We start from the raw sequence: 117,003 nt of genomic DNA, 5'->3' as shown, positions 1-117,003 counted from the left end.
TGATCTGGCTGAAGAAGGGGCGACTGGAGGCTCAAAATTCTGCAGCACAGAATCCTACCATATATGGAGTAAGAAATTCCAGAAGTGCAATCTGGAGTCAGTAAATGAAGAGACACTGGGGATCACATTGTAAACATATGATGGGTAATGGAATGATCCAGAGAATTCCAAAAGAAAGACTACATTTACATTTTTGGGTAAGGTGATTGAGAGGGCCATTGCCAACCAACTCCAGGTAGTCTTGGATGACACCGATTATCTTGATCCATTTCAAATCGGTTTCAGATCAGGATATGGAGTGGAGACTGCCATGGTCTCCTTGGTCGATGATCTCCGTCTATGCATCAACAGGGGAAGTGTGGCCTTGTTGGTGCTCTTGGACCTCTCAGCAGCCTTCAATACCATCAACCATGTGGTCCTATCTCTCAGGCAGATTCCAGATGGTGTCACTTGGCGACAGTTATTCAGCCAAGAGGGAGCTCACATCGGGCGTCCATCAGGGTGCAATACTGTCGTCAATGCTTTTCAACATTTACATGAAGCCACTGGGTGAGATCATCCAGCAACATGGGGCGCAGTGTTATCAGTATGCTGATGACACCCAAATCTGCTTCTCTATGTCTTGGACTGCTTCAGTGACCAAGGATGGCATCTCCCCTCTGAATGACTGTCTGAGGTCGGTAATGGATTGGATGAGGGAAAATAGACTTAAATTGAATCCAAATAAAACGGAGGTACTCCCTATAGGTAATCCTAATCCAGGTATGGTGATTTGTTCTCCAGTTCTGGATGGGATCACACTTCCTCTAAAGGACTGTGTTCGTAGCTTGGGGGTAATCCTGGATTCACTGCTTCAGCTGTCATCTCAGGTGGATGCGGCAGCCAGGAATGCCTGTTATCAGCTTTGGCTGATTTGCCAGCTGCGACCCTTCCTGGAACGGGAAACCTAGAAACAGTTGTACACTCACTGGTAACCTCTCGTCTTGATTTCTGCAATGCACTTTACTTGTGGCAACCCTCATGCCATGCTCGGAAGCTGCAGTTGGTACAAAATATGGCAGCCAGATTGGTAACCGGGAGTTCAAAATTTGAATCCATTACACCTATTTTAAAATCCCTACACTGGCTCCCCATTTGCTTCTGGGCACAGTATAAGGTGTTGGTTATTACCTATAAAGCCCTAAATGGCTTGAGTCCCACATACCTGAGGGAACACCTCCTCCCATATAATCCTTTCTGCACTCTCACGTCCTCTGGGATGAATCTATTGCAGTCAGAGAAAACTAGACAATTAACTCCTTCCCAGAGGACATTTTCCGTTGCCACTCCAAAACTCTGGAATGATTTACCGGAGGAGATCCGCCAGATAACATCTTTAGGTCCCTTGAAGAAGGCAATAAAAACGAATCTTTTCTGGCGAGCCTTCCTGAATTGACTTCCAATTTTTCCACTTACCTAATTGTTCCCATTGGACTGAATGATCTTGATTCATTTATTGGCCATCCGTTGGGAATTATTTTATAGGGTGGGAGGGAGTTTGGGAACTTGAAATGTAATATGTCTTTTAACTATTGTTTCTGTGTTGTTGTTGTTTTGTTTTATTTTACTTGATTTTGTTGTCTTTAATATCTTGTTACCCACCTCGATCCAATACAGGGAGAGGCGGGATATAAATAATAATAATAAATAATAAAAATTTTATTTATATACCGCCCTTCCAACAGATCAGGGCGGTTTACAGCAGGTTAAAAACAGTACAATAATCAATAAATAATCAATAAATAAATTATTATTATTATTATTATTACTACTACATGTGTTTTATTGACTACAGCAAAATCAATAGACTTTGACTGCATAGATCATGAAAAGCTATGGAATGCTCTCACAGAAATGGGAATGCCACTACATTTGATTGCCCTGATGTACACAGGACAAGGGGTTGCCAGAAGAACTTAATATGGAGAAACAGAATGGTTTCCAATTAGCAAAGGGGTCAGACAAGGCTGCATTCTATCACCCTGTTCATTCAACCTGTATATATAAAATATCATACACACAGCAGGTTAGACTCAGAGGCAGGAGGAGTGATGATTGGAGGAATGAACATTAACAGCCTATGATACAAAATGACACAGTAGTATAGTAGAAACCATCAAAGACCTGAAGCAATGACTGAAGAAGGTCAAGGAGGAAAGTGCCAAGAAAGGCTTAATGTTGAACATCAAGAAAATGAAAATAATGACCACAGAAGATCTACAAGAATTCATCCCAGATAATGAGAAAATTAAAATAGTCATAGAGGTCCCATACTTGGGATCAAATACTGATAGGAACAGTGATTGCAGTCAAGAAATTAGAATAAGACTCGTTACATGCCCATAGGTTTTACCCTTGACATATTCATAAATCAAATCAAAATCCATAATTTTGGCCCCCAAACCTGCCCTTAATTTATACATGAGGTCAACTAATACCAGAGTATATATGGTATATAAAATCTAGTAGGCACATGGATGGTTCTCTTCCAGAGGAAACAGCTTTGAACAAAACATGATATAGAAACTTGGTTGATACTACTTTAGGATTAAACATGAACATTCATTTCAGTCAACAAATCTCTAGAGTACCTACAAAGAACCTGACGTCATTAATGTTGATCTATTTGTTTTTTATGACCGACTGGAGTGTAATTAGTTTGTTGAGCTACTAAGTCACTGAGTAACCAAAACTGATCTTTGTCTTTATGATTCAACCAATGAAACAGCTTCTTTCATGTTGTGTGACCACCTCGATGGCCAGTTACATCACACTGCAAAAAAGGTAAATGTTGAATAAGGGAGTGAGGGAATAAGAAATGCTAAACTAAGTAAGTTTACAGCAAAGTGAACAATATCAAGGAAACTTCTGGTTCTTCTGCAGATTTCTAAAAGCCAAATGAAATTTGGGAAACATGACTGTTTTCTGAGTGCCAAACTGGATTAATAAAATCACAGAATAAGGACATCTAATCCAGCTCCCTGCCATGAAGGAATACACAGCTAAAACACTTCTGAAAGAAGGCCAGTCACTTTTTAGAGGTTTAAAGATCTTCGAAGATGGAAAGTCCACCACTGTCCAAGGCAATCTATTCAACTATTGAAGTACAGTACAGTAAAGAAGTTCTTCCTAATGTTTAGGTAGAATTTCATTTTTTGCAATTTGAATCCATCGCTTCATGCTCTAGCAACAGAAAATAAACTGGTTCCATCTTCTACATGACATCCCTTCTGATATTTAAAGATAGCTATCATGTCACTTCCCAGCCCTTATTTTTCCAAGATAAACCTAGCCAGCTCTTTAAATTGTTCCTCATGATTTCCAGAACTTTAATAATCTTGGTCTCTTTCTCTGGACATGTTCCAGTTTGCCAATATCCTTCCTGTGTTGTGGTGCCCAGGACTGAACACGGTATTCCAGGTGAGACCTGACTGAAGCAGAATAGAATGGCAGTAATATTTCTCTCAATCAGTACACTATATTCCTGTCAATGTAGTCCAGAATTCCATTAGTTTTTTTGGCTACCACATTACACTGTAGTGTAGACTAAGACCCTACATCCTTTTCACATGTACTGCTTTCAAGCCAGATGTTTACCAGCCTATATTTGTGTATATCATTTTTCCTGCCTCAATGTTGTTTTTGTTGTGTGCCTTTAAGTCATTTCCAACTTGTGGCAACCCTATCATAGGGGTTTCTTGCCAAGATTCATTGAGGAGGTTTGCTATTGCCTTCACCCTGAGGCTGAGAGCATATGATTTGCCCAAGGTCATCCAGTGGGTTTAATGGCCAGGCAGGGAATCAAACAGTGGTCTCCAGAATTGTAGTCCAGCACTCAAACCACTGTGCCACACTGGCTCTTCCTAGGTTGATCCCTATTGAAATTCATTTTGTTAGATTTGGTCCAGCTATCCATCTGTCAAGGTCATTTTGAATTCTGTTCCTGTCCTCTGGGGTCTTAGCTACTCTTAATTTGCTGTCATTTGCCAATTTGATAAGCTTGCCATCTATTTCATAATCTAAGACATTTATAAAGATGTAAAACAACATTGGGCCCAGGACTGAGTCCTAATGCACTCCACTAGTCACTTCTCTTCAGGATGAAGAGCAACCATTGGTGAGTACCCTCTGAATTCAATCTGTCAACCAATTACAAATCCACCTAATTGTAATACTGTCTAGTTCACAGTTCACCAGCTTGCCTACAAGAATGTCATGGTCAACCTTGTCAAATAGTTGACTGAAATCAAGACATACTACATCCACAGCACTCCTCTTGTTTACCAAACTTGTAACTCAATATTTAAGAGAGAGAGAGAGAGAGGAGAGAGAGAGAGATTAGTTTTGCATAATTTGTTTTTGAGAAGCCCATATTGACCCTTTGTAATCAGAGCATTCTTTTCTAAGTGTACACAGACTGATTATTTAATTGTCTGTTCTAGAACCTTTCCTGATGTCAAGCTGGCTGGTTGGCCGTTGCTTGGGTCTTCTCTCCCCCCCCCCCCATTTTCGAAGATGGGGACAACATTTGCCCTCCTCCGTTCTACTAAGACATATCCTCTCCACCAAGAATTTTCAAAGATTATTGACAGTGGCTCTGAGAGTACATCTGCAAATTCCTTTAGTATTCTTAGATGCAACTCACCTAGCCTTGGAGACCTGAATTCATTTCACAGAATCATAGAATCATAGAATCAGAGAGTTGGAAGAGACCACAAGGGCCATCCAGTCCAACCCCCTGCCATGCAGGAAATCCAAATTAAAGCATCCCCAGCAGATGGCCATCTAGCCTCTGCTTAAAGACCTCCAAGGAAGGAGACGCCACTACACTCCGAGGGAGTGTGTTCCACTGTCGAACAGCCCTTACTGTCAGGAAGTTCTTCCTAATGTTGAGGTGGAATCTTTTTTCCTGGAGCTTGCATCCATTGTTGCGGGTCCCGTTCTCTGGAGCAGCAGAAAACAAGCTTGCTCCCTCCTCAATATGACATCCTTTCAAATATTTAAACAGGGCTATCATATCACCTCTTAACCTTCTCTTCTCCAGGCTAAACATCCCCAGCTCCCTGAGTCGTTTCTCATAGGGCAAAGTTTCCAGACCTTTCACCATTTTAGTCACCCTCCTCTGGACACGCTCCATTTAGAGTAACTATGTTTTCCTTTACTATCTTTCTACCTATTCTGGGCTCCCACTGCCCTTCCCCTTACTGCATGATTTATTTTGTTTGTAGCAGTTACAGCACTGTTTTGCTTTTGGTAGAAGACTGTGGCAAAAAATAAACAGCTCAGCCTTTTCTCCACTTTTAGCCCACTGTTAGCATCTTCTCTATGCAATCATCCTTTTATTTCCTTGTTTCCTTTTTATTATTTTTAACCTCTCTAGTGAGCCTGAGTGCATTCTGAATTTTAGCTTTCTTGACTTTCCCTTTACAGGTATTGACTATTCATTTGCTAGTTTCTCCCTTCTTCAATATCACATACAAGTCTCTTTTAAATATCAGCTCATCTAGAAGTTCTTTGTATATCATCCTGGGGTTTTAGGCACTTTCCATTTATCTTCCTCCTTGGAACTATTTGCAACTGTGCATTCACTATCTCATCTTAACTATCTCCCAGACATCATGAACCCCCTCACTTATGAACATGTCTGACCCTGGGATCATACCCTGTATTTTGCTAAACTTGCTAAAATAACCTTTCTTTTTAAAATTTGTTTGCAAAATTTGTTTGTATGAGATTTGTTCTTACATACAGAACAAATCTCATACAAACATGAAACATACAAATAAAAATGAATGCTATTGTTGGAGGAAACAATGTAGAGCAGTCAATGACATCAGTCAATGATTATTTTTATGCAGATTCCCAAATGCATCTGAGGAAGTAGACCTAAGTCTATAGAAAGCTCATGCTGCCAACTTCTTTCTTTCAGTTAGTCTCAAAGGTTCTACAAAATCTCTCTACATACTCATTTTTATATTGTTGTTCTTGGTGGTGGTGGTGTATGCCTTCATGTTGTTTTCAAGGAAGAGACCGTAAGCTGAACCTAGCATGGGGTTTTCTGGGCTGAGAGTGTATGACTCACCCAAAGTCACCCAGTGGGTTTCCATGGCCAAATGGGTAACTGACGCCTGATCTCCAGAGTCATAGTCCAACACTGAATCCTCTACACCATGCTGGCTAGCCAAAGTATTATCCCAAATTTCTCCAGAATAACTGGAGCATGTTTGCTAGGATCATCATCTTTATTCATATGACAAATCATAATAAAATTCTATAAAATTATCCATGTCTGTTTCATCAAAACAGAGTTATTGAAGTCCAGAGTGAGTGTGCCTGACCACATCTGGCTCCCCCTTTCCTCTGTACAACAAATCCCAAGAGGACTTGGCCACTGCCGTACAACTGTGTAGAAATAAGTGGGCAAAACAACAAGGTACAGAAAATCTAGCACCCCCTGAAAGTGCCTGGCCCCCACATTTATGTGACACCCCCATAGAAAGGTGGCTTTGCTCAAACCCCACATCGCTCCCCGCTTTCCTGCCTAGAGCAGATGGAAGCAGCGCCAACCCCTGTTTATCTTGCCACTGGTTGCCTGGTGCAGTGTTTGCTCCAAGGACCGTTTCCTGCTGCAGGCACAGACACAGCTGGGTTTATTTGCCAGGCCTGGTTGATTAGATCGGGAATGGCTCCCCTTGCCTCCCACATCTCACTCTTTCCTTCTTTTCTTCTCTCTCTCTTTCTCTCTCATCCCACTTCTCTCCCCCCCACAACTAACACTCTCTCTTCCCAATCTCATTTCACTAACAAATCATCCTGCACCCCTAAGAAGGTAAGTAAATAAAACAAGGGAGCATGTTATTTCCCTCTCCATGCCAGTGTCAGGAAATATGTTAGTGCCAGGGCAATAGGGAGAGGCAGTTCTTCCAGCAAGAGCTAGAAGACAACCCAGCTAGAGAAGCTTAGCTTGACCCATTTTGAAGGCAAAGAACACTCTTCTGTGTGTCACTGTGTGTCACTGGTCTCTTGGGAAAACCAGACCCAGGCCATGTCATTTCCAACTTCAAGAGCTGCACAGAAAGAAAGAAAGAAAGAAAGAAAGAAAGAAAGAAAGAAATCATCCAGTCAGCTATTAAAAGTACATAAAGCTTGGCATTAAAATAGGGAGGGGGAAGGTGTGGTCCTCCAGATGTGGTTGGACAACAGCTCTCATCATTCTTCTCCACTGGCTATGCTGCTAGGGGTAAGAGCTATAGTTCAGGAATTTATGGGGGGCACACCTTTATTACTGCATTACATGAATCTGCATCACATGACTTGCCTTGGATTTGATTCCCCGATTCAGAAAGGCAATGGAAGGGCAACCAGGTATGATAAAACATTCATGTTATGAGGTGAATTCACATAGCTGAACCAGGAGTCACCCCGGATCTGAGCTGCAAAAAGCCCTGTGTGATAAACCTCTGTCAATCCTTGCTAGAAACATCTTTAATGTAAATGCCTTACAGTGCAAAGAAAAACAAGTAGTACTTGTATAGTGCTTTTCTAAAAAGCACAAACCTTTGCAGCAGTACCAAGAATCCTTAAAAATACCTGGAGTGGTTTATTGTTGTTGCTTACCTCTAAGTCATATCTGACTTATGGTAACCCTAAGGTGGACCTATCACAGGATTTTCTTACCAGGTTTCTTCAGAGAGGGTTTACCATTATCATCCTCTGAGGTTAAGAGTTTGTGACTTCCCCCAAGGTCACCAAGTGGGTTTTTATGCTCCAGTGGGGAATCAAACGTTGATCCCCAGAGTCTAATCCAACACTCAGAAATTATTATTATATTATTATTATTATTATTTAGCACTGTAGATTTGCACAGCGCTGTAAATAAAACAATAAATATATAAGAGTAAGCCTGTCTATGGCGTACAATCTAAGAAATAATAGGACAATACATATAAAATACATAGCAATACAGGAAATGGTTCAATAAAACAGGCAACAAAAAGAACATCAAATAGCAAATGACAATCATGCAATGCCTGGGAACACTTCTCTGAACAGGATGGTCTTCAACTCAGTTTTGAAGCTGATTAAAGAAGTGATGGCCCTTGCTCGCGGGGGAAGAAGGTTCCAGGAGTGAGGGGCAGCAAGTGAAAAGGGGTGAATCCGAGATGGGGCAGAGAAAATCCTGGGCTGAGACAGCCGACCTTGACTACCAGAACGGAGGGCCCGAGTGGGAAGGTGAGGAGAAAGAAGGTTTGATAAATAAGGAGGGGCCAGCCCTTGGAGGGCTTTAAATGTCGACAGCAGAAGCTTATACTGAATATGGAAATCATAGAGTTGGGAGAGACTACAAGGTCCATCCAGTCCAACCCTCTGTCATGCAGGAATTCACAATCAAAGCACCCCTGACAGATGGTCATCCAGCCTCTGTTTAAAAACTTCCAAAGAATAAGACTCCACCACACTCTGAGGGTGTGTGTTCCACTGTGGAACAGCTCTTACTGTTAGGAAGTTCCTCCCAATGTTTAGGTGGAATCTCTTTTCCTGGAGCTTGCACCCATTGTTCTGGGTCCTAGTCTCTGGAGCAGCAGAAAACAACTTGTCCCATCCTCAGTATGACAGCCCTTCAAATACAGCGTGCCTGTATTATACACTGGAAGCCACACTAGAAAAACTCCTCTTGCACCCCAGAAAAAGCAATGGGGCGCACACCCATGGGGTGCACTCTGCGGCACTCTGCAGGCACAAGCCCCATTACTTTTAATGGGGTTCAAGCATATGCATTTTATCTCTTACGTGGGGGGGGGAGGGGGTCCAGAATGGATCCCTACATAAGGGAAGGGTGCGCTGTACATAAACAGGGCTATCATATTACCTCTTAACCATCTCTTCTCCAGACTAAACATACCCAGCTCCCTCAAACCACTAAATCATGTTGGTTTTCCCTTTTGTGAGGTAGGCCAATATTATTGTTCACCTATTGCTGATCAAGGAGGAAACTGACATAACAGTTCACCTTAGGGCACTACCTGGTGACTTCATGACTGAAATGACGTTTGCCCTGAGGCACTGCCAAGTAACAGCTCATGTTCTTCCTGTCCCTGCTGTTTTTAGGATAAGGAATTCCTAGAAACAATGTTCTTTGGAGAGAAGGAAGTGTAACAGGATGAGTGTTACTGTACTGATGCTTTTCTGTATTTGGATGCAGGAGATATACACCTTTTGTCTCAGATCTGTCAAAGAAAATAGGGCTGCAGCTATCCTGAGCATAGCATCTCCCTCCCCCACTCTGAACATCAGGTTACCTGTCTGGCCTCTCCAATTGCTATGGGGACTAATCCACCTGGAAGGCCACAAAGGACTAGCCAGCTGTTCCCACACAGATGATGATGCCTCATTGCCTGGCTACTGGGACTGAAACAAGGGGCTCTGATGCCACTTCACAGCAGCAGCATCAGACCTCCATGCAAATGCATATTACAGACCATAAACCACAAGTTGTTAGACTGCTCAAGCTATGAATGTTGTGGATTTTAATCTTTCTGTCTGTCTGTCTAAATCTTTAAAATGTGTGCACCATCTCTCTTGGAAGTGATATGGTTAAGGAATAGAGGATTGTCGTTGTTTTTTAATTCATAGAATCATAGAATCATAGAATCGTAGAGTTGGAAGAGACCACAAGGGCCATCCAGTCCAACCCCCTGCCATGCAGGAAATCACAATCAAAGCATCCCCGACAGATGGCCATCCAGCCTCTGTTTGAAGACCTCTAAGGAAGGAGACTCCACTACACTTCGAGGGAGTGTGTTCCACTGTCGAACAGCCCTTACTGTCAGGAAGTTCCTCCTAATGTTGAGGTGGAATCCCTTTTCCTGCAGCTTGCATCCATTGCTCCGGGTCCTAGTCTCTGGAGCAGCAGAAAACAAGCTTGCTCCCTCCTCAATATGACATCCCTTCAAATATTTAAACAGGGCTATCATATCACCTCTTAGCCTTCTCTTCTCCAGGCTAAACATCTCAGCTCCCTAAGTCATTCCTCATAGGGCATGGTTTCCAGACCTTTCACCATTTTAGTCGCTCTCCTTTGGACATGCTCCAGTTTCTCAATGTCCTTTTTTAATTGTGGTGCCCAGAACTGGACACAGTATTCAAGGTGGGGCCTGACCAAAGCAGAATAGAGTGGCACTATTACTTCCCTGGATCTAGACACTATACTTCTATTGATGCAGCCTAAAATCGTATTGGCCTTGTTAGCTGCCACATCACAGTGTTGACTCATGTTCAACTTCTGGTCTACTTGGACTCCTAGATCCCTTTCACACGTAGTTTCATTCAGCCAGTTGTTCCCTGTCCTACATCTGTGCTTTTCATTTTTCTGCCCTAAGTGCAGTACCTTACATTTCTCCGTGTTGAATTTCATTTTGTTAGCTTTGGCCCAGTTTTCTAGTCTGTTCAGGTCATTTTGAATCTTGATCCTGTCCTCTGGAGTATTAGCTACTACTCCTATTTTGGTGTCATCTGCAAATTTGATAAGTATTCCCCCAATTTTGTCTCCAAGTCATTGATAAAGGTGTTGAATAGAACTGGCCCAAGGACAGAGCCTTGTGGGACCCCACTGGTCACTTCTCTCCAGGATGAAAAGGAGCCATTGTTGAACACCCTTTGGCTTTGGCCAGTCAACCAATTACAAATCCGTGTAACAGTTGCCTTGTCTAGCCCACATTTTACAAGCTTGTTTGCAAGAATATTGTGGGGAACTTTGTCAAAGACCTTACTGAAATCAAGATATACTATATCCACAGCATTCCCTTCATCTAACAAGCTGGTAATTTTATCAAAGAAAGAGATAAGGTTTGTCTGGCATGACTTCTTTCTTCTTCTATTCACTTAAATGAATGTTAGATTTGGGACCTTCTGTGTCAAGGAAGTCTCTCCTTTTGCCCACTTTTTTCCTTTACTCATTATGATATGGTGACAGTTTGCTATTTTGTTTGTCACTGTTGTAATTTATTCACAGGATTAAACAAAAGAAGAGCATGTTACTCCAAGACCTGCAGCATTCTCTTTCTCAGACACCAGAACCCCAAGGAAGGAGGAGAAATACTGTTGTATTTTAAAAAGCAATTTTAAACTGCTATTGATTGGTTGATTGCGTTTTTAAATCATCTACTGTTTAATCTTCTTTCAGTAGTGTACAGTCTATTAATAAATGGTGGTAAAATGGTGGCTATTAGTAAACACAATAAACCATTGTTAAAACCAAACACACGCACACGGTTATGTTTGTAATAACAGACCCAGAGCCAGGCAGGTTGGAATTTGCATGGCATTTGGATGTGGAAGTGACACTTGCTGAAGGAGCTGCTGGATATATGTGTACAGTATCTCCTATTCAGAAAGAGGAATATATCTTTTAAATGCACATGGAGAAAGTTTTACTTAGAATTCAGCTGAAATATTGTGGCAATTTCTGGGCAATTTGGCCAGGAAGGGAAAAATCACAGTAATGACAGCTTGGATATTTCTTGTGCCACCACTAATATATTCAGATGTATGAATCAACAGGTGAAACTTTTCACAGCATAGAGATAACTGAGACGATCTGCAACTCACACTGCTGATAAAGACATTTGGCAATCTTGGCAGGAATGAATTTGCCACCTTTTAAAATATTGTTTGTGTTATTATCATCATCTACCATCATAGGATTTGTGTTTTTTAATAAGTGTATGAAATTAACAGTTAAAACAGTGGGAAATGTTTAGCACTGTAATTTCTGCCCATCCCTTAAAGCAGTAAAAGTGAGCAAAATAGATGTGACTTAGGGGTTGAACTGAAAGAAAAACCATCTTTGATATCATCAGCAATAACATCTGTCTGTGATATTTAATGAGTGAAACCCTGCCGGGTAGATCTGTCCTTCCCTTACATTGAGACACAAAGTGAGCATTGTGGTTGTAGCACAGTGAGAACAGAACATCCTTCTGCCTGAGGGCCCTCAGCTTGACAGCTGAACTGGAAACAACAACCATGACACAGCCACTTATTCTGCTGCCTTCCTCTAGCCATCTTGTGAGTTCATGGCTGAGAAGTACAGTTTGAGCTAGTCTTACATCCTTAGTTCTCATACTACATACTGCTGTGAAAGAGTATATCCTGGGAGGGCTAGTTTGACTCAGGAGGAATGAAAAGTCTCAGGGGAGCTCCAGACCTTGGGGAATATATCTGGAGCTCTCTCAGGTGCATCAATAGACTGCTTGCCTGTCTTGCTGCCTGTGGGGTTCCACTAATGGCCAGAACATGGTAAAGGTGGTCAGAAGTTGGAATCATGTGTCCAGCAGATGTGGTTGGGCTGCAACTCCCAGCAGTCCTAAACAGCATTGGCAGTGGGGGCTTATGCTGTGAACTGCAGTCCCACAATTTCTAGAAGGCCATATGATTCCCATCTTTATTATAGGCCATATACTCCAGCTTCCTGTTCAAGGCAGGAATTGCAGAATGAGAGAATCCCTATCAGATGTTCTTCAAGCATCTAAGGTAAAGGTAAAAGTTTCACCTTGACATGAATGTCTAGTTGTAACTGACTGTAGGGGCTGTGCTCATCTCCGTAACTAAGCCGAACAGACAGCGTTATCCAAAATGACTCTGTGGCCATGTGGCCAGCATGACTGAACAGAACATTGTTACCTTCCTACCAAAGTGGTACCCATTTATCTACTTGCACTTTTACATGTTTTCAAACTGCTAGGTTGGCAGAAGCTGGGACTAGTGATGGGAGCTCACCCCATCATGTGGCACTTGAGACTTGAACTGCCAACCTTCTGACCTTACGATGTCAGAATTGGCATCTTAACCACTAAGCCACCACATCCTATACTTCAAGCCTCTGCTAAGTGACAAATCACCTGAAGGAGTGTACAGGGTTTCTTTCTTTAGCAGTCTTCAAGCAGAGTATACTTGAAGACCATTTAGGTGATATAAGGAAGCAATTACATTAGAATTTGCAAACATCAGATAAAATGTTATTTTACTTAGGAATGTTCAAAGTTATGCAATATCCAAGTAAGAAAGTATTGGGAAGAAAATGACAACCAACTTGAACATTTAATTTAATTTATATAATGTCTATGGGACATGACTTTTGGCACACCTTGTATAACAACCTTTCCCTATAGGAATTTCCTCTGGCCATTTTTTTTGCCCTCTTCCAAACCTTCTCCAGTCAGTCTGTATCTGGGGCCAGAATCATGCTGCCCTCTAAATGCTGCTGAACTACAACTCCTAGCACTCCTCACCATTGACTTTGCTGGTCAGGGTGCTGGGACTTTCAGTCCAACAACATTTGGAGGGCTGCATGAATCAATTAGTGCTTTATATACTCCTTAAAATGAGGTGGCCAGAAATTGACACAATACTTCAGTTAAGATTTAAATAAATGGTTTAGAAGAAAAGGAAACCAACACACATATATGGTATGTTTTTTGCAAAATGAATTTCAAAAATGTATTTAGTAATATACTAAAAGTGATGAAGTGATGAAATTACTAAGAGTGATTTCTATTTTTCGAAACAGGTTTTTCCCTAACAAGGTAAACAGCTGCTTCAGGATCACTGCAGCCCCAATCCAAATCTGCCCAATCTTCCTTGGCTTCTATAGAAAAAAGTGAGACAGAATTGATAACAGATCACTAACATCATCATGATATCTAGTTTGGCCTTGAATTTTCCGGTTTCCAATATCTTTTGGGGAGGGAGATATAACTGAGAATTTTATTTTATGAACTAGAATGGTTAGTCCTACTTAGTGTTCCATAAGGTTGGCCCAGTCCTCTGTCTCCTGGTGTGGTCTTTCCACTAAGCATTTGAAAAAGACTCTGGTAGGGTCAGAATGGGGGGATTTCTGAATTTCATGCTGACTGGAGTATGGGAATAGTTTCTTTTGAACTTTATAACTCTTGCACAGGAGAGCTGCCTGGGGAAAAGTGTAGCAAAAACCAACATGACACTAAGCACCATGGACATGGCATTTAATTTGGTTGCTTAATGTACAATACACATTTGTATTTTCCTGTGACATGTATTGGTATTTATCCAACTTCCCAATAGATCAGGGCTTCCAAGATAAAAACTTTCTCACTCCAAGCCACTCTAAGAGCACTTCTAAAGAGCAGGGTATAAATACAATAAATAAATGAAATAAATAAGGGAAGTCAAAGGGATTATGATTATGACTACCAGAGATTATGGTAGGGTGTTAGCACAGGGAGAATGTCACTGTAACCACCCTCCATGGCAAATTGTATTTGTCACATGTCTCTTCTTCCATTAAGAAGACCTCTTAAAGACAGAGGAGCCTCATTTTAATTTGTATCTGGCAACCTAGTCAAACATTAATTTAGGCTATATTTCTGTCCCTGTTTTCTATTTGCTCAGGTAATAGATGCCAAACAGACTAGGAATAATTCTGGAGTTACTACATCCTGGTGCCCTACCCTGCCAACCAGGAATTTATCACTATTCTCCCCTTTCCCTGGATGCACATGCTTTTACTTTGTCCCAAGATGCTATGTCAAAAGTTGAAGAACTCAGGACAATTCTGGAAATAGAATTGAAAAGTTTAAGCCAGTGATGTTTAACTTGAGACATTCTGGATATTGTTGGACTGCAGTGCTATTTCTCACTAGCTAGTGCAGCCAATCTTGAGACATGCTAAGATAGTGGTTCTCCCTCATGACTCTCTTTACATCTACATGCAGATGTCACGCCCCTTCTGCTTAACATAGTATAGGGTTTTTAAAAATTGTTTAATACGATTTTTTTCACACATTCATGTATATTTATATTTTAACATTTTATAAGGAAATAGCTCTCTTCCTCCTCCTTCTCAACCTCGCTCAGACAGAGGTTCCAAGCACCCTCCTTGCCTTTCCCTTCCTCAGCAGGATAGAAAGGGTTTGGGAAGTGGAGAGGGGGAGATCAGGACCTCCAAGTCTTGTGCACCTCTTACCTCTAGAGCAGCTCTCAGACCCCCTCCAGGGGCCCTGCCCCACAGTTCAAGAACCACTAGGCCAACGATATCTGGAAGAACATATCCCCCCCGCCCCCGGTTACAGATGCAAAAAAGGCTATGAGAATTAGGCTTTTATTAACTATTTGCATCCCCTTGTTATTTGAAAGAGCGTGTTGAGTTCTGAAGTTTGGTCTCCAATCCTATGTACATTTTCTTAAAATCAAGCCAATAATCTAAAATTAGTCTCTTATGTTTATAATAATAATCTGTTGTGGGTTCTGAGGTAACTTCCAGTATATATATTTTGCAAGCTGCAAAGATGTTTACTCTTCCTTATGTTTTGGACTTCAGTTCCCCACTTCTGTTACTATTGGCCTTGCTAGCTGGCGCTACTGGGTAGCTGAAGTCCAAAATGCCTGAAGACCTAATGTTGAGAGCAATTGAACTGGATTCAACTATGTTTGCATTTTCCTTCCATGCTGTTCTTCAAAGGAATAGGAGTCTTCTCAAAATCTGAAGTGACTGAGAACACTGAGAAATACAGTGCCTTCAGTAAGTCACCCACACTTTTAATAATATGAAAAAGGAGCTTTCGTAATAAAGGGCATCTGCCAGCTTTACCAAAGGTCAGCTCCATATTTATGAAGTTCTTTGGCAAAGGTGCTATTGTCAAACTCATACAGGGTTCATCTACAGTGTAGAAATAATGTCGTTTGACACCATTTTAATTGCCATGGCACCAGCCAACATAACCCTGCGAGTTATAGTTTTGTGAGGCACCAGCACTCTTTGGCAGAGAAGGCTAAAGATCTTATAAAAATAAAAATCCTATGATTCTGTAGAAGGAGCTAAACTGGTGTCAAACTGTATTATTTCTATTGTGTAAATGCATCCATAGTCTTCTGCCTCAAGCAGAGCTCAAAAGATTTCCATCAGTTCCAGCCTGAAACCAGGGCCTTTAAAATAGTGGTACTGAAAATGTTGGTCTGATCCTGGACTTTCCAGAAAAGAAACAATTAGTTGCAGTCCCTGGCACACTGGAAGAGCTGGGGCGGGGGGGGGGGGGGGGATCTGCCACTTTCCCCTATTAGATAGCTAAAGAAGCACTGCTTTAGGATAATTAAAAACACAATTCAAAAATTAATTCCTACCCTCATCGACCCTGCCCTCCCCAGTGCCATGTGAAGCAGGTTGCTTACGCTTGCTTTATTGCAGACATGTACTTACAAATATCCTTGGATATGCGCATACACAAACACCCTTCCCTGATGGGCAACAGAGGGTGCTTTACAGATAGCATTGGGCAGCTAGGTCTACATGCCCTTTAAAAAAAAAAGGAAAGATTTATTTACATTCAAAAACAATCTCAGTTATATACAATAATGTTCCAGTACAACAAAAGCAGGAAACTAAAAACACAAAAAGAGTGAAAATAGCCACAATAGTCATAAGTTTCCTTAAAAGCTGACCAAATGTCCAAATAAAAAGCCATTTGTAAGCTTTGTCTACAATCATTCTTGCAAGATGCCATTTGAATTTTCCACAATGTTCCAAATCAACCATATGTTGCGGTCATTGTAAGATATTTATATGGTGACTTGGGTGTTTATCACACAGAGATTTTTGGAGCTTTTTGCAGCTCAGTTCCAACGTGACTGCAGGTCCAACGATGCGAATTCACGTGTTAACGTGATGTATTATCACATGTGATTCATTTCTATGGGAGCTCCTTGCGTGGTGCTTCCGCAGTGAATCCAAAGTGACTGCTCATTTTGGTGAATTCGGTAAAAAGTGAATTCACAGAATTCACATTCAAGCTCACTTCAGTTTCATTTTGAATTGGTCTGGTATGGAAGATCATTCCGATGTCGCCCCCCTTGGCCCCCTGAGTCCTGCTCCTTCATCCCCCTCCTCCTTTTTCACTCCATCTTGTCCTCTCTGCCACCCTGCCACCCATCCCATCATCCCCTGACTGTTCCTTCATTCCAATCCCGGCCCCAGTGACCCCCTGCGACCTATCCCACCATCACCTGACTGCTCCTGTATCCTGATCCTGGCCCCAGTGACTCCCTGCTGCCTATCGCATCATCCCCTGACTGCTCCTTCAGCCCGATGAAGGATGACAGCTAAGGAGGGGGCAGGGGACAGCGTCCAGAGCCCCACTGAGCATGTGCAAAGGTGACGATTCGAATCATTGAACCCTCAAAGTATGTTCTGGTGTGGTAATACAATGTGCACTCACTACGCTTTGCTTGAATCCGCATCACATGACTTGTCTGGAATTGAACAGACTCCGCTTCTCCCTCGATTTAGAAGGGCAACAGAAAGGCAACCAGGTGTGATAAAACATCACGTTTTAACGTGAATTTGCATTTCTAGACAGGAGTGACTCCAGATCTGGTGTGAAAAAACATCACGTTTTGCATTGCTAAAACAGGAGTGGCTGCGGATCTGAGCAGCAAACCCCCCACGTGTGATAAGGCCCTAACTCTAGCTCCCCAATGCTACTTAAAGTGTCAGATAGGATGTTTTTCTCAAGAGAGGAGAGAAGTCAAAACAAGCATCAGTGGAGGGCCTTGTGGGGCACTACAATCTCAGCAGCTGCCTTTTTCCACTTCTGTGACTGACTGATCAAAAATCACAGAAACAAGGAGGTGTTTAGTTATGCCAAATTAACCGAATAAAATAATTCTTCCCTCGCATAAAAAACATTCCAAAACAAAAATGCCTCTCTTTGGGACTGAAACAGTATTTTGGTAGCCCTGTCTACTATTATTGATGTTACACATGACTTAATATACTTTGATGTATATCACACTATACTCTTACAGTGCTACTATTCCACTTTGACTGCTCTAGCTGCCTCCTGTTGCATTCTGGGATTTGCAGTTTTAAGGAGGGGTATTTAGAATTCTTCTCTGCCTGAGAATTCTAAATACCCCTCCTTAAAACTGCAAATCCCAGAATGCAACAGGAGGCAGCTAGAGGAGTCAAAGTGGAATAGTAGCACTTTAAGAGTATAGTGTGATAAACATCTTTGACTGAGGCCTTGGTTTCATCTCAGTTACAGTTTACTCCATTTCAAGTCTTTTCACTCCTGCTTTTATGGAAAAAAGAAGAAAGCAAGAAGAAAGATAGTCATATCAAAACATCTAAAAAGTTAGAGACATATCAAATTTGGAATTCTTGTCGATGAAACATAATGTAGTTGTTAACCTATCATGGAGTTTTCTGGGGCTGAGAGTATAACTTATAAATCAGATGAAGAAATCACATGGCCTGTGGACTGCATGTACCCAGGATCATTTTTACTCCCTCCCCCACTGAAAACAGGGGGTACAAAATAAGTGCTTCATCCTTGTGACTGAGGAGATTATAAGACAGGGAAAAGGACATCCTTTTCCTGTCCTTTTCCCATCCTTATGACGCGATTGCAAAAAAGATTTTCATACAACATTGTGCTTATTCTGTCAGTGTCCCATCAGTTAACTGCAATTGACCGTGATCGTGTGAAATACTTTCAAATGATGTCACACTTATCTTGTCACTGTCCCATCATTGAAGTGGAATTGTCCTATCATTTTGTATTCACAGGAGTTTGTGTTAATACAAAATGACAGGACAATTCCACTTCAATGACAGGATAATGACAGGATAAATGTGACGTGTATGAAATGCATTCACTTGATGGCAATAAGAACGGGATATGGATGGGAGAGCGATCCACTTCGCTCTCGTCTCCATCCCATTACTGTTTGATAATCCCCAGAGTCTATGGACTAAATGTAATTGCTAGGCTCAGTTTAAATAGACTTATTTAATCAGTGAGATTTATATAATTGATTTATCATTCAGCAGTGATTTAACAGATCTACTACATTATTTATCAGATTTAGGCCTTTGCCTTTAACTGCTGCCTAAGAGGAAAAACACAAGGGCAGCTTTTACCACCATTTCATTTCCTTGCTCAGAAAGACAATGAAAATGTCCACTGGCTGCATTTCCACTGGATAAACAGCAATTAATTACTATCTCTTTCTGTCAAAATCCCATTTGTGAACAGGATATTGATTGTTTTGTTTTTTGCTTTATTTGCAGTAGTTAAGCCCAAAAGAGAATGAGAACATATACCACTATGATCCTATTCATGTCTACTGCTCAGAAGCAAATAATACTGAATTCAATGGGGCTTGCTCCCAGCTCAGTGTGTATAGGAGGACTTCAGGTTGGCTTGTTCCCTCTTTTTTAACCCATTTCTCAAATGACAGCCCCACACAGTAACTGATGGCAATCATCACAATCAAAGAAAAAATAAACATTGAATCCAAGGTCACACTACAATAATTTATAAATATACAGTAGTTACAATAAGGCTGTTCTAGCCTAGTAGCCTCAGAAGCTTTGTAGAAAGATTGGTTGTTCTTGCTTTCCTTTAGGCAAAACAGTGCTCTACAACCTTCATAAGGAACATTCTAAAAAGAAGTATAACCACTGAGAAGACCTTCCTCCTACTGACAGATGTCAAAAGTGCAAGAGCCTTATCACATTAATAACAAACCTGGCAGGCAAACAGAGAGAAGCAGGTTTAACTTGCCTTAAAGCTAAGGTCTTTTCTCTTTTAATAATTTAGATAGATTTTTTTGCAACAAACATTATAATATATACCCAACTCACTTGGCTCCACCTCCTCCTATTTCTGCCAAGTCTCTTATTGTTCCCTCCCTACTACTGTTGTTGTAGGGAGTCAACATGGCACAGTGGTTTGAGAGTTGGATTGCAACTCTGGAGACCAGGGTTTGATCCCAACTCATATTTGAAACTGACTGGGTGACCTTGACCAAGTCACATGCTCAGAGCCGCAGGGGAAGGCAATGGCAAACTCCTCTGAATGAATCTTGCCAAGAAAACCCCATAATATTTTTGCCTTAGGTCAGAAACAACTTGAAGGCGCACAACAACAACAACAACAACAACAATTGTTGCTGTAGTTTGCAGCTAGGGTTGCCACATCTCAGGGCTTAGCCCTGAATCTCCAGTTTTTATGGTCATATCCATTTTGCTACAGTTTGCAACAGCTTACCTGACTTTTTTGTTGTTACAAAAACCAGTAAAAACAAGGTGGAATTAGCCAAAATGCAAGAGTCCCAAGAGGGAACCCACACTTAATATTCAAATGGGGAATTTTATTTGATCAAATGACAACAACTGAGAGAGTCTGGGCAACTAAAGTGGGGATCGAGCTTATCTACAATGGTTCTGAGAAACTGGAATCCAGAGTGCAGATTCAATATAATTTTATCTATAATTAAAGGAAATCACCATTCACATGAGACACCCACTCATGCATACGTTCAGGACCTAATGAAATAAAGGTAGCAGATACTGACTTAAAGGGGTATTTGCAGAGGACAATTCTATGCTGATTCCAGATGCGTAGCTCCAATCAATGGGACATTGGAAGATGGAAAATAGCTCAGCAGGTGCCTTAGATTATGGCATAGTCAGTTTATGCTGAGGAGTGAGATGAAATATGAATAGTGTGTCTGTCTGATCTCAAATGAGACCGAATTGGGGTACCTGGGCAGGCATATTTATAGAGTAAAACATATCTTGGGACAGGTTTCAGGATATGAATGGATTTCCAGTGTGGAAGAATGAGCAAGGAAGTTGGGAATGGCTGTACTATCAGTGCAAATATCCTTGGACAAAAGAGTGATAGCTCCTGGAGGGGAGTGAACTTGCATTTCTATTCACATGTAAACTCCAATTCTATCACTCACCATCACTCCTATCAGTTCAGGGATTATACAGATCCTGATCCTGATTGATCTATCCTTTTGAGTTCCTCCATGCTAAGGTTACCAAATTTTCATATATGGCAAGGCAATATCTGACACTGGGGCACCCTCATGCTATGTGCTTTAAATAAGATATGGATATCAATTTGATATTGACACAGAGGAGGTGTGGAGAGGGCTAGTCCTTGGGGGCAACAGCGGGGTTCTATGTATTTACTTACTTAATTTCCTCCTTTCCTCCCATTTGTTGTGGAGCCAGGGCTCACTCTCGACTTGTTTCTGCCTTCACCTTCAGGCTAGAAACAAGTAGGCTAGATAAAATTGTGTAAGAAGATGAGAAGGGAAAAATCTAATTTTACATTGATCTGGGAACAACCCATTCAGCTAAGTTTTCTTTCTTAATTTTCAAACAGGAAAATATGTTTGATGTGTATGTGTTTGTGTTTGAATGACAAACTGTGAGCAACTCTTGTTGGTACTCTATGCAGCACACTTAATGGCATTATCAGGAGCCATTCCTTTGTTTTGTTCTGGAAAGCTCAGGGCCTGGGATGATCCTAAACTGGCGACAATAGATGAATTGTAAGTAACTTATTATCTGGCACAGAAAGTCCCCAACTTGAAGATTTTCCTGTCTAGGAAGGGTCATGGTGAAGAAGACACTCCTTGAAGTAAATTCATACCACATAACATGCAGAAGAATGGAGTGAGGTGGAAAGTTCAATAATTGTTTCCTGTTTGTGCCTATATGTAGCATCTGTACTCCTTTCATCTTCACTACACAGAGGTTTCTTTGAATCCTGTCCTGGGAGAAAGGCAGGATATAAATAAATACAGGTTGTGTCTCCCTTACCTGAAATACTTGGGATCAGAAGCTTTTCCCATTTTGGAATATTTGCATAACATAATGAGATAGCTTGGAGATAGGACCCAAACCTAAAGATGGGGTGGTTCATTTATGTTTACAAACATAGCTGGAAGGTAATTTCATTTGTAATATTTTAATAATTTCGGGCATGAAAGAAAATGGGTGTAGATTGAACTATTAGAAAGCAAAGGTGTCACTATCTCAGCCACTCATGTGGACAATTTTGGATTTTGAGAATTCCAGAGAAGGAACCCTCAACTTGTACTATATCTCCTTCAATAGTTTTTCCTTCCTATCTTTCAGAAGCACCAGCCCATCTCAGTTAGGGTTGCCATCCCTGAGGACCTCCAAACCGGGGAAAATGTAGGACAAGGTTTAAAAATGTAGGACCTTTTTTTTTTTTTTTTTTTTTAAATTTCCTGGCCAGGAAATTTAAAAAAAGGTCCTACATTTTTAAACCTTGTCCAAGGCCTGGCTGGGGCCTGGGAGACAGCGTCTCCCAAGCCCCAGCCAGGCCTGGGAGGACTCCGCGATCGTGGAGCCGCTTCCAGGGCCTGGCTGGGGGGGGGAATCCCAGGGGCGACGCCAAACCAGGGTGGGACCGTGCGGACCCGCCCCAAACTGGGAAAGTCCCGCCCCCAGGCAGGATATGGCAAACCTAATCTCAGTCCCTCTCCATCAGCCTCTTGCTCCTCCCATGCTTAAGGCTGCCATTTTATACAAGGCTCCAGGATCCAGACAGCATGCAGTGTATTAGGTGAGGCCCTGTTGTGTTCTGGAAAAAATGTGGTGCTTTATTTCTTGTTTAAATGTTCTCATTTCTTGTTTAAATGTTCTCATATATGTGGCTCCCACCTGCATTTTTTATGTAGATTTCAGAGCTATGTTAAAATGACTATACTTGTCAAGCTGTTTTAATATTAGTTGAAGCAGAGGTGGTAGAACTGTTTCTAATGAACAAAGGAGGATGGCTCTTGTATATTTCTGTGAGAAGCCTAGGACATCTTTATAAAAGAAAGATAAATTCAAAAGGAGCAGGTTTTAGAGGTGGCCTCATGAGATCAGTGTTCCTACTTGATATTTCCCCCTGCCTTGGCTCTTTGTCACTTTGGTTCAATCTCTGTTGCAGACATTAACAATTACAGATTGAGTCTCCTTTATCCAGAAATCTGAAATACTCCAAAAACCAAAACTTTCTCATGAGCAGCTGAGATACAAGTGGCACAGCTGCTTTCTGGTGGTTCAGTGTGTGCACATTTTGTTTCATGTACAAAAGTGTGAAAAGTATTATATAAAATTATCTTCAGACTATGTATATAAGGTGTATATGAAACTGAATTTTGTGTTTAGGTTTAGTCCCATATCCAGCACATCTCATTATCTACATATTATTATGTATGTATTATTCCAAAATCCAGAAATCTCTCAAAATCCAAAGCACATCTAGTCCCAAGCATTTCATATAAGGGATATTCAGCATGTAGTATATGTGTTTTTTTGCAGTGGTTTGTGGCTAACAGCAATAAAAATGCGTAAATGAGCAGTGACCATATTATTTACCTATTTCTGTTTGATAGGTGAAGCAACACACTTTCCTAATATCCCTCTTCTCAGCTGAATGGTGGGAAATGCTGGTCAGACAAATGAAAGTACTGTCATGGACTGCCCTGGCCTTGGGCCTGATTTAGAGGCACAGTCAGAGGACTTAGACTCTGAAGACATGGAGGAGGCTGAGACAGGGGCAGATCTGGGGCTCCCTGGATCAGCAGCAGTCCCAGAGCAGGCTCAGGACACTGCTGGGGGGGAACAGACTCTGTACACTACAGGTGCTAGGACCTGTGCAGAGAAGGCAGGTCAAGGAGTCTTTGAGGAGGTCTTCCAGGCTAGAAGCCAAGAGGAGACCTAATAGGTTTCAGCTGAAAGAAGCACAGGCCTTTTGAAAGACATCCGGCTGCAGAGGGTTTTTTTGCAGTGAACAACCAGTCTTGTTGTTCCTGTATTCCTTGCTCTTGGATTCAAGTTATCTGACTGCTGGACTTGGTTGTGACTATGCTCTTGCCTCTGCCCTTTGCTGTGACTGACAGACTGGAATTGTGGGACCCTTGGCCTGGACTCTGGATTACTCCTTGGCATATTCCTCTGCTGTGCTGCCCTCAGTAGAGGTGAGCAGGACAAATACTTCTTCATGCTGTGATTTATTAAACTACTGTTAGCTTTGAAGCTAAGAAAAAGAAATTTTTAGCATATGGTTTTGTGGATGCCTGGTTCTGTTGATTTGGGCTGATGGCCACCAATACCGTATTTTCCGGCATATAAGATGACCTTTTGACCCTCTAAAATTGGGTCAAAAGTTGGGGGTCGTCTTATATGCCGGTGCGCGCACACTCGGCCACCAGCTTCTCAGGCCTCCGGAGGCCTGGGAAGCCAGCAGCCCCGTGCTGGCTTCTAAGGGACCTTTGGAGGCCCCTTGAAGCTGGTGTGTGCGCTATTGGGGCTGCCCTGCACTGGCTTCTAAGGGGCTTCCAGAGGCCCCTTGAAGCTGGCGTGCGCACTCTCGGGGCTGCCCCATGTCGGCTTCTAAGGGGCCTCCGGAGGCCCCTTGAAGCAGGCGAGCATGTGCACGGCCGCCTGCCAGCTTCTCAGGAACAGGGGTAACCTTATATAGTGAGTATATCCTAAACTCTATATTTTTCTTCAAAAAGTTGGGGGTCGTCTTATACGCCGGAAAATACGGTAGTGTTTATTAGACAATTTTGAAGGCTAAGGCTATCAATGGCTGCTAGTCATTGTAGCTGTACATCATCCTTAGCAGCAGAGGTAATGTGTCTCTCAATACTCAGTTCATAGGGAGCAACAGAGAGGGAACAACTCTTCTGGTTTTTGTCTTCCCCTTGCTTCTGGTTGGTCAATGAGGGAACAGGCTGTTAGATCAGAGATTATGAGATATCATAACCTCCAACTGTCCCAGTTTAGTTGAGACAGTCCTGGTTAATCTTCTGCTGTTCTACTTTCTCAGTTACTTTTGACATGCCCCATTTTCTCTCTCCCCCCCCCTTTCCATCATCGTCATCTTATTTCCGTTTTGGTAATGTGAGTTTAAAGTGGAAAACATAGGCCCGGAAACAGACCACCACTTTTGCAGTGGCCTGGGGCCAAAATTAGGGTTCAGGAGAATGGAGCACCCCTAGAGCGCAGCTGCAGTGCCATCATGGCGGCCTCCTGTCCACATAAGGGCTGCCATGATGATGCAAGCACGACGCATCATCTGCACATCGCGGAGCCGTGCTTGTGTCATCGATGCACCACACTGCACCAATGGTGCACTCATGGCGTCTGCTGTGCATGCCAAAAAGAACCCGCTTTTAGCAGGTTCTTTTTGGTGTGGAGGGATGCCGCGCGGTTTGGCTGCTGCGGCATCCCTCAGGAACAAAAATGGGCAGCTTCAGCCCAACCTTTTGGGACAGTCTGTCAAGCCCCATAGTTTCCATTCAATTAACTCAGCTGGAGGAGAGGCAGGGACAGAGTCTTAACCTTCCCAGTAGGATCTTTTGGACCCCCACCCCACCCTACTTTCCCCCTCAGGCTTTCCTAAACTCAGTAAATAAATTCCTGAGTTGCTCTGCTTACAGTAGTAGTTTGTGTGTTCTTTCCCAATGATAACTTTTGTTCTCTTGTTGCCTGACAGACTTCAGATGGCTCTGCCATATGTGTCCTGGTTTTTAATCTATGAGCCTTATCACACTAGACGAATTCCACTCAGAAACGGGATTTTAAAAGTAGGGAAAAAATTCAGGTGTGTTTGCACCAAAGAGCAATAATGCGGAAATAAAGCAAACGGAAAGTCAACAAAAATGACACCTTTTTACTTTTGGAAGTTCCCAAAAGTAAAAGGTGTTGTTTTGTCGACTTTCCATTTGCTTTATTTTCACATTATTGCTCTTTGGAAGAAACATTTGTGGGGGTTTTCTAGTTTTAAATCCTTTTTCTGCCCAGACTTCGTCTAGTGTGATACGGTCCTATGAAATGTTGGAGTATAAGAGGTCCTCTTTTTATTTTTAAGGAGCCCTGGTGACACAGTGGTTAACTGCTGATACTGCAGCTGCAACACTGTGAGTTAGAACCTGCAGGGCTCCAGGTTGACTCAGCTTTCCATCTTTTTGTAGGTCGGTAAAATGAGTACCTGGCTTGTTGGGAGCAATTGGCTTACAGACTGCAAACTGCTTAGAGAATGTTGAGTTCGCTATGAAGCAGTATAGAAATGTAAAGTTCCATTGCTATTACTGTTACTGATTTCTCAAGATGGTAATTTGCTAGCCCAGGAGTTCAAAACAGAGAAGGTTTAGCATATGTATAGATGCATGTGTAAATAGCGGTTTTGCCACAGGGTTCAGGCTATACTTTGTGGTATTTCCTCTTATCATGTGTCATTTTAGTATGTAGATTCTTTCAGCTTCTTTCTGGTAAGGTTCTAGGGCCTTTGCCTAGAGACATCATCTAGATCAGTCAAAATGGAGCCCTGGTGGCGCAGTGGTTAAATGCCTGTACTGCAGCCATTCACTCAAAACCACAAGGTTGCGAGTTCAAGACCAGCAAAAGGGCCCAAGCTCGACTCAGGCTTGCATCCTTCCAAGGTCGCTAAAATGAGTACCCAGACTGTTGGGGGCAAATTAGCTTACTTGCTAATTAGCTTACTTGCTGTTCACCGCTATGATCTTTGGAATAGCGGTATATAAATAAAACAAATTATTATTATTATTATTTAAAATGGTAGTCTGTGGATTCATGCCAGTCTGTGAGCTGTTGGCTGCCAGTCTGCAACAAATTTCCAGGAAAGAAAGAAACACATTGGGGTGAAAAACCTGCTTGTCCATGATACCAAATAATTTAAGAAGTGCTGATCTGTAATAATAATAATAATAATAAATTTTATTTCTACCCCGCCCTTCCATAGGTATGATCAGGGCGGCTTACAAAAAATATTAAAACATGCCAATACAAGTTAAAAAATACAATATAACAGTTAAAAACATTAGTACAAAAATGGAACAGGAAGACGATAAAATATACATGTCAGGGGCAAGAAGAAAAGAGAAGGAATTTACAATGGTCCGGGGTCAAAAGGGAAAAGGAGAGCAGGAAAAAACAGACAGTCTAAGGTGGGAAGGCCAGCCGGAATAGATATGTTTTCAGCTGTGTCTTAAAGACAGCTAATGAGGCGGCGGAGCGAAGCTCTGCAGGGAGCTTATTCCAAAGAGAAGGGGCAGCAATAGTAAAAGCCCTCTGTGAGGTCCGCATCAAGTTGGACCTAGGGACCTCCAACAATTTGGTCCCGGAAGTTCTGAGCGTGCGAGGCGGATTATGTGGGGAGAGGCGGTCCTCCAAGTACCCTGGGCCCAAGCCATTTAGGGCTTTATAGGTCAAAACCAACACCTTGTATTGAGCTCGGAAGCAAATAGGCAGCCAATGAAGATCTTTTAAAATAGGTGTTATATGGTCCGACCTGGAGCTACCAGCGACCAATCTGGCTGCCATGTTCTGCACCAATTGCAGCTTCCGGGTTTGGTACAAGGGTTGCCCCATGTAGAGCGCATTGCAGAAATCTAATCGAGAGGTTACCAAAGCATGTACAACAGACTCAAGGTTCTTTCGGTCCAGGTAGGGACGCAGCTGGCGTATCAGCCGTAGCTGATAACAAGCACTCCTGACCGTCGCATCCACCTGAGAAGTCAGCTGGAGCGACGAATCAAGGAGCACTCCCAAGCTGCGCACCGAGTCCTTCAGGGGGAGCGTGACCCCATTCAGGACCGGGTGACAGATCTCACCACCCGAAACCGGGGAACCTATCACCAGTACTTCCGTTTTCCCTGGATTCACACTGAGTTTGTTCTCCCTCATCCAGCCCATTACCGACGCCAAGCAGGCATCTAGAGGAGAGATGCCATCCTTAGTTACTGCATCAGTCGGAGACATAGAGAAAATTATCTGGGTGTCATCAGCGTACTGATAACACCGCGCCCCATGTCTCCGGATGATCTCTCCCAGCGGCTTCATGTAGATGTTGAATAGCATAGGGGACAAAATCGCTCCCTGAGGGACACCAGATGTCAGGGCCCTCTTGTCGGAGCGACAGTCCCCCAGCTCCACCATCTGGGATCTGCCCGAGAGGTAGGAACGGAACCACTGCAAAGCAGTGCCCCCAATTCCCAACTCCCTCAGGCGTCCCAGAAGGATACCATGGTCGATGGTATCGAAGGCCGCTGAGATGTCCAGAAGCACTAACAGGGACACGCTCCCCCTGTCCATGCCCAGACGGAGGTCATCAACTAAGGCGACCATGGCAGTCTCAACTCCATAGCCAGCCCGGAAGCCGGTTTGAAATGGGTCCAGAAAATCGGTGTCATCCAAGATCGACTGAAGCTGGAAGGCGACTGCTCTCTCGATCACCTTCCCCAAAAAAGGCAGCAGCGAGATGGGTCTATAGTTGTTATGAAGCAGAGGGTCTAAGGAGGGCTTCTTTAGCAGGGGTTTAACCACTGCTGATTTTAATTTAGTTGGAAACTGACCCTCACTTAGAGATGTATTGATTATGCGGTGTAACATAAGTCGCACCGCATCTCCCCCCTGAGCTGCCAGCCATGAGGGACAGGGATCAAGAGAGCAAGTCGTCCTCCTAACACTTCGGAGGATCTTGTCCACTTCATCGGTACTAACAAACTCAAAGTGATCCAGTATAACAGGGACCACGGACGCTTCGGACACCTCTCCTATATGATCTGCATAACTACTGGCGTCGAGATCAGCCCTTATCCGAGAGATTTTATCCGCAAAGAAGTTGTTAAAATCATCGCAGCAGGCTTTAGATGACTCCAAAATAGGGCTCAGGGTGGGAGGAAGCCGAGTTAGCTCCCTCACAACCCTGAACAGCTCTGCCGGACGCGACTCTGCGGACGCAATACGTGCAGCATAGAAAGAATTCTTTGCTGCACGTATTGCCACTCCATAGGCTCTTAAATGAGAGCGAAGGAGTGTCCTGTCAGACAAGTGCTGATGTCTTCGCCATTTGTGCTCTAGTCGTTGCGCGACCCGCTTCCTTTCCCTGAGATCTTCCGTATACCAGGGTTGTTTATTGGAAGCAGGCCGGAAAGGACGCTTGGGAGCGATACTGTGTATAGCCCTAGAGAGATTAGTATCCCAGATGTCAGTTAGGGCATCAACAGAATCGCCGTCAGAGCCAGTCGTATATCCCTCTAGGGCTTCTTGGAACCTTATGGGTTCCATCAGCCTTCGAGGGTGGACCATCCTAATAGGTCCGCCACCCCCGGGGGGGCTAATGGTAGAAGCCTTGATTCTAGCCTCAACCAGGAAATGATCCGTCCATGACAAGGGAGAGACACTAGAGATCTCAACCCACGGAACCTCCATATCCGTACTAAAGATCACATCAAGAGTATTACCAGCACAATGTGTTGGCCCTGAAACTAATTGAGACAGGCCCATGGCTGTCATGGTAGTCATGAACTCCCGAGCTGCACCTGTTGGGATATCACTGGCCTCGAAAGGGATGTTGAGGTCCCCCAGGACAAGAAGCCTAGGGGACTCCAACACCAGCTCCGAGACCAGCTGTGTCAGCTCGGCCAGGGAGTCTGTTAGCGCACGGGGTGGCCGGTAGACCAACAGAATCCCTAAACTGTCTCTAGCCTTCAGGGACAGGTAAATACATTCAATGTGATCTGTTTTCCGGACTGGGATCCTGGTTAAGGAGAGGGTGTTTTTATGGACCAAGGCAATACCACCCCCCCGCCCACCTAACCTGATCTGGTCCTTGACTGAGTACCCGGCTGGAAGGGCCTGGGCCCACACTGCCTCGCTCTCAGGCCCCAGCCAGGTCTCAGTAATGCACGCCAGGTCGCAGTTTTTATCCTGCAAAAGATCGTACACAATGTGGGTCTTATTTTTTATAGACCTGGCGTTGCATAGGAGCAGAAACAGGGTTTGTGGTACGACTGGGCTGACCCTCAGGCCTCTTTGGTTAGGAAAGTGGAAGGAAGGAGAGATAGGTATCACACATCGATCTCTCCTTCCATTTATACACCTATCCACATTCCTACCGCCATACCTCCCCATGCCCCGCACAATCTCAATTGGGGCTCCCATCACATATGCATCCGCCACCATAGCTGGCCACCCATATCCCATTCCCACCCCCAACTCTAATAATAACAAAAAAACCCCGTAACAGCAAAGGAAGACAGCAAAAGATGTCATTCCTAAAAATACAGACTAATCCAGAAAAAATTACCCCAATTATAAAAACCTCAGCTCTAGCCGTATAACAATCTGGCGAGCTGATAGAATTCCTGTTCCTCCTATGGAAGGAATGCCAGTAGTTCGCCAAAAAAAAAAAAAAAAAAAGCATATTTCCCCTATGTGCCCATATTTGTGACCATTGGCTAAAAATGTTTCTTTCCTGGAAACTCTTGGGAGACTGGCAGCCAATGGCTCGTTGATCAACACTGGTCCCATTTTGAGCAACTCTGATCTAGACTGTTCAGTGTGTAAGCACTGTGTGTAAGAGACCCAAGTGAGCCAAATGGTATCTTCCAACATGTTCTTCTATTGTTTTCCCCTCTCTTGTATATCCCACTCCTTTTTTGCCTTACATTTTGCCTTACAACTTTGTATTACAAAATTGTGACTCTTTGTTTCCACAGCAACCAAGGGAAAGAAGATTGGTACGTACCTTGAAGTCAGTACCTTGAAGTCAGTACTGACTTGGGGTGACCATGTGATAGAATTTTCTTGTCAAATTGTAATCAGAGAGCAGGGACTTTCAAGTAGGAAAGCATAAGATGGGAGTGTTTGGCTATTTAGCAGGCCCCATTGAAATGAAAAAAGGTTCCATTGGCTGAAATAGAACTGCTAGTCCCAACCAACGCCAGCTATCAATAGAAGCTTCAAATCACCGGAATTTACAGAAGCGTTAGCTTGCCATTGTGAAATTGATGAACTGGGTCTACTGTAGTTGGGATTAGCACTTTGATTTTATTGTTATGTGCCTTGAAGTTGTTCTGATTTTATAGTGACCCTAATTAAAGCAAACCATCACAGGGTTTTCTTAGCAGGGTTTGTTCAGAGGGGTTGATTTAGGGCACTAAAATCAATAAAATCAAAGATACTCTTCTTCTAATCAGAATATTTGGATAACCCAGGGGGCCCACATGCTGTATTTGATGCTTCCACAGTACTGTTTATTTGGTTGCACACACATATCTGACAGGTATCTCTTTCCTTTTTATGTCTTTCCTTCCTTCCTTCCACTACCGCATTAGCAGCACTTTTCCTAAGCAGAGCACATCACAGAGTTGAATTCTCACATTATTTGTGTTTTCTTGCCTGTGGAAGTAAGCAAATTGATTCTGTTGCTGCACCCTGACCTGTTCCTAAAATAGATAGCTTGTAGCCAGCTAATATTTATTCAAAATTGGAGCTGGCTCCCCTTACAGATGCAAATCTCTTATCCAGTTTCTGCCTGAAGTGAGGCAGATGGGAACTGATGTATAAAAATAATGTCACTGGGTACCAAGATGTAGCCACAATACCACCTGCCACTACTGTGGTGTTCTGTTATTAGTCTACTAACTCCTTAAAGAGGCAGCATGGCATAGTGATTTGAACATTGACTCTGGAGACCAGGGTTCGAATCCCAGCTCATCCATGTAAACCAATTAGGTGATCTTGGGCAAGTTACACTCTCTCAGCCTCAGAAGATGACAACGAAGAAATTTGCCAAGAAAGCTCCATGGTAGGTTCACTTTAGGGTCGCCATAAGTAAAAAAAAAAAAAAAAAAAGGCACACAGCAACAAAACAGCAACTTTTTAGAATCCTGGGTATATAGGGATGTGAAGCAGGAAACGTCATTCTCCTTTATTCAAACTATATTCTTGCTAGAGACACGGTTGATTAAATGCTAATCTAATTTTGTATCCTTATAGAAGGGAGTGATCATGCTTATGAACCTCACATGTGCTCTTTCTGTCATTGGCATCTTGTAGCAGGGAATCTGTCCAGGGAAAGTAGAAAGAAAATGTGTCTTTGTTCTTGTGTCATCCTATCCTCATCCTACATCACCACAAGGTATGCTCCTTCTGCTATTTCTCTACAAGCCCAAAGAGCAAGGAATATAGGTGATATTCATGATTTCTTTGTTATGTGTCCAACCATTGAAATAGCCAGCCAGAAACAAGAATGAGTAAAATAAGTGATAATGGGAAAAGGATGAAAGGAAGCACTCTTCAGAACTAGATGAAAATCCTAGCTCTGCCATTTGGAGCAAACGGTTTAGTTTCAATGAGCCCCATAGTATTTATTGGGTATTCAAAGATATTAGAGCTTGTAACATGACATGGAATCATAAAATTAAGTTTGTTCACATAACAAAGCAAGGACAACATTGCCAGCGGTGTCACATATACCTTTTGTAAGCTGTGATTCCTGAAAGCCTTTAAAAAAAAAAAGCCTGTTTTCCCAAGCATTGCTGCTAAGTTGCAAAAGTTAAGAATTGCTGATGACTAGCTCGAAAATACCACTGTGCCACATTTGAGGTGGTCTGTCTTACAAAACTGATGGGCCATTCATGCCTTTTTCCTGGATAGGGTGACTCTTGCATAAATGAAGGGGGCATGGATGTGCAGTGCTGTGCTCATGCACATAAAACCCTGTGTGTGTACAGTGCAGGCAGGTGTGAATGCTGCATGTGTGTCCCTCATTCCCATTACATGTGTGCACAATGCACATGTGCCCCAATCCAGGCACACTATGCCTTTGCCGATAGGCTGGACCTGCCTAACGCGAGCCGAACGAACAAAACATTCACGTCAGGTCTTGTGCGTGGGGCTCGACGCGAGGCAAGCACAGCAGTAGCCCAGGGGAAGGCCACTGGGGCTGCGTGTGAGAGAACCCACTCCCGCCAGATCCTTCTCCCACTTAAGTGTGTCCTTGGGCCATATGGGACTTCAGTGAGAGCATCACTTGGGTGACTCCTTGGCATCTGTGAAAGAAAAACAGAATAAAGAGAAGGGGGGAAATAGATGCAGATTAAGAAAATACAACAGGGGGGAGGGGAAGCATTTTAAAAATATGTAATAAATAAAAGAAACGGAAAGGCACTAACCATAATCTGAGCTCAGGAACTCTGAAATTTGGTATCTTTCATTCCCAGGGAAGAAGCCATCATTGGAAAGGGTAAACGGGAACACTATTAGAAAAGTGCAAAGTAGGACAGAATGCTGTTTGGAAACTCATGTTCAGTTTCTCACAGAATTATTAAACTTGATGGACGATTTTAGTGCTCTGTGAAGTTTCTAAATATTAAGATAATGCCAGAGGGAGAATTTTTTGCAAGTCTCATGCTGATGGGAGAAGTTGCAACTACTTAGATTCTCTCTTGTAGGCAAAACACACAGGAGGCACAGAAGTGCACAGAAGATTTTCAAAACAAACAGGTCCCCTTATTGTCTCTTCTCTCCCCCTACCCCAACTTTCAAGGACTGGTCCTAGGTCACAGCAGAAGTTCTGCATCTTTGGGGTGTTTGGCCCTCTACAAGCCCCCTCATCTGGGCAGCCTCCATTGAACTCCTCCCAACACCCTTCTATGCCCCTGCCCAGTGCTGATGAGCTCCTACCCTGGGAATGCCTCACCTGGTTCCTGTGACACGTTGGCAGCTCCAGGTGAGCCACTCACCTTCCCAGCCGAGCGAGTGGAAAATGAGGGTGATGCTGGCCCTGCGGTGGCTTTTATAGGCCTGATAAAAATAGCTCTGGCTTGGTAGGCAGCGAGGGGGGCCAGGGCGTTGGGGGCTGCAGGGAGGACGAGCCGGAGGGCTGGGTTGTCACCAAGAGTGCTGTCTCCCCTGCACACCTGTCATGGGCTCTGCATTTACTCAGGGCAAATATTGACATAGCAGGGCAGGAAGGCAAGCCGGGCACATGGAGGGGAGGGGAGGTGGGACATCAGGAGCCCCCCAGATTAGCACCAGAGCCTTTGCTAATGGGGTTGATTAGAGGCAGGAGCCTGGGCAACCCACTCCACAAAGAGCAGAGGGGGGAGGGAAGGAAGGAGATGCTCATTAAACCTTCCCTGGAACAACACCAGCTGTCGTTTTCCACCCACCTGCCTCTCTCACTTGGCTGCCCCAGGGCTGGCAGAGTGGAGTGGGAAGGGAGGACAGGGCAGGTGTAGGGTGGTGTGGAGACCATGGGGGAGAGGCAAGGAAGGAGGGGATGGGCATGGGCATGGCTAAGGCTAAGGCAGGGAGGGGAGAGGTGTAAAACTGCCACATCCTGTTTCAAGAAGGTGCCAAGAAGAAACAGGTTTGTGTCTGTGGCTTTCGGAGAGGGAAGATTATGTCCATCCCTTTGCCAGACCTGTTGGCTGTGGGCACCACCAACTAAGCAGCAGCCTAGCAGTGGTTTGTGGGTTATCTGTTTGTGCCAGGCAGAGGTTTACAGGTTGAAAGCATGCCTAAGAAAGAATGGCACCTAGATTTATTCCCTCCCTCCCCCCTTGCTCTCTGCACCATTGAGAAGGGCACTGGTAGAGAAAGTCACAGACTGAATGTGACTCAGCAAGGTAACACTACAGTACAAACACAGGCACACCATTTGGAGATACATTAGCCAGAGAACTGTACATGACGTACAAGAACTTGGAGGAAGTGACTGTATCCATCTTCTTGGGACTGATCCAGCTCTCATATTAGTCTGTTTAATGTTTTACAGTGTTCATTTCCTTTACCTTCTGAAGAACACTGTGGCATACTGTTCCCATTTTACAGAAGTGGCAGTGAGGCTGTGTGTTTCCTCTAGTTCTACCCATTGGGTTGGGTCAGGATGCTGCCTTACCTGAACAAGATGGATTCTCCTCATCGAAGGCCTTTTTGGACAGCATGGGGAAAAACTGTATGCTCATGTCATTCGGCAAGTTCCCCCAGCTTTGTGTGGAATTTTCAAAGGCTGATAGGATTTCTACAGGGATGAATGTGTGAGGAAATCCACTTCCACTAAGTCACTTGTATGCCTATAGCATTATTGTGCTATAATGCAGGTTTATGTGGCAAAATGGGATGGTTAAATCTGGTGTCTCTGTGTATATGTATACTTTTGACTATTTCGTGCATTAGTAAGCTGTCTTTTTGCAAAAAAAGAAGAAGAAAATTGAGGGCTCCAAAGAAGCCTACTGTGGATAGGTGTTGAGCACTTAGGGGCAGAAAAACCCCTGTTATCTGAGGCCTGTCTGGACAGAGATATTAACCAAAAGGAGATATTAACCAAAAGTTGTTGTTGCCAAAAATGGTTGCCCAACCTGTCCTCTCTTTCTTCCTATGACATACGCTAATTATGTTGTCATGTGCACCCATCACCACCCAATTAATCCATATTATGACAACATGGATGTGGGGCTGGCAGCTTTAGAGAATGATATAAATAGCTTTGATCTGCCAAATAATGTTGGCCTGCAATTCCCAGCAACCCTGGTCAGCACAGTCAGTATGAGTAATTTTGGGTGCTGCAGTCCAACAATATCTGAAGGGCCACCACTGACCATCCCTGCTTTAGAAAGCCACCTGTGTTTGGATAGTTACCTGTGTCCCTGTACCATGCAAACAGAGCCTTTGGAAAAATCATAGCATTTTTACATTAGATTGGATTTATAAACTGTTTGGTGTGACATGTCAGAAAGGAAATAGAAATTTCCACATGCTTGCATTCAGCATTCCTAACTGATTATTTATTACATAAGTAGAAGGTTCCAGTCTTCGTTAAAAGCCCTGTGATAATTGTAATTTGTGACAACCCAAGAATATAAAAGACAAAAGTGGATTGTTGCCATAGGTGCTTGTAGGTTTAGTAAAAAGGAAAGCAAAGTAGATGTGTATCTCTCTCTTTCTCCCTCCCCCTGTGTGTGTTTGTGTGTGTAAAGGTACAAAAAGATAAGCAAAATTACAGCCAGTTACCTTGTGGCTGGGTTTTGTCCTTTGTTTCAGGTTGCCCTGACACAGCGATGATAGAACAATGGAAATCTTGCACTGTGTTTTGTTATTTTTGTAGCATTTATAATGTGTATCATATTTTACAATCTCAATTGATTTCATGATTTTGTGACCAAGCTATCACTATTGTTCCCATTTGACAGATGAGAAGCTGAGGATAAAGAAACAGTGATATGTCTGAGACCACACAGTGTCGATCTATTTCAGACATTTTCTGATTGCGTCTCGGGATCACATCTCTTTCATTTCTCCTGCTGTGGCTTTAGTTTGTGTGTGTAATTTTGTGTGCAGTAGGGTTAGTAACTTTAGTAAGATTTGCATTTAAAAAAATTTTTTTAAACATATTGTGAAAAAAATGAAACAAGTCCAATATATGACACTGGCATAAAAAACAGCAAAACACATGCTACAAATGCTTGATTTTTGCATGGCAGAAAAAAAGGGGGGAAAGTTTGTATTTTGTTTTTGTTGGAAACACAATTAATAAGACACAGCATCACAACAGCTTTAAAAGTGTGTCTCTTTAGGAAATGTAGGTGTCTCAGTTATGCAGAATGAAATCATGGCGTTACACATTATCTTCTTTATTCAACTGCTTGTAGTAAGTAAACCCAGAACTGTCGAAACTGGACCCTGATGTGTTAATTGCCGAAAGGGAAGTATCATGGTAAATCTGCACAATGCAGCCTCCCAGCTGATCCTGTTTGCTGCCTTTGTTCATTTGCACACTTCTTCCAGCCCCACAATGGAGAGATACAGCAGGTGTTAAATGTTTAACAAGTCTCAGGATCTTACCTGGTCCAAAGAATCCCCGGCCTGTTACAGACTGCCAAAATAAAGTTGCTTCGGGTCTCTTTGGAAGTATGCTATTTAAATGATGCATGCATCCTAAGAATCTGGAAGCTGCACCAAAGCTGCCCTCCAGTGCTTAGGAATGGAGTGTGGCTTTGGCACGACCTCCGGACTCTTAGGACCCATGCATCATTTAAACAGCACACCTCCAAAGAGACCCGAAGCAGCTTTATTTTGGCAGTCTGTAACAGGCCCCCCTCTACCTTTTATGGTTGCCTCTTAACTACTGTCATTGAGGGAACTGAGGCTTCATTTAATGAGAACCCCCACTGATACTATACTTCTTCCAAATCAAATAAGCCTTTTGGTCTGAGGAACAGCACAGGGTAAACCAGTGCACAAATGCTAAAATAGCCAGTTAATTCTTTTTCTAAATTGGTTGGTGGTGCTGGTTTTCCAGAGAGACAGATTGTGAGATGATACTATAGCTTGTTGTTGCTGTGTGCCTTTAAGTAGTTTCTAACTTATGCCGGCCCTAAGGTGAACCTATTATGCAGTTTTCCTGGCCAGATTTGTTAAGAGGGGGTTAGCCATTGCCTTCCCATGAGGCTGAGAGCATATGACTTGCCCATGTTGATAGAGGAGTTTATCAAACAGGAGGAAATTGGCCAAATCCCACGCAGAAACAGGATTTAAAGCCACAAAAGCAGGATTGCTTTCGGACACATTGAGCATTAATCCAAAATTAACCCGCACAGAAAGTGGACAAAATCAGCCTCTAATGTTGGATTAATTCTCAATGCCCCTGATGTGTCTGAAAACGATCTTGCTTTTGAGGGATATTCCTGAAATTTAATTCCAGTTTCTGCATGGGATTTGGACACTCTTTAGTGGGTTTCATGGTCAAGTCGGGAATCAAACCCTAGTGTCCAGAGTTATAGTCAAACATTTAAACCACTATTTTTTCCACCAAAATCCTGAGCAATCTGTTGTCCAAGTATGGGACCATTAGCAAAGGTGTTGCCCTGTTTTACTAGCTGATTTTGTATGACACTTGGTTACTTGGGAAGGGGAAGTAGTTCTGTTGATTTCATGATGAGATGCTGAAGGAAAGACTGGCATCATCACTTGGTTGTGCACGATAAACACACAATAGGCCATCCAAGTGAAGTAAGGGGGAAGGACTCCTGTCCTTTGGTTGTGTAGGAGAGAGAATTTCTGACACATTTTGTCATGCAAGCAAAAAACTATTTCTGTCCCTTATTTCATATTGCAACCCTAAAACACAATCTCACTAATTTCAATTACGGTAAATTTACTTTGGTAGACCTGTATTTAGCATTTTGTGGCCTACATTTTTCTTTCACTTATGTAGTACAGTCATTCATTGCTGCATTTGGCAGTAGGGAAGACTTGCAGATACTGTTTAGTGGTGAAGTACATAAGCCCAACAGGTTGAGGGGAAGAGAGATTCGTGGGATTCCCATGACTTCTGGCCCTGTTTATATACATCAGTTTTTTGCATTCAGTCATCGTGATAGCTTTGCTAATGTAAGTCAAAGTCATTTAAAACTACAAACTTTGTCTCCTCAACTGTTCCTCCAGCAAAGATATGAAAACTTCAATCCTATATAATTCATACATACATTATCGCAATTCGGTCTCATTGCACTCAGTGGGACTTGCTTCTGATTAGACAATTTACAGGACTGCAGTGTAACAGACTGCTAAAACTAATGGTATGTCTAGTGCTGAAGTTGGAGACAACTAATAATTTTGGGAAGATCTGAAGGGAATTGAGGATTTATAGCTATATGAGTGTTTTTGTTCTCAGGCTGACCAGACTTTGTCCTCCCTTTTTCAGACATATCCTCCCTTTCAGCCTTCTGTCCATGAGGGATTCCAAAATATCCTCCATTCTGAGCAGGGCTGAGAAGCATGGATTTATTTTATATCTATGTGGGTGTTCTTAGCTCAGGGTGACTAGACTTGGTCCTTCTTCTTTTCAGAACCTGTCCTCTGAATGGTCCTCCATTTTGAGCAGGGCTGAGAAGGATGGATTTAATATTTATATGAGTGGCTTTTTTTTTTTTTTTTTTTTTGCTTTGAGCTTTTATTTGGTCAGGTCCTCCATTCTTTCCTTGCATGTTCCCCCCCAGAAGTCCTGCCCCCTGGAAGTCCTGCCTCCAGAAGTGTTCCCCCTCCCCCCAGAATCCCACTGAGTTTGGACACTCGGTCTCTGAAAGGTTTGCTATCACTGATAAAGAGTTTTCATAGAACAAAGATGCAGTCAGCCCTCAGTATCCACAGATTCTTTATCCACTGATTCAACCATCCACAGCTTGAAAATGTTTTTAAAAATATATAAATTCCAAAAAGCAAACCTAGATTTTGTAATTTTATATACGGGGCATCATTTTACTATGCCATTGTGTTTCATGTGACGAGCATCCACAAAACCTCAGCAGATAACAAAGGTCAACTGCAATTAATTAAACTGACCGTGTAAAGCAAATTAGAAAAATGTCATTAATTAATTCGATAGATCTAATTAACAGGCTGATTTCTTGTAGGAAACTACTCTTGGTTCCAATTTCTCATCTATAATTTCAGCTTCTTATTGGGACTTTGGTTCTTCTTAAATGAATTGGTTCTTGAGCAGTATTCCAGAACACTGCCATTTAAAAATTTATGAGCAAAGGCTGTTTTGAATCCAGCACTGATACTGCCATTTTGAAAATGGAGAAGGCAGTTTGTATATAAATGTACATTACCTATACTGCACATACCCATAATATCAAAATGGCTCTATCATCCCAAGCCATGGATGCTGCATTATTATTGAGCATTTAGTGTATGTACACACACACACACACACACACACACACACACACACTAGTTAAGACGATTAACAGAATTCATCATTTGATCTCTCCCTGTTCTTTCTTCAAAGTACAACCATAAATAGAAATAAATATTATTGTATCCTGGTACAGGTGGCATTTAACAAAGATAACACTTCTGATTAAATAACACATATGTACAGAATTATTTATTGGTGGGGAAATCATCTTACACATTTTGCTTCTATCAAGAACGACAGTGGGATAGCTCCAATAGTAATTCAGATAGAACATCTGCATACTTCATTTGTAATTAATGAAGCAGGATATTAATCAGTGACCCTAATTGGTTAGATAACACTATCCTGTCAGGGTGTGGAATATGAAAGAGCACAAGCCTAACAGCAATTTGGCCCAGAAATTGGGGTTTGTCAGTGTTCAGTCTTTGTTTACACAATATCCCATTGAAGGTGCACAGGGTATGTGTCACTCCACAGGTGTTGTTCAACTGTGATTCTCATTTACCCTAGCCAACATAGTCAAAGGTCAGGGATGATGACAGAGCTTGGACAATTTTTCTGGGAGTTTTGGTCACAGTGATGTCACAGATACTGTCCAAGAATAACACAAGGACACATGCTGATAAAAATATTGCTGAAAGGGGAAGCAGTTTGCCAGCATCAACAATTCAGAGTCCGTGTACTGGTAAAACCAGTTTTCCTAGCTTTAAAGACTCAAAGAAGGAAAAGTGTGTCCTACAATCAAAGAGCTTCAGGAGTGGGGTGATTCCCCATCAGACTTTTAAAATAATTCTTTGAGTGGTCATCTGTGAATTTACATAAATGAGTTATCTGTGCCTACACAGTGCATAATTCAAAACCTTCTAGAGCAGTATCATTTGTATTTTGACAGCAGCCCTGCCCAGTCTGCCCCCCCCCCCGCCCCCGTACCTGATTAGTGCACTTTCTCCCTAAACCTTCAGTTCCCTGGATGCTGAAGCAGCAGCCCAAGAACCTAAGGAGAAGCAGACACAATAAGGGGAGGATGGGCAGGGTTGCAAGAGTTCTCAGATGACCACTCTTCAACTACAGTAACAGGTAAGCAGCCTGCCCTCCTCCTTCATGGTCACTGTGACTCACACAATTGGGAGACTAGCAAGATACTGACCATAGGAGGCACAATGCAACAGGAGGCAACCAAAGCAAAGTGGAATAGCAACGTTTTAAGAGTGTAGCACAATTCTCCAGGCAGCCCCAGTTTATTGTTGAAATAGCAGAGGAAAAGCCTCAGAGACTTGTGAAGTTGTGCAGCCCACATAAAATGCCATCACCAGACAATGTCCAGAGAATGCAGAGAAATCTCAAGATCTGAAATGGAATTCTGTTTGAATCAGCACAGTGTCCTGATTCAAATGAAAAATTGAGATTATTTTTGGAAAGAATGAAATGTCCAGTCTGATGACTCCTTTGTCCCTATGCAAAATTTATTTATTTGTTTGTTTGTTTGTTTGTTTTATATGCTGCTTTCCTCCCCGGAGGGGCCCAAAGCAGCTCACAAACAAAACATTTAAAATCTCAATAAAATTCAAAACAATTCAAAATATCTACACCCAATATAAAATGACATAAAATATAAAAAAGTTAAAAACAAACTAAAAAACCCGCCGGCACCATAAAAAACACCACCACTATATACCAAATGCCTGCCTGCATTTTTTGCCGGTGAAAGGGCAGCAGGGATGGGGCCAATCTAGCTTCCCGCAGAAGGGCATTCCACAGGGTGGGAACAGCCACCGAAAAGGCTGTCTCCTATGTCCTCGCCAAGCAAGCCTGTGATCTTGGCTGAGCTGAGAGAAAGCCTTCTTCTCTTGAGCAGCATTTTGGCTGTGGTGTTTTGAACCCGCTGAAGTTTCCAAACAGTTTCCAAAGGCAGCCCCACATAGAGTTCATCATAGTAGTCCAAACAGGATGTAATCAAGGCATGTGTCACCATAGCCAGATCTCACCTCTCAAGGAATGGACGCAGGTGGTGCACAAGTTTTAGCTGTGCAAACGCACTCCTGGCCACTGCTGAAACCTGGGCATCCAGGCTCAGAGTGCGGTCCAGGAGCACACTCAAGCTGTGGCCCTGAGATTTCAGAGGGAGTGTAACCCCATTCAGCACAGGCTGAATCCCTATTCCCTGATCTGCCTTACGACTGACCAGGAGAACCTCTCTCTTGTCTGGATTAAGCTTCAATTTGTCCCTTACTGACAGCAGACACTGATTCAGTATGGAGACAGCTTCCTTGGAATCAGATGGGAGAAGAGATAGAGTAAATCTAGTTAAGGTGAATCAGTATGTAAAGCATAGAGCTTACCTTCCTTTTTGGCAGAGGTAATGGTCACCAAGAAAGTTGTTTTCCATGTGAATAATCTCAGGTCACAGGAGGACATGGTTTCAAATGGTCTCCTAAATAACTTGGAAAGAACCAGCTCTAGACTCCAATGAGCCATAGGTCCAGTGACAGATGGGTACAGAGTGCTATCTCTTCAGGAATTTCTTGACCATGGGGTCAAAAAAGCATGAAGGTTTGTCCATATTTTGGAAATGCCACAAACCTGCAGCGAGGTAATGCTTAATAGACAAAAACAGAAAGGCCTGTATTTGACAAGGAGACAAGAAAGTCCAGAACATGGATAGTGCATGCTGCAGACAAGTCGACTCCCCGTGAGCATATGAATTTGAGGAACTTGCATATGAATGTTGAGTGGAGGGCCTACGTGCTGCTTCCAATGTGACAGTGATATTAGATTACCGGCCTCCAGGCTGTCAATTTGAGAGCCTGCAGGACCGGGTGCCTCACTTTACCCTTATGGATGGTAAGAAGGTCCAGATAGAGCTGCAATCTCCTTGTGACAGATAAATCAGAGGCAAGCCATGGCTGGCTGGGCCACTGTAGAGTGGCTTAAGATGCATCTGGCTCTGTCCTGATGAATCTTGGTGAACCCCCTTGTGCTCCTCAGTGAAACAGAAACTCATCACATAGCAAACTGTTCCTCCTGTAGGCGCTGGAGCAGATTTTCTACTGCTTTTTCTGCAATGATGCCAACAGCTCCGCAGCAAGTGAGCCTCATTTCTTCAGTATTTCAAGAAGGGTGCCTGTTGATGGCCCATTTCACCTGGTATGGTTTTGTGTATTTGCTAAAGTCCAAAGATGAAGCATTTACCAAGTTAAAAAAAAGGGGGGTGGCAATGGAGGAAAGAAAGTTTCCCTACAAAGTTTGTTTGCTTTGTGTCAGATCAGGATGAGTAATGCATTCCAATAGTGGTAAAGAAAGAAAGAAAGGTATTCAACACAAAACTACAAGCCCCCATAGACCGCACAAAATGACTTAGCGGAATGTACAGTAGGGTTGCTACAGTCCATGAAAGACTGTATGATGGTAGATGCACAAGCACCTGCAAATATATGGAGTGAGGCAATACTATGTGCTAATCATATCCTTAATATGGTATGGAGTTCCAGTGCACTAACCACCTTTCACACTTAAACAAGCACAGACAGTTGATTAATCCAAAGTCCTGAACGTTTTTATCTTCAGTTGTAATATGTACAATATAAAACAGCATACATACACACTCTCACTCCTCTCTGACTTTCAATCAACTTCGAAGTCTGCTTCACAGCTACAAACTAAAACACAGTAGCTCACAGCAATAACCTGCTGCTCCAACAATAGCTCACAACCAACCAACATTCCAGCTGTCATCTGACATGTGACCAGTCTCCTGGTCCACTAATATAGAATGCTGGCTGCAAGTAATCATTCGGTCTATCGAAATATTTTTCTGTTGGTTAAAGGCAGCCTGTCCCAAGGCATTCTTAAAAACCTGCTCTCCAGTTTGAGGAGAGTTGGAAGCAACAAAGGTTGTGTATTTCTGGGGTACAACTGTGACCAACTGGTAGAAGCCCCTGAAGAAGCTAGAGATGGAGACCTGCAATGGCTAGGTATCAAGGCTGTCACAGAACCAACTCTGATGGGAATACCTAATGAACTCAAGATCCCTATAATGGTGATGGTGATGGTAGTCCTGGCAATAATAATAGCCTGGGAATGAAGACAGGATGCCCAATATAAAGCAACCCCATTCCATATGAGTACTGGTCAAGGTACTGATAAGGGTCATGATGGTACCATGTCTCATAGCAGGAGTGGTGGTACCAGCAACTCTGAAACCACGAATGGTAGAAATGAAATGTAGCTGATGTTGACTAAGACCTGGGAGATTGGTGGAGGTGACATGAGACAATCCTCTTTAGGGGTAAGAGTTGAACCTGAGGTGTAAGCTCTAAAGCCGGATGCGCCACGTTTTGCCCTCTAGTAGACGTGAAACAGACTTCCAAGAAGGAGCACTTGAATGCCAACTGTATGATGAACCCAACATAGATGGTACACCAACTGATCCCATGAAGGCTTTTGGAGCTGGGAGCTTAAGGAACAGAGTCCAATCAAAGTCATGTAGAGAGGCCTGTTTTCCGCAGCTTGGTCAGACACTTAAGTGCTTTCTCCCAGAGGGGAGTCTTCAAATGAGAATCTTAGTTCCTTCAAGACTGAGGGGTAAAGACCTTACAATGGGAGCAGGCTGCAATGTTGTGCCCCTCATCAAGACAACTAAAGCACTGTACATTGAATGGCCATCTTTTGGGGAAATTTTTCCTTCACATATAGTAGTGTTTGAAAGATACTGAGGAGGCCATAAAACCCCTGAAGATAAAGTGGGTCAGCCAAGGCCAAACCAGTCACCAAATCCAGATGAGTGACAAGAGGGAAATAAAAAACAGTACGTCTAAGCCATGTGGAATTATCTGATCAAGAAATGAAGCCAAAATGCAGTGAAGAAAAATCCAAATACCAATTTGAAGCCAAATTAACTGCTTATCAGTCAAAAAACAAAAACGTGAAACAAAAACTCTTAAATAATGCTGCAGTGGCAGCAGACAAAAAAGAACTAAGGGTTTAAGCAGGAAGTGTGCTACTCAGGCAGGCAGGGAGTGAGTGAGGCTACCACCAAAATGGAAATTATGCTGCTTTAGAAACTTCCAAGTGATACATTGTGCAGACACAGATAACCCATTTCTGTCACAGTGATGATGAAGAAGAAATTGCCCACTTCTGGCTTCCATTCTGTGAAGTCATGCAAGACATCCATATTTTTATCCATATGTTCTTTTCAGTATACTTCCACATTCTGAAAGTTTTAGCATTTTGCTGCAGTATTATAGGGAAGGCAAAACCTCTCAGAGTGCACATCAGTTATTGGATTTCAGAAAATCTCATTTTATGTAGCCATAAGTAAGAAGTGTATCTAGAGTCAATTTAGTTTGTATTGATTGTTCACACATTTAGACCAGCTCTTTGTTCATATACATGACTGATCTGTTTCCTTTTCTCTGTACATTCAAACAAAAGTATTTTCACAATCTTGTGTTTTTATATATTAATGGTTGATAGTTATTTAAAGAACCACTAATACAAGATAAGATAGTATTTAGTCAATATTTTTTTAAATGTACCTGCTCTTGTAAATTGTTACAAATTGTACATTGTTAGAAAATACCTTAAAAAAGCCATCATATTTTTCTTTCCAGTACCCTGGATGTAAGCCAGTTTGGCCACGATTAGAACAGGGCTGCCACATTTTCTCTGACAGGGCTCCTGTGCCTTTGACAATTGGAAATTCAACAAAGAGTAGGTATGGTAAGGAAACTTGACCTGCTTGTTGTTGGGTGCTATATGTCTGTTAAAACTATGCAATCTACTTCAGAGAAAAGGTGTCAATATTAGTAGTAGCAGGACCACTTCCATACAATTTTTGTAGATTTAGGAGGCTGTGATTGCAAGAGATACTGAATTACTAGTGGGGGATGGCAAGTAAGAGCAATGCTAGAGTGAGTAGGGAGGGAGATCATGGGAAACTGAGGCACATATTTTTGGCAGGGCTGGGGATTGCCATGGCCTATTGCAATTATATCATGGCACAAAAGAGTTGCCAATTAATAATAGAATCATAGAATCATAGAGTTGGAAGAGACCGCAAGGGCCATCCAGTCCAACCCCCTGCCATGCAGGAATCCAAATCAAATCATCTCCGACAGATGGCCATCTAGCCTCTGTTTAAAGACCTCTAAGGAAGGAGAATCCACTACACTCTGAGGGAGTTTGTTCCACTGTCGGACAGCCCTTACTGTCAGGAAGTTCTTCCTAATGTTGAGGTGGAATCTCTTTTCTTGTAGCTTGCATCCATTGCTCCGGGTCCTAGTCTCTGGAGCAAGTGAAAACGAGTCAGCTCCCTCCTCAGTATGGCATCCCTTCAAGTATTTAAACAGGGCTATCATATTACCTCTTAACCTTCTCTTCTCCAGGCTAAACATCCCCAGCTCCTTAAGTCGTTCCTCATGGGACATGGTTTCTAGACCTTTCACCATTTTACTTGCCCTCCTTTGGACACGTTCCAGTTTTTCAACATCCTTTTTGAATTGTGGCGCCCAGAACTGGAAACAATATTCCAGGTGGGGCCTGACCAAAGCAGAATAGAGTGGCACTATTACTTCCCTTGATCTAGATACGATACTCTTACTGATGCAGCCTAAAATTGCATTGGCCTTTTTAGCTGCCGCATCACACTGTTCACTCATGTTCAGCTTGTGGTCTACTTGGACTCCCAGATCCCTTTCACACATAGTCTTGTTCAGCCATGTGTCTCCCATCCTATATCTGTGCATTTTATTTTTCCGCCCTAAGTGCAGTACCTTGCATTTCTCCCTGTTGAAGTTCATTTTGTTAGCTGTGGCCCAATTTTCTAGTTTATTCAGGTCATCTTGAATGTTGATCCTGTCCTCTGGAGTGTTAGCTACTCCTCCTAATTTGGTGTCATCTGCAAATTTGATAAGTATGCTGCCAATTCTATCATCCAAGTCGTTGATAAAGATGTTGAATAGCACTGGGCCCAGGACAGAACCCTGTGGGACCCCACTGGTCACTTCTCTCCAGGATGAAAAGGAGCCATTGTTGAGCACCCTTTGCGTTTGGTCAGTCAACCAATTACAAATCCATGTAACAGTTGCCTTGTCTATCCCACTTTTTATAAGCTTGTTAACAAGAATGTCATGGGAAACTTTGTCAAAAGCCTTACTGAAATCAAGATATACTATATCCACAGCATTTCCTTCATCTACCAAGCTAGTAATTTTATCAAAGAAAGAGATTAGATTAGTCTGGCATGACTTCTTTCTCTGAAACCTGTGTTGACTTTTTGTGATTATGGCATTGCCTTCTAGATGTTCACAGACTCTCTTTTTAATTATCTGCTCTAGAATCTTTCCAGGTATTGATGTCAGACTAATTGGACGATAATTGTTGGGATCCTCTTTTTTTCCCCTTTTTGAAGATGGGGACAACGTTTGCCCTCCTCCAGTCTGCTGGGACTTCTCCTGTTCTCCAGGAGTTCTCAAAGATTATTGCCAATGCCTCCGATATTACTCCTGCCAGTTCTTTTAATACCCTTGGATGTAGTTCATCTGGTCCTGGAGATTTATATTCATTTAGATTAACAAGATATTCCTCTACTATCTTCTTACTTATTCTGTACTGAAATTCCCCTATTCTGTCCTCTGCTCCATTATCCTCAGGTTGAGCACCCTTTTTCTTTTTTGAGAAGACTGAGGCAAAGAAGGTGTTGAGTAATTCTGCCTTTTCTCTATCCCGTTAGCATTTTGCCATCTTTTCCCCGCAGTGTCCCTACCATTTCCTTCTTCCTTTTGCTGCAGACATATCCAAAAAAGCCCTTTTTATTGTTCTTAACCTCTCTAGCAAGCCTGAGTTCATTCTGTGCTTTAGCTTTTCTGACTTTACCCCTACATGTGCTTGCTATTTGTTTGAATTCCTCTTTGGTGATTTCCCCATTTTTCCATTTCTTGTACATGTCCCTTTTTAATCTTAGCTCAGTTGAAAGTTACTTAGTCATCCATCCTGGTTTCTTGAGAGACCTCCCATTTTTCTTTCTCACTGGAACTGTTTGGAATTGTGCCTTCAGTATCTCTCCTTTCAGAAACTCCCATCCATCCTGAACTCCCTTCTCTTTTAGTGTTCCTGACCATGGGATCACCCCCAGTATTTCTCTAAGTTTAGCAAAATCTGCTCTCCTAAAGTCTAGAATGCGTGTCTGGCTATGCCTGGCTTCTCCTTTCCACTGTATAACAAACTCCAAGAGAACATGGTCACTTCCACCTAAGGATCCCACCACTTGCACTCCATTAATTAGGTCATCCTTGTTGGTTAGGATCAGATCTAAAATAGCTGATCCCCTTGTTGCCTCTTCCACCTTTTGGACCATGAAATTGTCTTCCAGGCAAGTGAGAAATTTGCTAGACCTTGAGGATTTGGCTGAGTTTGACTTCCAGCAAATATCAGGATAGTTGAAGTCACCCATCACTACTACGTCTCTCTTTTCTGAATGTGTGGTTATCTGTTCTAGAAAGACATCATCCAATTCCTCAGTCTGACTTGGGGTTCTGTAGCAGACTCCCACAATCAGATAAAACAAACACAAGATGGCATACTCTTGTGCCTTTAACAGCTTTTTGATCTATACAAATCATAAGTTTTTCAAGTTATAAGGATAAACATAGCTCTACAGCAGGGGTAGGCAACCTGCAGCCCGCGGGTCGGATGCGGCCCGGCAAGGCCTTGGGACCAGCCCCAGCCCAGTCCTGCCGCTAATTGCCGCCGGAGCCTTTGGCCTCTCGTGTGAGGCCGTGGGGCCTTTGGCCTATCAGGAGGAAGCGGGCAAGGGGGGGCAAGCGGTGGGCAAGGGGGGCAATTGTCTATAGAAGCCTCCAAAACATGCATTTATATTAACATTTTTTTAAAAATCAGCAAATTTTTTGGGGTGTCTTCCATTTTTTTTTTAAAAAGTGTCCTCCATTTGAAAATTTTGTCCCACATTTGTCCCAGTTTATTTATTTATTTAATTTTTTAAAAAAATTATTTAATTATGTATTTTTTGGTTTCGGCCCCCCAGTTGTCTGAGGGACAGCAACCCGGCCCCCGGCTCAAAAAGGTTGCCTACCCCTGCTCAAGTTTTCACACAAATCTAAAGTTGACGTTCCTGTTAAAGGCACAAAAACAAAGGATGGCTAAACAATGTGCCCTGGGAACATCATGTTTTTCCAAGACAAGACTAGGGTCTGCTTCTTCCTAGAACACTGTCAGATGGCAAATATCTATTCCATGGCTTTTCATTGTGGGCAATTGACTTTGAGGCCAAGCACTATGTCCTGGGTACAAACAACTTGTTTTTCTCACATTATTATATTAAAATACATTTGTGTTTTATGCTTCTCAAACATCAGTTGGTTGATCTCAAGGACTATGTGAAGAAGAGTAACCAAGGCAATCTCATGGCCAAACTAGAGGTGATGTTAATTGCATGAACCCAAGGCAACTCCAACTGTTTGAAAAGTCCTGGAGAGCCAGTAGGAACCAGATCCTTTTCAGGAGCCAGGCTTTCTGGAAGATTTTAACCCCCTTACATCATACTCTAGTTGCAGTAATTTTTCTCCTTCTTAGCTACTACCTCAGCATCCTCACATCCCTTGGCATCTGCCACCTAAATAGATTGGCCACATGAAAAAGAGAAAAGAGCTCATGTACACTTAATGAGTGGTTAGAAGAATTAGTAGGTGCAGCTTGTCATGAACACAATTCTTTGAAACAATTAATAAAAGTTCAGCAGCTCTGTCTCCTTTTCTGTGACCACCATAAAATGCTGCCAGGTAGTTAACAGAATTTGGATATGAGCTGAAGATGGATCAGCCCAAATACTTCCGTTTTGAAAGGATTATGGACTTGAGTTGCTAAGTCATACTTTTTAGGTAATACAGAGAGCTTGTGTTGTGTACTTCACTGTTGAAATTACTTCTGAAATAAACTAGTTAACAGAGCACTGACAGTGGTATAGAATACAGAAGCGCTTACTGTTGAAGCCAGCTCATATTTTAAGGTATTTGAATGCAGCCATTGTTTCAAGAGCTCATGCAGTTACATTCTCAGTAGCCTCTGCTCCAAAAATACATAGAAAATTGTGTCTGCAAGACAATGCATCAAGTACTCTAAAATGTGACCATACTATGCCCCATCATAAGTCACTTACATTTTGTCCTTTAACAAACCAGAACAAACTTTAAAGCATGTTCCCTGTTCAGACTTGGAAACTTGTGGTTTTGATATTCACAATAAATTTACTAGTTGTGCAGGTGCACCATCCATTCCCCAGTATATTTTGATTGAAGGGGTGGGAACCTTAATGTAAGTTTGTTAAGTGTCCAGTTTAAATTTAAGATAGAAAGACCAAGAGAAACTGATGAGGCTTTGATAATTCCTGTTTACAGATATAATATGAGATATCTTGGGAGTCAATGAAGAAGGTTAAACATGAGATAGTGAAAAGGGTATGTTTTAAATGAGCTTCTTTTCCTACACAGCCCAAAGGTTTTGTCTTTGGAAAGCCTTTTTGCTTTGCATTTGCCTCCATACAGTCAAGAACAGGATGCTCAACAGCTCTTAAAGTGATCAGTGCAGGAAACAGGTAGAACAATTAAATATATATTTTTTCAAAGTCTACAATAGCAAGAATTATTCAGCAGCTAGAAGCTCCTAGCTCAGTACTTTAGGTCAAACACCTGACCATATATAGCATTCTGTGAATGTTTGTGAGTTGTATTTATCTAGCCTTTTTCTTTGATGTTTATGAACACCGTCTGAAAAAAATGGTTGCTAGAAACTAGAAAGGAATTACAAAATATATTTCTTCATAAATACTCTGTTTCTGAAATAGCTGCATAATAACTATGTGGTAGCCACTCCAGTCAATTTAGCTGCAAATGTGTTAATGCTTGAGTCTCAGTTCCTAGTGAACAGTGTGATTCTATTCCAACTTTATAAATCTATTATTCTGTTTGACTGCCATATTTCATTATTCATGTACTGCACCTGCAAAGGAAACATACCCTGCACTATCACCTGCTGAACCATTCACAAAGCAGAATAAAAGCCAAGTATGCCCCCTGCTGGAGGGAAATGTAAACACTGACAACGCAAAAGGCTTGTAGAGATGGTAGAACAAATGTCTTCATTTGAAAAGCCTCATACTCTTTCACAGGATACAAATGAAACCACTTTCCCAGTGCTGCAAAACAGAGAGTTGTATTCTGAAGTTGACAGGATCAGACCCCTATCTGCCCCTTATATGTCACATAATATTTTGTTGCAAGTCATTTTTCTTTTGAGACAGCTCTGAAGAAGCAGCTTTCCAGTGAGGCTGTGGCTGACATGGAGATCAGTCTGTCACAAGAAGCATGTCAGGATGGTACACAAGTTCCTCCAAGTCCTAGGGGGGCAGGATAATGTGCCGCTGCCCCGCTGAGTCCTTGATTTCACTCATGAAACTGACTGATGGTACTGCAGGAGACTGGATGACAGATGGTTTAAGCATTGAAACTGCAGGACTGATACCTCTGAAACAAAAAAAGGTACCTTTGATTTTTATTTTTTTTACATCAACAACAGTACTGTGTTAAAGAAAATATTTTTTCTGTGTTAATGCCAAGATCTGATTTGAGACTTAAGCAGGACTGGGTAAGGTTGTTTTGTTTTTATTGTTTGTTCAGAGACCTTTGAAGGGTCAGGGGAACAGCCCTAATGACTTCTCAGTTTTTCTTGGGCAGCAGCTCCCATGAAAACCCTCTCTCTTGGAAGAAGCTCTCCTTTCCATCTCAGAGGTGCTGCTGCTGTTTTCAGAACTTTTCCTAAGCATAGTGTGTTGGCTGATTCCTTACTGCTTTTATTTTCCATAAATCTGGCCACTCTCCTTGACTCCCCTACCCCAATTACTTTCAGGCCCTTTTCCCAGGGTTCCTAAACTTCCATGGAAAAAGAAAAAAGAGCAGATCAAAAACTAGTAGAAGTGATCAAAAGAATGAGCTGAAAGAGAGAACATTCCAACAATATCCTGACAAGTGTTCAAGCCTCATTCTAAAATCACATCCCGATGCGGGTGCAATTAGTTTATATTATAAGCCCATACCCCATCTACTCACTTCTGAGAGTAAGGAGGAGGAAGTGCAATAACCCTGGGTCGTGCTGTCAACACCACTTCCCCACGACTGGCTTCCACCAGAATGTTCTGGACGGCGTTGGCCAGCACCATCTCAGTCAGATTTGCAAATGCTGGCATCCTAAAGACAAAATAAAATAAATTCCTACTTTTCTGGAAAATTATTACAGCACAGTGCCTACCTGCATCCTTGTCTAACCGAGCAGCCACCGTGTTGGCAAAGGACACAACCCAGGTCTAAGAGGCCAAAGACACAGTGGCCTAGAAGATATTCATGGCCTACCTCATCGGTATCTTGAATAACATCTGTTTCATTTTGGTGAGTGGCCCCCTGTTTATGTCAGGGAAGGTAGCTGCATCCCATAATAGTGACAGATACTGTTAGTGTGTTATATCAAACATTTGCATAATTTGCTTGGCAGCATTTTTGGAGTATTTGGGCCAGGGTTAGCACTCTATGAACAAAGGAGAGCAACAGGGCAGGTGAGCATTTGAGAGGAATGAACACAGTGGCAAATTCCAGATCTTTGTAACGGATGAATGGTGGGTGGGGTAGGTATATATGTGCCTTCAAGTTGCCTGTCAATTTATGGCAACCCAATGAATTTCGTAACCTTTTCTTAGGCAAGGAACACTGCCAGTTCCTTCCTTTGAAACATAGCCTACAGCACCTGGTGTTCATTGGTGATCTCCCATCCAGATACTAACCAGGGCTGACCCTGCTTAGCTTCCAAGATCAGAGAGAATCTGGTGCTTTTAGGCTAGAGGTTGAGGATTAAATCAGTGCTGCAACCAGCACTGTTTTTTCAGCAACCCTGGCAGACTATATTCTGTGATCCATCTGGCCTCAGGGAGAGAAGGGGCAGGCCCAGCTCCACCAAGCCTAGCCCAAAGACAGAAGAAAGGCCTCCCTCCATTCATCTGCTGTGGCTCTGGCTGCAGAGGGAGAGAAGAACCACTGGACTTGATTCCCTTCACCACTGCCATCCCTCTCTCCTTTTGTGTCATGCATTTTTAAGATTGTAAACATGAGGGGAGTGGGATATAAATACAACAACAACAAACAACAACAACAATAATCTCAAGTTCAGTATCAGACTATATGAACGTTGTCAGCTCATGTCACAGGGCACATTCTTGTTCACCAACCCCTATAAAATCTCAGAGCTTCATAGGCTGAGCAAACTTGAGTGAAATAGGAGGGTTCCACTTATGTCCCTATCTCCTGACTGCTGTCTCAGATTATGACTTTCCCGATTCTAGCCTCTGGCCCTTTCAGCTTTAGATTTGACCCTCTCAACCCTTCCTATGTGAAGTCAAATGTTTTCATGGCTGGCATCATAGTTTTTTGTGGTTTGGGGGGGCTATGTGGCCATGTTCTAGAAGAGTTTATTCCTGACGTTTCACCAGCATCTATGGTTGACATCTTCAGAGACGCCAACCAGTCAGAAATAAACTGTTCTAGAACATGGCCACATAGCCCCAAAACCCCACAAAAAAACTGACCCTTCTTATATCTTGGATGGGATTTCTGGATGAGATTATCTAGATCCATTTTAATATGGTTTCAGGCCTGATTATGGGACAGATGGCTTTGACTGCCTTGGTAGTTAACCTACAACAGGAGCTAGATGAGAGCCTGTTAGTTCTGCTGGACCTCTTGGCAGCTTTCAGTACCATCAACCATGGTCTCCTTCTGGGTCACCTTGCTGGGAGAGGACTTGGAGCAATGTTTTACAGTGGCATCACTACTTCCTGGCGAGGTGAACCTAGAAGGTGGTGCTGAGGGACTCCTGCTTGATACCCAAACCCTCAGGGCTCCGTTTTTTAATATGTATTTTTTAATACATGAAACCACTGGGAGAGCTTGTCTGGAGTTTTGGGATTTGGTACCATCAGTATGCAATTGACACTCATTTCTGCTACTCCTTTCAACTACAAGCCAAGGTAGCTGTTCTGGTTCTAAATTGATGCCTATCACCAGTAATGGACTGGATAAGGGTGCACAAATTGAAACATAATCCAGACAACACAGAGGTGCTCCTGGTAAATCAAAAGACAGATCAGGGAACAAGGATTCAGTCTGTGCTGGATGGGGTTACACTTAACCTGAAAATATAGGTTCTTAGCTTGGATGTGCTTCTGGATTCAACTCTGAGCCTGGAAGCTCAGGTTTCAGTGGTGGCCAACACTGCATTTGCACAACTAAAGCTTGAACACCAGCTGCATTAATTCCTTAGGGTGTCAGATATGACCTCAGTGACACAACCCTTAGTTAGTTATATCCTGGTTGGATTACTGTAACACACTCTTTGTGCAGCTGCCTTTGAAAAGTGTTTGGAAACTTCAACTGGTCTGAAGAACTGTAGCCATATTGCTAACTGCAACTGGCTGGAAGGAACACACAACTCCCTTGTTGCAATAGCTTCACTGGCTGTCGATCCATTCCTGGACACAATTCAAAGTGCCGGTTTTGACCTATAAGCCCTACACACCTCAGGCTCAGGTTATTTGCAGGATCATATTCTCCTCTATGAGCTAGCCCATGCTTTGAGATCTGTTGGGGAGGCCCTTCTCACTGCCATACCACCCTCACAGATACATGAAATTTTATTTGTATTTTTATTTCATTTTTTTCATCCAAGGAAATCTACAGCAGAGGTAGAGCTGATTGAGCTCACTGCCACAAATTGTTGAAACATCAGGGGCTTTAACGTTGGTGTTTTCTGGAGGATTTTTTTCAGGAGGAAGCCCACAGTCCTGTTCCAGTAATTTCCTAAGACTTTTCAGTATGGACACTGACGGAACCACGGCAGTCACCTGCAACACTTGTGGGATGTTTGTCTTCTTGCCTACAGAAGTGGAGAACTTCACATGCCCCAAGTGCAAGTTGGTAGCCCTCTTGGAGGAGAAAGTGCAGCAGTTGGAGTCCAGAGTAGCTACCCTTCAGCATATTAGGGACCAGGAGGATTTCCTGGACACAACAGAACTAACAATCCTGGATGAGTACCACGCAGAGGAAGTTGCTGGAGCGGAGGAGGTCACTTCACATACACAGGAGGCAGACAGCTGGAGGAATGTCCCACAGAGAAATAGGCCAAGAAGGGATTGTTCGGGGAGTTTGCAGCTAGACAATCGATTCGAAGCTCTTTCCCTTATCAAGGAGGATGAAGAAGAGCAGCATGGACAGACTTCAGGGACAGAGCAGGCAAGCCTGAGAGTCCCACCCAAGGGAACAGCCACTGCTAAACCTCGTAGGAGGCGTGTGGTCGTAGTGGGGGACTCCTTGCTGAGGGGTACAGAAGCAGTGATTTGTAGGCCTGACAAGATGTCTCGAGAGGTGTGTTGTCTCCCAGGGGCAAAGATCCGTGATGTGACAGAGAGGCTGACAAGACTGGTCAAGCCTACTGACCAATACCCCTTCCTTTTGGTCCATGTGGGAACCAATGATACTGCAAGACACAGCCTGCAGAACATCAAAAGGGATTACGAGGCGCTTGGTAGGAAGCTGAAAGGAATGGATGCACAGGTTGTCATCTCGTCTCTTCTGCCAGTTGAAGGGCACGGTCCAGGAAGGGAGAGGAAAATAGCGGATGTGAACAACTGGCTTCGCAGATGGTGCCGCCGAGAAGGATTTGGATTCTTCGATCATGGGCTGCGGTTCCATGAGGAAGGATTTCTTGCAACAGATGGATTGCATTTCACACCAGTTGGAAGAAATGTTTTTGCCAACAGTCTCAAGAACTTGATCAGGAGGGCTTTAAACTGAGTTCCATGGGGAAAGGAGACAATATTAAGGAAGGCGAAAGGGCTGGAGAAAATAGTTAAACAGACATAGAGAAAACAAGAAAAAAAGTGCAAGGACCCAACAGTGGGAGGCAAAAAAACTTGCACAAGCAGCAAGTAAATGGGACCCATGGTCTGCGATGTCTCTACACTAATGCACAGAGCATGGGAAATAAGCAAGATGAACTTGAACTCCTAGTACAACAAAGCAAATATGATATAATAGGCATCACCGAAACCTGGTGGGATGAGTCTCATGATTGGAATGTGGAAATAGAGGGGTATAACCTTTTTAAGAGAAATAGGCCAAACAGGAAAGGAGGAGGAATAGCACTATATGTCAGAGATATTTACACCAGTGAAGAGATCCAGGACATCAATCATGGAAGCCAGGTGGAGAGCATCTGGATAAAAATGAAAGGGCAGGGAAACAACAGCGATGTTACGGTGGGAGTCTACTACAGACCCCCAAGTCAGACTGAGGAATTGGATGATATCTTTCTAGAACAGATGACCACACACTCAGAAAAGAGATAGTAGTGATGGGCGACTTCAACTACCCTGATATTTGCTGGAAGCAAAATCCTTAAGGTCTAGCAAATTCCTCACTTGCCTGGAAGACAATTTCATGGTCCAAAAAGTGGAAGAGGCAACAAGGGGGTCAGCTATTTTAGATCTGATCCTAACCAACAAGGATGACTTGGTTAATGGGATGCAAGTGATGGGATCATTAGGTGGAAGTGACCATGTTCTCCTGGAGTTTGTTATACAATGGAAAGGAGAAGATAGGCATAGTCAAACACGCATTCTAGACTTTAGGAGAGCGTATTTCAGTAAACTTAGAGAAGTATTGAGGGTGATCCCATGGTTAGAAATACTAAAAGGGAAGGGAGTTCAGGACGGATGGGAGCTTCTCAAAAGAGAGATACTGAAGGCACAAGTTACACTGAGAAAGAAAAATGGGAGGTGTCTCAAGAAACCAGGATGGATAACTAAGGAACTTTCAACTGAGCTAAGTTTGAAACGGAATATGTATAAGAAATGGAAAAAGGGGGAAATCACAAAAAAGGAATTCAAAGAAATAGCAGGCATGTGTAAAGTCAGAAAAGCTAAATTGCAGAATGAACTCAGGCTTGCTAGAGAGGTTAAAAAGAATAAAAAGGGATTTTTTGGATATGTCCACAGCAAAAGGAAGGAGGAGGAAATGGGAGGGTCACTGCATGGAAAAGATGGCAAAATGCTAACAGGGGACAGAGAAAAGGCAGAATTACTCAACACCTTATTTGCCTCAGTCTTCTCAGAAAATGAAAAGGGTGCTCAACCTGAAGATAATGGAGCAGAGGACAGAATAGGGGAATTTCAGCACAGAATAAGTAAAGAAATAGTAGAGGAATACCTTGTTAATCTAAATGAATTTAAGTCTCCGGGACCAGATGAACTACATCCAAGGGTACTAAAAGAACTGGCAAATGTAATATCAGAGCCATTGGCAATCATATTTGAAAACTCCTGGAAAACAGGAGAAATCCCAGCAGACTGGAGGAGGGCAAACGTTGTCCCCATCTTCAAAAAGGGGAAAAAAGAGGATCCCAACAATTATCGTCCAGTTAGTCTGACATCAATACCAGGAAAGATTCTGGAGCAGATAATTAAACAGAGAGTCTGTGAACATCTAGAAGGCAATGCCATAATCACAAAAAGTCAACACTGGTTTCAGAGAAACAAGTCATGCCAAACAAATCTAATCTCTTTCTTTGATAAAATTACGAGCTTAGCAGATGAAGGGAATGCTGTGGATATAGTATATCTTGATTTCAGTAAGGCCTTTGAAAAGGTTTCCCATGACATTCTTGCCAACAAGCTTTCAAAATGTGGGCTAGACAAAGTAATTGTTACATGGATTTGTAACTGGTTGACTGGCCAAACCCAAAGGGTGCTCAAAGCAAAGCAAAGGGTGCTCCTTTTCATCCTGGAGAGAAGTGACCAGTGGGGTCCCACTGGGCCCAGTGTTATTCAACAGCTTTATCAATGACCTGGATGACAGAATTGGGAGCACACTTATCAAATTTGCAGATGACACCAAATTAGGAGGAATAGCTAATACTCCAGAGGACAGGATCAACATTCAAAATGACCTGAATAGACTAGAAAGCTGGGCCAAAGCTAACAAAATGAAATTCAACACGGAGAAATGTAAGGTACTGCACTTAGGGCAAAACTATAAAATGCACAGATATAGGATGGGGGACACCTGGCTGAATGAAACTACATGTGAAAGGGATCTGGGAGTCCAAGTAGACCACAAGTTGAACATGAGTGAGCAGTGCGATGCGGTAGCTAAAAAGGCCAATGCAATTTTAGGCTGCATCAATAAAAGTATAGTAATACAAGAGAAGTAATAGTGCCACTGTATTCTGCTCTGGTCAGGACCCACCTGGAATATTGTGTCCAGTTCTGGGCACCACAATTCAAAAAGGACATTGAGAAACTGGAGCATGTCCAGAGGAGGGCGACTAAAATGGTAAAAGGTCTGGAAACCATGCCCTATGAGGAACGACTCAGGGAGATGGGGATGTTTAGCCTGGAGAAAAGAAGCTTAAAAGGTGATATGATAGCCCTGTTTAAATTTTTGAAAGGATGTCATATTGAGGAGGGAGCAAGCTTGTTTTCTGCTGCTCCAGAGAACAGGACCCGCAACAATGGATGCAAGCAGCAGGAAAAGAGATTCCACCTCAACATTAGGAAGAACTTCCTGACAGTAAGGGCTGTTCGACAGTGGAACACACTCCTTCGGAGTGTAGCGGAGTCTCCTTCCTTAGAAGTCTTTAAGCAGAGGCTAGATGGCCATCTGTCGGGAATGCTTTGATTAGGATTTCCTGCATGGCAGGGGCTTGGACTGGATGGCCCGTGCGGTCTCTTCCAACTCTATGATTCTATGATTCTATCTGGTAGGAAAATAATAGAGGGCCTTCTCAGTAGATGCTCCCAGGCTCTGGAACTACCTTCCCACAAGTTAGTCTAGCATCCACCCTAATTTCTTTTCATGTCAAGTCAAGACTTTTCTGTTTTGACAAGGATTTGATGAGTGACTGCATAAGGCCTGTGCTGCATCCTGCTAACAGTGCCGGAGTGTGTGTGCGTGTGTGCGTAAAACATGTTTTAATCTGGTTGTAAATTTTTGATTGCTTAATTTTGTTTTAACGTTTGTAGAGCTTGTGAACTTTTAACAATGTGTTTTTTAATTATTGTAAGCCTCTTTGCCAAACTGGGGAAAAGGCAGGATAGAATTATGTATCATCATCATCATTTTTAACTGACTTCACCTGTGCTTCTGCTTCTCTCCCTTCAGATCTCTGAATACTTAAGAACTTCACTTCTGCCTGATTTTCACCCCTATCATTCCAACCGACTATGGACCTTGACTGTTTTGGTACATAATCCTTTTCCATACCTTCTATGCCCACCCTAAACTGGCAATTTCCATGGGTTCAGCAACAAGGAACAGCTCCCCTGGAGTTTGGAGGCAGGAACATGGAACTATATTAGACAGCGAAGACCCTGATGCCCTGACTTTGGGAACCTATACCTAAATCCTTTTTTGTGTTTCTAATTCATGAACAAACATAATCTGCTATTTTTAATTCATTTCGTTAAGCTTTGAAACCTTGACACATTCATTTTTTAAATAAGACCAGCAGAATAGTTTGTCAGGAAACCGAATCCCATGGCTACAAGTGCAAGGCTACAAGTGGTGACAACTGTGTTGTGTATATATCTATATAGCTCTTTATATGGCTTCCTTCATCTTCTATAAGGCACAGAAGACAGAAGAAGTATGACATGATGCCTATCAGTCTTTCCAGCTCCCATGTTGTTCTGTAGCTACATTTCTGATAATTTTTGCATTACAGAAGGATTAGCACTGGAGTATGAGCATCTTGCTCACAAGTGACAATCTTACGTAGAGATGGCCCAGCAATCAAGTCTCTTGCTCACCTGATGATGTATTCTTTCTGCTCACGGAACTGTTCCTTGCGAATAATTACACTTAGACTTTCATGAGCATCTGAAGACCTTGCAGCAGATGTCTCTCCTCCAGAATCTTCATTTTCAAGTCTGTTGTTTGGGCTGAACTCTGAGGTCGGAGTTGTTGTGGTGGTGCCACCAGGGCTGTGCTTCTGTTTGGCAGATTCTTCACTCCAGAGCTGACAGAAGTAGGGAGTGGGCTCTGCAAGGCTCCTGATCACTGCTTCTTGAAACTGTGTCTCTTCCAGCAAACCCCTGGAATATCAATACGGAAATCTGCATTGGAATTCTGACAGCATTACATACTGGGATAGCTGGGTTTTTTATGCATAGAATCATAGAGTTGGAAAAGACCACAAGGGCCATCCAGTTCAACCCCCCTGTCATGCAGGAAATCACAATCACAGATTGCCCTTATGGTCTCTTCCAATTCTGTGATTTTACACATGAAAAATCAACTATCCCAGTATGTAATACAGCAAAGGGATAAAAGTATGGCAAAGAAACTGGGGGTCTTCTCCAAAGATTCATCCTCAAACATCACATAGTCCATCTTGCCAAACTGAGCTACAGTGAAATCACGATGGTAATGTGAAAAAGTCTTATATTCAATTCCTGTATGAGCCAAAAAGGCAAAGCAAGAGATGCATATTTTCCATCTGCCCATAATGGAGTAAATCTTCCTTTCCTGCAAGAGTCTGAACTAAATTATATTAATGGTAGTAAATCAGAGTAATACAATTTTTTGGCATTGGACTCCCAGTTTTTAAATATTTTCTCCTTGAGACTCTCATACTTGCCTTGGATTTTAATATCTTTCAGCCTAGCATGTCTCTCATAGGAGTGTTTTGAGAACACAATGGGATAATCACTCAAAGTATACTACCTAACCTCTTTGGAAGAACAGCAAAATACAAATGTGATGCATGTCCTCTAATCCAGCCATTCTGTGGCTATTAACACCTGTTGCCACTTCATATGTTGTGTTAGTATGGCAAGACATTTGGTAAAGAAGTCACTTACTTTATCACTGTAGAAAGCATGTCAGTCACTAGCTGGGCCTCCTCTTCTGTGCAGCTTTCTAATTCTGGCCAGTTTTGAGACTTTGTGGGCTGTCTCTTAATTTTGCTCCTGCTTGGGGACACTTTATCTGTAGCATGTGTTCTTGCTGCCTTCCCCTTAATTTGTCTGGAAAGGGGACAACATGGGGAAATTAAAATACCTTTGCAAAATGCCTATGTTTCCCATGAGTCTGGACATAAGGGGATATGATTTTATCCTTTAACTCAATTTTTTCAATGTTCTCTCATCTCAGAGGTGGATTAGAAGGAATGAGATTGCATTTTGTCAGTAGTGCTTCACATGTTGCCAGGGCCAACCCTTCTTTCAGACAGAATGAGCACTGCCTTAAATAGCACATTTGTAATTATTGTATTTTGTGATTATGAGAGATACTTATTGGGTTTTCTGCTGTGGGCCAGAATAAACTGGCTGGGTGTGGGAATATTGCACCTTGAACTGGGCAGGCAAGCCAGTTGCCAGTTGTCACCTCTGGTAGGAAAATATCTTTGCTCACTCTCCAACATTGGTTTTCCAAATGATAAGCAAAGATGTAAGGTAGCTTTCATACTAAATTATCTTAACAATATAATTTTTATGAAGTTAGTGATTTCCACTTACATTGAATTTGGAAGCCATTGCTATTGGATACTAATTACACATATGTCTGGTGTTGAGCAAGAACAGAACAGAAACCTTCAAAGAACTGGCTGCAGGAAAAGGCTTACCGGGAGAGGAAGTACTCAGGCAAGTCATCAGGAAAGTTGGCCAAGAAATCATCAATCGAGTGGGACCTTGCTGTAACTCCTAAATGCATGAGAAAGGGCTTTGGGGGCTCTGGCTTGGCCCACAACCTGCTGGTGTCTTTATTCCTTAAGTGCATTCTTTCGCTGCGACTGGCAGGAGGATTAGGTGCCTGGATGTTCTTAATGGGGGGAAGAGTCTGTTGGGGAAAAATTAAAAGAAGCTCTTTAGTGCATGGTCTGGAGCTCTTAGGAAGCTAACCAGTTGAACCAAATTATTACACAAAAGTCCTAAAAACAAGCTAAATGTGAAGAAGAGGTTATGCAAATAGGAACTGAAAGAGAGTGTTTGCTTTATACAGAGGCATGCCTCAGTGAACAAAGCCTCTGAGAGTTTCTTTTTACAAAGTCTTTTTATGACTGCTCAGCTCCCCTTTTCCTTGTCCTCTCTACCTGGCAAATCTTTTAGCAACAGCAGTACTGGAAAGATGGTGAAAGAGGGCTGGAAAAGCACAGACATCTGGCAGCAGCATGGCTGCAGTAAACCATGTAATAAACCTTGAGCTAAGAAAGAATAGGGTCCTACTGTAGCTGTATGCATTGGTCAACAACAGGCAAGGCAAATACCAGATGCCTCCAGAATCCCTTACTTGAGTATGTGTTAACAGCAAAACAGTAAAAAGAGAAGAGCAAATAAGCCTGCCTCACCAGCTACTCCCAACACTAAAAAAAAGCATAGATCTGTAAGTCTGGTCATCAAATGTAAATCATAAGAAAGTAGAAATTGGTGAAAGAAAAATAATAATCCTTGGATGCATTTTGGAAGCATCTTTGATCAGTAGACGATTCAAAGTGTTTCTGTCTACTCATGCAAGGTTTACCTGGTTGTTTTATTTCATGTGCATATCTTTAGTTCTGAATAACATCTCTGCTGAAACTGTTCAAGCTGCTTTTATAGGAATGTATCCCTGTTCTTTCCAAGTTTTTTTGCCTCTGATGCCAAAGTTTCTGTTAAAGACAATGTGTCCAGAGACACATCTGCTCCTTAACTGAGGTGTACTCATAAAATTACTATGTTTGGCACTCCTTTTGCTTCCCCTATGAATTAGGTTATGTATCTCTCTCTTTATCTATCTCAAATAATTAAAAAAATATTCAGATGTTAAGTAGAAGAATTGTGGTATTCAAGAAATGTTTTTGCCATATTGTGCTTTGACATACTAATGTCCAGGGTTGAGCTCAAGGAAAAATGATTCTGCAGCTTGAAAGCAGGGGCTGGTTTTGCTTAACATTGAGTAGCTGGCAGAAGTTGCTTCCCAAATCGGTTTTTGAACTTTTAAACACAACACTCAGCAATTTATTAAAATGCTGACTAGACACTGGATGACATAAACTTCAAACTGCATTTTAAATGTCTTTAGGGAGTTTATCACACAGGGATCATATGTACCTCCATCCTGATAATGATTAAAACAACCGCATCTTGCAAAAGCGCGCAAATGATTTTCACACACAGAACACAATAATGCATTAGAGGCTCATTACTAAAGCGAGAAAGAGGGTAGTCTGTGCATTTGGTTTTCACACAGATGCGTGTTAATCCGATTGATGGTTTTGGGAATTGTGTTTTTGCACGTGCGCACAGAACAATTAGTTGTGTCACCAGAAGTCACCAGAGCACACATGGCAGCAAACAAAATCACCCAGAGAAATAAACAATTTTATTTACAAAATTTTCTTTATAAAAAATATACTGTACTGTCCCTTACTTTCCCAGAAATGTTATCCAACCTAAGTAAAAAAAATAAAAATTAGCCAAAAGATAGAAAAGTTTTTTTAAAAAAAGCATAGAAGGTTGCTTTCCTCTTGGCAATTCGGTATGACAAAGCAGCATCGGAGGTAAGCTCACCCCAAAGAACCAAAGGAAATCTGGCAACAACTACAAAAACTGTGAGAATCCCATAAACTGCAAATAGCTTTCACACTACAGCAATTGCACAAAAAAGCGATATTGTGAATTAAACAGAAATTAATAGACAATATTTCCCCAAAAATGACTAATTGCTGGTTCATGTCTCTTTTTGGTTGGATTCTTAGCAGTTTGAGCACAACGTCATGTGAAAACCAATCATGCAATTGTGCCTAATATGCTGGATAATCATGGGTTTGTACCCTTTTAAACTGCTAGTTTTCCCCATGTGATAAACTCCCAGGAAAAGGAGAAAGTAGAGTATGGGAAAGGGAACAGACTTAACAACACAATTCAACTTTGTCGGTTTCAGTATAAAGATGGTGGACTGAGGACTACGCTAACCCTGCTAGAAAATAAAAATGTTGACTCTTGTTCCTAGATATAGTCAGCCCTGCCCATTTGCAGGTCTGACTTTTGCAGAATTTATTATTCACTGATTATTTGCTGTTTCCTTGGCTGCAGCTCTATGCCATTTTTAATAAGGACTGCAAGTCTCAGGAGACTGAGACACAGTGAATATGCAGCGAGGCTAGTAAGTCCCTATTAAAAATGGCAGCAGTAGAGGTGGTAGAAAGGCCTGCCAGCCACTTGCTTCTGCCTTGTGAAGGAAACCCACCACACTGAAGGGGTCCGCATTGGGTTGAATCTGCAGATCGTACTTTTTATGTATGTTAAATGGAGTGAGCTCCCATCACTAATCCCAGCTTCTGCCAACCTAGCAGTTTGAAAGCATGTCAAAGTGCAAGTAGAAAAACAGGTACCATTCAGTGGGAAGGTAACTGCGTTCTGTGCAGTCATGCTGGCCACATGATCTCAGACATGTCTTCGGCTTAGTAACGGAGATGAGCACCATCCTCTACAATCGGACATGACTTGGCTACCTTGTCAAAGGGAAAATCTTTACTTTTTTAAAAATATGATTGTGGGAGGGACTAAAATTATTTGCTGTTTTTCCCGCTTTTGCGGGTGTCCTGCACCCCTAACTCTAGAAAATGTAGTGGGCTGCCTGTATCTGTATGAAACAAACACACACCATTCATGCTCTCTGAGTCAGGACCATGCTAGAGTTCTACTCTCCCACTCCAGAGCTTACAAATGTTACTTTTTTGAGACCACTGCTGCAAGTATCCCCCAGCTAGAATGGCGACTACTATGACATAACAACTTGGTGTATGAATAAAAAACTTGTCCAAGCTCTGATCCTTTCTACCTTCTACTTGTAGCAGACAAGCAGTATCACATACTAAAGGTAAAGGTTTCCCCTTGACATGAATGTCTAGTTGTAACCGACTGTAGGTTACCAATCTCAGGGAGCCAGAATTGTCCAAATATGACTCCAGTGGTCATGTGGCCAGCATGACTGCACAGAACACTGTTACCTTCCCACCAAAGTGGTACCTATTTATGTACTTTCGAACTACTATGTGGGCAGGAGCTGGGACTAGTGATAATGGCTCACTCCACTCGGTGCTTGGGCCTTGAAATGCCAACCTTCCAACCTTATGATTGTCACAATTAGTGTCTTAACCACTAAGCCACCATGTTGCCTGTAATATACTACAGGACACTGTAGTCCATCTTGAATCTCAGTTTCTTCCACTTTGGAGATGGATTATAGAAAACTTATTACCTTGTATTTCTGGACCCCTGTAAGCATCTTACAAAACTTTGTTGACTCCAGGGAATTTGAAACCCCCTAAAAAGAGAAAGGAAATAGTAGCAAAGGATACAGAAGTAAGAATGTTATGGCTACAGTACTCAGTTATATACAAAATTTTTATGTAGTCCTGACATTTTTTTAACATAAAAGAGATTTGGGAGGCCACACTTTAAGCAAAGATGCAACAGTCGGTTGAGGTGGTGAACACTTTCTGTGCTAGCCATTTAACTGCTAAGAAATGGCTCTTCCCAGGCTCCTTTCTCTTTCATTGGGTTCTCGATAGGCTATCTAGTTTGGCATAGAAAAAAAACAGACCAGGGGGATTCTGAATGGAAAATTGCCTGCAAATAAGAACCCCATTCTTCCCTTCATGGTTCTTTGCTCAACAACTAGCCTCTTGAGACTCTTTCACATCAAGAAAGAGGTTGTCTGTGTAACGCATAGTTTGTCCCCAGGTTTCCCATCTACACCTTCCCAAACCCCTGTGAATTCTGTGAACAGAAACCCTCAAATTCTGTATTCAAAACTTTGATTATAAACCAAACTAAACATACCTCTTTGATATAATTCTTAATTTGTCTGACTTGCCCTACAAGAGTTAGAGAATCCACTTGTAATAGCAAATGGGGAGAAACTGGAATACTGCCTCAGCCAAAAGTACTCCTTATGATGTAAGATTATTTTACATTTTTGGGCTGCAACCCTCTATTTGGCTTACCTGGGAATAAGCCTCATTGAACTGAATGGGACTTAATACTGAGGGAACATGTCTAGAAGTGTCTTGCTAAGTGTACTTTTATTAAGACTTTCAAAATGCAAAGTGTGAATGTGACAAACTTGTTTGCAAACTCTGTGCATTTTACAGGTACACTTGTACACTACGTCTGTCACTGCATAATATGTGAAATGACCTTGGTTTTCTGTGACAATTGGCAGGAATTTATGTAAAGTCATATGAAAACAGTATGGACAGAACTGCAGAACAAGCAAACAACTAATTATTCATTTTTCTTTCTTTTTTCCTTATTTTCTCTAAATAAACAACAATTCATTGAGATGTTCTACCACAAACAGGACCTAATCAAGTTTGTGTAAGAGAATTTCCCAGATAATTATATCTAATGTTAATGGGCATGAGAGGGATTATCCACCTTGGGTGTAGAAGTGTCTTAGGCTGGATCCAGACAAGAATTCAGTTGTGAAGTCAAAGGCTTTCACAGCTGGCATCCATAGTTTTTTGTGGGTTTTTCGGGCTATGTGGCCATGTTATGGAAGAATTTATGCCTGACGTTTTGCCCACAACTGTGGCTGGCATCTTCAGAGGCTGGTGGCATATATATGCTGTGTGACCCATGGTTGGGAGGAAATGATTTACATGTTAATCTGTGTGTTGCCTTGTTGTTGAATGGCAAAGAATTCAGTTGTTTGTAATATCTTAATACTATTTCTATCTTTAGATTTTCCCATGCACAACTGATTAATATATGGGGGAAAACAACTAGATGGCTGGGGGGGGGGGGAAATGTCTGAACAGTTAGTAAGTATACCATTGGAAAAAGTTACTATTTTGGACTACAAATTCCATAATACAATTCTGAGCATTTTAATTCAAAAAGTAATATTGGCCATCCCTGGCTTTTGACGCCTATTGAAAACCTATTTGTTCCAACAAGCTTTCTAATAGCAATGATTTCTTTTTCCTTTGCTGTCATATTATTGTCATTTTTATTTTTCATAATTATTGTCATTTTTATTTTTCATACAGTATTATGCTTTTATTATGTGCTTATTGCTTAGAAACGTTAACGTAAATGTTTCATAATAAAGAGTCAATTGCTAGAAATACAAGACATCTCGGTGAGCTTTCTAAAATGTGAATCTCAAGTCACACATCTGAGCACTGCTGCATGTGACCACTGTATCAGTATCAGATAGGGCATTGTTTATCAGACACTTTCGTGTGTGTGTGTGTGTGTGTGTGTGTGTGTGTTATGTGACTTCAAGTCCGTTCTGATTTATGGTGACCCTAAGGAAAACCTATCACAGGATTTTCTTGGCAAGTTTCTTCAGTGGGTGTTTGCCATTGCCTTTCTCTGAGGCTGAAAGAGTGTGACTTGCCCAAGGTTGCCCAGTAGGTTTTTCTGCCTGGGTGGAGATTCAAACCCTGCTCTCCAGAGTCGTAGTCCAAAACTCAAAACCACAGCACCATGCTGGCTCTCACACTTTCTTATACCTGTTTGCAAAACATGATATGATCATGTGATGCAACAACTTTGCTATCTTAATAAGCCCTAGTGCTCATGCCCCACTACTAAATTATCTGGCAAACTAATCCCTCTTACCTTCAAAGATTCTTTTAGGTTCTTCTTTGTGTTTAGGTCTTTCTCCGTGATGGTGAACTCCACAGCCTGTCGTGCCTTCTCAGTTTCCCACTCCTTCAGCTCCTTCTCATACTGATCTAGTGGGTGCTGAGTAAAAATCTATATAGAAAAACCTATAGTTAACTCAGCATTCTAAGAGTCTGCACACCTGCTTCTTTTCTTTTTCTGTGCTAGACAGAGCACAGACAAAATCTTGCCTGTCTTTTGACAAATTATATGCCTTCCAAGTGAATCTAGTATGCCCTCGCTTTGGCTTATTTTCCTTACGCTGGAGAATAAATTACTAGAAAAATTACTTATCCAATCAATCAACTAAAGAAGAAATAAGTGACTATATGCAGAGCAGTAACTACAAGTATTTGGTCACAAAGCAGAATAATAATAATAATAATAATAATAATAATTATTATTATTAACCTTTATTTATAAAGCGCTGTAAATTTACACAGCGCTGTACACACAATCTTTTTAATTGGATGGTTCCCTGCCAATCTAAAAAGACACGACACAGAAGAGGAAGGGGAAAGGAATGAGGGCCAACAGTTCTTCTCTACCTCCGAGGCCTGGAGATGGACTGGAGGGAGGACATAGCAATACAGGAAATGATTCAATAAAACAGGCAACAAAGGAACATCAAAGAGCAAGTGACAGTTATGCAATGCCTGGGAATGTTTCTCTGAACAGGATGGTCTTCAACTCCGTTTTGAAGCTGGTTAAAGAAGTGATGGCTCTTGCTCGTGGGGGAAGAAGGTTCCAGGAGTGAGGGGCAGCGAGTGAAAAGGGGCGAATTCGAGATGGGGCAGAGGAAATCATGGGCTGGGACAGCAGACCTTGACTACCAGAACGGAGGGCCCTGGTGGGAAGGTGAGGAGAAAGAAGGTCTGATAATTAAGGAGGGGCCAGCCCATGGAGGGCTTTAAACGTCGACAGCAGGAGCTTGTACTGAATGCAGAAAGGGAGGGGGAGCCACTGAAGGGATGCCAACACAGGAGAGATGTGGTCAGAGCGGTGGGTGGAAGTGATAATGCGTGCAGCTGAATGCTGGACAGAGATTAAAGGACGGAGGTGAGAAAGAGGAAGCCCAGCCAGGAGGACGTTACAGTAATCAAGTCGTGAGACCACAAGGGCATGGACCAGGATCTTGGCAGAAGAGGCGGAGAGATAAGGTCGGATTTTGGCAATATTGTATAGTAAGAATCGGCAAGCCTTGGCTGTGGTCTGGATCTGTGGGATACACAACAGAAGAATCAAAGATAAAACCAAGACTGTGGGCTTGCTGGACTGGTTGAATAGAAATGTTGTCAACAGAGACAGAAAAGGAGTGTTGAAGGGCGGACTTAGGAGGAAAGACAAGAAGCTCTGTCTTGGACATGTTGAGCTTCAAACGCCGATGGCGCATCCACTGTGAGACAGTTGCGAGACAGGACGAAACTTGCTGTTCAAGCCTTGGAGAAAGGTCAGGGGTGAAAAGATACAGCTGGGTGTCATCGGCATACAAAAGAGCTAATGAGTTTACCTAAGGACAGTGTGTAGAGAGAAAACAGAAGGGGACTCAGAACAGAGCCCTGAGGAACTCCAACAGATAAGGGAACAGGAGAAGAAGTCTGACCGCCAGCAAAAGATCTGCCAGACAAATAAGATCTAAACCAGTCGAGAACAGAGTCTGAGAACCCAAGGTCAGAGAGTATGTCAACTAGGAGACAGTGATCAACGGTGTCAAAGGCTGCAGACAAATCGAGAAGGATGAGAACAGAGTAAAGGCCATTAGCCTTGGCCTGTAAAAGGTCATTCGAGATCTTGGTGAGAGCTGTCTCTGTAGAATGCCTTGGGCGGAAACCAGACTGAAAGGGATCAAGGATGGAGTTGGCTTCAAGAAACTCAAGACAGCGAGAATAAACAACCCATTCCAAAACTTTAGAAAAAAAGGGAAGAAGAGAAATTGGACGATAGCTAGACAAAGAGGAGGGGTCAAGATAAGGTTTTTTCAGAATTGGGGAAATGAGAGCATGTTTGAAGTCCGACAGGAAGGAGCCTGTAGAGAAAGAGAGATTGAAGATATGGAGAAGTGAGGGCAGAAAAGAGGGAGCTACAGAAATTAGAAGACGAGTAGAAATTGGATCAAGAGAACAGGTTGCAAGTTTGGAAGAGTTCAGAAGTGTAGAGAGTTCATCCAAAGAAGCAGGAGGAAACACAGAAAATTTCTTAGGCGAGAGCGTTAGAAGATTATGAGCAGAAGAAGAATCGGAAGGGACTATCTCAGAGCGAATAGTGGTGATCCAACTCTAATATCTCAAGAAGATGGAGGAAGAAGGGGGGGAATGGAGCTATACATATTCAAAGGTATCCAGTTTGGCTCAGGCATTGTGGAAAAGATAATGCTTGTGGAGGTGGGGTTGATGAAAGTCCAATTCCATCACCCCTGTAGCTTCTATGAAGCTGTACTATGGCAAAGGTCCATGTCACCCAGCCCTAATTATGCAATTGGGAACATGTATTCCTTGTTGTAACTGGAATGTTAATAGCACAACCAACAGCTTCCCCAACCTAGTCTCCAAATACAACTTGTTAAATACTCTTGAAAACAAAGAGGTCCACTCAATGGAACTTTAGCTTTTAAGGTGGACACCAAGGCTTCTGGTAGCTAATATATGTAGCCACCATCACTGTGTTTGAATGGTGAAGGAAATTATTGTCTCAAATGATTTTCTTCAATACTGAGCCTCACCTCACAGATCAAATCCGCATTGTAGAAGCATGGGCTTTCACTGGCATGCAGTGTGAGAATACATTGGATGCTCTCCCCAGGTTGTACAATTCCACTCTCTGGAGTGATGTTCAGTATCTAGGAGAGGGAAAAACAATACATCATTGTATATAGAGCAATGCATTGTGCATCTCCACCAAATGTTTTCATGGCTGTCATTTCTCATTGTGAAAATCACAATCACACTGTGCTCAATCACAAATTACTGGGAGAGAAGGCAATGTGGTTGTGGTCCTTGAATATTTTAATAGGAGAAGTTACAACCATGGAAGAGAGGCCTAAATCCAATTGTCATCACATTTAATCGCAAAATTTAAAGATTTCCCAAGTTCTCATTGATGCAGTAGGTGTAATCTAATTGGGACTAAAAACTGGACTTAGAACTACATGTCCTTATAGGCTGCTTGACGTGGTACAGTAGGTCACTATACCTGACACAATGCATCCATCTTTTAATGTGTATTCAGAACCTGTTGTGTACTCATTCTATTTGTGCTGCAATCCTGTTCAGAAATCTAGCCTGTAGATTGGTGATTCTTGGATCAGGACTCGAGTAATGTACCAGCCCTAGATGGGGCTGCATTCTCACCAAAGGAGCAGGTGTGTAGCTTGGGAGTGCTCTTACCTCCATTTTTGTCACTGACCCAGGTGGCCTCAGTGGCTCAGAGTACTTGGGGCCAGCTCAGACACTATGGCCTTTCCTGGAGAGAGATAACTACCTGTATAAACTCGACTATAAGTCGACCTCATGTATAAGTCGAGGGCAGGTTTTGGGGCCAAAATTATGGATTTTGATATGAACCATGGATAAGTTGAGTGTAAAACATAGGGGCATGTAATGAAGGGTGTAAAGGATGAAGCAAAGGAAAACAATGCCAAAGTACTTACAGAATTCCCTGCAGGGATAACTATTTGTGCTCATACTAAAGGCTAAATGGATGAGAGAGTAGAGGGGGCCAGTGCTTCCAGGGCAGATTAAACTCTTGCCTTTCACCATGGGATGGTTTTGTGTGTGTGTGTAATTTAAAGTACAATACTTACATTGATCTATGGATAAGTCAACTCAAGTTTTGAGGGTCAATTTTTTAACCTAAATTTCTAGACTTATACATGAGTATATACAGTAAACCACAGTAGTCCATACACTAATACTTTCCCAATTATGCTACTGCATTCTATGTGGCCCTGCACTTGACAATGAGTTGAAAACTGCAGCTGGTGCAGAATGCAGCAGTTAGACTGCTGACAGGAATGTCATACAAAACCTATATAACGCCAGTTTTAAAGAAACTGCACTAGCTGCCAATATGTTTTCAGTCTGAATTCAAGGTACTAATAATGACATTTAAAGCCCTAAATGGCTTGGGACCTCACCACCTCTCTATATATGCTCCTGCCTGAGATTTAAGTTCTGTTGCGGGGGCCTCTTCTGTGTTCCATCAGACAGCTAAGTATGTTGTGTGAAGATATGGGAGAAGGTATTCTTGGCTGTGGCACCACAGGCTGTGGCAGAAATACTCTTCCTTTGGGGCTCAATTGTCACCAACATTGCTGTTATTTAAGCACCAAGTAAAAACATGGTTGTTTATGAAAGCTTTTGCCATTTTGTTTGTTTAGTTGAAGCATTTTTACTCTGCTCTTCAGCCAAAAGGCTGCCAAAGCAGGATACAAATGTTTAATTTGATGAATAATTAATTTATTTTACAAATCTCTCCCTTGCAAATAGTTTCAATTCATTTTTAGTTATTTTAATCTGTTACTCTTTTAATCTCTTTTACAGTCTGTTTAATCTTTTAAACTGTGTTATAATTTGTTAATTGTTTAATAAGTTTTTTGTCTTTTAAAAGTATTATACTTTATATTATTTTAAGTTTGTTAGATCCAGAACAGAGTTTATTCTGGCACCTGAGTCTCTGACAGAGAAGACTAAATGTCTCACAAAACTACAGTTCCCAGAATTCCTTGGCATTGAACCAGGGCAGTTGAAGCAGTCTCAAACTGGATTACTTCTGCAGTGTGTTTTGGACCTTAGTCTTGTTAGGTTTATTGTACACCACTCTGGGATCTCTGGATAAAGCACAGGATATAAATATTTAAATAAATAAATAATCTAATAACAAGTAAGCTGATTGGCCAGCTATCCTCTCATAGCCAGACTAGAAAGTCTAGAAAACTTTGAAGGAGACAGAATAGTTGAGAGATCACCAAGGAAAACCAAAAGCAGTAAAGCAGATGGAACTTACCACCATGGCATTTGAAGTCTCAGTATGCCAAGCAAAAACAACGGCCTCATTTTCAGAGGCATTGTTGAGAAAGAAAAGGCGGCTGCATTTGCTGTAGACTGGGATGTTGCCAAGACAAATCCGGGGTTGAGATAAGTACACTGTCTGCAAAGAAAACAAATAGATGGTGATCCCCTAACCTAACAGATTGGGAGCTTTTTTCTTTCTCATACTCGGAATGGAATGAAGTGAACTAACCCACAGTGGTACCTAGAATCAGTAGTGAATGGCAAGTCATTTATATACCACCATATGCATGAAACTTAATTTTAAAAACCAGTCGTACTGTATAATCAAATAAATCACTGTCTAATTCAAGACCTAGCTCAAACATGAGCAGCCTGTCAAAAAATGCAGATGCTACTTCACTCCAGCATCTCTTTCCCATTGGGACACATTAACATGGAAGGATAAAATGAAAAGAGAATTGATGTAAGTAGGTGAAATGGAAGGTTTAACTGAATTACTGGAAGCCTCACATTGGTTTAGAATTCCAAACTTACATAAATCAGGCCATTTTGAAAAGAAGAGATGGGACTGCTAGACTATTATCACTACATCCACAATAAATATATTTTCAAATGAGAGCTGAAGCCTCACTGAAAGAAGAGACTTGTGAGCCTCAAAAAAGTGTTTCATAGGGCAAATATTTTGGGGTTTCTTCATGTTCAGTCTTGTAGATGGACTTTGCATGTTTCAGTTGCACCAAGATTTCAATAACTTGAATGCTCCCATATTGTGAGACCTCCAACCTGCAGTCAAACTTTTTATAAGTAGCAATATTAGGGGCAGGCTGGATTGCTTACAAAGGCCTGAAACAGACGAGGGCAGCGTCCAGTCATTCCGGGGGCATGGTGTTTACACAACGCATGCCCCTGGAGTGCCCAGAAGCAGCCCAAATCCAACCCCAAAACAAGCAGATCTTTTCCGCTCCTCTTTGGGGCCACATGTGCTTGCCACTCCTTCTTGCCCATTTTATTAGCAGATTAAAAGATTAGCCTTTTTAGCTTAGTCTCCCCTCACTGACATTATTCCCCACCCCCACCCCCTACAAAAAGACGCTTCTTTCACTCCAATCCTACTTGTAATTTTAGTGAATTCCTAACAGGAATGTGTGGGGGGCTTTGTTTTTTAAATTTATTCTACTGTTTAATCTCTTTTTTATGGTTTGTGATTAATGTTTTTATGATGTGGGGGGAGGGTCGGGATACAGGATTGTTTCTTTTTAATTGTAATTTTATTTTTACAATGTTTTATCTTGCAGTTGTTGTAATCTGCCTTGATTTCCTAGGGAAAAGACAGAATATAAATAAATTATATTATTATTATTATCATCATCATCATCATCATCATCTGATTTGCCCCTTCATCTCCATTTCAGGATTACACTCAGTGGAACTGCTGACCCTGGTATGATGACTGTACCATGCAATCTAGCTGATCCACATGGCTGTCCTTTACATATATTATAGCCTTGGCACAGATCCCAATGTTGCTGGTATTTGGAAGCAGGCATCACATCTTATCTGCAATGTCTGAAGCTGTCTCCAGAATGCTAGCAAAGTATCCCTCCTTGTTGCCCTCTCTTATGATACTCGTACAGCAGTAATTTTCAACACTTACTAGACCAGGTACTGTTAATTTGGCAGAGCCTGGTGTTGTTGCAGGAGACACCATTTTATCAAACTGTGCTGTTTCTCCCATAACGTGTGGATCAAAACCTATTCCTTGGAAGTTAATAAGAGCAGAGTCACCTTCAAGAATGTGAATGGGCACTTCCACCTAGAAAGAAAGAGAAAACTGCAGTGGAAGGATTTTACTTCACTTTCTGGGTTCAGTTTTCACATGTATCAGAAACTGCTCTTTTTTGGAATGCAACAGCTATCATTTGAGCTCATAAATGGCTAAAACCCTCATCTACTATCTTTGTAAGCCAAGGTGTGTGATAGCCTTCTAGCTCTTTTAATTCTTTTTTTAAGTGTCAAAAAGCAAGGATATTTCATACCAGTACTCTAGCATTTTCTGATACTGTATTCTCTTCTTTTTCGAAATGGAGGCGCTTGTTCCTGAAGGCAAAAGCCTTACCGAGTACATTCTGGCTTCCAGTGGGGAAAATATCCATTCAGTGTGAGCTGTTAAACCTGGACCAATCTCTCCTTTTGGATTCAGGCAGACAAACACTGTATGGTGAAAATTCTCTTCCTGTACTTTCATCAGAGCATCCACTTGGATTTCATACACAACTGTTGTGGCGCCTCCATTGTACAGTTCATAGATCTGCAAGAAGAGTTAGACCAGAGGTATTTACTTTACTGTATAAGAACTGAGCAACTCATGTGAACCACAAATGTCTCTATTTAGCATGACTCCTTCTTGGTCATACTGTAGGTAGTCCCAATGTCTGCTGGAAGAGTTGTTTTTGAAGTAATCTTCATGTTATTCTCCAACAAAATTCAAAAGCTGCCAATCAACACTGGGACCTTGAAAGGGTAATTGTGATATTCCACACATATCCCAAAAATGGACAGCTGAATACTGTCTAACCCTGCAGGACACTGGCTCAAGCCATAACTGAGTTTTCCAATATAAAATCAAAGACATTTATAAAGAAGATTCAATAGGAGAGAAGTAGACAACCATCCCAGGCCCTGCCATTTACCCAGTGAAAATGCCACTCCAGTAGTCTTCCCCCACCCTGATTCATTTCTGGTCTCTGAAAACAAATGAATTACAAACAGCCTAGTGTGACACTTTAAAGGCTAGTCAGTAAGTGTTAAGTCCACCCAACCCAAGAACCAGCTCTTCCCTGCAAGTGTCCCCATGCCAGAAGTAGCTTTATAAGGCAAATGAGGATAAACAAATTATTAGCCTTATAATTTGCAGTAAACCCCCCCACACACACACACCTCCCTTCCACAGCACGATGCTTCTCAAGTGGCAAATCATCCTAGATTTCAATGGCTTTTTAGGGATCTCCTTCACATATAATCATACCTGCCCTTTAGGTTTCTCTTTCTCTTTCCAACTTTCTGTGGTATGTAGAGGGTGGGCAGAAGAAGCCTCACCTGTTTGGGAGGGTCATAAGTGCCAATAGCAATGGGTGTGAATATATGTGTGGTTGAAGTGAAGTGAATATAGCGGCGTTCCGGGTTCAGTGTCACACCAATGAAATTCAGCTGCAGGTGCAAAATTTAAAAAAGATGAGAGGAGAAAGGATAGGCTGTTACTACACATATCAGAACCACCCAGCTTACAAGCAAACAAGTATTTGCATAAGTCCTACAGGCAACATTGAGAGAAGTGTAACAGCATGAAATGAAGTACTGTGATTTGTGTATTCCTGTTCTTGAAAAAAGTTAATGGCATATAACCTTCAGGAAACAGCTGATCAACATCCTCAAGGAGTTTTCTTATTAATCTTCATGCAGAAAAGTTTCTGAAACACTTCCTTAAGAATTTCTGGCCACCTGGATAGCCAGGATGCATGCTCTCTACCAGCCAGGACTCTTGAACTTAGACCCCCATCCCCACTGGGCAGCCATCAAGACTTGTGCCAAATGGGCTGAGCCAAGGGAGCCCATCCAAAGGCTTTATACAAAGGCACAGCTAAGCCTGTGTTTTCACAGCCTGTTCAACAAGCTGCATTTTTAGCTGACAACAGTCCCCAAAGGGAGGGGAAGAATAAAAATAAAAGGCTGATGGGAACGCAGTACTTTCACAGGAAATCTTGAGAGGGCATTGGGCACCTAGCAGAAGTTCAGTGGGGCATAAGAGAGGTGCCTTATTACCATAAGGGTAATCTGACTAGCTGACAAGTTAGGAAAGAGAGTGGGGGAACAGGGAAGACAGTGGAGATGTATATTTGAGAGCAAGCAAATGGAGAAAACCCTAATGATGTAAACAGAGGCCTAGAGTACTGGTAATTGGTATTATGAGCAAGCAATGCCTGTGGAAGTTGTCAGAGCTAACTCTGAGTAATTTCACTTCACCTTTACTACCAATGCCCTGCTGCTCCAGTTTCAGGTTCCTATTGAATTTTCACAGACCCTCTCCCCTGTGCTCACTACAGTTTTAGAACCATCTCAGTTCCTAGCACTATCAGTCCAGAAACACTGTAGAGTTATTCTGTCTGCTTCACCTGAGCATATTTTTCTAGTATTGAAAAAAATGGAAGAAACTATGGAAAATATGGAGGATTACAAAATGAAGATACTCTCTAGACTACCTATGAAATCATAATCAAGGTAATATAACTGAAGAATAAAAACCTCATTTGGTCCTACAGTCAGTCTCCCACCTCTATAAACAGTGATGTATTACTTCAGTTGTGAAGCATGCAATAAATATTTCACACAATCACCACCATTCGATGCTTTACAACTGTGTTCTAAATATGTCAAAGTGAAAACTACAATTAGTATCTCTGATAATATAGTTTTAAAATACAAATAAAACTTAAGATGAGATCAGTAATCATGTACATAAATCTCCATGGAAAACCTGGCTGAGTGATGATGTGAGCTGCAGTCCAAAAAGCTTACAGAAAATAAAATGTGTTGCTTTTCAAGGTAGCACGACACTCTTGTTTTTGTTGAGACACACTTAACACAACTCCCTGACTGGTCAATATTTGTGTAGGACTGAATCACAGTTATACATCACTCAAGGAAGGCATTCTTTATATTATTACTAGCATTAATTTTGTTAATTCATGTACTGCAGATTGTTACACATAATAAACATCTCAAGAGCATCCTCCTTATCTTTTTTCTGCAGTGCCATCATCTAGTCACCTTTTGTTCTGTTTCCATCTTCATTTTTTGTTGGATTCCAATTCTATTCTTATCTATCTGGGAGCAGCTTCCCACTGCACTCAGTGGACTATACTTCTGTTTTATATACAGAGGACTGTACATAACGTATTTCTCTTTCATTCAAATACAGTACCTCCCCAATAAAAATTAACCTCCACACAAGTATCTGGCATTTTTGAATATCACATATGGAGAGAAGAACCTAAGAGTCATTAATTTTCCACTAATATGGTGGTGTTAGGTATTTAGTGCCAGCAGATGGGTCAAGCTAAGCAAAGAGGATTCATAACCAGGAAAAAATTGGGAGAGAACAACCTGAAATTCAGAAGTTAGATGTAACAAATTATAAATGCTATAGTTACCTATGACTTACTTTCCTTGGTAATGAAATTATAACAAGTTACATTTCAAAAGTACATAACAAGTGGGGGTAAAGTTACTTTATTAAACAAAGAGTAATTTGTAAAGTCAGCTGAAAACTCTGGATTATATAAAATGATATGGACTATGGCTTCAATAACTGTTCAGGAATAACAAACAGTGAGATAGTCTAGATGGTCTTGTCTTAATTTGATTGCCACTTATCCTGTAGTGAGGAATTTAGTACAGAATAAAAACATAAGTGGATGTGGAGCTATAGATCTTGGATACATTATGGAGGGGGTCATATGCAAAGCTTCTCACTAAGAGAAAGCCATTTCAACAGTACATTGCCTACTCTTGCTATACTAGCAACAGTTTGCTGCTAACTCCAGGGAAAACGTCCCATAAAATGAGAAGGGGCTGGACTACAAGTTCTGGATTACTTATATGCCTGCCTCAGTGGAGACAGTTCCTGAACTTCTGTACTCAAAATCATACCAGAATTTCTCGACCATGAGAAACCTTCAGCAGGACTGGAAGCCGATCGGTGCCAATGAAATCATGTCTGGCAAGGGGGAAACAAATACGAGTATCAGAAACACACATAGATGAAATCATTCCAAACTTTGAGCTGGAGCAGCCTATCACAAACAGCAGATTAGGGACAACTGATTTCCCTGCTGAAGAGCTGCACTGTTGCATAAAGAGCATAAAGGACAGTCATGTCTGGATGGGAAAGAACAGTGCAAAACCCATTTAGAACTACTATCAAATCAGTGCCATTCTCCAAACACAGGACATGCAAACAGGCTTAGGGATTCCAGTTATATGGAACCCAGAATATGCCAGGGTTGGGGTGAGGAGCACTGGATCTGTCTGAGTTTCATACCCACAGAATGAATATAACAGTGCCCCAGCACAGTAGACACTATGCACATTGGATCCTGTGCTGGTGAATCTGAGTTAGCACAGAAACTGAGTTTGAAATTTCAGTTTAAGATCACTTTCCATACAGGTAAGGGGAAAAAACTGAGTTTGTGGCTACCTGTGGGTTAAGTTTATGGTTTGCTCTTCGCCTGGAAGAAGCTTTCCTGCCTTGGGAAAGACAGTAAAAAGCTGGTTATCTTGGATCCTCATCTGGTGCAGCTCATTGGGGTCAAATTCAGTACTTTCTGCCCAATATTCCATATCAATTGTCTGGTCAGCAGGAAACAAAAAGGCCCTAGAAGGCAAGCAGTGCAAAAACAAGGGGGACAAACGATTATGCCTTACAATTAGAAAGCAAAATGAATAAAGAAGTGATAGTCAGCAGAGCTGGAGGCCTTCTAGTCCTACTGACCGTCATGAACATGGCTTTATGTACTTGGAGTCTTAAAAAAACTGCAGCTACAAAAAGCTGTACTGTGCATCCTAAATAAATTATACAAACAGTGTATGATTTCTCTTGTTTAGCATAATTCTGCAGTGTTTACTACTTTCCCTAAATTGTTCAGGGTTTGCTAGTTGAGGGGAGAGACAAGGAACCATAAAGGCTACTGATGCATCACTTTGGAGCAGATATCTTCTTTAGCCTTATCTTTCACTTCTGAGAATTCAACAGACTTGGAGCATACTTTCAAGCACCATTGCAGGGAGAGGTGGGAAATATAAATTTTTAAAAAAACTATTATTATATGGGCCAGAAATGTGATTTCTATAAAATGAGACAGGGATGAATTACCATACATGCTCAGTGGCACTTTGTATGCTTTTATTTTGCTCCTGAAGAAATGTGGCATACATGTATCCTCCTTACTGTAATCTAGACACATACTCTTGCCATTACAAGACTGTGCCTCCACAGAAGTATAGTTGAGCTAATATCCCTTAATACTGCCAACTTTCTACCTCCAGCTAATGGAAGAAGACAATTCAGGTCCTATCAGTATTCTGTCTCTGAGTCTAGCTAGATTCAAATGGATGAAGAAGATAAGAACAGCACATGTTCTGGATACAGTACCACAAAGAACCATAGACTATAGGCCATCTAATCCCAAATACAGAGCTGAAGCTTCCATGATAGATGTCTGTCAAGTATCTGCTTGAAGACCTTTAGAGAGGGAATGCCATTTAACTTGATAACTGGTTCTCAGAACTCACTACTATCACCATTAAGAAGTTTCTCATAATGTATAAAGCCATTCTCTGATTACCATATACAGATTTAGTCATGAGTAGAGAAAGTGAAGAAGTCACATGGAATATTACTGTCTGGCTACTACTAATCCAAACAGGCTTAATTTATCTGCATAAATCTTTATCTGAAGACATGAGGAATCAAATTCTCCAGAAGCCATATCTACACTGTGAGGATACTTGACTGTCCTGAATATCCAAGGCACAATATGAACACTACACCACTTCCTGCTATGACGCTCCTGTTAGTAATAAGTTTCTCATTACCTGCTCTCAGAAAAACAATATAAAATCTATGTAACTATTAGAGCTATTTCCCATCTAGAAGCAGTGAGGGACTAACTCACCAGTTCACAGGTATCATCCCATTGTTCTGTAGCATCAGCACAACCACAGAGGGCATGCATCCAATAGGAGCTGCACCAAAGTTGAAATCCAGCATGACAGGAGTATAGATTGAGGGAATCCGCTCTATGCTGCATGTTGAAGAGAAATTAGGAGTGAATAAAATGCTTGAGAAATGCTGCCTGGCAAGGTTGCAAATTCCAGAAACCATCTTTCCCAATGCATTGTTTGTCAGAAAAGGGAAAGAAGTTGTCATTTTAGATTATGAAGAAATTTAGGGCCTGACAGAAGACCAAAGATCCTTACCTGTGCCTTGTGGGTACTCTAAAAGTGAGCTCCTGAGGTGTTGGCTCTCGCTCCAGATACTGGTTCAGAGTCTCCAAAGAGAAAAGTCTCCAGAGGTGCAGCTTGCTGATGCCACGGGCACTACCTGTGCCACAGGCATCAGTGATACAGATAGATGGATAGATGCCTGTTGCTGTTACACAGCAAACTGACTGCTTTTCCCCAAGGGGTGTTGTGGCTTGCATGGAGATACAAAAAGGAAGCAAACATTCAAACAGATAAATACATTAACAGATCAAGGCAACAGACTTAACAGTTAAGAATTCATGAGTAAAATCTGAGACATCTCCAGACGGTAACGGGTAGTGCAATAAGTGTCTTTTACCACTTGTTTACTGTCCATACCTCTTCACTTAGAGCAATATTTCAGATGCAGGAACATTGCAATTTCCTAACTCTTAAGTATGCTTATTCCTGGGGGAAATGTTCCTGGGAGAGACTACAGCTCATTAGGAGAGCACATGCCTGAGAAATGCAGCCTTTAAATGGAGATGCTTAGGATTTGTGAGGCAAAGACATAGGACAGGGCCATACACTAATCAAGATGGCAAACCAATAGGGCTGGTTTTTTTTTCCACTGAAGGAAATCAGTACCTTTGTCTGTAATCTCCATGACACCAGCTAATTCTGCATGCCAGCCCCACGGCACCAGCCACTTTCCACTTTGGGTGAATAGCAGCAAGGCTATTTCCCTCTCCAGCCAGTTTATTGTTTGTGGACAGTTTATCACACTATCAAATCAACTAGAGATTGCTAAAATTGTTGTTTTATTACTTACATAAGAAATTAGTCCACCAATGAAAAAATGTGGCTGAAAAACACTTTTATGTCCTAAGTATTGGGGAAATGAGGACACAGTCTATAAAAGCTTACACATCTTTCACTCAGTTTGTTTCAAAGGTGCTGCAAGATTAGTTTGCACTTTGTTTACTTGTAAAGGAAAGGAAAACCATGAACTCTAGCATTAGAAATTCACAATTGTCTAGAAGAAAGTAGGACATTGTGAGCATCAAAGTGTTGGCAATAAGTAAGCTTCCTTCCTGATTCACAATCCCACAAAGAACCTTAAGATGCACACATTGTGGGCAGGTTCAATGTGCAGTGAAGCCAAAGCAGGTATTTTGCTTGATGTGGGATCTCCCCCCCCCCCTCCTCACTCCATACAAGTTATCCTGTGTCAGCTGTTACCTTTGGGAGTAGAAATGGCATAACTGACTGTCCAGGAGTAGTGCAGTGGACGGGTTGGTTTAAGAGTTGCTTGTAAAAAGATCTTTCCCCGAGCAGCAACTGTCCCTTTGTAATGGTCAAGAGTGATGGCTATAGAAGAGAGGCAGAAGAGGTAGGCTTAATATGGAAGGAAGACCTCAGGCAACTGCAAAGCACAAAGACATTTGTACTTCCATTATATACCTAAGGGGTCACTGGCAACTTCTTCAGGATCACATGGTCCCGTGACCATCTGCTCCACGCTGAGAATATACTGTAAGGAGCAGGCCCCATTATTAAATAATGTCACTTCACAAGACTGTGTGCTGCCAACCAGGATGCTGCCAACATCCACCTGTTCATCTTGTGCCTGCAGCCCAAATACAACAGAGAACAGTCAGGTCCATTAAGCAATGTAGATTAGGGGTAAACCATTGAAATACTGTTATTAAAGATACTGAGGGAAGACAGGAGCATGATATGGAGAAGCAAGCAATCTCAGTCAGGTTATTATGCAACCCAGCATAGCCCACAGGTGGAGGCTTTGTACCACCACTAGTTGGGAGGATACATATCAACTAGTTCAGGCCTTCACAGATGTCAGGCTCATCAGAGTATGTTTAAAAACGGGTAGTTCTATGACAGAGTTTCTGCTCTCTTCTAACATGGTCAATTTATCTTCCGCCATGGATGGCATCACTTACTGTTAAAGTCCCGAATGATCCTTCCCCGATCACCCGCAGGACATAGCGGGTGCTCTGTGTAGTCTTGTCATCCAGTAGCTCTTGCTCTCTCCACACTGTCACCCAACTCCGCAGAAGATATTTGGTCTGTTCACTAGGAGTGAAGGTCCAGGTTTGAGCCTGAAATCACATATAGAAGAATATGGGGGAATGAAGCAGCAACTTCAGGCAGCAGATTCTGATTATTAGGAAGGCAAGGAGAGAGACAGACATATCATTCACTGCTCGATCTAAGGCAGATAGAATGTATTGGACCAGTTGTGGAAACTGGAATCACTTATTATTAACCTTGGCTCAAAAGAGGCACTGTTTTTCCTTGCAATTATCCTACTCACCAAAGCTTCATTGGGCAATATCATCCCTTCAGCAGGCTGGACAGACAGGAGCTTTTTATCCAACTGCTGAATTTTCCATCTGAAGAGCATGGGTAAGCGGGTACAGTTCTTGATGATGAAGGTGCGTGAGGAAAAGGTGCCCACACAGGTAGGTCTGAAGTACAGGTTGCCATCACTTTCTAAGAGGAGGACCAAGGGCTCAGCCCTACTCTTAAGGTGGATCTCCTGAGGAAGAAACATCAGCAGGGTTCTTCAGCCAAAGTTGTCAACCACAGTGCTTTCACAGGGAAGTTGAGCTGGGTCCTAAGCTGGCATGGATAAGCCTGGAAAGAACTGGGATAATATAAGGAGGTGGTACAAGGGCAATGTTGCCAAAATAAATGTTTAATTTGTGAAGTTCTAGAAATGTCATTTAACAAGCATAATGTTTTCAAGTGCAGTGCAAATTAAAAGTGTCCTCCTCACTTTGTCTGGCCTACAGAGGGCTTGGGATGTGGGAATCAGGTATCATATCCCATTTTACTTCCCTATCTCTGACTAAAACATTAAACAGCATTAAATTAAAACATTATTTAAAAATCTTATACTGGTGTAGACATGATGCAGGGTATGGTTGTGTGGTGGAAATAAAAGAGAATCTACTTCTCCTTATCCCTACCTTGGTGAATGAGGAGCAGAAATTGAGATGTAAAGACAACATGTGGTGCTGTGTGGATGTGTCCACTGGGCAGGTTGAGAGAAGAAAGATCTGATGGGTTCCAGGTGCAACAGATCCACAGCTGGGCTTGACCAAGACAGCGGGGCACTTTTCCCGGTCCATGTGGAAGTTTATCGCTGTGCTGCCCACATTGCAAAATAGCATGCTGCGGTATGTTGTAGTGCTCCGGCACACTGGAGGGAAGGCCTAGGAAACAGCAACAGGTTTTGCTTACAAAAATAACTCACTTGCATTTGCCTTTTTCTCAACCTCTGTTTCCTGAAGATGTGTGTGGTGAGGGCTGTAGCATCATCCGAGAAAAGCAATGAAGAGAACATAAAATGCCTAATACTTAGCTCGCCTTGCAAGATCAACTCCATAAAGTGAACAACCTTACCTTACTTTCCCTTTTATTATATGACAGGGGAGAGCCACAAAATGTAAATTCGAAGCAGGTACTTTCATTCATGGATTACAACCCTAAGGACTTTTGTATGCTACACCCACACAGAAATTAACTGTGGATAGAGGGAGGAATTAAGTAAAGCTATGTACAGATGCACTAGCAAAGAGCAGTGTGTGTATGTTATTCTGTGGTAGCATAAGCTTCTCAACATTTTGTGAAAAGACACCCATGCAGTCTACAGATCAAACTCTGATTGGTGCTTCCTCTTCATCCTTCCTACTTCCCATGTTACAGGCATCTGGTCCGCTTTGTATTTTTAATGTTCCATCTCCAAACAGCCAGCATGTTTATGAGGTCAGAATTTTTCCCACTGCTTTCTTTCTTTTTTAAGGGGTAATTAATTGCTTTTTAAATTATTGTTCCAAAAACTGCAAGAAGAGGATGGTGTCTTCATGAGTGACACAAAAGCACATTATTCATCAGGACAGTGCACAGTCCCTATGGCTACATATTGTAAGAACAGGATTCCTCCGAGATCAAACCAAAATATGGTCATATTGCAACAGATGCATGTCTTTCACAGAATGAAAGCAGGAACCATTTTGTTCAAATATGCAGACCTGTACAAGTATAAATGTGCAAATGTGGAAGAAAGGGGAGAATTCTTCATTGTTACAGTAGAAAAAGTGGCTTCTGATCCCTCATGTGTATAATACAAATGATTATAAATTGTCATCATCATTAAAATCATCATTATTTATTTATATAGCACCATCATTGTCCATGATGCTTTAAAAGTAAAAGAACAACAAAACAGTTCCCTGCCCTTAACCTTACAATCTAATTGCAACATGTACGTGTTATATGCCTTCAAATCTTTTCCAAATTATGGTGACCCTAAAGTAACCCTATCATGGAATTTTCTTGGTGGGATTTATTCAGAGGATGTTTGCCATTGCCTTCCCCTGAGGCTGAGAAAGTGTGACTTGCCCAAGGTCACCCAGTGGGTTTCATGGCTGAACTGGAATCAACCCCCAGTCTCTAGAATTGTAGTCAAGCGCTCAAACCACTATGCCACACTGGCTCTCAACTATGACATGACATGACACAAAAGGAAATGGGGCTGGTAGTGTGGGAGATATTCAAGTCCAGCAGATACTGCCTCTTCTCTCCTTCTGAGGCCAGAAGTCGGGATGGAAGGGAGGCGCCTTCATCTGGGCCTAGGCATGATAGAGCTGTGCCAGCCTTTTCTCTCCTTCCTAGGCCACCGTAGTAGCATCTGCTTATGGGCCTAGGTATGAGTGAACTAAAACTGGCATACTATACTCCCAGAATAAAAACAAGACAATTCATTTTCAATACCATGGAAATGGCAAATAGTATCTATTGGAGATGGTCCTCTGCTGACCTCTGCTGGCATTGAGCTGGTTAAGTCTCCACTCAAGAATACTTGCGTGGAAGCCCTGACTGGCAACTGCCAAAGAACAAAAGGATTTTCCTGTCAAGTAACAGAAGATGGAAATGAGCAAGAAACAAATTTCAATTCTTTTATCATGGGGAGATATGCAATGCAAGCCTCCAAGCAGATTTGGAGGTGTGCAATAAGAGAAATGGCCCAGTGGACAAAGTATTGACTTTCAGTTCTGCACGCTCAAGATTCTTAACTGTGCCCCAGTCGTGCCACTGGATATAAGTGACTAAGCGTGATTTCTCAAAATTAGTTCCCTTTTTGATAAAAAGAGGAACAACAAATGCTCACCTCTCAGGTCTGTGAGGAAAGTAAATGGATATAGTTATTGGCACATAGAAACAAGTGAAAGTTTAAAAGGAATCCCTTCCAATCTGCAAACAATTTGTTGTGGAGAATGAACATCCCCTCAGAGGGACAAAGGCTATCCATCTAACCTCATGGCAATCCATGGTGTACCGTGGGATAAAGTGTTGCCGCCCAGGTTGAAAAGTGTGTCCACACAAACGGATGGTTAAGCTCCACGATGGGCACATGGTGACAGACTCTTCAATGTTACTGTAGTGTCTCAGTACCTGGCAATGACAGAAAAGAGATAGGACTGCTCTGACAAGAGGCATGCCAACAACAGGGCTTTATGGGGGGGGGGGGGGGGGTTGTGGGTTTTTCGGGCTATATACTATGTGACCTTGTGTAGGGAGGAGTCAGCCATAGATGCTGGCAAAATGTCAGGAATAAACTCTTCTAGAACATGGCCACATAGCCCGAAAAACCCACAAAAAAGTATGGATTTAGCCTTCAACTTCACAGCAGGGCTTTATCTTTGGACTGCTTTAATGCCATATCATAGGGTTGCCAAGTAAGTTTTTTTCCCCAGCAGAAAGGGATCAATCTGCCCTTAAACAGAAATCTTATGTCTGAACATTATCTTTATTTTTTACTAATTACCCTCTTGCCCACTTATTACTGGGTAGGCAGGTATTTACCATCAGTTCCCATACCTGTCAAACCAAGTAAGCCAAAGGATGCTGAGCGAGCAAACTTCTTCTGGTCATCTTCATGACCAGGGGAATTTATTACCAATGCAGGTTTACTCACACAGGTTTATGCCTGTGCCATAAACATCATTGACATTGTTTACTACCCACCTTGTAGAAGGCAAAGCCTTCTAGTTCAGATGCATACAGAGAATTAAGCTGAGGAGGTTGGAAGGTGACGCGGAAATCCATTGTCTTCAGAGGTGGGATGTCACAACTCTCTGGGATCACCTGGAAAGGACTATCTGTCTTCTTTGTCCATATCACAGTTATTTTTCCCTTTGTATGATTGGTCACACACAGAGGAAGTGGCTCAACCTCTCTAAGTTTTGCACAACAGCCAAAATCAAATTCCTTGATGCTAAGGCTGACATGGGGAGGAAACATGGTGAAGTCACTGCTTACACCATCATGGAAATATTCAACCATGGGCTCAATGTTAGGGTATTCCTCTGGGGACTTGTCTTCCAGAATCTATAAAGACAAAAAAGAAAAAGAGATATTCCGGCTAAAGAGAATACAAGTAACTAGATGTTCAAAACTGATGGGTGCTAATGTTATCTTCAGATTTTTCTGTTGATATCATATCACTAGAGATGGGGAACAAATGACAAAGTGTCATCATCCATAGGGTAGGCAAAATCCCAAAAACATTCCAGTTCTAAATAGCCAATAATTATGATGGAGGCCCAGAAAGACAGGGGTTTTTTATTTTCTTTTATAAAATTTATTTTAAAATTACAAAATACATAACAACAACATTTGAGTCATCAATACAACTGCCAGAAATTATGATATCAAAAACTACAAAATTAAGGTTGGAAATGTGATTACAAGGTTAAACCTGAAATTACAAGTTTAAACCTAAAGAAAGATAGGGTTAAAGCCTCCTAAAATTTAGCAGCTTTGAATTTGCCATAGGCACCCTCTACTCATAATACCTCCCTCCCGTATCATATCCTTACAATTGTGGTTATTTACGAGTATATTTGACCCTTATAACAGTCATGTATTTACCTCTGGTGGGAGTGTAAGAGCTCCATTTTCATCCACCAAAAGCTTGCCTTCCTTCAGCATGGTGCCCAAGATGTCTGGTGAGAAAAAAGTCAGGCCTCTGGCCATGTGTGTCCTGTACCTGGTAAGGTGTTTCAGTGTCAGAATAACTGGGCTCGTTGTTTCTGTATGACAGGTCCCAATCAAATCGAGGAATAATGGGTCCTGAAGGGAACCAAAACATAAGAATGGCCATCTTCACGTGCACTCTTTTCACTATCAACAGCTCTACAAATTACCCTTTTATTGGGGGCCTTTTAAACACTGCCTGCAAGTGTAACATTAGGTAGACTGAAGCAACCATTTCAGGAGAAAATGATGGAAAACAGTAGTGGAAGACTGCTAGCTATTCCTGCTATCACCACCACCACCACCTTTCCACTTCGTTGGAGGATAGAAATGCCTATCCTGCACCCTCCACACTAGTCTGCTGCCTTCATGTGCAATAGAGAATAATGTTCCATCACTAGTATGAAGTAAAATTCCGCTGCCAGTTGAGTTCACTTTTGTATGAAGAACTGAGAGTGCACCTCGACCTTGTCTTGTATCTCAGGCAGCAAAACATCTTGAGCCAACTCTCCATGAAATTGCCCCCAATTAACCTATTGATTCCATGAAAAATCCTTACACACAGCCAGAAGTAGTGCATTATATGCATTTATATTATGATTTGTATCTCAGTTTCTTAGAGAAAGACTGAAACAATCATTCTGGTCTACTTAACAAAATAACTCATAAAACATAATGTGTTGCCCTTGTCCATCTAGCTGGATTCCAAGTTTGCTGGGATGTAAAGCAGTGTTTTCCATATTAATGTCTACATTGGCACTTTGCTATCCTGGTTGTGCTTATCTATAAATAATTTCCATTGCTGTATTAGGAACTGGTATTATTATTCACTGGATTTCTGTGCTTATTATGTTAACTGCTTTCTTCCTTGATAGCAGTTAATGCAGTAAGAAAAATAGAAATTACCTGAGAAACTCACTGATGTCTTCCTATAAAGAGGAATTTAAGCTTTGCACTGTGTAGACAGGTGTGGATGCTCAAGGAGTGTGTAGGCGGGTTGGTATTCTTAAATGGAGAACAAATTTATTTTAATTTTTGCTTGCCTTTTATTGCCTGCCTTGTTCAGTGGGCTCAGAGCCTAATTTGACTGTGTGAAAATCCTTCCTCCCATACCATCCCAAGCCTAAATTCAGACTACATGTCTTCACCATAATCACTCCTGCCCCCAACTTCCTTGCACAATTTTGAAATTTTTCAACCTGAGGAAGAAACCTGTGGTTTTCAAAGCTTGTACAATGATTTTTGGCCTTTTTTGCTGGCCTAATGAAAGTATCCCCTTAATACTGTTTTCAGATTTGTATTACAGTCAACACAGCTGTCCTTGCATTTCTTTTATACACTACTGATTCTGTGTTTGAAAATGTTCTTGCTATAAAACCACCTTGAGCCTTTTTTTATGTAGGTGGAGTCCAGGTTTTAAAAATAATAAACCAGTTTTATTTAAGGCACTGAATGCTCTTCTCCAGCACATTCAGCCCCCATATTACAATCAGCCTAGATTGGACTGGTCTCACAGACTATAGTGATCATTGCAAATTTAGCAGTTATGTACATTAGGACCATCTTTCTTCTGTTCTGAGTACAGGGTGCCCTAGGTAAATGAGAGAAGACTTTCCTGAGGGCCCTTCTTGCACTATTGGCTTTGTTCTCCCGTATAAATACATAAAATTGTCTTAGGAAGATACCATTCTCTTCCTTACAACTCAGCATAGATAAGGAATTTAAAATCAAACACGTGTCTAGTAAGAGGGACAACAGCTATTGAAAAGTAAGAACACTCTTTTAGTCTGAGCACCCTAACTCAGTTTCAGCATTTTCAGGACTCTAATGCAGCAATGACTGAGGACAAAGGCAAAGATTTGAGACCAAAACATCCAGCGATGTGTAGGTATTTTGTAGCTTAAAACTCTTACTTCTAGTTTTTAAACCTCAGAAGATGAATGTCAACTTTGAGAATGGGGGAAAGTACAAAAGCTGGGAAACCACTAAATAGTGGTATCATGTGACAGGGAGGATTGGGACCCCAGGATCTGAGGTTTCCAAAACCTGAACTACTAGAAATGGTGGGCAAGGGATGAAACCCGATAGTGTGGGGAGACTCAACACTACCTGCAGACATGGGGCAAAAACAGATGTCCCAGTAAAGCTGGCTTCTTGCTGGCTTGAGGGTGCAGCTTATGGGTGGCTTGGGGGCATGGTGTTGAGACGACACTTGCCCCAGAGCTGGTGAAAAGCTGGCTCTAGAGGCAAAGGGGCAGCTTTTTTCCACCCCAAATAGGAGCAGACTTTTTCCACTTCTATTTGGGATGGAAGCTGGCCGGATTGGGGCCGCAGTGTGCAATTGCCACAGCCCCAATCTGGCTCTCACCACCTCTTCAGGGTCATCTGTTTTGTCCATTACAGAGTTTGGAGATGAAGTAGCCCAAATCAAAACTAGTGCTTCTAGTCAAGTTTAAGAAATACTCTCTAGAATATTAAAAAAAAATACTGAATTGAGAATAATGCCACATAAACAGAGTTGCCTGAGGAAGTTCCACAACTAGTCAAAGGATCCTACTATCTCAGTGGAACATACTCAAGCATTTGACTTCAGGGCACAACCAAGAGGGCTATTTCAAAAGAAGATGCATTCTCCTCTTACCTGATGATGAATAAGGCATGCCACTCGCCGGTGGCAAATTATTGGGTGGGTAGGCTGGAATGTCACCTTCAGTGTGATAGTGGACATTCCATCCAAGATCCCACAAGGAGAGTCAATGGAAAAGACACTTTGTTTGCAGTCAATGTCAAATTGATAGTAGGCAGGGACATCAGAGCTGTTGGTCATCTCTAAGGGCTGTATTAAGTATTCCCCAAGATTAATGCAGCTGAAGTAGACAAAGGGATGCTGGAAAAAAACTTCAGGACCTAGAATGACAAATAGAGCCAATTTTCATTCTGTGGCTGCTGTTGACATTGTGAAGGGGCTCTTAATCCTTCCCAGTTTTTTTCCCTTCCAAAGGTTGGCCCTCAGAAGATATCAGCCACAGTTACAGGTGAAAAATTCTTCCAGAATGTGGTCACATACCCTGAAAACCCACAGAAAACTGTTGGTTGCTATCAAAACAATTGGCCCTAATAATCTTCCAAACATATATAAGAACATTCTCCTTCACACAATATAATGGAGAAACAGAGACCCTCCCACACAGATAAGGTCAGCCTCTTCCTGCATGAAGGGCAGGATGTTATTTGCTAATGAAAGGAGGCTGTAGCAAACATTTCTCTCTATCCATAATGGAGATGACATTTTGTCAACGAACAAAATCTGTAAGACAGCACCAGTTGAGGGATGATTACAAGAACCGGGATGAAGGGAGACCCAAAATAATAATGTCTGGTCATGATTTACTATAGTCTGCAAAGGCAACTTCAAAGAGATATTCAGCACAAAATGTGGCAGTAAGAATGTAAACAGCCCATCAGGAAACAACCTCTTGCATATCTAATATCCAGCAATATTCTGTATCCCAAGACAGCTGGGATCAGGAGTTAAATACCAGTATTTTTGCTTTTATACAGCATGGAGATGCAAAAATACTTTCAGTGTCAATTACCTTTGCATGATCCTGTCACTTTTAGCACAGAATGTGTGTTGTTCCCACAAGGCGAAACAGTGAAGTAGTCGACACTCTTCATGCCTACAGTATGTGGGCTAAAATGAAAAGGGATGACTGATGACCCACGAGCTGGAGCAGTGGCTTGCACAATATCACAGGAAAAGACAGGATCACGGTGTGCTCCTTCCTTTGATCTGTCAATGGTAAATGGAGCACTGACCTGTCAAGAGATAAAACAGGGTTACATCCCTCACTGAGATGTATAAAGGTTCCTTGCATTTTGCAGCAAAATTAACAGAAGTGAAACATATGTTTTCTTTCATAAGGAAGCCATTACTTAATTCCCATGGAAGCTACTCACAATCCCCTTTGAAAAAGCCAGGTGCATCAAGAAGATTAATAGGCTTAGTTTCTGAGTTACCATATTCAATAGATATGGGGAATAAAATACTGTGAGGGAGATTCAATGGAGTCCTCTGTGGCCCTGGATCTGTAATACAGGGTATACTGCAAAGGCATATCAAAGACTGTCAGAATGGAAACTCATGAGTATCTACTTGCCCTTTTATGTGGCTTGACCTGGGGATTTTTCAGAAGACAGATCCATCCTGTCAACAAGTGTCTTCAGAAGAAGTTATATTCAGAATCTTCCCATTCTTGACAACTGAACCCTTTTCACAGTGTACTACGAGATGGGAAAAACAGTGCCATCCTTGAAGACCATCTCTGTGACCCCTGACTCCTCTCAGGCCTCCCTCTATCGTGTGTATGTGTGCGTGTGTGTGTAAATATCACTAAAAGGAGAATTTCACCTCTAGAAACCACTAGGGGATACAATTTAAGCCTAAAACTTCCTACCTCATTTCCCTTGCCTGCACTTGGTTTGAAGTCCAAACTCCATTTCTGAAAAATCTTCCAGTTACTTCCAGTTTCCCCAGAAGGGGCTGGTTGAACCTGGGGTGTATGTGGAAAACTGTGTTGGAGTGTCACCCGAACCCCCACACACACACACACAGCTGCCCATCCTGGTACATGAAGTCTCAGGATTCCCAAGGAAATATTATGCCATCTACTGTGAGCATTTAAAGGAAGTTCCCATTTGTGTAACTGTTTTGAATTTTTTTGCTGGAAGTGGTATGATGGTCAAACAAGTCTCAATAAATCTCAATAAATTACAAAGTGAAATGTTTACAGTTAAATCCTAAAGTTTATAATGGCTAAGTTAACCTTATATATGCTGATAATCTTGCTAGATTTCACCTTCCTTTCCATCATCCTCTGCTAAAGGACAAAGGCTTCCATTGTTGATAGATACCCACACCAAATCTCCTAACACTTTGCTTCTGATTCTCAAGAGACATCAAGACCACTCTAAAGAGCAGCAAATTTCACTTCTATCCGTTCTAACAATCAGGACTAAGAAACATTAATATACATGAAACAACTCACTGTCAGTAGAACTAGACTAAAAAATGTTGAGTATAAAACAACTCCTCAGTAAAAAGTAGAATCCATTGCCAGTTGCTGGGATTCTTGCAAACAGGAGAGCACTAACTTTGTATGAGTTGTTTTTATTGTTGTTGTTAATTTCCATCAAGTTGACTTGAACTTATGGTGACTCTACTAATGAGAGTCCTCCAAGTCACCATATCAGCAACAGCCCTACTCAAGGCTTGCAGACTCAAGGCTGTGGTTTCCTTGAGTGAGTCTATCCATCCATAGCTGCCCTTTCAAGGTCTACCAATTTCTTGACTGCAGTATGCATTCTGATTAATTTCAATATCATCATTGTTTGTTTTAAAGTTAGGTAAATAAGCTGTGGTCATTATTTTTGTTTTTTTAATGTTCAACTGTAAACCTGTCTTTCCACTTTCTTCCTTGACTTTCTTCAGTAATCATTCAAAGTCTTTGCTACAGTATTATTGACTAGCAGTATGGTGTCATAAGCATATCTTAAATTGTTAATGTTCCTTCCTCTATTATGCACAACTCCTTCTTCCAAGCCTAATCCTGCTTAACATATGTATGTTCAGCATACAACTTAAACAGAAAAGGTGATAAAATGCAGCCTTGCCTGACCTATAGCCAATTGGATGCCATTCTGTTTCTCCATATTCTATCCTAACAGTAGCCTCTTGTCCCGAGTACAGGTTTCACATCAGGACTATCAAATACTGTGGCACACCCATTTCTTTAAGAGCGAGCCAATGTTTTTCATGATTTACACAATCAATGGCCTTGCTATAATAATCTATAAAACACAGGCTGTTTCTTCTGAAATTCTTTGCTGCGCTCCATTATCCAGTGTATATTTCCAATATGATCCTTACTGCCTCTTCCTTTCCAGAACCCAGCTTGGACATGTGGTATTTCTCACTCAATATATGGTAAAAGTCTTTGCTGTAGAATTGCTGTAGAGCATCACTATGCTTACATGAGAAATTAGTGCACTGCTTGTGTAGTTATTGTAATCCCTGGTGCCCCTTTTCTTAGGGATTGAAATATATATTATGCATTTTCAGTCTGTGGACCAGTGTTTTATTTCCGTATTTGTTGCTAGATTTTAGTTAGAATTAAAGTAGACTCTACCTCTATAGCATGAAGCACGTCTGTTGGTATGCCATCTGTTCCTGGTGATTTCTTTTTCCCAAGTGCTCAGAGTACAGCTTCCACTTCACTTTTTTAAAACTGTAGGTTCATCTTCATATGGTTCTTCCTTGAATGAACCTGTCACCCTTTCACCTCTTTTATATAGTTCTTCAGTATTGGCTCATGCTTTTTTATTTTATTGGTCATATATGTTCCTATGATAGACATAGCATTTTGGTTTAAATTTCCCTTTGATTTCTTGTATCTGGTGGAAGATGTCTCCTTCCTTTTTGTTGCCATCTTGTATTTCTCAGCATTGGTTATTTTAGCAATTCTCTCTGTCTCTGTCCCCAAATTTTTCTACCATCTGATTCTACTCAATTTCCTACTTTTGCATTCCAATAGTTTATGATTAACAATGTCCTATTTTGGTGCATTATCAATTTTCTCCTGGACTCCAGCACAAAATCTTTCAGTTTCTTCTTCTTCTGCCTCTGTAGCTGGAGCATAAACTCAGATTATGGTTATATGGATGGCTTTTTCCCTCATGTCTTACTGATATTCAGTCAGACTTTGCTTTACAGTCAGCCCTCCATATTCATCCACGGCTTGAAAATATCTATTTTAAAATCCCAAAAGCAAACACTGATTTTACCATTTAATATAAGGGGCCCACACCATATGTGGGTGCACTATACGCGGCTTCCAGCTTATGCAGAAGCTGTACAATAGAAGGAATGGCACACATGCCTGTGGTGCGCACACCACCGCACTACTGCGTGCATGTGCCCCATTGTTTCCAATGGGGCGCGAGCATACGCGGATTTCCTCTTAATATGTGAGGATCCAGAACAGATCCCCCGTGTAAAGGGAGGGCCCACTATACTATATCATTGTATATAATGGAACTTGAGCATCCACAGATTTTGGTATCCTCGGGAGGTCCTGGAACCAAACCTGAGCAGCTAACAAGTTCCCACTTTGTCTGCTTTTGCTACATCACTCTTCACCCCATTTCTTCTTAGATTTTCATTTCCTGAGTAAAACACTGTGTAATTCTCTGACAGAAAATGTTCTATTCCTGTTCACTTTAGCTCACTCACCTCAAGTACTGAGATGTTCATACGTTCCATTTCTTGTTTTACTATGTCCAGCTTCCCCTGATTCATGGTTCTCACATTCCATATACCTATAATATGCACTGTGCAGTTTTGGACTTTCCTTTCACCTTAGAGCACATCAACACCTGAATGTTCTTTAGGCTTCAGTCCAGATTAGTCATTAGCCACAGTGTTACTCGTAGTTGTTCTCCGTTGCACTCCAGTAGATGATTGAGTGCCCTCCGACCTGGGAGTGCCAATTTCTTGACTATCTCTTCTTTCTCAGTGGAATGTCTCATCATAGAGTTTTTGTGGTAAAACACATTCAAAAGGTATTTACCATGCTTCCTTCTGTGCAGTACTAACAAGTGTGAGTTATGGTGCCACTGCTGTTATCTGTGAGAGATCCTTTGCCAGTGTCACCATCCACTACTGCTGCTGCCCAGTAGTTGTTTGGCACATTTAATCTGGCTCCTCAGAAAGTCTGTCTGACATAAAAGATCTTACTAGTAGCAGTTTTGCCATCATCATAGCCTCTTCCCTCACAGGAGCACACAATCCTACCACCATTGTATGAGTTAGCAAGGCACATTTAATATTTTAAACAATAATGCTTACTCAGCTGTGCCTTAAATGGCAGGATACTTCTGCTTTGTGGATTTACACAAGCAAGCAGACTACCAGCATTTATTTAAAACAGCATACATATATAATCCTAATAGTAGACCATGGTATGCTGAAGTCAACTTATGTGCGGTTTAATGAACACTGAATACAATTCCTAACTAGTTATTCTAAGGAACTTCCTAGATAGCTTTACTATCCTTCTCAGGACTGTTCAGGGTACACCTACACTGCAGAAATAATGCAAGTTGGCACCACTCTAACTGCCATGGCTCCATCCTACAGAATCCTAGGCTCCATAGTTTGAGAGGCGCCAGCACTCTTTGGCAGAGAAGGCTAACGACCTTGTAAAACTACAAATCCCAGGGTTCCATAACACAGAGCTACAGCACTTAAAGTTGTGTCAAACTGCATTATTTCTACAATATAAATACACCATATATGTTCATGAGTAAACGGGACATCAGTAACATATCAGTCTCTGAAATCTGAAGGACCAGTGGAATAGAGTCTTGAAGGAGTAGGATAAGAATAGAAACAGTGGAAATGTAAGAAGATGAAATCAATGCAGAAATGAAAAATAAGCCCATAAAGTGACCTTATGAATTGTCTTTGACATGGTTCTGGTTAAGTACTTATACATTTTTTTGGTGGGTTTTTCGGGCTATGTGGCCATGTTCTAGAAGAGTTTATTCCTGACATTTTGCCAACATCTGTGTCTGGCATCTTCAGAGAATGGCCCCAAGATGCATTCTCTGAAGATGCCAGCCGTCATTTGGTTGCTTCATCATATGTCTTACGTCCTGATCAAAACATGCCAAGAACATACTTCACTATCACCCAGTGGTTGGAAATTTTTCTGTAACAGTCATGCTTAACCTTTGGTCCTCCAAATATTTTGAGCTTTAACTATCAGGAGCCACAGCAAGTATGGCCAACGGTCAGGGATTCCAGGAGCTGAGGTCCAAAAGATCTAGAGGACAAATGCTGAGACCCACTGGGGTAAAATATAAGTATACAGTATGCACAGACAAAGCACAACTTGAACATGTATTCTTGGACATGTAAGCAAGCATCTAGGTTATGTGATTATCTACTTCAAATTCAATTATCAGCTTTCTGTACCACAGAGACATTGAAGATATCCACATATTTTTCCACAGTGCTGCCAACAGCAACAGACCCAAAAGAGAGCACATCCCGAAAATTTTGAAGCTGAGCATCTTCACAAGAGTCTTCAGGCACATTGACCAGCAGGTGGGGATATTTAGCTGCAGGAACAAAAGAAAAGAAAACATTTAATATGCAACCTCAAAGTATGCAGGTTAAGGAATTTGTTTCACCCTACCAAAATCCCAGACTTAAGGGTGAAACAGACCGCCCCCAAAGGGGAGGCTTCAAGTCTCTCCTGACAAAGCCACGTTGGGACTGTGGGGAGCTCATGCCACAACCCCAATCCACCTTTTTGCCAGCTGAAAAAGGAGCGGCAAACAGCTGCTCCTTTTTGTACTGGCCAAAAGCCTGCTTTTCCACCCCGCCGTGGCAGGAAGTCGGCTTTAAGGCGATCTGGCGGCACGTGGCATGTAAACGCTGCACCACCAGAGTGCCCAGAAGCTGGCCCTTGCATCTTGGGGCATGTGTCACCTGTATGCCATGCCCCCAAGCTACCTGGAAGCCGTCTTTTTCTGGGACTGGTAATCTGCCTTTCGCACAATGCTCAGCTCATCAGATTCATTAGGGACCATCAAGAATGAATCACATGAAAACAAGAAGCATAAGACTTCCGATAAAAATGAAGTGAAACCATGTCAGTGGAGAATGTGGTCATTATTATGCAAGATGAAGATTTTCCCTTGAAGAATGTAGGGCTGGTCTGGGATTATTTGTTCCATGAATCTTTTTGGAGTTAGGAGATGTACTTTCATCAGAGATGTTCAGAAAAAGAACACATTGCTTTACAATTGTGCTCAGTTTTCCATACAAAAGTATCTAAACGTTCAGCAAGAAGCACAAGGATTTTTTAAGTATCATTAGAGGGCCAGCATAGTGTAGTGGTTTGAGGGTTGGACGATGACCCTGGAGACCAAGGTTCTATTCCCCTCTTGGCCATGTAGACCTACTGGGTGACCTTGGATAAGTGACACTCCCTCAGCCTTAAAGGTAGGCAAGGGGAAATTCCCTTTGAACAAATTCTTTCAAGGAAACCCAGTGATAGGGTGGCCATAAATCGGAAATTACTTGAAGGCAAACAACAGAAGGTATCATTTTAAGCAGATGCATAGAGAGTAGGTCTATGTGGCAATTTATAAAAATTATGAAAGCAAGAGCCAAGCAAGTCAAAATAGGATCAAATTTTGCTAGTGCTAAGTATCTTAACACTTGGATATTCCCAATTGTTAGGAACATCTCTACCTAACAGTTAGGAACATCCAAGTGTTAAGACACCATGCAAAAAAGGAAAACAGGAACACATATCACGTGCCTCACATGGTGTCCCAGTATTGTAGATGAACCTATATAGAAGGAAACAGAATAAACAAAACCTAATGTTATGACCTCTGTTGGGTGCCCTTGTTTCAAGAGTCCTCACCAACAGCTTTGAGCCTGATGGCCTTCTTCTCCCGAGTATCTCCAAAATTGCATATTGCTGATACATCATACACAAGAGCCACCACAGGTTGAAAAATCACTTTCATTGTGCACTTTTCTCCTGGATCCAATATGCCACGGGTAGGCAGAAGGGAGAAAGGGCTTGGCACCTCCCAGCTAAAACAAGTCAGCAGATCCCTAGAAGAAACAGACACTAAAAACCAAATCATGGGAAGAGACCTTATTTCAAAGTACTGTATTGGGAAAGTATGGCACAAGATGATATATCCTACTGCCTGAATCATATAAAACCAGACATGCATTTGAGTATTTATGTTGTGTTTTATCTTGTTTCTTAGCAAGCAGATAACGCAAAACACAGAGTTCTTCCATGCCCTGAGTAGTGCATGCCTTGAAACAGAAGGCATTCGTCATTCTGATCTCAGCAATGAGGGCTAACTCAGACTACATCCACACTGCAGAAGTAATTCAGTTTGACACCACTTTAATTTCCCTGGCCCAGTGTTATGGAATTCTGGGAACTGAACTTTGTTGTGTGGGGCCACAACAAACTACAGTTCCCAGAATTCCATAGCATTGAGCCAGGACAGTTAAAGCGGTGTAAAACCAGATTACTTCTGCAGTGTGGATGCAGCCTCAGTCAACATTGCAACATTTTACTAAACCTGATCACAGAATTAAAGGAGACTAGCTAGGTCTAAACTGATTGCTAACATTGCAGTTGACAAGACTTATCACTTAGCTTCCAACCTATGCCCTGCTAGTTTCAGTTATCTAACCACAGGCCATATTACATTTCTTCTGCTTCCAACACTGGATACAGTTTTTCATCCTTGGTACTTTTCCTTTATCCTTTCCTGCTCTGGAAACTACTGTGACAAACATTTCTTCCAGTGCTTTTGGAATCCTCTTTTTTATTCAGTCCCTTATGCCTCCTGAGTCTGTATCATGGGGACTTCTGATAACTCCTTATTACTCAGTGATATGCCTGCCCGGTTCCTTAACCCTTTGTCTGAGGAATAGACTTGTTCAAAGAAGATATATTATTTGACTTTTCAGAGCTGGGTTCTTTCAGTGCCTCAAAATCCAGTTATAGCTTTGGATATCAAAAGGGTACCCAGAAATAGCTAGAGATGGAACATCCCAATATTAGCAAGCCAACTCAAACAATTTGTCTAAAAAACTAATTATGGAGTGATATATAACATTTAGCATTTGGTGTTCAACATTTCACCATCTGAATATCAATATCTGATAAAATAAACTACCATCTCCATATTGGCTGGTGGGGGTGCTTACCTAAATGGAGGCTTGCATATAGGGCTACCTAGTCAGTTCATGGCAGTAACAAGATTTGCACAGGGGACTTCTTAGGTAATTGTTCAGAAATTATGCTACTGTATATTTTATCGGTTTAAACTTGCTCTTTGAATCTTCTACCATGTTATCTCCTGAACAAAGGACACTGAAATTGAAGAAGCATACTATAAAGGAACTTGCCTAGAAAACCCAGTGACAGGTTTGTCTTAGGGTCACCTTACGTCGGAAATGACTTGAAGGCACACAACAAGAATAAAATCATGGAAATGTTTACACATGGGCTAAATCAACCTATCATCTTCCATTGTTGGTACTAACAGCTCTCCAGATCTTGCTAACACCCCATCCACAACTACTTAAAGCAGGGGTTCCCAACCTTTTTGATTTGGGGAGCCCTTCTTTCTTTGGCAAAGCCCCTAAGAGGCCTACCTTATGTCTTACAAGTTAATGGTGTTAATAAGCTTCAGAGCTTGTTACTAATCCTTTAAACTGAGCCCAAGAATAAATGTCACCCATAGTTCATTAACTGATAGATTTTTAATATTTGCTTTATCTTTTATATTAGAATATATTCATTATAAAAGATAAAATGCAAACATTAAAAATCTACCCACTAATGAACTATGGGTGACACACACATATATGGATATATTCTTATTTTTTATATAAGAATATAAAATAATATATTCTTATTTTTTTAATTTCATTCAACTTTTATTTATTTCATTTTCCTGGAGAGGCCACGGAGCATCTAGGAAGTGCACACGGAGCCCTAAGGGCTCCTCAGAGCACAAGTTGGTAACTCCTGGCTTACAGTATCCTTTTAAGAAATTAGTGGCAACAGTTGGGTTTCAGTTAGTAGGTGGGAAAAAATTATGAATGCAATAGGAATGGTTCATTGTATGCATTATTTAATATGTATTTATTTAACTCATTTACATCCTGCTCTTCGGGAACTTGCAAATTAGTAAAAACAAGAGAATCTCTCCCTTGAGGCTCACTAAAAGGAAAGGGATGGAGAAAGAAAAGAGGAAAGGGATGGGGAAGGACAAGGAAAAGCATAATCAAACAGCCATTATAAAGATTTCATACAAAGCAGCTGCAGTGCAGATGTTGTGGCTGTAATGCAGGCATCTCTTATCATGACCAACTGGAATAAAATAGATCTCATCCTAAATCCAGAAAGTGAGCAACTCCAAGCACACTCACCCATCATTATGCATAGTAAAAGAGGCCTCTGTATAATCATGAACAGCACATGCAGGAAGTTGGATGCTGTCTGGAAAAAGCAGATCAAGGTGTGGTAGCTTGGCATGAAGTGCAACAGAGAACTCTCCCTCTTGTTTTTCAAAGAGAATGCTGTCTTCATATTCCTTCTGCATAAGAAGACAATCAAAATGAACACCTCTTTTATGCCAAATGAAAACAGGCAGACCACTTTTAGCAGGAATTACACATTCATGCTTCCTGAAAGATTTGTAGAGGACTGACTTACTGGCCGTTATTGGATCTATTTATTTATTTAAATTGTTTCTGCCCCAGTTTGCAAATACTTTTTCCAAAGTGGCTTAAAACAAAACAATACTGTACAATATTAAGTTAATGTAAAAATAAGCATATGGCAGCCCTGAAAACAAACAAAAGATGAATTCACATCCAACAACTAAAATTAGTAGCAAACAATAAAAACGGCAGACTTTGTAAAATGCAAGACAGGAAAAAAAGTCTTCAAGTACCATCAAAAAATGGAAAGGGAGTTTGATGAACTTCCTGAGAGAAAGAATTCTACAAGTGTGATGTCACCCCCATGAAGGCCCTGTTTCTGTTATCTTCCAACCAACATTTAGTTAATGGCCCAAAGAGGAGTGCTCCCAAAGCCAGTCTTTAAGAAATCATCAAGCGAAGGTGTTCTCTGACCATTCAGGGCTTCAGAGCTTATTACCAATCCTTTAAACTGAGCCCAGGAAAAAATGTCACCCATAATTCATTAAGGGATAGGTTTTTAATGTTTGCTTTATCTTTTATAATAGGAGCTTTACTGGGGAGGTTCATGCAGATAGCAAGTAACCTTAATGGTGCTGTAAATATTAAGGACATTTTAAAAATTCATTTATTGGATTTTTACACCATCTTTCCCTTGAAGAATGGTGTTCAATACAGTTAGATTGCATTGTACTATAACCAATACATCAGTATTCTTACTTTACCTAAGAGACCCTCCAGTGCTTTTCCAAGATTTGGATTCTTTCCAGTAATGTGAAAAGGAAAGCCTTAATTGGAACGCATGTATCTGTGACAGCTAAGCAAGAATAAATTTTGAGAAACAGCAGGACCTACAAGTCCAAGAAGGAGCACCACAACATCTCAATCTCTGCACAGGTCAGTCAGTTCCATATCCATCTCTCTCTCTCTTCCTTTGCTTACTAAGTCAGAGAAAGGGATGGGGGGGGGGGGGGTACCAGTGTGATACACAATTATATTGGTGATTCTGGAAGAGGAGTAAATAATCCCACTATACCTTCTCCAAAGGGCGGAAGATGATAGGCAAAGTTATAGACATCCCAGGACTTAAAATAATTGGCTGGGGGAAGATGGTAATGAAGAAACGTGTAGTAGGAGGTCTGGAAGAAAAAGTAAAGGACCATGAAATGTAGAATAAATTTTGTTCGACATAAGAAAAATGGTGAATACAAAATTTTAACAATCAGACAAATATAACAAACATTAAAATAGTATTATAAAGAGAATGGCTTCTATTCCAATTGGGTAGTTATGTTATCATAAACCAATTTACAATTGCATAAAGGTGAACTTCACCATTGCACAATGTTTTTATTCATAAGAGGGGATGGGAGACAGAGCTGTGCCACTGGAACCATTGCACAACTGGAGTCAGGGGCATGGCTGTTGCACAATGTATCCCAATGCGTAATGGGATCCCCTGTTGTATAATGGGAGCCTGTAGTGTGGAATGGGACATTTTGAACAGTACCTTGTGCATAATCACAGTTCACTAGCACGGTAGCATTACATGTCAGCAATGTACATCTGTCAGGAACCTGGCCAATATTAATAATATTTAAATGCTGATGATGATAATTAAAATTGCTGCATATATAAAAAAAACATACACAATACACTAAGGATGCTAAAAAAAAGTTTTTTGAAAAGCACACAAAAAGTCTAAAGATCCAAGCAACGGAGTTGGTACCCTTGTTTAAAGAAGTGATAATATGTATTTATTGCTATGTGAGTCCTACACATGTCTCCCCTTGCAATATTAGGGTACTCTTTTTGAGTAGATTTGAACAGGATATGGTTGTATAATAACCAAACAATGGGATCTGAATTCAGCAGACCCCATAATGCATGTATAAAAGTGTGTGTTTTGAAATAGTGGAACAGTTTGAAATGAAACATATATTGTATCTGCAGTATTTTATTAAAGTGGATTGAGTGAGTAAGCTTTAATGAGCACCAGTTCTCACTATGAACCCAGGAAAAGGAAGATGCCAAATGGAGAACAGTTTCTCTTACCTCTAATATGACCTACATACCTGAACCTCAATTTTTGGGGCTTCAGACACACATTTCTCAAACTTAAGTGTTTGGTGAATTCTCTTCCCAGACACCATCCTTGCCAGTTGAGAGTCTCAGCTACTTCAATACCCCAAAAAGTACACTTGTTTTTCCTTACAATAGACTCTGATCTCTGTACAGACACCACCAGCTTCTGAAGAAATAAAGGCAAGCAAGTTGTAGCCCAGCATGATAGTATCAGGAGAGCAAGTTATTCATATGTGCTCAAAGAGAAATATTCCTATGCCAGTGTTTATGCGCAATTACTGTGGAAGAGCTAAAACAGGGATGGACACATATCAAGGGCTATTTTTGGTAACTCCTGACCTCATATGGGCCACACTGGCACCATTTTCAGCAACCAGAACTGATGATTCTAGTGGCTGAAATCACTTCTAGTCACACTTAGTATTTTGGAATTGTACACCCCCCCCCCCCCCCCGGAGACTATTCTCAGCCACAAAAAAGCTTTTTATTCCACCTGATTTTTTTTTGTGGTGACTGCACTATTCCCACCACTGGGCAAAGATAGTATCAGCTGAGAGTACATTGCTCAGGATTTCAAGCATGAGAGCAGTGAGAAGTCTTTTACCATCTGAGTCACAAAGATTACTGACCTTCTTTGTACCACCATGACAGAGCCTTTGAAGGGGGTCTGAGCTGGAAGTGTATCTGTTTATGTGACTGAGCATCTTTACACCTGAGAAAACCAAGGAATATGTTAAGTATCCAGAAAACTGTAGAGCATCAAAGCTGTGGGTGGGAGAAGAGGATTATTCCCTAGGAAAGTCTATTCTTTTAGCAGTAAAATCCTTAACTCTAATAATAATAATAATAATAAATTTGACAGATAAGCACCACATTATATCACAAACCAACAGACTGCTACACGTACTTACATGCCTCCAACTTCCACCCTGAACATCCCACTAGATCCATAGTCTACAGCCAAGCTGTCCGATACAATCACATCTGCTCAGACCCACAAGGCAGGGATGCTGAACTCAAACTACAGTACCCACCACATGAAGTGAAAAAACAAATAAACAAGGCAAGATGTGAACCCAGAACTGATCTATTACAGAACAAAATGAAGAGGGAAAATGACAGAATCCCAATAGTAGTCACATACAGCTCCCAACTGGGACCACTCAGGCGCACCATCAATGAACGACAACCCATTCTGGACAATAATGCCGCTCTTTCCAGGGCCCTTGGTGCCAGACCTTTACTCCTCTACAGACAGCCTGCAAACCTCAAACAGGTACTCACCTGCAGGACAACACAGATGGGGACACAAGCACTAAGCCTTGCCACAAACCAAGATGCCAACTCTGCCTGCACATTTATCCAGGAAATGTCATCACAAAACCTAATGGTATCACCCACAATATAAGGTGGTCTTTCACGTGTTAATCCTCAAATGTGGTCTATGCTATACTATGTCAGCAATGCCCTTCAGCACTCTACATTGGGAAAACAGGCCAGTCCCTGCAGCAGAGGATAAATGGACATAAATCAGACATTAGGAAAGGGAATACACAAAAACCAGTGGCAGAACATTTCAATCTCCCTGGGCATTCCATCTCAGGCCTCAGAACAGCAGTCTTTGAACAAAAGAACTACAAAGGTAGACTGGAAAGAGAAACAGCAGAATTGGAATTCATCCACAAACTACAGTCCCTCAGCAATGGATTGAACAAAGACAATGGTTTCCTGACACGCTAGACACACTTCAACACTATCTGACCCCATCCTCATGGGGTGCCCTACATTCATCTATTCTCCTCACCACAGGCTAGTCCCATTGCAAATCTGGACCTGCCAGTTCATCTCCAGGCCCAAAGACCAATTCGTATGCCTTTGTGCACTAATGACCTACAACTTCATTTCCATACACAACGGATTAGTAATTTGTATTGGCATCCTCACATGCCAAGTGCCTCTGAGGAAGTAGGCTGCTCTACAAACGCTCATGCTGCCCATTGCTTTCTTTCAGTCTCAGAGGTGCTGCAAGATCTCTTTACATCCATGCGTTGTACTCACTTTGAAATCCCACGTCCTGGGAAATGAGGGCGCCCGCTCACTCTGGACAAACCAGCGGGCCTCACCCACAGGGCCGCCATGAGCCTCTGTCAAGTTGAGGGAGACGACGACGACAAGGCCTTTAGCCAGAACCCCCTTCTATGGCACCCTGGGATTTGTAGTTTTACCCGGTCCCTAGCCTCCTCTGCCTCTACAAATCCCAGGATCCTGTAGGAGGGACCCGTGGCAGTTATTTCTACAGTGTTGAAGGAGTGGCTGGAGTTGGCCGCCTTCAGGCCAGCAGCAGAGCTTCCTGGAGGGAGGGAGGGAGGAGGGCCAGGGCCAGGGGAGGCAAGGGGAGAGGGAGCAACAGGCACGTCCTTCTCCTCCTCCTTTCCCAGGACATGTCCTACATCCCAGCCCTCTGCCCGGGAGGGGTTTCAAGACATCTTCCACTTGGAGCATGGCTAAGAAGCATGGCATTTCCCTGTCTGTGGGTGGCTTCAGCTTTCCACTGATGGGCCACATGACCCTCCCCTCTCCCTTGCCTGCCCCCATTCTGGGCAGGACGAAGAAGCATGATGGCTTTACACTTCTGCGAGGAGCGTTTGTAAGCCTCGTGTCCCCGGGTTTCTGAGATGCCCTCCACTGGGAGCCCGACTAAGAAGCACGGCTTTACATTTCTCGGAGCTTCTTTCGCTCTTCCTTGGGCCACGTCCTCCATTTTCCTTTCACGTCCTACATTGGGAGCAGGAGTAGGAAGCATAGACTTATATTCTTATCAGCGCTTTATCGGCTCGTGTCCTCCCTTTTGCCTTCCCCAAGCCTCCCCCCCGCCGCCGCCGCCTCACCTGGGACCTGGAACCGAGGCCCCTCGACACCGGCGCCGCCCCAGAAAGGAAGGCCTTACAAAGGCTGCGGGGGGGGGGGAATGCGAATCGGCGGCTGCGTCGCCATGGGGACGGGACGCGAAGCCGCGTGGACGTTGCCCCCAGCAACCATCTACGGCAGACGAGGAGGGACATTCCTCTGGCGGTTGTAAGCAAGAGAGAAGAAAAAAGTGGCCCTGGAGGGGGCGGGGTCAATGGGGGCGTGGCTTGGGAAGCGGTGGGTTGGGAAGGGAAGGGAAGAGCGCCCCTTCAGGTGAAGGGAAGGAAATGCAAGGAAAGATGGAGGAGGAAAGGCCTTGGGAGGCATTAAGAAGCATAGCAGCAAGGGAAAGCAATGGCAAGCCTCTTGATCCAATCTGGCCATAAGTCGGAAAAGCCTTGGAGGCACACACAAGAGTCATACTACCAGATTGCCACACTGCCCTCTTATAGTGCTGCTGTTACTATTATTCCACTTCCACTGCTCCGGCTGCCCCTTCCTGTTGCACTCTGGGATTTAGTGCAGTCTAAGGAAAGGTATTTGGAATCCTCAGCCAAGGAGCTCTTAGGCCTCGCTGGACTACAAGCCCCAGAATGCAACAGGAGGAGGCACCCAGAGCAGGGGAAGTGGAATAATAATAATAGCAGCACTATAAGAGGGCAGTTAAAGTAGATAGACTCATATAGAAGCAGGCTGAGCAGAGGTCCTCGCTGCAAAATGGAGGCCATTTCAAGGAATAAAAAACAAAAGCTGGAAACACTCATAGAAATATTATTATTATTATTATTATTATTAGAGTCATGCTTCTTAGTCATGCTCAAAATGGAGGACATTTTGGAATCCCTCCTGGACAGAAGGCAGGTCCTGGAAAAGAAGGACATCTGGTCACCCGAGGGCCATCCAGTCTAACCCATCCTGCCCCATTAATTTCATAGGGTTTTCTGAGGCAAGGAATACTCAGAGGTGGTTCTGCCAGTTCCTTCCTCTGAAATATAGCCTACAGTCAGCACCTGATATTCATGGAGCAGTGTCCCATCCACATGCTAACCAGGAATGGCCCTGCTTAATTTCCAACATCATTTCTTTGTATTCCTGCATGGCAGGGTTGGGTTGGATAGCCCTTGTGGTCTCTTCCAACTCTGATTTTACATCAACATTAACATCAACTATCTAACCAAAAATCAGGCAGCCTCTCCTAGCTTGTGTGTTCTTCCTTATTAATAACCTTTGCCACCTTGACCATGCTCTGATGTTGCTTGGCCATGCTTATTCCAGTTTTCACCTATGAAATGCCAGAGGGTATGCGGCAGAGAGTTGAACCAGGTTCTCAATAGCAGTTTTTTTAAAAAAGTAACAGTGTTCCCTTTTTGAGAAGGTTGTTATGTCTGACTGTCAGGGACTGTGCTCATCTCCGTTACTAAGCCAAAGAGCCAGCATTGTCAGAGACCACTCTGTAATCATGTGGCCAGCATGACTTCACAGAAAGCTGTTACCTTCCCACCAAAGTGGTACCTATTTATCTACTTGCATTTGCATGCTTTCAAACTCCTAGGTTGGCAGAAGCTGAGATCAGTGGCATGGTGCCTGGGCCTTAAACTGCCCTGCCAACCTTGCAATCATCAAAGTCAGCCTCTTAATCACTGAGCCACTGTGTCTCTTCTACAGCAGTAATTTCTCCCTAATTGCTAAGAGCCCCTTCACGATACATGATGTATGTCACTACGATTCCACTTTTAACTCTCATGGCTCCATCCTAGAGGATCCTAGGACTTGCAGTTTAGGAGAGTGGTTTTCAGAATTCTCTACAGGTGGGCTGTCAAGGGAGCCATGGCCCTGAATTTGCAAGACCTGGGTAGGGGAGTTGATAGGGGCTTTTGGAGGTCTTCCGTCCAGAGGGCTGCCAATAGTCTAAGTTGACATGACAGCAGATGACAACAAATTTAGAATTCTCAGACAGAGAGTTTCTCTAGGACCTCACCAGGCTACAAACCCAAGGGTTCCATAGGATGTCACCATGGCAGTTAAAGTGGAATAATGTCACTATAATTGTGTAGTGTGAAATGGCCCTTAATGAGTGGCTGTGGTTTGTTTCAACCCATAGCCACCACATTCAAGGGTTTATTACACTTTATTGACAAGTTGTTTTGGCTCCTGAAACAGAACATCCTAAAAGCACCTCTCACCCATCTTTGGCAGTAAAAAAGCAATAATAACATATAATAATAATTTTCTACCCTTTCAAGAGACCAGAACCTTAGTGCCAGAAGTAGTTACCCCATTCTGCTTGATCTTCCTGTTTCTCTGTGCTGTTTATTGGACTGGTCTCAGGTCTCCCATTGTTCAAGTAGCTGTGATCTAGTATAAAGCTGGCAATCCCAAAATGTTCTGTTTAGATCAGGGGTTGGAATTTAATGGTCTTCCAGATATTGTTGGACTGTAACTCTCAGCAGCCCTTGCCAGAATAACGTATGGCAAGAAATGCTGTGAGCTACAGTTTAACAGGAAAAAACAAGGCATAGACTCCAAACCAATAGAACCATCTTCCAGAAAAGGCCAGATGAAAACAAAAGAAAGAGAAATTCCAAACAAATTTATCAGTAAAGTATTACCAAAGCAAGTAAAACTACAAAGAACATAAGGAGATACAAATTAACAGAAGCCTATGGCAATACAATGATTGCATATAACAACTTATAGGGACATATACAGTCTGCCCTTCTTATACATGGATTTCTTATACATGGATTCAAGCATCCACGGTTTGAAAATATTGAACAAAATATATAAATTTCAAATATCAAACCTTGATTTTCCATTTTTTATAAGGGACACAATTTTGCTATGTCATTATATTTAATGGTACTTCAGCATCTACAGGTTTTGTTATCCATGGGGGATCTTGGAACCAAACCCCAGCATATAACAAGGGTCCACTGTACAAACAGATAATAACTATGTAATAGGAACAGCTTCAATTTCTAATAAATAGTCCTTAAACCACCCATGGGATACCACAATTGGGCTTAGAACCATACTAATATCCAAGTCTATTCTAATCCATATGTGCGCTTAATACTTTCATTAATACTTTGTTGATCAGTTTGTCTAGTTATTTTTCTCTCTTGTTTTCTTTTGGTCTTTTTTGGTCTGCTTAAATGAATAGTTCTCTGCTCAACTGAATTATGATTTTTGAAATTATTATATATAGTCATCACATGTCTAGAAGGATTAACTTATTTAAACTTAAAACAATGTCTTTGGAGGAGAATATAGATAATAATACATAATAAATAATATGTTTATATTTCCCACCCCTCCCTGAGGATCAAGGCGGGATTACACCCGGATAAAATACAGTCATCAATATAAACACAATACAAGCATGTTCCCGGTCATGATGGGGACAATCATGACCAGGAACAGCAGGATTCTGTTGTCTGAAAGGGAGCCTACAGGCAAGAGTACTATGGAGACAAGACAGTGTGTGGGGCAGATAGGATTTAGGGAAGAAGGCTGAATTCCACATTGTGAACCAATCAAATCCTTAGCTGTAATTTTCTAATCATAATAAAGCATGTGTCCCAGTGTTCTGTGACCTTTTATTTATCAAGGTTATGATATTCTCTGCAAATAGAGATGTGAACCCATGAGCTTGACAGAAGCTATCTTGAGATGCTCATGGAACACAGAAAGTAGAACATTCTCTAATTTTTGAGACTTCTTGCTATGATGGCAAATAATCAAGCCATGTTGCTAAATTCCTTGTCTTAGAGAGGGGAAAAACTGGATCCTAGAAATATCCTTGGAGGTGCCCTTCAAGCTGTAAAATGGCACTAGTTCTGAAATATGTAAGGAAGAGAAAGAAATGTGTCTTTAATGCAGTATGTATGTTTACATTCTGCGTCATGTTGCTAAACTACCATAAATCAACCTCTCTCTCTCACTCTCCTACTAACCCTTCCCCAAAACTGGGCAGGTGTCCAGATGCACCAAAAACAATCTCATAAATACAAGCCACTAAATAACATGCTTGCTCAATAGCCAGGAGACACAAACAGATTCTGCATGCACTGAATGCCACCATCCATCACTTTAATGGGTGTACTCTAGAAATTAAACCTGTCATGGCCCATCAAACAGAATGTTTCGACCTGTGACATCCTGATGTGCACATTTCTTGCATCCTTTCCTCTGCCTCAGGACACCTTCCCCATACGCTTCCACTTAACCTGTGACCTTTGATATACCGAAGTCTTGAGGGGTCAGGTAGGGAAAGCAATTTAGTGAAGAACAATGTGACAAACAGCTACTGGGCAGCAGCACTAGTGGTGTGTGCCACTGATGTTAAAAGAACAACAGTGACAACCTAGCTAACACATGTTAGCACTGTGCGCAGGGAGGCAAAGATGAACCTCCTTGCAAGACCCTGTTGCCAAGAAAATCCTGTGATAAGGCAGTCCCAAGCAAAACAAAAGGCAGGACTAGAACACAAACTGAGAGATAGAAAGGAATAACAGAGGGAACTCACACTAGATTGATGATCAGGGGCACAGAAAAACTTTAAAATATGGGAAGATGAACAGCATACATGTCCAACAATGCAAACATGGTCTGAAGCAGCACTACACTTATCATAGGAATGTGGGATGTGAAAAGTATGAGCCAGGGGAAGCTACAAATAATAAGAAAGTAAATGGAACACATAAACATAGCAATACTAGGGGTGAGCAAGCCAAAATGAACAAGAATGGATCACTTTGATCTAGGAATTGGAAGAGTTATGATTAAAGAACTAGACAAGATATTAAAGAGCAAAGATATAAAGTCAGCCCTCCCTTTTAACGGATTCTTTCTCTATGGATTCAGCTATCCACAGTTTGAACATATTTTTAAAAATATATAAATACCAAAAGCAAACCTTGACTTTGACATTTTATATAAAGAACACCATTTTGCTATGCCATTATATTTAATGGAACTTGAGCATCCACAAATTTTGGTGTCTCTGGGGCTCCTGGACCAAACCACAGCAGATACCAATGGCCTACTATAAAACTGAGTACTAAAGTTATAATCATCCTGAGAGGGACATAATAATGCTTTCTGCTTCTGTACATGGCTTTGCAAAAGAATCAGTGGTTACAGTAGACTCATAGACTGAGCTACAGAGTAAAGTGTACATGGGCTATGATGGCCCCCTACCTTGTGTGTCCACCGTACGCACTCACACTGCACACACGCACCCCTCCCTTCGCCAGAGCTTTGAGAATACAATGCTCTCCCTTTGCTGTGGCCTTGAAGGGAACAGGATCATCCTAGCTAGTATCTCTTTGCATTCGAGACTGCTAGCAAATGTAATAGCAAATGTAGAGCCAATAAGAAAATGTGTGACCATTGCGTGGACAGTGAACGCAACCAATTATTTGTTGTTTAGACAATAGCCAATTAACTGCCTTTTGTATAATCATGTGTGTGCTAAATAACCAATTAGGCTAATGCTATGTAAACAATGAACTGTGTTTTACTATAAAAACTTTTGGAAATGGCTATTGGGCGCGGCAGCAATTTTATCACCATCTGCTGGTGTGCTGTCACCTTGGCCAAAATAAAGTGCGTATTGCCTATGGAGATTTCGGTTTCTCGTATCTTCACTCAAGGACACTCCTTTCAAATGAACATATTGGGAATGTTTCCCTAACAATCCAAGCCATGGTATTTCCCAGCACCATGTATGGATGTGAGGGCTGGACAGTGAAAAAGCAGATAAAAAGAAAATGAACTCATCTGAGATCTGGTGCTGGAGATGTTTGCTGAGGATACCATGGACAACCAAAAAGACAAACAAATGGGTCCTAGAACGAATAGAGCCTGAAATCTCCCTGGAAGTAGCTCCCCTCTGGGCCCACAACATACTCCAACTTCCAGAATTCCATAGCCTTGAGCCAGGGCAGTTAAAGCGATGCCAAACTGGATTATTTCTCCAGTGTGGATGCAGTGAGATGCCTGCATGACATTCCCCAGTGGCTTTTCCCAAAAAGAAGCTTTGTTGGACTCAGGGATGAATGGCTTATTCAAAGGCAGACGGTTTACACCCTTGACTGTTTCAGGACTTGCAGATAAGAGCTGGAACTCAATACAAGCCTAATTTTCAAGCTACTGTGTAAAACAAAATGTGTGTGATAATTCATCAGCTAATTATCCCATGCCCTTTAAAGAAATACTTTGTTTTCAATGAACGCTGTGTTCTGTCATCCTTTTTTCAAAGCCAAACTAGATATAATACAGGACACCCAGGGCTGGATCTTAACATTTCTCATTTTTCTTCAAAATAGTCCTGTCCTTCTCCTCCTCACACTGTTTTATTTATTTAAAATGGAAATACTGAGATACTGAATTCTGATTGTGGATCATGGCTGCAGTCCAGAGGATCTCTAATTCAATAACTTCTGTCGCTGTTGAATTTACCAGGTGGCATTAGTCTTTTTTCAGCCATCCTCCACAATGGAGAGGTAATAAACCAGAACGGTAATGATAATTGAATTGTGTATGGGAAGCAAGCCAAATCCTTGAAATGTGCTATAAATACTAAGTACACTCATCCCTTTATATTTGCAGCTTTCATATTTGTGGATTTGATTATTCACAATTTGATTAATATGTTCTCTCTGGGAATATCTAGGTCCTCCAGTGCAAATATATGGTCAACTTTAACTAAAAGTTGCATTCAGAGACCTAGAGATTATTACTTGAGAGAATACTCTACTAGGCATTTGTAGCTCCTCCAGTGCAGTGTCTGTCAGACGTTGACCACAGAGTTGCACTGAAAGACCGTCCTAGAGATTCCTAGAGAGAACACTCTACTAGACATTTGTGGCTCCTCCAGGGCAGTCCTATGGTCACTGTCTGTCGAACATTGACCACAGAGTTGTCCTGTAGGATCTAGAGATTCCTAGAGAGGTGTCCTCTAATGTCCTAGAGAGGTGTCCTCTCAAGTAAAAACATGTTATTTTTGTTATTTGTGGTTTTTCCATATTCACAGGGGTCTTGTGCCCCTAACCCTAGCAAATACAGAGGGATAAGTGTATTATTGAGAACTGACAAAGATGGAGTCCTTTATACAGTGGGCCCCTGATTCCAGGATCCTGTGTGAATAACAAAATCCGTGGATGTGTCAGTCCCATTAACGACAATCATGTAGTAAAATGAGGCATGTCACATAAAATGGCAAAATCAAGGTTTGCTTTTTGAATATTTTCAAGGCATGGATGCTTGTGTCCATGGATTTAAAAATTTGATTGTATTAGCATTTTTAGCTTTTACTTGGTAATGTCCTCCATTTTTCTTGCATTTTCTGCATTTTCGGTGCCTTGTCTGCCTTTGCAGTTATATAATAAATAATAATAATAATAATAATAATAATAAAACTTTATTTCTAGAGCGCTGTAATTATACACAGCGCTGTACACAGTCGGTAAAATTAAGGAGTATATAAAAGCCTGCCCAAGGCGTACACTCTAAGATAATAACAATTAAGTAGAGGAATAGATAAAATTACCATATAGAAAAGAAAAGACAAATTAAAATTAAAATTAAAATAAATAAAATTTATTTATATCCCGCCTCTCTACAAAAAGCAAGCGGGGGCGGCTTACAATTTAAAATATACAATCCAAACCCTCAATGCACCCCCCCCCCCTTAAAATACAATTAAACAGTGTGGAATTAAAAACATAAAACATCCTTTTAAAAAAAGTACAATAACTGTGGTGAAGTCAGGGTTCAGCAGTTAGATTTTCCTTCCGATGGCCGGAGAACTATTCAGGAAAGGCCTGCCGGAAGAGATCTGTCTTTATAGCTTTTTAAAAGCTGTTTAGAGTGGTAATACGATGGATCTCGTCCGACAGACCATTCCACAATCTGGGAGCTACAGCTGAAAAGGTCCTCTGGGAGGTCGTGGACAGCCTTGTTTTACAATTTTACAGTTAGGACATCTGGTCACTCTGAGGCTGGGCCAGCCCTGGTTAGCGCTTGGATGGGAGACCAGCAAAGAATACCAGGTACTCTAGGCTATATTCCAGTGGAAGGAACTGGCAAAACAACTTCTGAGGATTCCTTGCCTAAGAAATCCCTAGGAACTTAATTAATGAAACTCATGGTGTTGCTAGTCAACAACATGCAACTTGCCCCAGCTCTGTCCACACATGGATGGTTTGATTGATTGAGATTTCCTGCATGGCAGAAGGGGGTTGGACTGGATGGCCTTTGGGGTCTGTTATGAGTCTATGATTCTATGACCAAGTCTGAATGTGCGGTCCTCAGGAAAGCCTAGCAGGGCCACCCAGAAGAGTTTATGGTGGCCAAGTCGGCTTCCTCCTATACATTTCCATATGTTCTGGGGCTTCTGGTGGACAATATGGCAGCAAGCTGGAAAGATGTCTTCACAGATGCAAAGGAGGACAAGGCACCCTAAAATGTAGGAAACTCAAGAAAAATGGAGGACATGACCCAGTAAAAGCTGAAAACAACGATAGAAATATCAAGCCATGCTTCTTAGTTATGCTCAAAATAGATGACATTTTGGAATTCTTTTGGACAGAAGGCTGAAATGGAGGCCATGTCCTGGAGAAGGAGAGCCTCTGGTCAGGGGTTAATGGCAGGACAAGAAATTAAGGACGAAATCCTTGTCACACTCTCTCAGCCTCAGGAGACAGCAACAACAAACTGCCCTGAATCCCATTGTGAGACAAAGGAGGAACATCAATCCTTTTAATAAATAAAAAGTAAAACAAACCTCCTCTGAACCAATCTTGCCAAGAAAATCCCATGATAGGGTTGACTTGAAGGCACACAAGAAGAAGAAGAACAACAACAACAACAATGGACAAATTGTAAGCTCAGTGCTATGGAATTCTGGGATTTTCAGTTTGGGGAGCTACTTAGCCCTCTCTGCCCGAAAACTACAGATCCCAGGAGTCCATAGGATGAAGCCATAGCAGTTAAAGCAGTGTCAAAGTGCATTAATTGTACAGTAGTCAGGAATTCTGGGAACTGAAGTCAAAGCTTTTAGAGTTTTAGAGTACTAAAGTTTGGGAAGCACTGTTGCTGTTCAATGTGGCAGCAGCAGGCCTTGGGGCTCCTTCTCTACCAACTGAATTTGCAAAATGATCTTTAAACGTGGGCCTTAGGCAGAGAACTAACTCTCCCATCATGGCTGGCTAGGCACACTTTTAAAACCCACATCCCTGCCTCCTCTGTGTGACTGAGAACATTTCTCTCGTGTAAGTCACAGGTAAGTTGCACTACTTTAGGAATACTTTTTGAAGTACTGTATAGGTTTGACCATGACTCTGGAGTCCAAAGTTCGAATCCCAGCTCGGCCATAAGTCGAAGCTTTGCAGTAAGCTTCGTACTAAGTAAGCTTCCTAAGCTAAACTGGGCTCTTCATCAGGGAAAATACAAAAAATACACTTAGTAAGCTTCCTGAGCTAAACTGGGCTCTTCACCAGGGAAAATGCAAAAAATACACTTAGTAAGCTTCCTAAGCTACACTGGGCTCTTCACCAGGGAAAATGCAAAAAATACACTTAGTAAGCTTCCTAAGCTACACTGGGCTCTTCACCAGGGAAAATGCAAAAAATACACTTAGTAAGCTTCCTAAGCTACACTGGGCTCTTCACCAGGGAAAATGCAAAAAATACACTTAGTAAGCTTCCTAAGCTACACTGGGCTCTTCACCAGGGAAAATGCAAAAAATACACTTAGTAAGCTTCCTAAGCTACACTGGGCTCTTCACCAGGGAAAATGCAAAAAATACACTTAGTAAGCTTCCTAAGCTACACTGGGCTCTTCACCAGGGAAAATAAAAAAAATACACTTAGTAAGCTTCCTAAGCTACACTGGGCTCTTCACCAGGGAAAATAAAAAAAAAATACACTTAGTAAGCTTCCTAAGCTACACTGGGCTCTTCACCAGAGAAAATGCAAAAAATGCACTAAGCTTCCTAAGCTAAACTGGGCTCATCTTCAGGGAAAATGCAAAAAATACTCTAAGGAAGCTTCTAAGTTACACTGGGCTCCTCACCTCTTCCATGATGCAGACGCCGCTTGGGGAACAGCTGGTGGGTTAAACAGCGCCACTCTCCTCCTTGCCACAGCCGCCACTTGGGGAAGGGCTGGTGGTATCATGGGCGGCTTTATGCTCCATTTCATGGGGAGGGAGGAAGGGGAAGGAGGGAAGGGAAGGGAAAGGAAGGGGAGGGGAGGGGAAGGAAGGGGAAGGAGGGAAAGGAAGAGGAAGGAGGGAAAGGAAGAGGAAGGAGGGAAGGGAAGGAGGGAAGGGGAAGGAGAGAAAGGAAGGAGGGAAGGGGAAGGAGAGAAAGGAAGGAGGGAAGGGCAAGGAGGGAAGGGAGGGAAGAAGGGAAGGAGGAGGAGAAAGGAAGAGGAAAGGAGGAAGGAAAGAGGGAAGGCACGAAAAAAGGAAGAGGAAAGAAAGAAAGAAAGAAAGAAAGAAAGAAAGAAAGAAAGAAAGAAAGAGAAGAGGAAAGGAGGAAGGAGAGAAAGAAAGAAGGAGGGAGGGAGGAAGAAGGAGGGAAGAAGAAGGAAAAGAAAGAGGGAAGGAAGGAAGGAAGGAAGAGGAAAGGAGGAAGGAATGGAGAGAAAGAAAGAAAGAGATAAAGAAGGAGGGAGAGAGGAAGAAGGAAAAGAAAGAGGGAAAGAAGGGAAGGAGGAAGGGAGGGAGGGAGAGACGAAGGCAGGGAAGAGGGAGGGAAGGAAATATAGAAGACAAAGGGAAAGAAAGAAGGAAGGAGGGGAGGGGAGGAATGATAAAGGAAAGGAGGGAAGAAGGAAAGAAAGAAAGAGGAAAAGAAGGAATGAACAAAAGGAAGGAGTGAAAGAGGGAAAGAAGGGTGCTTTCCAAAGCATTGAGAGTACAATTCATGCTCTTACAGAGTAGATAAGTGGCATAAAAAAGAGAGCTGAAGAAGCTAAAGAGAAAGCTGAAAATAATGGACAACAGATAGAGACGCTGAGGAACGATAATAGATTCATTGATGCTGAGAATAGACAAAGAAGGAGAAATTTAAAAATAAGGAAGTTTCCAGAACAAGTTAAATCTACTGATTTAATCACTGTATTGACAACATGGTGGGAAAGCTATGATTTAAAAGTTTCTCCAGATGATCTAGAAAGAGCCCATTGGAGTATTGGAGCAAAAGGAAGCAGGAGAAAGGACATAATTATAGCTTTTGGAAGAGAAAATATAAAAGATTTGGTCTTCAAAAAACTGAGATCAATACAAAATCTGGAATATAATGGACAAAAAATTCAGATTTACCAAGATTTTGGCATCAGAGACTATTAAACAAAGAATCTTGTTCCAAGATATAACAAGATGTGTTAAAGAAGAAGG

The 117,003-nt window shown here is 42.0% G+C and overlaps 1 protein-coding gene across 7 annotated transcripts; it reads right to left on the bottom strand.

Moving 5' to 3' along the window:
• Positions 1 to 49,458: 49,458 nt before the first annotated feature.
• Positions 49,459 to 115,840, bottom strand: CFAP65 (cilia and flagella associated protein 65). Of its 7 annotated transcripts, none has more exons than XM_089520411.1 (33): positions 115,675 to 115,840; positions 103,317 to 103,399; positions 102,678 to 102,853; positions 101,639 to 101,741; positions 100,330 to 100,496; positions 97,781 to 97,977; positions 96,316 to 96,461; positions 90,875 to 91,097; positions 89,920 to 90,185; positions 87,174 to 87,374; positions 86,268 to 86,630; positions 85,557 to 85,694; positions 83,207 to 83,452; positions 82,549 to 82,773; positions 82,175 to 82,333; positions 81,675 to 81,840; positions 81,453 to 81,581; positions 80,226 to 80,442; positions 79,922 to 80,050; positions 78,445 to 78,621; positions 77,898 to 77,964; positions 75,288 to 75,398; positions 74,308 to 74,499; positions 73,846 to 74,004; positions 72,184 to 72,327; positions 69,902 to 70,018; positions 67,138 to 67,275; positions 64,766 to 64,831; positions 61,149 to 61,363; positions 60,385 to 60,549; positions 59,332 to 59,616; positions 51,533 to 51,670; positions 49,459 to 50,950 (listed from the first exon to the last, which is right to left on the bottom strand). In XM_089520411.1, exons 2-33 carry the CDS (start codon positions 103,389 to 103,391, stop codon positions 50,824 to 50,826), a joined length of 5,427 nt encoding a protein of 1,808 aa, XP_089376537.1. In that variant the 5' UTR covers positions 103,392 to 103,399; positions 115,675 to 115,840; the 3' UTR covers positions 49,459 to 50,823. The 7 variants fall into 7 exon arrangements, with proteins under 7 accessions (XP_089376537.1, XP_089376538.1, XP_089376536.1 ...); XM_089520412.1 differs by lacking the exon at positions 115,675 to 115,840 and adding an exon at positions 107,869 to 107,888; XM_089520410.1 differs by lacking the exon at positions 115,675 to 115,840 and adding an exon at positions 105,576 to 105,799.
• Between the last annotated feature and the right edge of the window lie 1,163 nt (positions 115,841 to 117,003).

Source organism: Sceloporus occidentalis, unplaced genomic scaffold (assembly GCF_023333645.1).
Source record: "Sceloporus occidentalis isolate IW3139 unplaced genomic scaffold, rSceOcc1.0.p SCAF_4, whole genome shotgun sequence".
In the NCBI taxonomy this organism is placed as follows: Eukaryota; Metazoa; Chordata; class Lepidosauria; order Squamata; family Phrynosomatidae; genus Sceloporus; species Sceloporus occidentalis.
Note: the sequence above shows the minus strand (reverse complement) of the source record. Positions and strands in the feature narration are given on the sequence as shown.

What these genes read in the sequence shown, in the direction of transcription:
- CFAP65 (XM_089520411.1), bottom strand. Translation starts at nt 103,391, where the DNA reads ATGCTCAGTCACATAAACAGATACACTTCCAGCTCAGACCCCCTTCAA. An exon ending in CATGCCTTATTCATCATCAG is followed by an intron (nt 87,375 to 89,919) that starts GTAAGAGGAGAA and finishes GGTTCCCTTCAG; the next exon opens with GACCCATTATTCCTCGATTT. An exon ending in AGAGTACCCACAAGGCACAG is followed by an intron (nt 80,051 to 80,225) that starts GTAAGGATCTTT and finishes TTCAACATGCAG; the next exon opens with CATAGAGCGGATTCCCTCAA.